This window comes from Ambystoma mexicanum, chromosome 6q, assembly GCF_040938575.1.
Source record: "Ambystoma mexicanum isolate Mex_15411 chromosome 6q, UKY_AmexF1_1, whole genome shotgun sequence".
Taxonomy (NCBI): domain Eukaryota; kingdom Metazoa; phylum Chordata; class Amphibia; order Caudata; family Ambystomatidae; genus Ambystoma; species Ambystoma mexicanum.
Genome location: NC_090937.1, coordinates 1,370,896,935 through 1,371,041,113, shown reverse-complemented (window position 1 = coordinate 1,371,041,113; position 144,179 = coordinate 1,370,896,935). Strand labels below are relative to the sequence as shown.

Sequence of the window (144,179 nt, the reverse complement as noted above, 5' to 3'; positions counted from 1 at the left end):
GCCTGTGATACGTAACATATTGGCCCCCATGTAGTCCCGCCTCCTCTCCAAGTCCGTCGAACTCCCTGATGGTCCCCTCCTGCCATATATCACCCAACGTTACCAGCCCCACTGACTCCCAATAGGTTCTGATAATCACCCTCAGTTGCTCATCTCCTCCCGCCAATGCAACCAGAGGTACCTGCAGGGAACACGGGAGCGGGTCCCCCATTATTATACATGCTCGTCGCCACCTTTTCCACTCAAGCCTCATCATCCCCGGGTACTCCTTTATTTCTGACTCAGATAATTTCTTTCAGGTAAAACGGGGCACAGTCCTGCCCAAACAATCTAAGTTCAGGGGTCGCTTCATTGGAGAGCCATTTGGCCACAAACTGTAATTGACTCGCTATATAATAGGCCTCAAAATTAGGTAGCTTGACACCCCCTTTTTCGTGAAAGTTCTGCAACTTCCAGAGCGCTACTCTATTCCGGGTGCCATGCCACAGAAAGTCTCTACACACACCATTTAATTGAACAAAAAACCTCCTAGGAATCATATGTGGGATATTGCTAAAATAATGCAGGAGCCTAGGCAGAACCACCATCTTAAGCATCGCTCCCCGCCCCATCATCGCTAAGGGCAACTTCTCCAAAAAACTCATGCATTTGCGGATTTTCTCAACGGCCATCTCGGTATTACACCTGTGTTCCTCCTCCGCCGTATGGCACACATCTATTCCAAGGTAGCGGAAAGAGCCCACAGTCCACGGCACTTGCAACACCGGCAACCTTTCCACAGGGATTCCTTTGTAACTGCCCAGCAGGAAAATGCTAGATTTTTGGGGATTCACCGCTATACCGGACAACCTCGCATACCTTTCCATCACCTCCAGAATATACTGAAGGTTTTCTTCCGGGTATCTCAAATATAATAACAAATCATCCGCATACAGGGATATCAGGTGCAGTTCCCCCCCAACCTCGATGCCTATCGCATCGTATTGCTGCCTCAGGTACAGTGCCAGGGGCTCCAGAGCCAGAATGTACAACATCGTGGACCAGGGGCACCCCTGTCTAGTACCCCTGCTAAGTTGCCATCTCTCAGATATCACTGTACCTGTCCGCACCCTGGCCAGTGGCGCACTATGCAGCATCTCCGCCCACCTAATGTACCCCGGCCCCATTCCATACTCTCCCAAAGCCGCCAGCAGCCACGCCCATCTGACCGTGTCGAAAGCCTTTACCGCGTCCAAAGACACGATTGCCATCTCTCCTTTATTGTCACAGCCCCATTCGATCACCCGATGGAGTCGCCTGTGGTTGTGAGTAATATTCCTGTCCGGGACATAGCCCGTTTGGTCCGGGTGTATCAATTTGCCAATTACTTTCCGCAGTCTATTCGCCAGGACAGCCGTTAATATCTTGCTGTCCTGGTTCAGCATCGACAACGGCCTGTACGATCCGCAGCTATGCCCAGGTTTATTAGGTTTAGGGAGTGGTATTATGACCGCCTCTCTGAGCGATTCCGGCAACCGTCCCACCTCAAACGCCTCATTGAGCATTTCCAACATTGGGGGGAGTACTTACGCCCCATATGCTTTATAAAATTCACTAGGTAATCCATCCGCTCCCGGGGTCTTACTAGTAGGTAGCTGCCTAACAACCTCCTCCAACTCCTCCAACGTAATTGGAGCATCTAGTTCTTCTCTTTCCTCTGTGCTTATCTTAGGCAACCCAATGTCTTGCAGAGTTTCCAGCATTTCATCCCGGCTGCCTCCTCCTCTATCCCCATATAACTCTCTATAGTAATCCGCAAATTCCCTATTGACTCCTTCTTGGGTGTCTGTCACCTCCCCATCTTCTCTGGTTATTGTCCTAATCGGGGGCCTCAGGGTTTCACTTTTATATAGCCACGCCGAGAGACGGCCCGTTTTATCTCCACCCGCACGTTGTCTCTCAACGTACTTTTTGTAATTGAGGTTGCAGAGCCTTTACCAGTATTCCGTGCACTGTTGCTGTAGTTTAAGCACCAGCTCTGTGTCTATGCATTCACTTTTTAGTTCTCTCTCTAACTCGCCTTCTACTCTTTGTAAATCAGCCAGAACCCCATCCTGCAGGCCTTTTGATTTAGCAATGGCCACACCCCGTACCACCACCTTGAAGGCCTCCCACAGTGTCCCCGCCGAGTCAACGCTGCCTGTATTCACCTCAAAATAACTAATGATTTCATCTCTTATATCCTCCCGAAAAGCCGGATCTTTAAGCGCCTCCGCACGGAGGCGCCACGTCGGAATCCGTGCCCTAGGGCGGCCGTATTGCCACCCCCACAACCAGGGGCGAGTGATCCGACAGGACCCTCGCTTTATATTCTATATGAGCGATCTCTATCATTACTTCCGACGTGGCAAAGAAATAATCAAGTCTAGTGTGCAGCTGTTGTGGGGCCGAGTAATGCGAATACTGCCTCTCATTAGGGTGCTTATTTCTCCACACATCTACCAGTCCAAAGTCGTCTAACAACAACTGCAATGCCCTAGCTACTGGGGCAGGCCTGACCATCTTGTCATCTGACCTGTCCACTGCGGGGTTCAGCACACAATTGAAATATGCCAGGGAAGCCTTACTCCGCCCCATATACTCTGTGACTCTGTTCATCAGGTTTATGTAACCTGAATCAGCATGCTCAAAGGGGCCAAATTCCAATTCTGGAGAAGTATCAAGTCCACTAGCAGACTGCAGGGAGTCACAGAGGTCCTTCCATCCTTGATTCTGGATCAATGAGCTCTTCAGGTAAATTTTTTGTGCAAAACTGCATCATTTCCACTTTGAAAGCGTCCATTTACTAGGAGAATCTGAGCTAGTCTGGCACCGGGTAACCTCCGTAGAGAGGTCCGAGGGAGACCTATGACGTCTCTTTGCTTTCTTCAAAGAAGAAGATTGCCTCGATCGGCTTCCCGACCGAGACCTCTTCGACTGTTTATGCCGAGTGGAATCTCTAGATTCCCCAGATTTCTTTTCCCTCTTCGAAGCTTCCTTCCACACCGCCAGTTAACCTCTGCGTTCCTGGAGAGCTTTTCCCATCATGGACTGACAGGATCCACAATCATCAGTATAGTGCCCGGAGCCCAGACACCAAAGGCAAACGAAGTGAGGGTCGGTCAATGAATTGATTGCCACGCAGTCGTAACATTTTTTAAATCCTGACTTTGTCTTCATCTTCAAAACCTCCGGCCCCATTTTTTGACAGAGAAACGAAGCACACCATTAGTGTTTGATGCAAAAGCTTTTTCGGAAAAACTCAACTGAAGCCGATGGGCGCTGCACAAGCTATTTATTCTACGGATGATGTCGACACTCCACGGCGGCCCTCAAGGATCATCAATGCCACGACATCGAGCACAGCACACGCTACAGAGAATTATTTTTATGAAGCAGCAAAGCTGGTGAGATACGTATATCAAAGATGAGGAGTACATGGGAAGACACAATCCATTCAAAATGTTTTTAGTTTTCTCCTAAAAGTGGAGCTGTGCAGTAAATTGGGTGGGAGGGTGCTCCACAATCGCCTCCAGTGCTAATTGAGCGGGTCCCCAGGCAGTTTTTTGCTATTTGAGATCTTAATGTTCTAGATGGATGACACCTTTTAAAGAGGTCATGGAGGTGCTCTGGGGGTCTTCAGAAAAGTGCATTTTCCTTAAATTCAAATCCTTTTTCCTTTTTTTCCTTAATTTTATTTGTGCTTGGCAAATAAAAAAAACAACATACACCAGCAATGCAGAGCAAAACATTCTTGCGTTAGAGTAAGAAAAGAGGAAACAAAGACCAAGTAGACAGTATTCCACATCGTATGTAATACAATTGTTCCACCGCAACATCAAATCTCCTTGCTGGCGTTATCATTCGCCACCATCTAGCGCCGGTTGTTTCCTCTGCGAGTCACTGAGGCAAGTACAAAACTCTTCTCTAGGCCTAGATGTACTTGGCATGGTGGATAAATATAATTCCTCACAATCTTCTACCCAAATCATGTTGGAAACCCATTCCCGTTGCATGGGTGAGATGGCCTTTTTCCAGCTTTGCAGTATACAGCATTTTGCAATTACACACCCAGTGTTTAAAAAGGCTCAAAAACGTTTTTCCTGAACGCTCTCCCACAATCCAAACATTGCCTCCTTAGGGGAGTATGCGAGCGGGCACTGTACTATCACTGCTAGTGTATCAAGCACTTGTTTCCAGAAGTTCTGAAGCATAGCACAGCTCCGCAGCATATGCAAGTGACTGGACCCTTTGTTTTTACACCGGGGACACCTACTAATCTGGAACGGGTAGATCTTCTGAAGTTTATCAGGAGTGTAATATATCCTATTAAGTATTTAATACTGTATGGTTTTTGAACCTAGAGTTAAAGGATATAGATTTAGTCAGTGAACACATTTTATACCATTGAACATCAATTATTTAAATTTTCAGCTCCTTTGCCCATTTATCTCTAGCTGAAGGTACCTGTTCACCAGCTTTATTTATAATCAACTTGTACAGTGTCACCAGTTTTCTGCGGCATCCATAGGAATTACACATATACACTAGAAACTCATGGTCGACTGGTTCTCCTGGGTATGTGTTGCACCATCTGGACACCGCCTCACACATCCTATAGAATTTTAAAGTGTCAGTCATGGTGCTCGTAGCCCCCTGCTTCCAAGTCTGCATGGTAATGAAAGTCCGCTCTGGGAAAATGTCCCCCCACTGTCCGGCACCCCAATGCTTCCCATCTCTCCATGAGCATGTTATCCCACGTGGGTCCCAGCCTTCGGAACCTTCATAAAGGCAGCTATTTGTAGCAAAGGCGGGAGACTCTGGTGCGTTGGAATATGCCTTGCAATGCGCACAGTGTGGTTTGCACCGGATCAAAGGGGCAGTCATCAGTATATTTCGCAAACAGAAGAATTCAAATATCGGATTTGCCAGATGCCCTACATTCCAGACGGACATGTGGGGGCACGCCCTCTGTTCCATACCAATACATCGAGAATTGTGCTTGGGCCGCAAGCCAGTATATTTCAAAATTGGGTGCAGCCAATACCCCTTTCTCATACGGTAATGCCATGTCAACCCATTTCTTGCTAACTGCCCGAGAATGCCATAGGAACTGCGCTAGTTTAAAGTAAAGTCTGCTGAAGTACTCCTTACCCGGCCATATGGGCACATTTGAAACAGGTATAGTAATTTGGGCAGGACTATCATCTTAAGCAGTGCTAGTTTGCCTGCCAAAGAAAGCGGGCGGACTGCGAGCAGGAAGCCTTTCGCATCACATACATCTCATGCACTGTATAGTTCCGGTAAGGATTTTTTTTGTCCCTAGCCACCTGGATCCCCCAATAGCGAATCCCATCCGGTGACCACGTTAGTCAGTACACCCCAAGAGGCTTACTCGTCTGTTCAGAAAGGGGACGCATTTCCGATTTGGAGCAGTTAATCGTGAAGCCGGAGGACATCCCAAACTCTGTTATATCCCGTATTATCGGGTCTAGGGTTACACTGGGATGTCTAATATACAGTACAACATCATCAGCGTATAGCAAAATAATGTCCAGGGGACCAAGCAGTCCGATTCCCCTATTCTATGCTGCTTGCAAACCATATCCACCATTGGCTCAATTACAAGCGCAAATAAAAGTGGGGATGGGGGCAACCCTGGCGCGTGCCCCTCTCCAGTCGTATTACCTTTGAGAGTTGCGAGTTCACCAGCACTTGGCCAGTGGGTATGTGTATAAGAGCTTGATGAATTTGATCATATTCTTTTCTTGGCCACATTTGTCCAGAATGAACATGTACTCCTAGGAGACCATGTCAAAGGCCTCCTGCGCATCTAGAGCAAGGGCAACGGCCACTTCTGCGGTGTCAGGTTTAAGGCGTGTCATGATGTTAAACAGCCGACAGATGTTCAATGCTGTGGATCTACCTGGTATAAATCCTGCCTCGTCATAATGCACTAAGTTACAGCATAAGGGGAAGGATTATGTTTGCGATTTTGGCAAATGTTTTTGTATCCACATTAATTAGTGACAGAGGCCTGTATGACCCATCCTTGCCAGGTCTTAGGAGAATTGCTAGGGTAGCTTCCCGTAGTATGTCGGGCAGAACTGAGCACCTCAGTGCCTCTTCCTACACCTTCAGTAAGTGGGGAGCCAGTATTGGGCCGTATGCTATATAGAACTCAACCGTTAGGCCATCCAGCCCGGGGACTTTCCCCTTGGAAGTTCTCCTATTACTTTGACAATTTCCTCTGCCGTGAACGGGACATTTACTTTTTCCCCTAGCACTCTCAGATAATCTAGACTGTGGTACCCCTTCTAGTAGTGATTCAATGACACGCAACCCACTCTGCTGGGCCGCCCTTTACAAAGTTGTATAAAATTGCTTGAATACTTTTAGGATCTCTTGATCGGAGTGTTTGCTTTGTCCTTGTTCATTTAGAACTCCTTCCACATGCGAGGGGTCCCCCTCTGCCCGTACTAGTCGGGCTAGCATCCCATCAGGAAATAGTTTGCTCCCACGTTCAAGATAGTATGTGCTTCTCGCTGCTAGCCTTTATACAAACTATAAAATCTGATATGGGAAGCAACCAAGTAGGAAATGGGTGCATTGTGGGTTTGCAGAATTATACACTCCAGAGAAGTGAGACCCTGATTAGCAAAATAGGCATGTGGAGGAAATCCGCCCTACCCAGTATTACAGAGGAGCAGCTACTTTCCCTAAACCAAGAGTCTGAAAAATTTGACTCTCAACCTTACGGCGCTGTAGTCCAAAACATCTTGAAAACTACAGACTGAAGATCCCTGCCCTAGTCCAATCAATTTCGCTTGAAGAAATCGTACCATTGATGAAGGGACATAATATCCACAAAGGTCAAGGCCTGTGCACTTACAGATCCCTGTTCTACAGATGTGTTGCTCCAAATGAAGCTCTTCATTTAGTGGATTTACATTTGTTTAAGGAATAGGGTCCAGTGGCTACATACAAGGACGTGGATCATATATCTCAAATTCTAAAGCCATGGAAAGATGTACCAAACTGTACATTCAATTTATCCATTGCATCAACAGACGCAAAGCTTTTCAATAGGAGATTGGTTAATCGCCTTACACAACTTCTGCCTGTATCAACAAATCTGGACCAATAAGATTTTATCAAATATTCAAACCAACTTGATAACATGAAAAACTGGTTCCCGATGGCAGACAAGGCCTTGATATCCTCTTGTCAATATGTTATATTAGCGCTTGATGACAAAAGGGCAGTAGACCAGGCGGATTAGGCAAGTTAGCCATGATATTGGTTAAAGACTTATTGTTTATGGAAAATAAAAGGAGGTTGGGAAAAATGCCTTTGTGTCAGAATGTCCAAAACAAAACTGTCCCGTGTCTAGAGTTCTATTCTGACTCTCACACTAAAACGAAACTCTAAGGTTTAGAAAAGTGTTCTTAAAAGAAGAATAAAGGATTCCAAGATGGCAGCCGGTGGAGGCTGGCATGTGTGAGCGTCTCTGTCCCCCACCGGGACGTAATTGTAGCAAAGAAGCTATGTGTATGGTGCAACAGCAGCACTGCCTGTGATCCCGTGGAGACTCATTTTGATCCTTTAGGTTTGCTTGAGTCCGGCCCACCCAAAAGCGAGAAGTACAGGGAGCGGCAGCCGAGAAAGGTAGCAGCGGACAGTGCTTGAGCAGCGGGTAGGCACCAGGCAGCGGGGGGGGGGAAGAGCACACCTGTCACGCCCCTAGGATTAGCCAAGACAAAGTGCGCAAGATCGATCCAAGGGTAGGGAGTGGTGCAGATCTCAGACCTGCTAAGGTGCCCCCAGAGCAGACGCACGGAAAGGGGAAGGCACTGCTCGGATAAGCCCGGGAGGTGTGATAAAGAGCCCAGAGTAGTGGAGGACCAATAAAGACTACTCCCTGAAGAGGGAGTGCGGGAGGCCATTTATTCATGGGTGGCCTGGCAGTGGGGTGCTTCCACATGAGGGGAATAGGGGCAACAACAGAAACCTCCTGGATCAGTGGAGTGTCTCCTTCAGGGCAGGCTGAGACCTTATAGTGGAGTCGCGAGGGCCCAAGAGGAAAAGCAGCAGGACTGAGGTGTCTTTAGTTCTTGGACTAAAAACATTCAACAAGCACCCTGCAGATCTAAAGGGGTCAACATTAGGGGCACCATTAGAAAGCTGGCAGACTCGAATTAGCCAGCACAGAGCACGTTAGAGCAACCCTACTCACTGTTATCATTGGACGCTCAAAGGGGCCCCGGCCTTTGAGATTGTGTCCAAATAGCGAACATTCCCTTTCGGCCCCATGACAAAAAGCAAGGGCAAAGCAACAACAAGTCAGAAACTCTCTCAGACCCATCAAGAGACGAGTATATGGCAACTGTGGAGCTCGGAGAGGTCGCCACAAGCTGTAAGTGGGAGTGGCACTCACAATCCCCCTCTCCAGGAAGGAGCAATGGCGCTGCACAAGGAAGATATGCAGAGCTGGTTCAAGGACTTCCAAGGCCAATTTATGTTGACCTTTCAGTCCCAATTTGAGATGTTGAAGGAGGAGATGAAGCAGTCGGTACACGATTGGAGAGTGGATGTGGCAAAACTAGAGGAACGGACTGATACTATGCAAAGGGCTCTTCAGGGCGTGGAAGAGGACACGCAAAAGACTGATGAAACCTTGGAACACCTTTTGCGTCTTTCTCACAATCTGGAACTTCTGTGTGAAGACTTTGAGAACCTCTCACGGAGATCCAACATTAGGATCAAGAACATCCTGGAATCGATAGCAGATCGGGATCTTAAGAACTCAACAGGGCTCTTTGGTGCGACACCAGACCCCTAATGCGTATAGGGAGTTGGCGTTTAATGATGGAAAGTTCTCAATAAATTGCAATGACTAATCAACACAGCAGCCAGGGCCAATAAATGGTTTAAGTTTTTAGAATATTTTACATTCACCTTACACTCCCATCACTGGATCACAGTACTGCCACAAGTGGAGTTTAAAATGTTCTGCATGGTCCACCAAACATTTTATAACCACAGACCTTTATTTTTTCAAAAACAAAATTTTGCATTATTACCCCATTGGGCCCTTGGGCTGTTAGAAAATAATAATATGCATCTTTCTTAGCCCAAAGCTAAACCTGTTTCTTGCAATCAAAATCACGTTCTTTTAGTAATGTTCAAAATGGGGTCGCATACGTCAGTCATTGAGTGAAAACAAAATGGAAAATGTGTTCATGGCTTCCTCTGTCAGTCATTACAAGAAAAGGCTGGGTCTGTGAAGAGTGCATGTTTCAGCCGCTTGGCCTTTACCGATAAACCTGACCATTGTTGTAATGGAGGGCAAGTGGATTCTGTGTTTCAATTCTCAAACATAAGTCGCTGTCCATGACCTGGGGGAACAGAGCTTGTAATTGAAGTCATAAGCAAAGTGGAGACTCAACGTGACAATAACATCTATTGAATATGCAATTTGTTCTGCTTTTAGGGGATTAGGTGTCATATTGGGTATGTAGTCTGAACATATTTGTGTTATCTTTTGCAAATGAATAACAAATGACCTATGTTGATGCAGGCTTCACTTCTGTATAAAATGAGGCGCTATGTACTTTTCAGGCACTTCGCTTCTTCACTCTCCATGAAATACCGGTCGTGGATGAACCTGAAGTCCGTTCGAGTGTATGATTATGCACAAAATAAATCTCAACTTTCAATTTTTAAACTCTGTTTCAGATGCTCTACTTTGTTTGAATTATAGCACTTGGAAGTCTCAAAATGGTACCCAACATGGGGCCCCACCAGGGATGAGGGCACGGTGGCTAGAGGAACCTGCCGAATGGACTGCTTGGTTTCCGGGATCCCTGCCATCATAAAGATTTTATTATTTTGCAGCTGACACTAGCCTCCATCAGCGGACTTCTCTCCATAGACACCCTCTCCCGACTGGGGCCCTTTGAGTTGCACATGATATTTTGCCCAGAGCAACCGATACAGAACTGGTCAGTAAGTATAGCTGTTTGGCAGGTAAGACTTGGTTGGTCGGGTTAAACTGAAGATATATTTGCAAATACCTTCTTTTGCCAGGAAAAATCTGAAAGCTTTATGGTGCCTAGCCCCAGTAAACTTCATAAACGTTGGTCCGGACTTCGTTGCGTTCACTCTGCTAAAGACTTAGAATTGGGCAGCCTGCACCCCCAGAAGGTACCCCGGCATACAAGATGTATGTCAAATACGGGGTATTTAACAGTTCATGTCACACAGACTAAAGATACGCCTAACTGACAATGGCCATAAAATGGCTCTTTTGGTATCCATAATTCAGCATTTAGAATCTGTAATATTAAAGAATAAGGCTAGACCCTCCGCCATTGAAGTTATCCACGATTGGCACAAGGAAGCCACAGAGAAGATCAAATGGGAACAAAATGTGGAAGACATGTCACAGGCTGATAAAGCTTTAGTTCATGATCAGCAAAAATACCAACAAAAGAATCGAGAAATAGACAGTCAGCTACAAAGAACAGGAATGTACCCAGTTATACCTATTACTACCCAAGATCCCGTGATAGAACAGATTCTTAATAACCCTCATCAACATCTCCTTCCCTCTGCACCTCCTCCTCCGTATGGTCAACCGCAGAGCCCATTAGTAGTAGGGCTTCCAGGCCCTAAACTTACTTCCACTCTTCCTGATCCCCAAAATGTGCCCCCGCTCAATAGAAAAAGACATATCAGAGGCCAGAATAGATCCTCCCAGTGAATATATACATGGCCCATTGACTAAAGAAAAGGCATGTAAATTAGAACCTTTTATTAGGAATACATGAGCCGCGTTGATCCCTACGAAGGAAATTGAGGGAGCAGGCTATTCAGTTAGTATCAAGAGCAGTCAGAGAGAATGTTGTTGAGAAGTACTTGAAATCCAAGGTCCTGAGCGACCAATTTTGCTAGAATGTTTGGATGACGAGATTCGAATCCAGTGGGAACAAAAATTGCCTTCGGCAGTTCCTAGGGAATTGCAAGATTTTAATTTAGCTGCCTTCTCTTCATACGGAGAAGGATGCCTTTTCACATGTTAAAGAACTTTGGGAGATATTTGATTAAATGAATGGACTAGAGAAAGCCGATAGGAATTACAAACTGAAAATAATACTTCTGAATGTGTCCAACAACCCGTTATCACAGCATGTAAAGAATCTTGTGTGCCGGACGAGGAATTGAGGAATTGATGGGCCACCACTCTGACCCATCTTTCGGTCATTTGTAGTACTTTTTGTCAGTATGCCCCCAAGATGCAGATACATGCTTTGAAAGTAATGTTGGGTGCAATTATGCAACAAAATGAGGAAGGTGAGTTCACATAACAGCACTTTTCAAATAAAAAAAAACACTTAGTGGTCAGCTTCCAATGTGGGAAGTACCGCTGGGTAATATATATCACAACATGCTACGCTTGCTGCTCAAGGAGACCCTGTCCTCGATAATCAAGGGAAACCAATTATGCAGCCCAATTGTTCATGTACCCTTTTCCAGGCAAGAATTGAATGCATTAAAACATACAATCCCTGCTAGAGGGCGCTAGAGCGCAACCAAGATGGCAGCTCTTGTGCGAGCTCCGACGGCGCACCCATATCAATCCTCGAAAAAAGAACGCAATCAGGGGCCATCCATCTCCCCAGCGGCATGACAGACACCCTGAGATCAGGCACAACAACCCGCTGTCCCTCAGCGGCGGGGAGACACCTGTGGCCGTCTGGGCCAGCTGACTGGCACAGGGCCTGGAAGGAGCGAGGCCCACGGTGGTGGCGTCTCTCTGCGGCACTCGAGGCACGGAAGCACCGGGGGAGGAGGACGCTGCTGCCGTTCATTCGGCCAGCGGCACCGCCGGAGACAGCGTCTGTGGGCCCCTGCAGTGCCCTTGGGGCCCCCCGCAAGTGGCCGCAGAGGCCGTGTGAGACCACACAGGGGAGCAGGTCCCCAGAAACAGATCCGGCTATCAGCGGCCTTACATCAGCTCGTGGAGAAGAGAAGCCACGGCAGCCCCACGGAACAGCTTCATTGGTGCGGCTCCCGTACCGTGCGCTGGTCGGTGGGATCGGGGGCGCACGGACTGCAGGCCCACCTGACGACCGCCCAGAGGCCCGAACGGCAACGCAGGGAAATGCTGGAGGCAGTCGCTGACCAGGTGAGCCATCCTCCCCCCGGCGCACATTGAGGCGGAGCGCCCGGGCCCCGGGTCGAGGCGGGACACACAGCAATGCAGCCCAAGTGCACCCCCACCGTCCCCGGCAGCGCCGCCCTCGTGGCAGAGGGTCAGACATTAGTGGCAACACAAGGTCTGCTCGATCGGGCCAGCGGCCCCAATTACGCGCCAAGCAGACGGAAACCCGTGACTTGCTCCCACGACACCCAGCAAACCCCTACAGAAGGGAGGCATAAGGTGGCTGACAGCAGAAACCTCCCCAACCGCGTAACAATATAATTCACTGTTCAACAAGAGGCACCACAACATAGCCGCACCGTCCGGGGACACACCACACGGAATAGGAATCCCTGGCTTAACCCACAAAATGCAACCACCACCAGCCATCCCTCGGAGAAGTCCTACACCGAGGCCCAAAAAGTAAGTATATCAGCAAGATGGGGAAATCCGACAAATCCCAGCGGAAGCTAACATTCGAGGCATGAGCCATAGTCAAAACCCCAAAAGCGAACGAACGACCAGAGGGCCCAGGAGGGGGGTCCATACTCCAGGACGATGATCCCAATCAAACCACTGACATCAGGGAGATCCTCGTCGATCTAAAAGCTGGCATTGGCAATATAGACAGTAAGCTTGAATCCCTGTCCACAAAGGTTGACCAGCTACAGCATCGCTTAGACAAACACGGCGACAGGCTTGACACTGCGGAACAACGAATTTCCGACATAGAAGACAATGTGTCCTCCATGTCCACCAAGGTCTCCACACTGGAAACCCAAATGAGAGCCGTCATTGCTAAAAACAAGGACCTCAAAGGGCGATGCGGCTGGAACAACGTCAGGATCCTGGGGGTGAGAGAACAAACAACCACGAGGAAAATGGAAGAGTTCGTGGAGACCCTATGCAAGGAGGTCTAACATATTTGTGGTAGAAAGAGCCCACAGGGTCCCAACCAGCCGACCCATCCCCTTGCCCAATAATAGCTAAACTGCTAAACTTCAAAGACCGAGACAAAATTCTCTGCCTCGCAAGAGAGAAAGAGAATCTTCAATACGATGGAGACGACATCCAGTTCTTTCCCGACTTCTCCCCGTCAGTCCAGGTGCTACACAGAACATTCACTGGGGTGAAACGTCAACTACAAGACAACAAATTGCTATACTCCATGCTATATCCAGCCAAACTGCGAATTCAACACAATGGCAAATCACAATTCTTTAACCCACCCGAAGAGGCAAACTCATTCCACGACAAGCTGGGCTGCAAACAACCCAGCGGCAATCAGAGACCACAAAGGAGAGACCGAGCAGACAGAGACCCGCCATGATGCCCATACTCGCCTACAGCCTGGCTGCCGGCCGCCACTTAAAGAGCCCCTGGCTTCCACAACCACGCTGGTTCCCACAGTGCACCAGACCTTGGAAGTTCCCTAGCGCCCCAATCGCAGCACTGTTATGTTTTGGGACATTGGGTGGGGAATTCTGATGGGCTAGTTGGGGGTTGCCCGTGATTGGGAGGGAAATTGTTCAATCTTATGGGAGCGTGATTATCAGGGGTCTGCACCCCCCCCCCCGCCTACACCCGAGATCGCCCAAGGGATGCACTGAGACTGGCTTCCGTCTGGGACAGCAGAAACATTGACATAGCACTGCTGCAAGATTGCCTGTCACAACCAAACGTCATTATACCCCAAAAAACAACCAAACAGTACAACACCATCAGCATTCAAGTTAGCTATCTGTAACATTAAAGGGGGCAACAACCCGACCGAAACCAGGAAAATTTCCCAATACCTCCTGAGACACAAAGTGGACATTGCCCTAATCCAGGAGATCCACCTCCTTCCAGGAGCAGAAACTGGGCCCGGGATTGGGGCTCGAGCAGAACCAGGGCTGTGTATTGCTACACAGCAAGCCCAAATGCACTCCAATGGGGAAAAAAATCCCTATTAAACAAATCTATCTTTCACCAAAGGTTTTACACCATGGAGGTGAATATTTAGGTACAGGCGTACCTTATTAGCTTTGATACTTAACTGAAATAGTAACTAAGCAGATCAGAATCTAGATTATAGAGCTAACTTTTGGATTTTAATCTTGCAAGTCCAACAAGTTATGAGAAGTAAGCAAATCAAATTCACACAGTGTCCTCTATTCGCACATAGAGCACAATTTTATCCATATTAAATACAGAACAGAAAACCTAAGGAACATAGATAATGGCATTCAACCACTGGTGTTGTGCAAACTCGTTGCAGGTCTCTATGAATTTATCACTTCACAGCACTATAATACATAAGTCCAATCAACATAAACTTCCAAATGAAGTCCCTTTGTAGGTGTCAACAAATGGCCAATGCGTTTCAGTTCATAGAACCATCTTCAGGGTATGGACTTCACTGTTCATATTCACAATAATTGTTTATTACTAGGACCCTGTAGGGTAATAGAGAAGAAACAAGCTATTCAGTGCAGCCTCTTGGTTTTTAGGAATCCACTAACAATGTTCAAAGTGTAGAAATAACTAACCTTGCTGATACTTGAACGGGGGGTCCAAGCAAAAGCCCAGTCTTCAAGATAAGAACTGAGTAAAGGTAGAATGTGGTCGCTTGAGTATCTAAAAAATGAAACCAAAGAAAACCCATATAAAGGCAGTCTGACTGCAAGTACAGAAGAGTACAATGGCGATTGAGTATGTCAAGTGCTTCCCAAACATGAAGACACCGAACCACGGTCTGTGTAATGTTAGAAATCACATTCTGATACAATTGGAAATAAAACGTCTACCTCAGGCAGCATTGCAAAAGAGGCATGGGAGTTCCCCAGTTACGTTTGTGTTAATGCGAACGGTAGGAACTAAAGTGTAGGATCGAGTAGCACTCGATGAGAGAACATTATCCAACTCTCAGTGACAGTATTCACCGTGGGGTAAAGCTAACAGGTGCATATGTACACTCAAAAGCGGCCCAATTGAAGCAGGACGCTTACCTCAGGTCACGAGACAAACAAAGAGATCTGGCCGCATCGCAACGCGCGGTGCAACTGTGCTCAAGCATTATGCGTCATCCTGGCAACCCCGCGCATGCGCGCGGTTCGCCAGGACGACGTCCATCTTGGTGAGGGTACTGGAAGATGTTAGGTTGTCAAGACAATGCGGCACCTACAATCAGCTGGTTCACGAATTGCAAGTCAGGGGGATTCGTGAGCGCGCATGGGGGCACAACCGCAGTCCAAATGGAACCGCTGGGTGCCCCCATGGCGCCATTTGTAAATATCGAGGATAAGGGAGCGCACATGGGGGCACACCCGTAGCCCAGGACGAACAACGGGGTGCCACCACGGCGCAAAGGTAAGTACAGTGAAAAGTAGCCACCGTGAAGTGAACACTAATCAGTAAGCTAATCTACCTAACAGGCAGAGGCAGAAGTCAAGTGGGGAAGGCAGAATTCAGGGGGCATATTCTGGAAGTGGAAAAAGGCACCCTTGGCGGCATGAGGGCGGGATCCCACACCCACCGTGACCCACCAAGGGGCGCAAGGGGATCTACTGTCTACCTAAATGGCAACAACCAAGATTAAAGTGCAAGGGCAGGAGAGATAATCCCAAAACTCTGACTAGAGCAACTAATACTCCCATTTGGGTGCTAAGTACTTGTAATTCGCTAAAAAGAGAGAAGAGTCAATATCATCTAGTTGTGTAAACAAAAGTGTCGTATACACTGACATCATCAAGTAGACAACAAAGCCAGAACATACAGAAGAAAATGAAAGGTCAATGACAGTTCATAAAGCATAAAAACAACAAGTGTAGACTTGCAAAGATGATACCAGAGAGAGTACATATGTACATATTCGTCGTGCAACAAATGAGGAAAATTGTAAATCTTCACTTTTAAAATTTCCAAAGCATGTACATTCAAAAAAGAATTAAGTCTCTTGGTAATGAAGGTCTGACTTCTCAGTTTTACACAAAGCACATAAGGTCAAATTCAGTTCAGTGTTCATGCCACGGGGGCTAAGTGAGTCCAAAAGTTTAATCCATAGGATTTCTTGTTGTAACAGCTTCCGCTGGACATCCCCACCCCTGCTCCCCATTGTGACTTGCTCCAAGATGACACATTTCAGTTGAGCGATGGTATGACATGCTTCTACAAAGTACAAAGATACAGGTGACCTTGGGCTCTTGGTCCGAATATTGGATTTATGCTCAGACCATCTTATTTTTACTTTTCTGGTGGTCATGCCCACATAATACAGACCACAGGGGTATTTTAATGCATAGATTACATTTTGGGCGTCACATGTGCAGGAGTGTTTGAGTAAGATTGGTTTACCAGAGTGAGGGTGTGATGTACTGTTGCCCTTTATAATATTGCCGCAGTGCTGGCAATTGTATCATGGAATAGTTCCCTTAAACAGACTATGTGTGCATGAGGATGGTACTTCAGCTTTGACCAAACTCTTGCGCAGTGACCTACTATTCCTGTAGGCAAAAGTAGGTGGTTCTTGAAAAAGCTGCTGTAATTGGGGGTCCATACCTAGCATCGCCCAATTCTTTTTGATAATCCTCCTAATCTTCATGCTCTGCATTGAATAGGTGGTGACAAACCAGCGGTTCTCCTGATTTAGGGGGTTTGGGAGTCAGCAGTGTCTCCCTCTCTGTACCTCTAACTTTATCCACTACTTCTGTGATATTTAACTGGTTGTAGCCTCTTGACATACATTTAGATTCAAGGAGTGAAGACTGGCGTTCATACTCAGTGTTCTCTGAAATAATCCTTCTGTAACAAAGAAATTGGCTAAACGGCACACTGTCAACAGTTCTCTTAGGGTGGAAGCTCGTTGCAAGCAGCAAGCTGTTTCCGTCAGTCTTTTTCGTGTAGATCCTGGCCTCTAAAGAGGTATTGCCAACATATACCTCAACATCCAAGAAATGGATGGCGATGTTACTTGTCTCAGTGGTAAATTTGATCCGAGGGTGCATCAAATTCATCATTTCATAGAAGTTTTGTAGTTCGTCTTCTGGCCCAGACCAAATTCCAAAAATGTCATCAATATTTCTCACATATAGTGAGAGATGTCTCGTCCATCTTGGTGAGGTGAGGAGGTTTTCATATTTGAGGTAATACATGTAAGCATTAGCATAGCATGGTGCCATGGCCGCACCCATGCTTGCTCCAAATGTTTGAAGGAAAAATTGATCTTGAAATTTAAATAAATTATTCATCAATACCAGTTTCAATCAAGTTAGTACAAAAAGTCCGTCGCCCTGACATTGGTCTGATTGAAGTAACAGCCACTCAATTGCTTCTGGGCCCACTTTGTGTATGATGTTTGCATAAAGCGATGTGACGTCCATGGTGAACATTACGTCTCTCCCTTGGACAAATTGCACATTTTTCAATTTATGTAGGCATGGTGTCCTTAACGTATGTCGTGGTTTCCTGGACTAACGGTTGTAAGATTTTATACAGGTACTGGTCCAGTGGTTCCAGGAGACTTTCTGTTGCTGCTATGATTGGGCGTCCCGGGGGATTGATTAGTCTCTTATGTATTTTGGGTAGTATATACATGACAGGCATGATGGGGTGTTTGTTTTCAAGAAAAAGTCGTGTTTTTTCCAAGATGACATCATTTGCTTCTGCCTCATCCAATACCCCCTTGATGAGCGATCGTACTGCTTCGGTGAGATTCAGGGGTACTTCCATGTATGTCTCTGGGTCATTCAATTGGCATTCAATTTCATCAATGTAATACCGTTTGTTCATGAGTACTAAGGCTCCCCCTTTGTCAGCTGGTTTTAAGATAATGTCCTGATTGTCCAGAAGATTTTTGAGTGTCTGGCGTTCTCTCACCATAAAGTTGTCTTGTGTATTAGTTTTAAACTGTATTCTTTTAAGATCCAAAAGTTCTCTCTATAATCTAGGTTCTGATTTATCTATACATTTCGATATTGATGTTTTAAGTTTGATGTCTGTTGTTAATGTTAAACTGCTTAATTATTATTTGAGTTAAGTATCAAAGCTAATAAGGCACGCTTGTACCTAAATATTTGCCTCCACGGAGTAAAACCTTTGGTAAAAGATTAATTTGTTTATAGGGATTTTTTTCCCCATTGGAGTGCATTTGGGCTTGCCGTGTAGCAATACACAGCCCTGGTTCTGCTCGATTCCCTTTGTCCCAAGTGGCCTTGTGACGAAAGCCCATCTGCACCTGAAATATTTGCTACATTGTTACCTAATCCTTGTCGATACACATCCCCCTATAATTCTTATATTTTATGAATTGTCCAACTCAAACCGACCTGTGCACCCCTATACCTTACCGCTTCCCCGGGACTGGGGCTGCCATAGATACTTCGCCTCGTATTCTTCGTACGCCAGAGGAGTGGCGATCCTAATACATAGATCCCTAAAATTCAAACTACTTGCAGTCAAAAATGACGAAGGAGGAAGGACGCTCTTGGTGCACGGGACCCTGGAGAACACAGAATTTATCATCATAAACTCCTACGGGCCAAACACAGACGGTTATAATAACTTCAACTGGGTACTGACACACCTGGGAGAAGCGAGATCCGCAACAGTCATATGGTCAGGCGACCTGAACACCACACTAGACCCACAGAAGGATAGATCTCACCCATCATCCATCTCTGCCTCTAAAGCAGCCCATCAGGTTCTTGAAATCGGCAAACCGTACAACCAATTGGACATCTGGAGACGCCAACATGGCGAGACTCGAGACTACTCATTCCACTCCTGGGTCCACAAGACCAGTTCCCGCCTTGACTACATCTTGGTCTCCGCACACAGCCAAGTCCAATGGCCAAACAGCCAAAAACTTCCTAGATCAATATCGGACCACTCGGCAGTCACAGTCGAGTGCATCCCACCAGACGCTTCGGAGGGGAGGAGACATTGGAGGTTTAAACCGGGTTCCCTACAGGACCAGGTGTTCGCCGATGAACTCCGTACAGAGATCAGCATCTTCCTCGAACTCAACCAAGGCTCGGTGGCATCTGCCGGAACCCTGTGGGAATCCTTGAAATGCTACGTCAGAGGGATCTGCCTAGCCAAAGAACAAGGAATCTTAAAATTAGACAAGAACTGTCCTCAAGTGAGGCCTGCCTAAAGGAGCTGGAACAACTACAGACCACATCACCAGAACCACAAGTGCTGGCATCATTGAAAATTGAGCTAGACAAGTTCAGGTCGGCGGCGGATTGGGAACTGAAATTCCTATCGCAAGGCCACCGCATCGGCCAATATGGAGAGGGGCAGAAACTAGGTGCCCTCCTCGCGAGGCTGATAGCGGCAGACCGTAAACCCACTGACAGAGCAGATCCAGAATCCCCAGGACGCCCTCGTACACACAGACAAGGAAACTGCCGAAACCTTCTGCGTCTTTTATCAAGAACTATACAGGGCCACCCAAGAGCAACTGGTGCACTATCTAGCTGACATAGAACTGTACTGGGTGGATGCCACACAGAGAACCCCTAAACCAGCCCATCACACTAGAGGAAATCCTCCCGGCTATCAAAGACATGCCAAGCACTAAAGCGCCTGGCCCGACGGGCTGATGGTGAGTTCTATAAAGCATTCGCACCCATCCTTGCCCCACTGTTACTGCAACTCTTCGAGGAGGCTCTCGAGACCGGTTCACTGCCCCCGCCCCTCCGCAAGGCGAACATGATCTTACTACATAAAGCTAACAAATCCCCAGAAGAATGTGGCTCGTACAGACCGATCTCACTGATCAACCTCGACAATAAAATATTAGCCAAGATCCTGTCCTCCAGACTTATCCCCCCTGATGCCCGCGCTGGTGCTCGCTGACCAAGCCGGATTTATACCAGGCTGCAACACCACATTTGGGATCAGACGCATGTTCGAAGTCATGGAAGCACTAGATCCCCCACAACAGGCGGTGGCGGTCCTCCTGGAGGCCGAGAAGGCTTCCGTCCGACTCCAGCTGACTGCCCTCCTGTATAACCATCCCCATTCTCACATCATTTTGGGGAAACCCAGATCGACGCATTGCTCTTTGCGCTGGTGATGGAGCCCCAGACCTCAGAGCCAGACACATTCACAGAGGCCTGTCCTTCGGCCCACACAAGTTAATAATTTCTCTATATGCTGACGACATCGCCCTTTACATACGAGACCCAGCAATAAACCTAAACCCAATTATACGAGATGTCATTAAAACCGGTAACTTCTCCAGCTTAAAGATCAACCACAATAAGTCGATTATATTCCCGCTAACACCAGAGACCCGAGAATTCCCAGACGACTTCAACTTCAAAGGGGAACACACAAACATCCGTTACTTAGGCATTCAAATGGCCAGAGACCACCAAACCCTCTTCCAAGACAACTATGGTAAAGTAATCCAATCACTTCAGGGGAAAATACACAGATGGGAGTCATTGCCACTCACCCTCTGGGGACGGGTCTCGATAGTGGAAATGGTGATACTCCCCAAACTCCTTTACCTCTTTGTAAACCTGCCCCTACTAGTTCCCCAAAAACACCTCCAACACATATGGAGCCTAGTCCTGGAACTCCTATGGGCGGGAAAACCAGCTAGAATCGCTTACAAGTCACTAATCCAACCAGTGAAAAAGGGCGGCATGGCACTCCCCGACTTCGAAAGTTACTACTGGGCAGCACAAGCCCAATTTCTGGGCCACTGGTATGCCACACACTTTGTCTGCCCCATGTCCAACTAGAGCGAGCTCTCGCATCCCCTAACCTGCTCAGAGCAGTTATCTTTGGCCAAACTCACACCCCGCATAATACGCTAAACACGGTTCTCCACCATAGCGGTATGGAAAAGAATTGCGCTGAAGTGTGACGTTCAGACCAGGTTCTCCCCGCTCCTACCGATAAAATTAATCCCTGGAATACCCATGACCACAGAAAAAATCTATTTAAACTGGGTGGACAAGTTAAACTTAAAAAAACATGGGCGACCTCTTCTGCAAAGTGTGCTTCCTTACTCCCCAACAGGCCAAAAAGTGAAAAAGCAACCACCACCCTTGACACGTTTATCTATTTCCGCCTCAGACACGACCTTCAAGCCATACTTCCCCCGTTCCCACGACAACCAGCAACATGGCAATTACTGCATGGGGTCATTCAATCACAGGGGGAGGGCAAACTGGTCTCGATGCTTTACAAATCACTGCTAACGGAAACATCCCCGAACCCGACAACTCCCAAGGTGAGATGGGAAAGGGTGTCAATTCTGGACAAGGACATGGAATACATTCTAGCTCAAACCCAGAAGGTATCGCTAAACACAAAATACAAACTAATACACCTAAAATACATCCACCAAGCGTACCATACCCCCGTCAGAATCCATCACTACCACCCATCGACCCCTCTGGTGTGCGGCCTCTGCGGCGCCCCATCGGTGGACTTGGTCCACCTCGCATGGTCCTGCCCAACCATTCAACAATTCTGGGAAGAGAGTCTCAAAAAAACAGCTGCAATCGTAGACATGCCTATAGAGCCTGACCCTAGGATCACACTTCTGGGACTCACCACTTTCCCCCCCTCAACACGCAAACTAGGAGGACTGCTGCTACTACTAGCACGAAGAATTGCAATGTCTTGGGGAAAATGGTCCCAAACCGGCCATACAGCAATGGTTGAAAGACACAGCCTGTCAGGACACGGAAACAAACTTTATCAAGCTACTACCCCTACATGCTCGGCCCCCGACATCTGGGGCCCCTACAGCGCGTACTTGCTGTCCAACGGAAACAGTGACTCATCAAGGGAAACATCCCAGAACCTTAACAAAACCACACAGGCACATGTCCTAGCCAGTGAGCGACGGTAAACTGTTAATGTCCATCAACTCATGCATAAGTGCATCTTCAGGGGTCGGGCGGTGGGGGCGGGGGGAGAGCGGTATACGAAGCACATGTTACTTCCATGTTTTTCCTTTTGTTTTGTTATTTTTTCTTGGACTATTGAATATAACCAAAAATAAAGTTTAAAAAAAAACATACAATCCCTCATAATAAGAAAAGCCATATGGGATTCTATAAAGAATTAGAGGCTGTTTTGAATACCTCTATCTTTACTAATAGGGATTTGGAAACCCTATTCTCAGTAATTTTCCCATCAGATATTTGGACACCAATTAGAAATATCAGTGACCTTGCGAGTTTGGAAAGGACATGGGACACACTTTTTCAGCTCGATGTTAACAGGACAGCTGGCAAAAAGTCTGCTCCCGCAGTACTTAACCTTCCCAATATGATAGTTGCACAACTGAAAAGGGTGGTATCCGATAAAAAGATTAATTGGGATAAGTTGACCACATGTGTCCTGAATAAAACTGAAGGGGTAACAGAGTATTTTAATAAGTTTGAGCAAGTATTTATAGATTTTTAGGACATGAAATTACTATGCCGGCAGGGAAACTATTTGTAGATAAATTCATCTGACAATTGTTACCTGAAGTTAGCGTTCTTATAATGCAATAAGAGTGCTTGGCAGACTAAAACCCTGTTAGGTATTTTGCTCAATATTATGAGAATTGAGTAAATGTGGAAAAAGAGAAAGCAGACAAGAAGAAAGTGCATCTCAAGACAAGAATGTTAATACAGCAAGTACAAGAGGGAACTAGGGGAGGGCCATTTAGTGGCTCAAGAGGAAAAGCTGTTTGTTCATTTATTCCATTTTCACACCAGGGCCTAATCAGTGTGCATATTGCAGAAGGGAGGGTCACTGGAGGGCACAGTGTCCATCCTTGTTGAATAGGGGGAAGTGGGGAACAGGACGTCAGGGAAGACATGTAGGAAGTAGGGGCGGATAGGTACCACCTGGGCCGGCGACTGGCCCTGTGGCAACTGCTACAGTCCCTATTAACTCCAATGTTGTCAATAATCCAAGAGCGTCTTTTGTCACTAATCAATACAATATTGAGGATTTTTCAGAATAGGTCAGCCCTCAAATGAAAATTGACCCAATCCCCATCCCTGTGGATCAGTCAGGACCATACGTTCACATTAGAGTTGGGAGACAAGAGCATCTATTTCTAGTAGACACAGGGGCGCAAAAGAGCTCTATAGATCATGCCAAGGTTCCAGATATTCCTTTGAGTGTGCATACTAATATTTCAGTAGGGTTTGCTGGAACACCTGTAGTTAGTGAATTATCAGCCGCCGTACCTGTCCTTTTAGGACCTGCAGCCTGCGAGATACCGTTCTTATCAACTACACAGTGTGGAGAAACTGTGTTGAGCTTAATTTGTTGAAAAAGTTGTGTCCTACTATTTATTGTACACCAGATGGAGTACACATTACAATATGTCTGTCGAAAATGAATCAGTTTTTAGCAAAACCTTTGCAACCCGAGTTTGATAACATTCCTGATACCTTATGGGCAGTATAATAACTCTGGTCTTATGGATATTGCACCAGTAAAAATACAAATACGACAGGGAGCAATTTACCCACATATTACTCAGTACAAGGTATCCCCCTGAAGGTTATCCAGCCCTTGAAACAATTCTCAGACTCAGTAAGACAAGGGATCATAGAAGAAATAACAGGGAGTGTGTGCAAGAGTCCTATTTTACCTGGTTTTAAAAAAAAAAAGGGGACAGGTCTACCATATCGGCTTATTGATTTAAGAGCGATTAATAAGATTGTAGTACCTCAGTGTTCAATAGTTCCAGACATTACTACCATTCTTACCATGAGACCATTTGGAGGATATTTTTCAGTAATCGACTTGAAAAATGATTTTTTTTTAAGTATACCATTACATCCAGAGAGCATTGCTTTCTCCCTCTGTGGGAGAGTGTATACTTTCCCTAGAATGCCACAAGGTTATGCAGAAAGCTCAAGTATATACAGTAGGACACTTAAGGAACAGTTGGATTCCTTGAAATTGCCTGAATCTGTTATTCAATATATTGACAATCTGCTTATAGCAGCTCCCACAGAGGAACTCTGTAAACATGCAACTATATAGTTTGTCACATCTAGCCTGCCAGGGTCATAAAGCACCGTTGAAGAAATGTCAGTATTGTAGACAGGAGGTAGCATATCTTGGGTACCTCCTGACTAAGCAGGGTAGGAAACTAGCACCTGAAAGAATACAAGCGATTTCTAAAATGCCACAGCCAAAAATGGAAAAACAGGTTCGATCACTTATAGGCGCTGCCTCCTATTGTAGCCAATGGAAACCCAATTTCTTGCTTCTTGTCAAACCATTGATACAATTTACCACTAGAAATGTGCAGGATCCAGTGCCATGTACTGTTGAACATCAAGAGGCATTTCTTTTGTTGTGCACAGGGCTTTGTTCGGCTCCCGTTTTAGGGACTTTGGATTACAATCAGGAATTTGTTTTGTTTGTGCATGAAGTTGATGGATGTGCTTTGGCTGTTTTGACACAGGAACATGGAGGAAGGGAATAGACTTTTTCCTCCACGTTAGACCCTGTTGCACGTGCTTTGCCTAAATGTTTGCACGCAGTAGCAGCTTTGCCTGCAAAACAATGTGAAGGTATGGTTTTAGGTCCCTCTTAAACCATGATGCTACCTCACTCGGTTGATCTCCTTTTAACCCTTTAACTGCCAATGGTGCTGCCATCCCCTGGTATGTCGCCATTCAATGCCTTGTAACATGCGATAACCCGGCAAATTTGGCCTCTTTTCTTCCCACATGTAGGCGGTCAAAATGCCAACAAGAAATCCTAGTTTGCTGTATGGGGTGAGAAAATAACCAAAAACTGAGCAAATGTTTTGTTTTTTTCAGAACATACAAATAAAATGATGTACAAAGAAGCCTGTATGTCTTCGAAGAGCTAGAGGCAAATGATTTGCTGTGCTGAATTCACCGTTTTCCAGGCTTTCAAGAACAGGTTGAGTGGAAACCAAAAAACATAATTTTATATGGTTACCATCCGTTTTGTGAGAGGTAGGCGATTTTACCCTTTCTTTCCAATAGGACATGCATGGACGGAATGGAAAAGGAGGGTAGGAAAGCTAAATGGGAAGAGAGAAAGGCATACATTTCTGAAAAGTAGAAAAATAAATTCCACTTTTAGGAAGGGGGGGATTTGCGCAGACCAGGCAACAACTACGTAGGGAAAATTCCCATAGTTTGGGGAAAAATTGGAAAGGTTACAGTTAAAAAAAAGGTATGTGCTGGACATGGTTGGACCCGTAAGGTAATGGCTTCTGTGAATACTGAGAAAATCAATACCCCGCTACATTCCCCCCCCCCCAACCCGACTCTTCCAGTTAGGGTATCACACTTTTTTCGTAATGTTTCACAAAACAAGCAATACCACAAGCCAAAAACAGAGCCATGGTACACAGGATTTCTATGCAGATGGCCTCAACAGACATACGTAGCGTGTGTAAATAAGGAAAACAAATGTGGTGAGGAATGGCAAGCATACATTTTTTGAAAGAGCACAGGCAGACCTTTTGAAGGGTAGATGACTTGTGCAGGTTACAAAAGCAACAGTGCCAAAGCAGCAGCTAAATGTAGGTCACATTTGGGAAATGAAAGGGTTGCGTAACAAAGTGCAGAAGCAAATGTATGAAAACCAAGAGAAAACCACAAATGTCCTACCTTCCCACAGGTGTCCTAATGAAAACCGTACCTCAGATGTAGGGGTGCACCTACCTAGGCGCAAATGGTGAAGGTCAAACCACTGGTACATCAAAGGCCCTTTTGGGAAGACTGGATTTGGCTTTGAGGACAACCCTCAGATTTGGGCTTGGGGTGTCGCAGCCACCAATGAAAACAGGTAACCCCAAGCATTTCTGAAAAGAAGACACCTGTGGGAATCCACAGAGGTCTGACTTGCGTGAATTGCCCCAGAATTTATTACCCAGAAGCCCTGGCAAAGTCTGAAATTTAGGGAAAAAACCCCACAATTTTCAGACATTTGCCACCTCCAAACCACCAAACACACTGCCAACACCACATGCCCTACCTTCCCGTGTTCTCACAGGTACCTCACATGTGTGTGTGCACCTACCTTGGCACAAAGGGAAAAGGTTAAAGCACTGGTAACCCCAAGTGTTTCGGCAGGGCAGATTTTGCAGGAATTTGCTCTTGTGGACAACTGACAGATTTGCAGACACCAAGGAAAACAGGGAACCCCATGCATTTCTGAGAAGACACCTTTCGGAACCCACAGAGGTCTGGCTTGGGTGAATCGCCTGGCAAAGTCCAAAATTTAGGGAACCCCCCCCCCCCCATTTTCAGACATTTCCCACCTGGAAATTATTGAAACACGCTGCCAACATGTCCTACCTTCCTACATTCCCACAGGTGTCCGGATGAAAACAGAACCTCACACGTGTGGGTGCGCCTATCTGGGCGAAAAAGAAAGTCTCAACCGCCCACAAATCCAACAGCAGTCCCAGGGAGCCCCGGCAGGGACCCCATCCGTTCCCTGGGGAACATTCTGTAATGCTGCCTAGCCAGAGATCCAGATTGTCGGGGTGATATCCCTGGCCTTTGGTGGCTGTCCCTCATGTGGATTGACCGTCCACAAGTCCACCAGCGGTTTCAAGGAGCCTCCGCAGGCTCTCCGCCATTTCCCAGAGGGAGAAGGTGTAATGCAACCCAGCCAGAGCTAAAAGGGAGCCTGGCAGGGTCCAAACCTTTCCTAGATGGAGAAGCTGTAATGCAGGCCTGCCAGATCTCCAGGATGGTCAGGTGTGATGTCCCTGGGCTTGGGAGGCTGTCTCACATGTGGGTCGACCGTCCCCAAGCACAGAGGAAGTCCCAGGGAGCCCCGGCAGGGTTCGTGTCCGTTCCCAGAGGGAGAAGCTATAATAGAATATGATATGGCATTCATAACACACCTATACACAAGTGTTTCAAGGCAACAAAGCGGCAAGGGAGGGGAAACAGAGGGATGACAGAGACAACGATCCTACTAGGCCAGGTGACATTGAGATCAGGGGGGGTGGGAGGATAAAAGTGCAGGGGGAAAGGGGAGGAGGCAGTGCAGTACATAGGATAACAGTAAATAAATAAGGACAATAATTAAAAGTGCAGTCAGCTGGTGGCAAGTGCAAGGGTGGCAAGTGCAAGGGTAAGTGCAGACATCAGTGTCAAGTGCTAGTGGGGGCTGCAGCGATGCAGAAACAGTCTCTGGGTGCAAGGGTTGCCAGGTGAGGGGTGGTGTGGGGAGGGGGGACCTGGGCCCGGGCTCAGACGGTAGCCAGGTAACCAGTGCAGTTTCAGGTTCATCCAGGAGATCAGGAGAGGAGGAGCGAAAGAATTAGCAAAAAGGAAGGTCTTGAGGTGCTTCCGGAACCGGAGATGGTTCTCCTCAAGTTTCAGAGAGGCAGGGAGGCTGTCACAGAGGGAGGCCCAAGCAGAAGAAAGATCTACCACCAACTTGCTGCTTGGAAACCCTGAGGGAGTTGGAGGTGGATGAGCGAAGAGCTCGAGAAGGAAGATATTTAGGAAGAGAGAGTTGAAGGTATTGAGGCCTCAGGCCCCAGAAGGCGTTGTGGACAATGCAGAGGGTTTTGAACTTAATCCTCACCACCACTGGGAGCCAGTGCAGAGATATCAGTACTGTAGAGATACGATCCCTGGGCTTGAGGCCAAGGACATGTCTTGCAGTCCTGTTTTGGATGAGTTGCGGAGAGTGGAGGCAGGCAGATTTAGAAGAGGCTGTGGCAGTAGTCCAGTCTAGAGAGAACCAGAGCTCTGGAGACAGTGAGCTTCTGGGGGAAGGAGAGGAAAGGAAGTGCAGCTGGTAGTGTCTTAATAGCTTCAATAGCTTCCGCTTGGGGTTTAACGCTTTCTCCAGAAATGTCATGACCCAAATAAACTACTTTATCAGCCTTGAAAGTGAATTTCTCCATCGCTAAAGTCAGTCAGTCAGTCAAACAAGTTTATTCGGATTTATAAAAAATCCATTAAACGACAACAACAAAAAAACACGATTAATCACAAATAAAATTACATTTCATAGAACACTTCCTAATAATAATCTCATGGACATTTATAACCTAGGTCACCTACCATAAAAACATTAATCAAATAATTACATGGATAATTAAAACCCACACAACACTCACAGTATCAATGAACGGTGAAATTTAAATTTAAATACCTGTTAAAATTTTCCCAAAATACTAGCTAACATTTCCCTGCATTAATAATATGCCCTTTCTAAAGAACATCGCTCTCTTTAAAAACATAAGCAGTGCCCACGCTGTATAGGGCGTGTCGGCACTCAATAAAAACACAAGAGCTGCCCTGTGCGAACGTATCGATGTCTTCTTAAGGGCAGGGATCAAGGTCGCTCTACGAATGCCGGCATATCCAGTACAGAAAAACAAAAAATGAACTAAATCCTCGAAATGATGACCACAGATTGGGCAGCCTGCAGAATCAGGGAAGCCTTTCCATTTGTAGGTGTTCCCTTGTAACCTTAGGGAATCAAACCGAGCCCTTCTAATCAACCACCTATCCTTTATGTGAGGGCTCCATGTCAGATAGGGTTGTATTCCTGTGAGCCTGCTAATACTGGTATGAAATTGACCAGAACTATGGCCATGCTCCTCCAGAATTCTTTTCCTTGCAGTAATCTCCCCCAATGCTATTTTATACTGCACCCCCTCACTCTTTGTAATTAATATGGCGGGTGGGAAGAGGGATTTTAGATTAACTACCCCCAGAGATTTCCAGACGTATACAAGCCATGGGATTTTTTTCCAACCATCTCTGCCCAACACAGCATGAATAATGGAATGGCAAAGAGAGGCATGTTCGTTGGCCCATAACCGGACCCAAAAAAGAAGTGGAGCCATTGCCCACTGATCCTCCCAAAACTCCACGCCCAGTTCTCTGTGTACAGCTATTCCAGATACACTTGGCGGGAGTCCCAGCAGGTTTTTGAAAAATTTTGTCTCCTTCCTTTGTATCTCGGCTGCGTTCTGAAAACCCCAGATGGACGCACCATACACGGTGGTGGCTACCGTTTGTACTCCGTAGATCTTAGTAATCACATCCAGTGGTTTGCCCTTACACTTAGTCATAAATCTAAAAATGCCCCCTAATTGTTGGCTCATTTTGGCTGATTGTTTAGCCACATGGGTGACACCGGTTAGCGCTTCAGAAAAACTGATTCCCAGATAATCAAAGGCCTTAACTCTAGGTATAATTTCCCCAACACAAAGCATTTGCTTCATGGGGGCAAAACGTTTTCTACCCACACAAGCCATGACTGCTGATTTCTTTGTGTTTATTTTTAAACCCAAGTTATTCATAAATATTGCATAGGCATTGATCAGGGCCTGTAAAGCCCTAGGAGTTCTTGCTAAAAGGACTGTATCGTCAGCATAGGCCAGTACCGGGTAGCCCCTACCCCCCAAAACCAGGAAGTCTGCCAGAATATCAGTAAGGTCCTTGGAGAGGCCATTAATATAGAGACAAAAACAAATTGGGGCCAACACACAGCCTTGTCTTACTCCACACCCCACCTGAAAACAGGCTGTGCAATGTCCCCCTGGACCACTACGAACACATGCCTGGTTGTCTGTGTGCAGATCGACCAGTGCCTTCAAAATATCCCCAGGGCAGCCCAAGGACCCAAGCACAGCCCAGAGTTTTACTCTGTCCACTTTATCAAAGGCTGTGCTCAGGTCCATAAAGGCCAGGTAAACTGCCTCACCCCGGCCAAATACTGAGTTAGCCACTAAAAGGTATAGATTAAGACTTTGTTCCATTGTGCCCACACCCGGGCGAAACCCAAATTGGATGTCAGAGAGGATGGACTGTTCGCATATCCAAGTTTCAATTCGGGCCAACAGAATTCTTCCAAAGATTTTAAAGGAGGAATCCAACAATGATATTGGCCTATACGCACCCGGGCTTGACATATCCCCCTTCTTGAAAATTGGGAAAATTATCGCCTTTTTCCAGGAGGGGGGATACTTCCCGGATCGAAGGCACGCATTAAACACCACCGTTAGGAGTGGGGCCCATAAATCAACAGGATCTTGAAATAGATCAGAGGGGATCATATCGGGGCCCGGGGCTCTATTATGCGCTTGAAGCCTAATGGCCTTTTCAGTCTCCTCCACCTCAAATTTCAGGCATGGCCCAACATAGTCATGGTGCGCCTGTATACTTGTTGACCCAAACAAGCTCCCAAAATGAGTTAACCAGGCTTCTTCTTCCACATGGGTACCACTGCCCACGTCGGACCAACAGCTCTCCGGCCCATTTTTTACATAGGCCCAAAAGGCCTTCTGGTCGCCCCTCAAGGCAGCACCCAGAAAACCTTCCCACGCTAACCCTTCCAACTCCAATTTCCTCCTCTTTAGCTCAAGGCTGTACTCCTTCCTGGCTATAGCAATCACAGATCTACTACTCAAAACATCCTTAAGTGTCCGCAGCAGGGATTTCTTCGCCCTTTTACAAGCCTCATCAAACCACCCTCTCTTCAGTGTCTTCCCCGTGGCCCTTACAACTATGGTGAATTTAGTAGTGAGAGCGTCTGAAAGTTCTACAAATTTCTCAACTACATTCTCGGCATGTAAGTGGTCACCCAAAATGTCCATCACAAGGGGCTCATTCTCACCAATTGTTTGATAATGCAGCTCCTCCTTTTGGATTTTTCCCCATTTTATTCTTCTTGAGCCTGAAGGCACTCCCAACAATGGGATGGGGGCTATATCCTTAGAGACTCCTTCCCCCAGCAGACCCTTGAGTGACAAGCAAATAGGATAATGATCACTATTGAAATCTGCTGATACCTTAAAGCTTGCAGCATGTTCCCAAAGGTTCACCGAAATACAAAAGTAGTCTATAGTAGAGCTGCCTTGATGGCTGTTAAAAGTCACTTCCCCAGGAATGTCTGGAGCTAAACGGCCATTTACTATGTGAAAGCCCCATTCCAACAACCAAAGGCCGAACTGTAGGCCTTTTTGACAAGTTCTCTCATCCCTCATACACCTGGGTGGGATATTCTCCACCATATCCTCATGGGGGTCCAAAATATCCCTTACTGCCCCCCCACCCATTTTGAGGTTGAAATCGCCCCCCCCACACATAAGAGACGGCTTTATTCCTGCCCTTATGCAGTAGGTCCTCTATAAAGCTCTTAGCCTTAGTTAGTCGATCAAGATCAGATAAATGAGGGCTATTATAGAAGTTGATAATACATATTTCTTTCTCTTTCTCCGCTATTAATAGCACCACCTGCATAAAATCCAGCCCTGTCGGAATCACCTCAAACCTGCAATCTATGGATGCCTTGATCAAAATGCACAAGCCACCATAATATCTACCTCTCGGTTTTTTCTTAGCAGGGATACCAAAGGAAACAAAACCATCAAGATGTGGGGGTTCAATAGCCCAAGTTTCTTGGAGTAGAATCACTGAATTTAATTGCAAAAACTCAATAACTAGCCCCAGGTTCATCTTCCTAGTTGACCCCGCAATGTTCCACGAGAGTAAACGTAACTCCGAGCTCTTGATTAGAGCACCTCCCTCAGGTGCAGATGGCATTTGTGTGGCTGCACTGACCTCAGTCACAGCCTCTTGTCAATCTACATCCTCACAGGACGTTAAAATCTCATAAGGATTGTCTATTGGCAAGGGGGCCATATCGTTCCTCTCCAGAGCATTACGTTGTCTCTTATTCATAGGGACAGTACTCCAGCCGGCCAACGGTGGGTTAATTAGGCCCGGCCGACCTGGGACAGTGTTTCTCTCAACAAGACATCTGCCAGTCCTATTATCCACGGACTGGTTATGCACCACCTGCCCCACACTCTGGACATAGAAGTAATCCAAGGGAAAAAGTTTACTCACCAATTTGTTGCCATTGGGCTTAAGACCCCGGGCCAGATTTGTGTTCAAAAGGTAGTCAGTTATTTGTGGGTCAGAAAAGGTTACCACCACACAGTCCCCATTCAGGCGCTTGGGCCTATTCCCCACCCAACCCACTCGCCTTGCCATACGGATAATTTTGGGGTCAATCTTGGGCCCCATCAAGTTCAGATTTATCCAATGGGATACCTTGTTAATCAGGGAAAGTGTTGATTCAAAGCTCCCCGAAGGAAGCCCAGGTAATCCAGTAATAACCCCCACAAAGGGGACTGCTTCAGGTGGTAAATTTAGGGTTGTAGCGTTCCCCTGTCCACTCCCCGACCCCAGTGCAGATGCACTTTCAGTCTGATTACTACCCGATGTGACCCTTCCAGACCCCCTCGTACCCTCATCTTCAACGGGAACCACCTCTGGTTCCCCTATGGCAGCAGCAACAGCTTGTCTGTCTAGCGTATCAGAGGCCCTATCACCGGAGGAAACACCACCCGTTAAGGGTATAATTGTGGGGCACTGACGTTGCCTATCGCCTACTCCCTTTTCCTCAACAATGCTGACCAAGTCACACAGTTTGAGGGAGACTGCCCTGATTGAGTCATCCATAATTGCAAGAGTACTCAAAACGCCCTCTTTTAACCCTCTCAAGGAGGTTAGCAACTGTTGCAGGGGTCTCAGTTTTTTATCTAATAGTGCCTCAAGCCATTCTTTATCCCCCTCACAGTCTGCGGAACTATCCAAACTTATAGCTTCCCTAGCGTCAGACGCTAGGGTATTAGTTCTGGGCACCCCCTCCCCGGAATGCTGGATAGGCAGTGGCGTCTGATCTACCCCCCCCTCCATTAATAGCCCCAAATACCGCCCCCCCAGCCAGCAAGGGGCCAGGACAGATATCTGTTGCCCCCACACACTCGTTTCCCGGTCCCTCTGCCCGAGGGGCTACCTCTCTTGTGGCTGCCCCTGCTGCATTCATGCAGTTTACTATTTTATTGGCCATAACATCCATATAGGAATCCAGGGATCTTTGTGATGTATTAGGGGCTAATTTCGTTTCTTTGGGGACGGTGTTGGGGGATAATTTCCCAGTTTTCTTGGATTTTGCGGTTTTTATAGTTGGGGCATTTTTAAGCTTTTTTGCCCGTTTCCCTACAACCCCCTCTTCCCCCCCCCCCATCCCCTGCTTTTCTCTTCCCCATATGGGGGTTCTGGGGCTATGCTCTCGACCCTAAAACCCAAACTCCAACCTGTCAACTTGACCAAAATCACAGCACACAAAGCGTGGCAGAAAACTCACAGTGGGTACATAACAAATTAATGCCCTGTACCGTCACCCCCAATCACGTTGTTCTAGGTTGTTCTACCTTTTAAGGTATAGGGGGGGATGTGAAGAGGAGAGGAAGGGAAAGAAAACAAACTCACGCCCACTCCCTCTCCCTCTAGGGGGTATGACACCAAGTTATAGGAGAGGGATGAGAGGGGGAGAGAAAAAGGTCTCGCAACCCCCTCACAATCTCCTTACCAAGGCGAAGATTAGAACACGGATAAAAACCGGATAAAAATGCTACAAATGCTAAAAGAGAAAAAATGTCCACCTATTACAACAGCATCAAATTCAGAAAAATAAAAACAATAAAACTACATCAAATAAACTTTGTGACATATGTTCTTAAATATTAGAACTAAAACTTTAAAGTCCAGTGTCCATTATCACATTAGCCTTATGGGGCAGATCAAACGGTATATACAATATACCAATGGACCAATAGTCCTAAAATCCTAAAGTCTTAAAGTCCTTGAGTCCATTAACCAGATCTACAAGGGAAGCACATTTGAAAGCGCGCTCCCTCACTCCCTCCAGAAGGCCAAACCAAAACAGCTCAAGACTCACAGGGACTGAAAGCTGGAAGGGTTGGGGAACGCCCGACAGCTTGAGGAGCAGCCAGAGTCCGTATCCCCCCCCCCGCCCTCCAGCAGACCTTTACTGGCAGGAGAGTACAATAAAGCTAACAACTCAGCAGCCCCAAACGAAACTGGAGAGGCAGACGTAAAGAAGCAGACGTACCCGACTGCTATGCTAGAAGACAGGCGTTAAGGTTCCACAACTTTCTCGCACCTCCCGTGTGTGACGGATCGCAAGCTCACTCGCTTGTAGAACACACGCGGCTTCTAAAGACAAACACCCACTTGCCGCCTTGTACTCCAGTACTCCTGACGCGAAGGACGTAAAGGACTCAGCTGGAATCCGCGCGCTCCGCGCTTCCAAGGGTATTTGTAGAAGTCTCCTCCTCCAGCCTCCAGGAAAAAGTTAACCCCTTGTGGCAACACACAAAACACAGAGCTCCTGAGGACGTAAAGGACTCAGCTGGACTCCGCGCGCTCCGCGCTTCCAAGGGTATTTGTAGAAGTCTCCTCCTCCAGCCTCCAGGAAAAAGTTAACCCCTTGTGGCAACACACAAAACACAGAGCTCCTGAGGACGTAAAGGACTCAGCTGGACTCCGCGCGCTCCGCGCTTCCAAGGGTATTTGTAGAAGTCTCCTCCTCCAGCCTCCAGGAAAAAGTTAACCCCTTGTGGCAACACACAAAACACAGAGCTCCTGAGGACGTAAAGGACTCAGCTGGACTCCATCGCTAAAGTAAAACCTGCTTCCTTCAAAATTCTCAAAATTCAGACGCTCATCATGTTCTGCATCATTGCTTCCACATACCAGTACATCCTCCTGATAACACATTACTCCATTCTCACGTCCCAGATGTCTATAAATGATGCTTTGAAAAACACTTGCTGCAGAGACTAACCCAAACGGCTGTCAGGTTTCCTTCTCTTATTCAAGTATCCTTTTTATTATTATCCTTTTCAGATTAGCTTTGTGTGGGTGGGAAGTTTTCCATTATAGTTGGTTAGGCCTTAACTTGTTGATTCAGAATCCTGGTTCTGACCCAAGGCAAGATGGAGCCTCACAGTGACAGCTCTGATTGGCTAGAAGACAATGCTGAACAACAATGAACATTCTAAGCTGTCACTCTGTGCCTTTCATCATCAAAACCCCATCTGAGAGGACGTGTTCAGTGGCTGCTCCTGCTTTAGTATTAGGCCTGGTGGATTTTATCCTTCAGATCTCAGCAGTTGAGCGGCTACTTTCTTGGGGGTTCAGGAGAAGTCTTCAGCTGGCAGGAATTCGTTTTGAAGATAGGAAAAGCAGGAAATCTTTGTGAATTCGCTCAGGAGATAAGTGACTTTATTTCTACTGTAAATCTGTTCATCTTAATAACATTCTCCTTGAAAATTCGTTAAAAGTAGTGTTTCTACTAAAACTATTGAACTATCGGAGTGCGCTTGTGTTTCCAGTGCGGTGTTCCTTAGCGCGAGATTTTGACTGTCGCGTGCGTATTCAAGTGAGCGCGTGCTTTCTAGCGTGTGTATTCCGAGCGCGAGTAGAGGTTGGTCTCGTGCCATTTTAAACGCGCGTGTGTTTTATTGCGCGGGTGATCCTTTGCGCGAAAAACTATACTCTGCGTGAGAACTACAAAGCGCGTGTGAAATACAAAGCGCGTGTGAAATACAAAGCGCGTGTGAAATACAAAGCGCGTGTGATTTTTAGCGCGAGTGTACAAAGCGCGTGTGAAATACAAAGCGCGTGTGATTTTTAGCGCGGGTGTACAAAGCGCGTGTGAAATACAAAGCGTGTGTGATTTTTAGCGCAGGTGTACAAAGCGCGAGAATCTGTTCGTCGCGTGCCATGTGAGTGCGCGTGTGTTTTTTCCATCGCGAGTGATTTTGCGCGTGAGAATCACTTCGTTGCGTTTGAACTCAATAGCGCGGGTGTTCTTATTTCGCGTGTCTCGCAGGAGAACATTATTGCGCGTGTGGACTATTGCGTGTGTGAATTATTGCGCGTGTGGATTTTTTGCGCGTGTGGATTATTTTGATCGCGCGTCTTCATCCGTTTGCGCATGTTCTTCAACCAGGAAGATTTCTATGTGAAGTTCATCGATAATTTTAATGGAAATAACCTGCGTGTGCAGTTAGCACGTGTTTCCTCTTTCTTCAAGGATTCAAAGACTCAAGATAATTATAAATAGTTTGAAAAGTTTTGAAATGACAAGAAAGAACATTTTAAAGACAATCTAATTGAACTACCAGTGCATGTTGGAAAAAAGACAAACAAAGAACTAAGACTTCCAGTTTTGCCTAATGTAAGAAGTTGCTGGGAATTTCAAGTATCGCAAGTAAGAGAGATTTTCAGCTTCTTATCCGCTTCTCTAAGAAATTTCAAGAGAAGAACCAGGTAGGATTCTCAATTATTAGTTAAGGATTAATGTCTTCCCATTCATAAGGTTAAGTAAAGTGAATTAAGGAAATGTATATGTTATTCATTATCCTCTGCAGGTTCAGCACTGATTAGCCTTGACGCAGTCTGCCTGGTGTTGTTTTGTTGTCCCATTCCCCCTTTCCCTTTGGGGTGTAGTTTACAGAGCTGTATTGAAAACTAGTTCTGGGAAATACATCTCAGGGGGATTGTCGGGGGTTCAGCAGCTTCCGCGGATACAGGACCTCTCAGCCTGACAACGGCATACGTATGCACCAGAAAAAGACCAATGGGAGTGATAAATGCCGTGAGATTCCTACACTCTGCATGTAATTCAACTTGATGGTAAGCTGACTTTAGATCTAGACTTGAGAATACTTTAGATCCAGACACCCCCCACCAATAAATCATCTATTCTCGGTAGAGGAAATTTATCTGCTACCACCATGCTATTTAAGTGTCTGAGGTCAATACATAACCTCAAAGACCCATTAGATTATCTGACAACTATTATGGGACTAACCCATTCTGATGCCTCTATCTTCTCAATCACCCCATCCATCTCCATTTTCTTTAACTCTTTCTCCACATCCTCTTTAAGTGCTAAAGGAATGGTACGCAATTTTGCAATCTTAGGTACTGCACCTTTTTTCAATCGGATTTTGTGCACAAATCCTTTCAAACAACCCAATTTATTCTCCATATGAGCATCATTATTCTCCACACTCTTCAAGGAAAGCACTTGTTCTGGGAGACTTGCCTCAAGTCTTATTTTCAACTCTGCCTGATCGCTCCATGACAATAACTCTCCACCCTTTTTGGCAATATGTATAATTCCAGAAGATTTCCTATCTTTGAATTGTATTTCACCTTTAAAACTCCCTATAATCTCAATAGGAATTTCCCCATGCACATTTGCCCTAACAGAATTTTCCCAAAGAGTGCAGCAGTCAAATCTCTCCTTCAAAACTTGTACACGAAAGTGTAATCTGACCCACTATCAATGAGCATTGAGACAGGCACACCACGAATGAATACAATGGCATCGTTTTTTTTCTTTTCACTCCCCCTCCCACATCAACAGCATTTACTGTATGCACCACTTCTCTTCCCACCTCACTGCCAAATTCATTCTCATAATCTGCAGTCACTTCATGTATTTGACTCATACCAGTACCAACATTTTTACAACTGGCAAGATGTCCCCTCCTGCCACAGTCATATTATATGCACTGCAAAGCAATCTTATCAGACGCTACATGTGTAAAACTCCCACACCTGTAGCATCTCCTTCCCGCAGACCCTTTGAACTCCCTGGAAAATCCAGTATCCCTGAAAGAATTTGTCTCCTTGGACATCCCTTTTGAATCTTTTAATGGTAACCATTGGCATCCCCAGCCTCTGCCAGCTGAAGATTTATTCTTGTGTCGATCTCCGAACTTTTTCCCGCAATAGTCTGACCGCCTTGTTGTCCCAATTGTCCCTTGTCTTTGGGCCACTTTGACACTTCTTGCACAACTCCTTCACTTTCCTCAGGTTTCGGTCTTACACTGGATGCATCTGCCTGAAGCGTCTTGATACACTTGTCAGTATGTTCTACAGTCTTAGCAATCTCAATGCCCCTGTCCAAAGAAGGAATCCTCTCCTTCCATACTTCCTTCCTAATATTATCGTTGGAGCATTTGATCATTAACTGATCCCTAAAATGCTCATACTAAACCTACAGTTGACTTCCAGACCCCTTAAAGCTTTCACCACTTTTTGGCTTCTCGTGGCAAATTTATATCTCTCTAGGTAAATGTTCTCCTCAATTTGGTAATGTTTGTGTAATTTTGCCAGGGTCTTTTCATAGGGACCCGCATCAGGAATGTCAACTGGTTCTGTACGTTTCTTTAAATCTTCCTGACCTGCAGTGCCCAAACAATGAAACAGTAATGCCTCCTGCAATTTGAAAAATTGTCACCAAAGAGGGCATTTTGTTGAAGCCCCCCTTCCAATCTGCCCATCGTACTCTGGGCTCACCCGGGACAGTGAGAAAGAACACAGGAGCAGGAACGTTTGCCATGTCTCTACTTGCAGTTACTTTCTGGGAATTAAAGATTAAAATATTACTTTCTCACTGCCCAGCTACTAAATGTGAGTATTGTGTAAAAGTGAGGAACTTTCCCAATCACCATCAATCCGTCTATGCAGGATTCTGCTAACTCACCAGTGCAGAGTTTTCGATGTAAAGCCCTTGAGCTTACTGTGCGCCCAACTGTTTCTCATTTGATGCCGAGGTCTGTGTGAGACTAAGAATTCCAGTAGCTGTTCAATGTATCGTGTCCAGTGACTGAGCCGACCTATCCAAAATGGCTGCCACGTCGTTGGGTCCTTTTCTCTATGGACGCGATGACGTGATACGCTAGGTTTCTTTTAATCCAATAATGCACCGCTCCTCATGCTTGCATGCGAATGCATCTCCTAGCAACAATTAGTCGAGCATAAACATTCCTCTAACTGCAGTTTTACTCGCGCTAGGGCACTCCCAAACCTCACCACTGCGGCTGGTGCCGATCATCAAGGGCTGTGCCACAGGGCTCGTAAATGTCTCCAAGCACTCAACGCTTAACACTGCTGGGCGTAAAATCCAATACCTCCGACACGTTCGTCTTCCGTGCACTGAATCTGTTCTCCTTTAATATAATGTGTTTCAACTACTGGGCACGGGCTTGTCCCTTCCTACAGTCTCTCCTGGCAGGCTGTCTCCTTAGTGCCTCGCAGCCTGAAGAAATGTCAACTTCGGCTTGTGATCGTCTCAGTCTCTTGCAAACAGGTCTCCGCCTCCTGCTGTCTTGAGTGCACATAGCTCGCCGGGGGTCGTCTCCTCCAATTCCTCAAATCCTCGTCGCCAATTGTTAGGAAGGAGACTTCAGACACAGTCGGTGTTGGTGATCAAATCCTTTATTAAGATCACATGTATAGGAAAAGACCCCAGCTGGGAAGCCATCAGCTGCCCCTTCAATCAGCAACTGCTCATTCATACCCTAACATTCTTCCCAGAATCTGGTGATGTTGATGCAGTTCCATAATTGCCATGGAACCAATATCATAACCAGAACTATGTACAATAAACTATACATTTCATCATCATTACCATGGTGCATAGATATTAATCGCTGATGTAGGGTGTCGGGGCCAATGAGGCAGCCGACCATAGTTGTATCTTTGCAACTGAAGAAGACCCCAAGGGGCGAATTGATTTGCGAGACACCTGCAGGCGGAAAGAGAATTATACTGAGACGCGTCATGTTTTAAAATGCCTAATGGAACTACAACTGCAGCTTATGTCGTTACAACTTTAAAGACTATAGTAGAGACTAAACAAATTCCCTTTAATTCAGCACAAGCAGCAAAAATCATAGCTTTGACTGGTGCTTGTGAATTATCGGAAAACCTGTTAGTAAATATTTTTACTGACAGTCAGTACGCTTTCGGAGTAGCACATAATTTCGGAAAACTATGGCCGGAAAGGGGATTTTTGACTTCACATGGAACTTAGATACAGCATGATTCCTTAAAGGAATGGTTTGGTCAAAATTTTTTATTGCCCCTAAGAGTTGGCCATATGTTTTTAAGTCTAATGCGCTCGATTTTAGAAAGAATTCCTAAGGAACTTACCCGACTTTTCGTCCATTAAACGCACGCAAAAACAGGCATCAGGGAGCTGCCATTTTGTGATAATCCTATCATTTCTCCATCGCCCTGTCTGACCTGCTTTTGTGGCACTAAATCATATCCCCCGCCCCTGAGCCTGTCATCAGCAGACGCGTACTGCCCAGTTCACAACGCCAAAGCAAATCTCATGTCAACATTCGCTGCGCTTCAGCTAATGACGTGTCGCCATGGAAATGGCAGGACGCCTCTTTCCTCAATAAGTATAAACAGACCGTTTCACAACACACAGCAGCAGATTATCGATTCCATTCCTCTCTCGGTGTTACTTTGAGTATTCTGTGACTCGTTTCTGTGCTCTGGTCAGCTACCTTCGTTGCTTGTAGCCTGTGTGGACAGATGCCAGTACCACTGCAATCAATTATTTTAGTTTGTGCAACACACAATGGCTACAATAATGCCCTACATGTACGAGCCCGAGTATACCGAGGAGGAACTACTGGAAAGGGAAACACGCGAAAACGATGGGTCTTCGGACGACAGTTGGAAGGACGATTCAACAGCTGAAGAGCCTGGACCTAGTCGCATAGACGGTGTTTCCACCTGGTGCACATGCAATCGGTGCGAGCTAATGCCAACCGAGGACGAGAACTGCTGCTGCTGTGAAAACTCGGGATGCGTGGCCTACATTTCGGAAGGCGTGCCACGACCGCAATGCATCACCGAGCTGCCAGACTTCAGGGCAGCCTGCCTCACACGGTCCGTGTTGAGGATAATGATGGTGCTTATGCACGAACTTCGCGCAATTGTTCGTCCTCATAATCAGAGTAACGAGTACGTATACTCTGCTTGTCATGCCACTCCCATTTCATGGTCTTCTACTATATCCAAAATTACATATACATATCATTGTAACGCACGAAAGTCTTTCAATAGTGTGCAGTGTCTAGATAGCATTTGTCCGAGCAGAATGCCATTAGTTACAAGAATTGTCATTGACAACAAACGTTAAACTTATCTTAGTCATTTAAAAACAGTTTGTTGCATTCCTTTTCACAGGTGGTACAGGCTGGTGGCCTATCGTTCCTTTACATGGTGGCTTCACGGGTGGCTTGGACACCGCGTTCGAAGAGTGATACCCGCCTGTGCCATTTGTGCCATAAGAGAAACGTTCCCGAGTGACAGCAGTCAGTACAGGGGATTTTCTCTCGCTGTTCTGCAACCTGAACTGTACAATGTTTAAAGTTTTGTATTTTTGTGTCATCAAAATAAGATACAAAATAAAACACTACATATATTTTAACAACAGTTGTTTCGATTTTTTAAATGAATCAAGTGTGTCTACATTCAAGGATGGAAGTCAGACATCTGTGCTCGGAATGGGTGAAGTTCAGGTCGCTATGAAGCGGGGTGGTCACTATTTAAGCTAACATAATATATTATAAATAATGCATGCACTAAATAACACTTGTTCAAAGTCTTTCAGTCGGTTATGTCTCTATAAAAGTCACACATATATCTATACTATCATTAACATTGGATTATACAGGCCTTAGGTCAAGGGTCTTGACCACTATAATACACTGTTTGAAGTGTGGGTCTGTGCTCACAAGAATCTCCGGTATGTTGCATTTGTTATTGATAGGCAACGATATACTGCAGTAGGGGTCTAATGTTAGTTGGGGATCTGCTAGGTGGGCATCATGGCTTGGTCAGTGGTCTGGCACATGAAGAGAATACCTTGCAGGGACACAGGGTCAGAATGGCAGTAAGATTCCACTGGCGAGGGTGCGTGGGCAAAGACATGTTTGTGGAGATGAACGAGCCATGTGCTTGGTTCAGGCCGGTTCACATGCAGGACCGTGATCTCAGAGAGTGATGTGTTACATTTATTAGCTGTTGCAAATACCTCTGGAGTTTTCCAGTCAGAGTGGAAACGAGGGTGTGGGCCATGTGCTCTGCGCGCTGTACTATCTCAGTGAGGCCAGGTCACCAAGATGGAGTGGAAAGGGGGTACAAAAATGGATGCCCCATGTCCTGCTCAGTGTTCCCATCTACGCGAATGTCATCCAAAGTTAACATCACATAAGGGCAAGGGGCAAACCCACTACTGGAGGCACTTGGTACGAGTTTCTACTGAGAAGTAAAGGATGAGAGGGGCCTGATGGCCCCTCGCTCCCACACACTTGCCTGCATGCCAAAAGGAGTTTCGCACCTGGGGATGAGCGCTGGCATGGGGGGCTGTCACGGGCGCAAACGGCCCAGGTGCCAAACAGCATGTACACTTCAAAAGGTATCCCACGCCCAGGGGCCATCGCTCACATGGCCTCCTCAGACCCTGTGTCTCCAGGCAGGCCTCCCCCGAGGCAGGCCGCCCCCCCTGCAATCCACATAAGTGTGTCTCCATTCAACAGTCTTCCTGGGCCTTATCTGCACGCCCCAGGCCCATCCATCCCACCCCCTCTATCAAAGGCAGATCGCACCCGGGGATGAGCGCTGGCATGGGGGGCTGTCACGGGCGCAAACGGCCAAGGTGACAAACAGCATGTACACTTCAAAAGGTATCCCACGGCCAGGGACCATCGCTCACATGGCCTCCTCAGACCCCGTGTCTCCAGGCAGGCCTCCCCCGAGGCAGGCCGCCCCCCTGTAATAAACATAATACCACGACATACACACGTCATTCATTCACAAACACACCCCTGTTTCTAATACTTTATAAACCACTTGATATGTCTCATGAGAACATCTTTGTGCTTTGCAAGTCAACTCCTGAACCTTCTACCTGAGAAGCACTGAGATCTATGCTAATCTGCTCGTCGCCGTGCTATCTGTGACCGCTTCGAGCAAACTCGTCAGTGTGCTACCTGTGGCCATCTACCTGTTCTCCTGCAACATACTGCTCGGCCTGCTGAATCCAACTGTTTGTTGATCAAGGTAAGGCCATGTATCCTAGTCATATTTCGGTCATTTTTACATTTCAATCTATTTGCTATTACAGTACCCAATAGAGCTGTGGTCATTGGTCTCATTGCTATTGACTCGAGTTTCAATTGTTATGCTATCAATAGATCTATTTATTTTCATCTGTGTCAATTGTCATCGAATGGCATCCTTCGGGGGTCCAGTCTATAATGTAAGCATGTTTCCTTTTCGTGCAAGACAGAACATCCAAGGGACGAGTCACATGTTCAGAGTTTAGTCACGTAATTTAAAAAATGTCTAACTTATGCAAATACTAAGCCGCACATGATGAACTGGTATGGTTCCGGCGACCAAAACAAACCTTGCATTGAGCATGGTATGGTTCATTTACTTTATGACATTTTTATTCATCAAGGTTTTATAATAATCTTGATATTTAATTTTCAGAATTTTCAACAATGCCTGCCTGTTCGATTAGCGGTTGCCCTTCGAAGACCCATGCTGAATCCGAAAACTGTTGATCGAATAAGAGAATGGGTCAGACATTGCGGATATCCACTGGATGAGCTGGAAAGCTGAGTTCAACAAGTCTTTGAGGACAAGAGGGGTGATCGATACCGCATCTGCAGCCGGCACTTTCCCTCGAACATGTACACCACATCTTGGGTAACAAAGAAGAATAAACGGCGATCGACACGAAAATTGCTCTCAAACGCTATTCCCACTCTATTCATCCACAATCCGCCACTGGTGAGTCAAGTGTCCGTTTTTAGCTTTAGGCCTTGCAGTAGTGTGTAGGTAGCCGAATGGATTCATTGATATTTTAGGTGTCGTTTCCAATTTGTAATACTTTCGACATTGATATGAGTGTATAGCTTTTTGAATAATGACATTTATCAATATATTATTTTTAGATTTCATAATGCACAAATGAAATCTACATATGGGCACAGGCAACTGTGCTAAATTGCGCATTACTCAAGTATTCTGTCTCCTTACATGGCAATTTTAAATATTGGCATTTCATTATCAAACAATAAATAACCACTTCTAGCGCGTATCAGGTAATCATACTTGGCTATTCCGCTAGACTTGTTTTATGCATGTCAAGTAATAGTTTTTATGTATCATGTGATTATTTTACCAATTCTTTGGTTAGTGCTTTCCAATTGATATACACCTTAGTTGTCATCCCCTGGTGTTTGTTTTCAGTTATAATTAGTGTTATCCATACTAATGCAAGTACTGTCTTTCAGGGAGATGCTGAAGCGTCCACCACATTGACAACAGCCCTAGATGTTCTTCAACAGCACGAGGTATGGATACTGACAGCTCCATCGACCGTGATCGTCAGGACTGGAACACTTGCTGTTTGACTGTTCTACACCACGTTTCATTCGTGGTTAGCCGTTGATATGTACCTGTGCGGTCGAACCCAAGCGTGTGTTGCGTTTTCAAATTTGTAATCCTTACTAATGCAAATACTATGTTTCAGGCAGTTGTTGAATCGTCAACCCACGCAGTTGATGCAGAGCCTGACATTCAAGTAATTCCGGTGGAAGCGGAACCATGCGGAAACGAATGGGCGCAACAGCTTTCTGAAGTGCGCACCACATTGACAACAGCCCTAGATATTCTTCAGCAGCACAAGGTATGGATACTGACAGCTCCATCGAGCGTGATCATATAACGTGATTCCATTTGCTATACTTTCTTCCCTATTAACGCAAGTACTGCGTTTCAGGGAAACGATGGAGCTTCCACTACAATCACAAGATCCCATTTAGATGATGCAGATGTAAAGAAATCGGAGAAACAAGTCGATTAAATCTGATCATATTTAAATATTCCTGGATTCTTTTAGACAATGCAACATTTGTGGTTATCTCTTTATATGTACCTGTGCCGTCGACCCCAAGTGTGTGTTATGTTTACAATATTGAAAACCATACTAACGCAAGTACTGTTTTTCAGGGAGTTGCTGATGCCTCCTCTTCAATACAATCATTCGTGGGAGTCCATGCAGAGCCAGAGGTATGGATACTGACAGCTCCATCGAACTAGGTCATCAGAGCTCAAATACTTGTCGTTTGATTGTTCCACACAATGTTTAAATCGTGTTTGGCTATTGAGATGTACATGTGTGTTCGTCCTCACGTGTGTTTTATGCTAACAATATTTTGATACACAGTAATGAAAATACTATGTTTCAGGGAGTCGATGGAGCCTCATTCCATGCCGTCTATGCAGATACAGAAAATATAGTCGTTGCAGCGCAAGAGGAAGGGGAGACATGCGGATACGTATAGGAGCAACAGCGTGCAGATGTTGAAGGTCGAGTCAAAAAAGTTGAAAAGAAACAAAAATAAGGTTAGTTACAAACAGTTCATAACTTTAGAATTGTTTTTGTGCTGGTGACTATTTTATGTTTTTTTTCCAAGTCAATTGTACTATACTTTATCTTGTGTTTAAACTGAACATCCCTTTTCCAATCTATCCTCTAGTTACACGTGGGTGTCCGAACTATACATACACAGAGAGTGAAGCGAATGAGAGATATTGCTTGCCAGACCATTTACACTATGGAGGAACTATTAATTCAGACGCCGCATGTTGAGACTAGAGATGCTCATGTCCAATGGCCAGAACATGAAATGAATGTGTCCGGAGAATCCAGTAAAGTTGTAAAGGACCATTGCTACAGTGCGACTGCACCACCACAAGAAGATGATACTGAATGTATTGAAGATAGCTCTGAAGTAGTCGCAGATCAATTCACACAATCTACACCCGCCAAAAAATTGCCACCCAAAAAGCTGTCGACATTGTTGTGTTCTCCCATCAATGTTGAAGTAGCAGATGTTGAAATGACAGAATGAACCAGCAGCAGCATTCGCCAACGCATCAGAAATTGATAGCAGCGATATTTCTTTCAAATGTGGTGATATGTCCTCAATGTCACACGCCGAAACAACTTTGACGCAGGGTGACAGTCTAATGAAAGAGGGCAAATACATAGTATTCGACAGTAGTTTGATGAATATTATAAGTATGCTGAAATGTGGGCATTCAGTTAGAGGGGAAAGTATATGGAAAGCCATAGATTCATGTTACTCGTCAAAAACATGCAGTAACGTCAAAATACATGCCGCCTGTAGATTAAATCATACGTTCTCATGGTCTGCACAACCGATGCTGGGAAACTGCCAGCAGGCAATCTACTGTGTGCAGCTGCCTCACTTTTTAGTGGGTCCAGTTTTAGAAAGTTAAGAGGCTTTCTTTCAGTTTGTGGGACTCCATTTAATTTAAAAAACGCAGTACTACAAATACCAACATGAATACCTATTTCCGGCCATTAGTGATGCTTGGAAAATTGAACAATTGTCTCTAGCAAGTACATTCGAAGGCAAACGATTCAGGTTAGCCGGCGATGGACAGTGCGACAGCCCTGGATTTTCTGCCAAGTACTGCACCTACCACTTTCAGGACATGGATAGTAAGAAAATTGTGAGTTCGGTGGTCGTGCAGGTAACACAATGTACATCCTCAGTGGCCATGGAGAAACTAGGATTTATAAAATCAGTGGAATATCTGCAATCGAGGGGAATGCACATCGACCTCATAGCCACGGACAGACACGTTTCAATTGCCAAGACAATGAGAGAGCAGTTCCCACATATTAAACATCAATTTGACGTATGGCATCTTGCTAAATCAATAAGAAAATCTCGGCTGCAGGAAAAAAAAAAAGGTTTGGAAAGTATTTCAGAGTGGTCTCAGTCTATCAGCAACCATCTTTGATGGAGCTCCAAAACTTGTGAAAGGTCAGTGGAAATACTACTTGAAAAATGGCGGTCACTGATGCACCACTGTACCAACGTGCACCGCTGGTCAGAAAACCTACATTTCCACCAATGTGAACATGGCCCTTTGTCCCCAGTGGAGGCACGGAATAAGAAGTGGTTGAATCCATCTTCACCGACACACAAAGCCATTGAGAAGATAGTTTTCGATAAAACTCTATCAAGAGATTTGAGGGGACTGACAGAATTCTGTCACACAGGAGGTTTGGAGGTGTTCCACAATATGTGCCCAAAGTACAGGCCAAAGCGCTTGCCTTTCAGCATACAGGGCATGAGACATAGGACTCTACTAGCAGTCTTGGCCCATAACGAGAATCTCGGCCGTCAACAATCTAGGACTAAGGGTAATGTAAGGATGCCTCGCTACACTAAGGCCTTTTCAAAAAGAAGTAAGCAATGGGTGATCAAACCAGTCTATGACAAAATGGAGTTCGAATTTGTCAAAAGCCTTATTGTTGCTGTATTAGCAAGATCCAGAGCACTGATCCATTGCCACCCAACATTGCCACTGTGCCATGTCTACCCAAAGGAGAGCTGGTTGTGAAGTACAAATCCCGGTTTAAATAATTGTAATACGATTGTCTTTTTGTAAATAAATGTTATTATACAGTGTGCATACAAAGTACGCTAACCCTAACCCCTACCTTCACCATCCTGGGTGCCGAACAACCTGGGTGTCATCTTTGAATTCTCTGTATTTACCTCATATTGCTGACCTTGTCTATATGTGTATGTATATATTTTTGTTGATGTAACTAATTTTCGCAATCTCTTCTAAATGCTGGGCACTGTTAACCGAGGGGAGGCTTGCGTATTGTAAATAATAAAACAAACAAACAATAAATCTCACTTTCAACTCAACTCCTCGGGTACTTTATACTTTCCCTGACCTTCACCAAAAAATTAAAAGTCTCAATAGTTATGGTTCTTTAGGGCTTCAAAGCTAGCAGACAACGAGGACAAAATTGGGGGCCTTAGAAGGCGCCAAGCGAGCCGTTGCAGATGGGAGAGAAGCCAGTTCGTAGTACATAGATGGATTCGTAAACTTCAAGTTCTCACAGATGGCTTTACTACGGGATGTTGCAAAGAAAGAATGTATGCTCATTTCTAGTGAAGGTCAGTGGCTTTGATTTTCAGCTCGCGCCCTGAAGAGGCCCACAACTCGCACTGGCAGTATAAGGTTCTATTGTTTTTTGACCTTGAGAGACAGGGACCATGCCGAAAGAACTTCATTTGAAAGGGGGTTGGGGTGCAATAATAAGAGACGATAAGGCAGAAAATTCTTAAACTAGACCGAGTTTCATGTTAGTTCAGTATACGAAAAATCGTTGTCAAGAGCACAGTGGGATTTACGGACCGCATTACTCAGAGACACAATGGAAATTGCAAATATAAGGTAAGTAACTCTTTAGACACTTTTATACCGGAATGAAGAATTAATGAATGGATGCATGAATAAATGAATGAAGAGCTTTGAAAATGTTTGTGGGATCGTCCTTGTAGCGGGCACATGGGCATGCAGGTCCACATTCCACACGCATGTAGACAAAAAGTTGTTTCTCATTGTGTACTAACCTCGATTTATTTCGTTAGTTTTCGCATTGATTTTAGAGCCGAACATACTCCATTGCACTATCCTTGAAAGCAAATAGTTTCAGCTCGGCCGTAATAAATAAAATGAATAATATTAATAAAGATCGGCTGGCGAGACTAATTATACATTTTATGTTTTCAAAACAGGTATATCCTTCCCTTTTGCCACTGCTACCAGTTTCAGACACCGGCAGATGGTTTTTTTTAACCGCCGGCTGCAGCTTAATGTAAACAACTGCACCATTCTGATAATCTTATGGGGCGATCGCCAAGGGCCCATATGCCCTTATACAGTACTAGCGGCTCGAAGCAACATATCAACCTTAACGCTGGCCTAGTGCCTACTTGATGGAACAGCCTTGCGGTTCAACGTGCGACAAAAGTGCTTCTTTGAACGAAAACCAACACCCTGTGTACCATAAAGAAACAGCGTGTGACTCACGATAAACTTTTACGGATTTGCGGATAGACATAAAAGAAAATGACTTTCGGAGTTCATATGGCAATTGCTGAATATTCTATAAACATTTAATGTCAAATAAATGTACTTTAAAATCAAACAGCAACACGGTAAATTTGGTAAAGTACATTTTCATATTCCGAATTGTGGCACGCTGTGTTGTGAGCTGATCTGTGTTGGTTTCCGGGTTCTGTGTGAAGTCGCGTAGAAGACGGCTGAGCGCGTTTGCCTACGCAGCACAGAAACGTCACAGAGAGAGGCGGGGAATATGAATGTTTTGATAATGTCAGGCTCAGGGGCGGGGGATATGATTTAGTGCCGCAAAAGCAGGTCAGCCAGGGCGATGGGGGAAATGATCACAAGGATTATCACAAAATGGCAGCTCCCTGATGCCTGTTTTCACGTGCGTTTAATGGACGAAAACTCGGGTAAGGTCCATAGGAAATTTTTCTAAAATCAAGCGATTTAGACTTAAAAACACATGGCTGACCCGTAGGGGCAATAACATTTTGACCAAACCTTTCCTTTAATATCGCAACTGTTGTCTTCTCTAACGCTACCAAAAGTAACTAGCAATAGTTAAATGTGCTACCCATCAGAAAATAGTGACTGAACTTCATAAAGGAAATTATTTTGCTGACTCTGTAGCTAAGCAAAAAGCGTTAGATCATACCTCGGGGATGTATAATGCTGAAAATATTAAAAGGGCTCAAGATTTAGGATGTATGGAGGAAACCTCTTAGCATTAAAGAAATAAAAGCAATGGCTTCTATGAGAAACCTGAGGTTATTCTCCCAAGTAAACCTCGGGAAGCCCTTATTCAGGTCGCCATTCAACATCCCTTCCATCCGATAAACTTCCTTTTCGAGAATCCACCATCCCCTCTGCCTCTGGCGAATCCATTACACACACGGTTGCATTCAGGAAACATCTCAGAATCCCGATATGATATGGCATTTTAACGTGCCTATACACAAGTGTTTAATGGCGTGAAAAGCAAATATGACCTCGACATGATGTAAACACGCAACCTTTTGATCCTAGTTTTCCTGTTCCCTATACGAATACTCCCAATCATTCTTCTTCTCGTCCCTCTGATTATTCCCCGCACTCCCAACCTTCTCATATAAAATACTACAGTACCCACAATCCCTCTTGTTTATTTCACGATCCCAGCTATTCTCGTTTGCCCTGCAAACCCTACCAATCCCGTCCCTCTGATTGTCCCTTTCTGAACTCCCAGTCGAAAGCGAACAACAAGTTCCAACAAGCCCTCCTACTCATTTCGAAAACCCTCCTGAATTCACCCCCCCAGAACAAAGACTATAGTTCCCTATAACACCTCTTCCCCACCCTGTCCCATAAGACGCTCTGACATTCAAACCCCTCCCTTTTCCAACACAAACACTGTCTTACCCCCACCAAAGATAAGACTAATAAAACGACATGTCCCGCCAGACAGGCAGCACAAAAGGAGGAGAAAGGCAGCAAATAGAGAGGCTGATGAGGAGAGACGCAACCTTGCCATCTTCGACAAAACCCTGCAAAGCTTCCGCTGAAAGAACTGTAAGGCCGAGGACAACAGCCCAAGTGTGCTACAGCAGATGTCAATGATACACGGAGTGTATCAACGCTGTTAAACCGGTGCAAGAGAGACTCCTGCTTCTGTGGTAGCAGCCTTGACTCCAGTTAAGAGTAACACTAATCGGTTCATCACAGTCGGTGAGTCGAGGGGAGAGTCGATAAGAACCGGGCTGTGGTGAATGAAAGTCGCAAAGTGGGAGAAGCTTAAAGAACTGTAACATTGTAAAAGGGGAGACAACCTGCAGAGGGGGACAGGCACCAAATGGGTGCTGCTCTAAGAAACTCTGGTCAATCATCATCTGAATGAAACTACAGATACCAGAAGGCCATAGGAGAGCCACCAAGATAGGTCAAAGTGGTCATAGAGGAGGTCAAGCAAAATCCCTGTTCAGTTGAAAGCCCTTGACCTAAGAACTGTGAGAACGCAAGGGAAGTGAACCCTGCAAACATTGAAAATGAATGTGAAGTTGGCAAGAGTTAACCCGGAGGAGGGATGATGACAAGAAAGGGTGTGAAACAGTTCTAAGAAACAGTGTGTTGACAAGCGTGAACCCGGTCGTGGGAGGTCTACTGGAACTGTTTAAAAAGACATTAAGAATTGCGAAGGAAGGAAAAGCCATAGTGAACTCAGTGGCGGGAGGCTGAAAGTAAAGCAAGGGGCCGCACCCGGAAGAGGGGGACCCAGGGGCAAACCCATCACACGAGAAAACCCAGAGTCAACCCGGTGCGGGGGAAGCCGAAAACAAAGAGGGGTCTGCACCGGGAAGAGGGGGACCCAGGGGTGAATCAGTCACCCGAGAAATACACTGAACAGAACTTTGTGTTTTCTTTTTTTAATGATAAACCCATCAGGCCCTCGGGACCAGGAAATGACAATCACTGAAGGCCTTGATAATGATAGAAACTGGGATCCAAGCATGGAAGAGTGAAATCCAGTGGGTGAAAAACTATTACCCAAAACTACAAGGAACCAGGGTCAGTGCCCGGACCCAGAGGTGCAAAATCCTCACGCTAAGTAAAACCATGAAACAAACTTATTTTGTTGAAGGAACCTTTGTTTTATATTATTTGAAAACGTCAGACCCTTGAGAGTAAAAGAGACTTAGCCATCGAGGATTGTGATTAACTGCAAGTGGAACTGTCATCGTGTGCTGGGGAAGCTCGAGAGTGTGCTGTGCTCCAAGATCCTGCCTTACCATGTGCTCAAAACGTGGCGAAGGGAGTCCCAGGCTACTACATCCTGACATATTTGTGAGCACTTCCTTCTTTTCTTGAGAACTATCCTTCACCATTTTTGTATTAGTTGTAAGGTTTGGCAATAGGTTTCTTAGTTAGGCCCTTTTTATCTGACACAACACTACTAGGACTGCCCTATTTTAATTTGCTGGTTGATGCTTGCTCCTATCTTGGATTTAGGTTTAGATTAGGTGTTTTTCCAACCTACATACAGTTTAATTAACACCCTTGAACTGTGATCACTTGTGTCTGTCTTTACTGTTGCCACTATGAGTTCCTTACACTACTGAAGAGGAAATAAGGGGTTGGGAAGACAGCTTGGCTACACAGGATGAAGAGGGATGTTGGCTCTCAGAGTCTAAAAAACAATGGATGTTACCCAATGCCTATGTACATATGACCCATGGATCCGTCCACATACACGCTAAAGCTATTTGTAAACAATTGGAACATGTTTTGTGTAATTCATTGATTAACGCAACAGCTGAGAATGTGGTTAGAAATGGTGTAATATGCCTAGTACACAATATAGCACGAGGGAGTACGGTCTCCCCAGGAAATGTTGATCCCCCTACCTTCACATTTGAAGTTTTGCATTTTTTACTTTATTGAATTAGAAAGATGTGATATTATTAATCTGTGCATTTAGCAAATGGGTAGAGGCGTTTCCCTTGAAAGATAGTACAGCCATCTCCACTGTGAAGATAATGTTGAAAGAATATTTCCCCAGGTTTCGATTACCCAGGGTAATCTGGACTGATAACGGCCCCCACTTTATTGAAGAGGTAATATGAAATGCGTGTAATGGATTGCAGATCAAAAAGAAATTTCACACAGCCAACCATCCTCAAAGTGCAGGCTTAATTAGGCGCCATAATGGAATTTTAAAAAAAATGAAACAGCCAAAGTGTGTGCACACACAGGACTTAATAGCCAGATGCTTTACATTTAGCAATACTCTCTCTGAGGACTACAGTTGCGTCCCAATCAGGGCTATCCTCTTATGAAATTGTTATGGGCAGACCAGCTAATGTTTGTGGTGCTCCTAGACCACGATCATTTAAGGACATTGAGCATCCACTGCTTGTTGATTATTGTAAACAATTGGCTGAACAATTGTGTTCCATCTCCCAGCAGGTGAAGGATAGTTTGCCGGACAAGAATTTGCGAGAAGGACATCAGGCGAAGCATGGCCACCTGGTGATGGTCAAACACTTTCAACGAAGCACTGCACTGGAGCCACGTTGGCTATGACCATACCAGGTGTTATTGGTCACCCAAACGGCAATTTAAGTAGAGGGTGAAAATGCATTGGATCCACGTTGCTCACATCAAATTGGTTGCTTTGCCCTCCCCCTCTGATGGAGATCATCCTCCTTCGTCAGAAATGAAGGATTCTCGCACCCCTGTGAGTTTGTCGAAATTCGAAGATCATACTATCCCGGGAGCGACCATATATCACTTAAGACCCAGGAAGGAATAGGAGTGCCCACTGGAAACCTACAAAGTGCAGATCTGATACGGATGTCAGTCTGTGCCCACTGGAAACCTACAAGTGTGGGTTTGATATTGGAGTCAGCCTTGCACCTACGCGAAATCAGCGTGTCCTGATCCCTGTGCACACCAGGAGGTAATGGGGTATCTAAGCACTGAAGAAAATCTGCATTATGGAGCTGCATCCACTCGATGACCAAATTCGCAAAGAAAAAAAAAAGAAGAAATGACTACCTTCTCGCTCACAAAAATGATGGACAAAGGAAGACCGAATAGTAATAGTGACATTTTGTACAATTTTTGTGGTAGGACTTTCTGCCTTTTTCTGGTTCCTCGAACAGGATTGCGTGCATCTTTTAAAGACACTTCTTCCCAATGACACTGTAGCTACTACCAAGCTCCCTTTTACCCCTTGTATCTTAATCCATACTCATCAACCCTTGGATGTGTTTCAACGATATGGTTACCATAATAATTAATATGTACAGGTTTTGGATAATGTTGAAAAAGCCATCAATAGAACAAAATGTTGCCTTTTTTCACATATTTTGCAGAGTGGAGATGGCGTAGGCATACCCTATAATGCAGTCCCAGTTAATAGATCAATAGTTTGTGCTGTACTTTCTTAGTCTCATAGTTGGTTGATAAATGATTGGGATAGAGCACAAGCTCCTCCTGGAAGAATAATGCTTAACACTACTATTAGAAACCCTGAAAAAACGTACGAACACCCTTAATAGCAATCATTCAAGTCTTAATATGGTGTCTAACCTCCCATGGAGATTCGATACTTCTTATATGAAAGTTACATATCCTTTATTCCAGGTAACTCATATGATAGGAGACCTCTGTTTGCTATAGGAAGAAATAAATAGAAAATGCAATCCTTTAATTCCATCATTGAGTAGTCCAATTATAACAATTCCGTCCATCCTTATGGGAATTGGTATTATGTTTGTGAGGATGGGAAAGTATACAAGTGGTTGAAGAAGAGTTGGACAGGCATATGTTATCTTGCTAATATATTTCCTGGTGTTTATGTGGCCTCCACAGATAATATAATATGTATCAGTGTGTCAAATTACAGAGAGAGATAAAAGAGAAGTGGACCAGACTGATACTGATGCCCAGATAGCAGCAGATTTTGAGAAAGGAAGAATGCCATTGTTAGGAGTTGCTCTTAACTCTAGAAGCATTTGTAGACTCAGAGTGGTTGAAATTATGTTCAACGAAACTGCAAATATATTTGTGAAATTTAACAACTGAACAGAATGCTGTTAGATTGGTTGCACTTCAAAATAGGATAGTGTTGGACATTTTCACGGCTGCGAAAAGAAGGTTTCGTACATTAGTGGGCTCCTCTTGCTGTACTTGTATAGCTGATAGCGCTAGATATATCTTTAATGCTATTGATCAATTACATGTATTAGGAGAAGCAGTACTGTTACGCTCACCTGGTCTCTGCGGAGGTGTTGGGGCACGGTTGCAGCCCTCCCGGGGGTGAGGTTGCTTGGGTCAGACTACGCCCTCTAAGCTTATGTGGTGACTGGTGGTAATAGGTGATGCTGCTTGGGACTGCTCCTGTGTGGATAATAGGGGGCGTGAGTATGCCAGCTTGTGCGCCTGATCCCCTTCCAGACCAGACCCATTCTCCCAAACCGTGGTACCCGTGAGATGCGCTGTCCCTGGAAAGCCCACCTGTTGATTAGTTTTGGCGAGCACTCCGTCCTGCTGCTTCTGGCAGGGGCGCTTGTATGATCTGGAGCCAGTTCCTTCACTGGTCCCTTGCACATGGTAGTCCAGTCCTGCTGCGACTAAGCCACTATACTTCAGGTAAGTTTTCCTGTTTGCCTTTGTCATTCCTCGTCCGTTTTTGTTGTATAGTAAAGTTTGTTGTCTTGTATTGCTGTCCGTTCCACGGTTGATGTTTGCTCTTTTGCGTTCTTCCCTTGCAGGTGATGTTGCCGGCCCGGCAGAAGCTGCGGAGCTCGAGGCGACAGCCGGAGGTAACGAGGAACGAAGTTGCAGCAGTAGAGTAGCTGGTAAATTGTTAACTAGGGGGCTCGCGGGGTTCAAATGCGGCGTGGCCCTAGGACGGATGTTCTAACCTTGTTTCTTCTTCACATGGTCCGAGTTCGTGGATGCAGAGTACGGTGCTGCGGGGTCAGGATCAAGATCACTGGATGTCAGGAGATGAGTCTGCAGATGAAGCGATGAAGCACCGGTTTCCTGGAGGTGAGTATGCAGGAGAACGCCTGGTTTCCAAAGGTAAGTAAACTGGTCCAAGCGACGGCGAGCATCACGTTGCACGCAAGTGCGCAGTAACGTGAAGCACCGGCCTTAAGGATGGAGGAGAATATATAGCTGAGCTTCTGAAGCCGCCCCCACCAGGTTCAGCCTGCCTGCCACCCCCAATGAGTCAGCACATGAGGATGTTCTCTGGAATAAAGGCTTTCAGCTCCTGGAAAGTCCTTGTAAAATAAAAGCACTACTGCACTGAAAAAAAGTAAAAGCACTCCTGCGCTGAAATAAAGTTTTCCTGCTCACATCTCTATGTGAGCCTGGCGCCAAAGGTGCCAGAACCGAGTTCAGTCAGGGCCCTTGTGTTTATAGGTCCCAAAAGGGACATAGTGAGTTAAGTGACCCATTGCACCCATCACTAGATGGTGTGGTTTTTGTGTTCTGGGGCCTGTGGCCATGACAAGTACATTATGAGGTTGGACAGGAGAAGAGCTGGGCCCAATGACTTTGGAGTTTGCTAACGGTTTGGGGATGGAAATGACTGCCTATGTTGTTAGTGGTCTTTGGGTTGATGTTAGGTTGCTGTTGTCTTCAGTTTGGTCCTGTGTTGTTTCTTTATATCTCAGAGTTGTGTTAGCGTAGCAAAAAGAATTAAGCCCCTCCCCAAAGCTAGTCACAGAATACTACGACGGAAGAAAAGCAAATTCGGAATCTAATGGACATAGATATTAAAAGGCTAACCGATTTGGGCGAAAAGGACTTGGCTTAGGCTAAAAGGAGGGTTTGTTAGAAAATCATAATATGCATCTTCCTTAGCCCGAAGCTAATCCCTTTTCTTCCAATCAAAATCCTGTTCTTTTAGTTCTGTTCAAAATAGGGTCGCATTTGTCAAGTCATCGAGTAAAAACAAAATGGAAAATGTGTGCATGGCTTGTCAGTCATTACAAGAAAAGGCTGGGTCTGTGTAGAGGGCATGTTTCAGCCGCCTGTCCTTCACTGATAAACCTAGGTTAACAACATTAAGGACAGGTCCTCCTATTCCACAGAGTAAGAAAGGCTGTTCCAAAATGGTGCTATTCTCTTCACTAACTGTAACTATAAACTGTAACTATAAAGACTGGATGCATTAAGCGGAGGTTAGATACACAATGAGTAATCATTATGAGTATGCTGGTCCGGACCGGCATACTCCGAGTTCTGCGAGCAGGTGCCTTTCTGCCCGCCAGGAGGCAGAAAGGCACCCGCTCGCAGACCTTGATGCATAACCTCTTTAGTGCCAAGGACGAGATAGCTCATCCTTTTTGGCACTCCGTTTTGTGCGATCCCTAAAAAGCAGGGATCACACAAAACGTAAATCCAACCGCCGGGCTATGTGAGGAGGAGGTCCCCTCTCACGGCCTGGGGTTTGGATTTCGTTCAGTTTCACGTTGGCATGCGTAACGCGCGCTGACATGAAACAAAGTAATTTTCAATGAGGCAACCGAAATGGCTGCAGCAGTGAAAATAAAAAGGCGAGTCTCCCCTTTCCAACGACAGCTATTATGAAGCATTGCTGGGCGCAGATCGCTCGATCCGCACCCAGCAATGCACACTAGACCACCAGGGATGTATGTGTAAAGTGGGGGTGGGGCGGTTGCTTACAATATTAGCCGCCTTCTCCCCTAGCCCCCAAAGGATGGGGCAACATGTTATGCCCCCCAGGGGCAGATGGGTCCTCATCTGCCCCTAGGGAGGGGGACATTTTTTATTTTTATAATATAGGTGGGGGTGGGCCTCACTAGACTCCCAGGTATTTATATTTATGAAAGGGGGTGGCCCTCTCCCCCACACATTAGTGGATGGGGAGGCACCTCATGAAGCCCTCCCTGGGGGCAGAGGAAGGGGCATCTTCCCCCAGGTAGGGCTACATGAGATGCCCCTCATCCATTTGGGATAGGGGGGTGGAGAGGGCCACCAGAAAGCCCCCCAAAGCATGGGGCTGCAGGGTTGGCCCCCCTGGGGGCAGATGGGCCCCAAACAAAAAAAAATAAATAAATAATAAATGTTTTCTTTTGGAGGGGTGTGGGGCCACTAGACCACCAGGACTTTGTTATGAAAGGGGAGTGGCCCTCTCACCCCCACCCCAGGTGGATGGGGGGCACCTCATGTAGCCCTCCCAGGGGGCAGATTTCCCATCCATATGGGGGGACCCGCCCTCCGTTTGCACGCACGGAGGTGCACCCACACACGCGAGGTAGCGTTTTCAGCAGGACACCTGTGATAACGAGGGATGGTAGGACATATGGTGTTGGCAGCATGTTTCTGTGAGTGGCCAGAGTCAAATGTATGAAAAATTCGTTTTTTGTGCAAAATTTCTGACTTGGGGACTGTGGGTAATAAATTATGAGACGATTCGCGCAAGTCAGAACTCTGTGGATTCCCACGGGTGTCTTCTTTTCAGAAATGCATGTGGTTCCCCGTTTTCCTTGGTGGGTTCGACACACTAGGCCCAAATGTGTAGGTTGTCCACAAGAGCAACATTTCTCAAAATCTGCTCTGCCAAAAGACTTTGGGTTACCAGTGGTAGAGCCTTTTCCCTTTGCACCCAGGTAGGTACACTCACACATGAGGTACTGTTTTCGTCAGGACACCTGTGGGAACGCGGGAAGGTAGGACATATGGTTTTGGCGGCGTGTTTCGGTGGGTGGGCAGAGGCAAATGTCTGAAAAATGAGATTTTCTTGGCACATTTCAGACTTTGCCACACACTGCCAGGACACCCTGGTGGGGAAAAGCTGTAACACAGGCCAGCACGAACTCCAGGACGGTTGGAGGTGATGTCCCCGGCCTTGCACATTTGTTTACCATGTGGGTGTACCGTCCCCAAAAACAGCGGTAGCTCGAGGGAGCCCCGGCAAGGCTCCCTTCCCTCCCCCAAGGGAAATTCTGTAACGCAGCCCAGCCAGCACTCCAGGATGGTCAGGGGTGATGTCCCTGGCCTTGGGCGGCTGTCTCCGAAACAAAATTCGCCACATTTCAGACTTTGCCTGGGGTTGTGGGTAATAAATTCTGGCCCGATTCGCGCAAGTCAGACCTCTGTGGATTCCCAGGAGTGTCCTCTTCAGAAATGCATGGGGTTCCCAGTTTTCCTTGGTGGCTTCGACACCCTAGGGCCTAGGGCCAAATCTGTAGGTTGTCCACATGAGTAAAATTCCTGAAAATCTGCTCTGCCGAAAGACTTGGGGTTACCATTGTTTTAGACTTTTCCCTTTGCGCCTAGGTAGGTGCACCCACACATGTGAGGGCCCGTTTTCGTTGGGACACCTGTGCGAACTTGGGAATGTATGACATTTGATGTGTTTGCGTGGTTTTTATAAAGTTTAGACCCATGTGCTGCTGTCCTTTGTCACACAACCCTTTAATTTCCCAAATGTGACCTACATTTAGTCACTGCTTTAGGCACTATACACTTTTGTAACCTGCACAAGTCACCTACCCCTCAAAAGGTCTGCCTGTGCTTTTTCAAAACATGTATGCTTGCCCTTACTCACCAAATTTTTTCCTTATTTACACATGCTCAGTGTGTCTGTTTAGGCCGTAAGCATAAAACTCCTGTGTGCCATGGCTCAGTTTTTGTCTTGTGGTATTTTTTTGTTTTGTGAAACATTACAAAAAATGTGTGATTTCCTAGTCGGGAGAATGTAGCGGAGCAATCTTTTTCTCAAAATTCACAGAAGCCATTGCCTTACCGGGCCAACCATGTCCACCACTTTTCTTTCTGTCATTTTCCCGATTTTTCCCCAAACTATGGAATTTTTCCCTACATAGTTGTTGCCTGACGCGCACAAATCAACCCTTCCTAAACATGGAATTTTGTCTACTTTTCAAAAATGTATGCCTTTGTCCTCCCATTCAGCTTTCCTACCCTTTTCTCCCATTCCGTCCACACTTATCCTATTGGAAAAAAAGGGCAAAATTGCCTACCTCTCACAAAACTGTTAGTAAGCACATCAAAATGTTTTTTTTTTTGTTTCCACTCAAACTGTTCATGAAAGCTGGAAAAATGGGGAATTCAGCACAGCAAACCATTTATTCCTAGCACTTACAAGGAAAATACCACAGGCTTCTTTGTACATCATTTTATTGCCATTTTCTGAGAAAAAAACAAAATGTTCTCCTTTTTGGTTATTTTCTCTCACCCCCTACAGCAAACTAGGATTCCTTGGTGGCGTTACGACCACCTACATATGGGAAAAAAGGGGCACAATTTGGCCGAGATTTCATGTAACAAAATGTTACAGGGCACTGAATGGCGACATACCGAAATCACCAAAAAAGGCCTTGGCACAGGGGGGCCCCATGGCAGTTAAGGGGTTAACTCTGCTGGTGCATCCGTCCTCCCCATTCCCATTGACTCGAAAGGGAATGGGGAGTAATTTTTTCACAGCACCTGGCTATGGGGAATTACCGGGACCGCCGGGCTGTAATGCCACAGTAATTCCCCATTGCCAGGTGCCGGAAAAAAATGCACAACTCCGGCGGCAGCTACCGCTGGGGTTGTAATGACCCCCATAGTGTTCAGCCCTTCCAGCAGCGCACAAAAGGTATTGTTTCAAGATTGTGCAAATAGGGTGACCATTGTTGGAACGGAGGGCAAGTGGATTCTGTGTGTAATGCCTCGGACATAAGTCACCAATCGTGAAAGAGCTTGTAGTTAAAGCCATAAGCAAAGTGGAGACTCTTGAAACTTTAATAACATCTATTGAATATGCAATCTGTTCTGGCCTTTCGGGGATTAGGTGTCTTATTGTGTATGTAGTCTGAACATATTTGTGTTATTATCTTTTACAAATGACCTATGTAGATGCAGGCTTCACTTCTGTTTAAAATGAGGTGCTATGTATAAAATTAGGCTCTCTGTACTATTCAGGCACTTCACTTCTCCAATCTCTGGTCGTGGATGAACCCGAAATCTGCTCGAGTGTATGATTATGCGCAAAATAAATCTTACCTTGCAATTTTGAAACTCTGCCTCAGATAGTCTACTTTGTTTTAATTATAGCGCTTCGATGTCTCAGTGCACTTCTGCACTACTGACACCTAGGTGCAGATAGTCTTGAGCAGGTGGGTGCATCATTCAGCTTCCTTGAACCACATTTATAGAATGCAAGCCGCTCAGCCTTGAATACAATTAGCATCCTCTGAGTAGTTGAGAAAAATAACCTTAGAACCCAGTTCTTTGTCCACGACTTTGAAAATAACTAATTCTGTGGAAGGCAATTCCTCCATCCTGGCATTTCAGTGCCAGGAGGGACTTTACTGTGAATGTACACTATAAAAACGAAACCGCCAAAACATCCATAATAGAACCTTGGAATTCAGGCTCATTCCAGTGTTGCACGACAATTTTCCTTTTGAAAAAACAAAAGAAAAATGGGTCTTCAACAAGAGAACCATAGTTTGCAACGTCCTCCCAAACTCTAAAAACTACCAGTATGCATATGAAAGAACCACCAGCTCTGCGAAACAGGTACCGAAAAGGCTACACCCAAATACTAAACAAGGGTTAATAAATAAAAAGGAGTAAAAACAGTAACTCAAAAGTATGCCAAATATTGAGCATGCTAGGGACAATTACACCCCTCCCTCCTTTACACCCGAATACTTGGCGGTTAGGAATTAACATGCCAATCTAGCTAGAAACTATTTTAAAAAGTGGCAAATGAAGCAAAACCATTTTATTGAACCCCCCAAAAATGTACAATGAAAATAAAACGGACGTAATAGGCTTTAATTAAAAGAGGCTAGTAGCTCTGGACAATGAACGGTTTAAATCTAGGGAGCGTAGACAATCTAGCAGGAGTGAACGCTGCGTCATTTCTGAAATTCACTTGGCTTGCAATCAGCATAAGAACTACAGTTTAGCTCCTTTGGCACCTTCGTAACAACCACCTGTTGGCACCACACCAGAGCAATGAACGTTTTAAGATTAGCATTCCTTCCATCTGTTATGATGGAGGGACATTTTAGACAGAGAACGGCTAATCAACCTAGGACAACTGGATAGAGATGGAACCTCCCTACATGTTGATCAGTTTAATAAGGAATTCAAAGGAAAACAAAAACACATCCGCCTGTTAATAATATATGAGCCATGATGCACTATCAAGGGAGGAGCAGTGATTAAAGGGGAGGGCAAGGTTGATTATTTATACTATGTTAAATTATTTGTATTCATAATTTCATGAACAGATCTATAAGTTGATGAACATATGTACTGATCGCATACCAGAACATGGAATATTTTTCAAATGTAGTATAATACTATACATCTGAATACAGTGCATAGTCAAGAATAGAAGATTATATTAAGAATATAAAATAATTTTTATTGCTAATGTTAAGTATGACCAATTGTACTCACCAGGGGAGACGGACTCAGTGATGAAAAAAATAGGAAAAAAGAGAAGGGGTAAAGGTAACAAAAAGTCAGTAAAAATCTACATTAAATATGCAGTGAAAATATTCCGTTTGTTGTTACATTTGGTAAATTTCTGCAGGGTAACGCATACATTATCTCAATTCTGTGAAAAGAACTGATAAGAGTGGCACAAAAGATTAGATGACTGTTTCTGAGCTGTTTTCCAGTTTGATGCCAACCGGTGAAAAGCAGCATAGACGAAAAAGCAGAACAAATCTGAAGATTGTATGGACATCATGTAAGGGTTAACTAAAACACCAGCCATAAGATTCCCCAGAGTTAATTATTCTTGAAATGAAAAAATAAGTTGCATAAACTCCCAAATGTTTCCCCCAATAAGAGTAAGCATATTTACATTTGAATATGAAATGGAATCAGCAAGTGGGGATTGACATGACCGACATATTTTATATCAGGCTCTGTTAAAGATTGCGTCTCTTGGGCGCTGAGTACCTGGGCTTCCGGTAGTTGTTCTTGGTGAGGTCGCCAGGCTGTCCGACAGGTGATTGAAGAATATGAGACGCGAGAAACCAGCACACCCCTTCCCCTAGAGTCAACAGGGTTAGAGGTGGACCAGCTCCCAACGCCACTAAAGTGCACCTTCTTGGTTCTTGCAGTGTTGGAGCAGTGTAGCAAGATAGAATTGCTGACGGAATGCCGTGGTGTTCCCAGAGGATGCAAATAACTGGAGGAGGCAGGCAAGTCTTGGAAGGCGAGGCAGTAGAGCAAGACTGTAGCGGGCACCACAGTAGAACAAGGCTGGAGCAGGCAAGGAATGGAGGGCAGGCTGGAGCAGGTGAGGACTGAAGGGCAGGCTGTAGCAGGTGAGGACTGAAGGGCTGGCTGGAGCAGGCAAGGACTGAAAGGCAGGCTGTAGCAGGCAAGGAATGGAGGGCAGGCTGGAGCAGGTGAGGACTGAAGGACTGGCTGAGCAGGCAAGGACAGGAGAGCAGGCTGGAGCAGGCAAGGACAGGAGAGCAGGCTGGAGCTGGCAAGGACTGGAGCTGAAGCAGCGAGGCTTCAGGAGCGAAGACACGATCCGTGAAACAAACCGCATTGAGACGCGGTGAGTTTCAGGATCATGCGCCTTAAATAAGACCGGCAGCACTCGGGAGGCTTGGAACGCAAGCCGTGTTATCCCCGAGTGCTGCCGCGTCCGAAACGAGGCTTGGGAAGCAAGCTTGTGGCTTCCCAAGCGTCTCGAGGACTGCGCATGCGCGAAGACCAAGACGCGGTCTTCCGCGCATGCGCAGGCCCCGGGACACAGAAACCCCGGAAGCGCCGGGTGTCGCGGACAACCGCGAACCCCCCAACCGGTATCGGGGAGAACAGCGCCAGGATGGGGCGCGTCGGAATCCATAACCGCGCCCCCTCCGACAGGTAAGTGAGGTGGAGGTGGTGACAGGCTCTGTGCAAGATAAAATGGTGCAACTGTGTAAGATTAGCTGCTATTGACGTGATAAAAGACGGATTCTAAATTTGTACCAAAAGGTCTGCTGATGGTTGTACATTTCAATATAATTCCCAATGTGATTGACCCAAAGTCCAATTTGATATTTTCATCGATGGAATCAAGGTGGGTTTTCTTGAATGCAAGTGATATCAAACCTGTCTTTGCCCAGGTGACTCAAACTATTTTGCCTCTTTATAGTATGATTTATGCCCTTTACATTCCACAAGACAATTTGAATACTCATTCTAGCACAAGTGCATTTGAGTGTTCAGTAAGCAGACAATATGAACATTCATATAGCTTAATCAGTAAGAGCAATTTACACTAATTTAATATATAATGCCATGAATAAAAAACAAATGTTCCAGAGGTAGAGTGAAAGATAGGAACCACCTCTCAAGAATTTAATTGTATAATTTTGCTCAGGTTTCTGGAATCCATATGCTATCTTCTATTCCTGTTCTCTAAATTCGATAATTCTGTCTCCATATAAAATAATGTATATTGCATATATATGCATATTTTCCCCACTTTGCAAGCCCCGCCCACCTTGTGCCTTCCTGCCTGCTGCTCTTTTTCCCCTATTTAAGGAGCCCTCCAGCCGCTTTTTCTTTTCAGATGGAGAGCAGGTGCAAGTGGATATAGGTCACTTGGCCTAAGCCCCGCCCACCTTCTTAGCCCTACCTCTTCCTTCCTGCTCTCAACTCTTAGATCAAGGGCGTCCGAAATGAAAGACAGACGAAGAAAAGGGCAATTCCTGTTTGGACCGGTTTGGACCCAGGGCCCGAACCCCTGCTCAGACAGCAGGTAAGCATGCACCAACATGTGCTTACTCTCTCTGTCCCCACTGGCCATCCCCACCCCTCCGGTCCCCCTGTGATGTTCCTTTGTGCCCTCACTTCTCGCACACAGGTGTTGCCTGTTTTGCTCGATTCTTCTAACCTGCTCCACCTCACCTCCTCCAGCCTACTTCTGCAAGAGTGAGTCTGTCCTGATACATTCTGGTTTCACCATCACTGTCTTGTGGCCAATGCTGAATTGACTTAAGGACTTCATTGATTTACGGTGCGTCACCCCTTTCTCAACTCTCATGCTGAACTTCCTTTGCATCTTGCACTCATGGTAGCCCTGAATCATGCTGTTCCCATCTTCATCTTCTATCATGGCTTGCAACATTGTGTGTTACTACTGACATCTAAAATTGTATTTGCTCTCCCCTCTTGCTTCTCCACTCTTTAACTGCTTATTCTCTGTTCTCTCCTCCTCTCCCTTTTCCTATCTCTTCCCCCTCCTTCTCTTACGTTCTTCTATGCACCCACTATCAGAATTGTCCCTGGACCTAGTCTGATAGCAACCTTGTCTGTCTCCTCCAATTACATGTTTAACCCACCCCTCACTCCCCCGGCTCCTACAGCACTCGCTCAAATGTCATCAGGCCTAGTACGATAGTCGCTGGTTTTGTTCCTCCTCTACCTTTATGCACCTCTCGCCCTCACCTTTTGTTTTTCTCCTGCTCTACAAGAAATGTCGTTAGGCCTAGTACGGTACTTGCCTGTCTGTTTCCATTTCCTTCCTACTCTCCCCCTCCCTTCCTTATCTATGTCTTAGGGCTTGCACTATCTGAAATGTCGTCAGGCCGAGTACGATAGTTAATTTCTCATCCTTACTGTTCATGGCCTGTAAGAATGTCATTGTATTTTCCTTGTTCCTTCCCTTGCAGCGCTTTGAAACTCATGGTGTATAAACTATCATATGTTCAAATCCCTCTAATCTGTGCTCCGCAGCGGATATGCGTTCTTCCACCTCACTCACTCTGCCATTCATTAATCAAATTTTTGAAAACCCCAAAATCATCCTCTGTTGCCTGTGATCCGCAGTCTAATATTTAGAATTTGATGGTGGCAAGTTCATTTAGAATATTATCCATCCCTTTATTAAGGTCAGTTAATTCCATGTACTCACACGTACATCCTGCTTGGACGTAGGCCACGCCCCCCTCCCCTGGTCTCTAGTTATACATTTTCCAACAACACAAAGTGCTAAAAACATTTTTGGAAAAAGAATAGGGAGCGAGGTAGCTAACAGAATTGCAAACATCTACCCGGGCTCAAAATTGGCTAGCGAGTATTGACGTGGCGAGTGACTTTTGTGGCTGACTAGTAGCTTGCAACTTGAAATGTGTACCCCTGCATACAACATAATAGGTGGCCAAAAGGCACACTATGTAAAAATGTTTGGCCATGGAAAACACATTTTAAGCTGTACACAAATTAACCAGAATGCCTACATGGTGCATTGCAGAGGACAGCTTGCGCCAAAAATCAACCTCTACAAATTGCAGTGAGAGGGGAGATAGGTTTCATGTCTCATGGGCAACAGCAAAACAGATATTCTGGATCGGGGTTGAAAGACTGAGGTAGAAATGTTCGAGGGAGAAAAGACTGAATATAATTTTCCCTAAATAACCTTTGGTCTTTTCTCCCCTTAACATTTCCGACTTGGCCCACACCATTATCCACCCCCCCAAACCCCACATCCGACCCCCTACTTAACTTGCCTCCGACTCACTGTGTCCCTGCAATGCCTGTTCCCTTTCACTTCCGTGATCGGAAACGGGTGCCGCAGGGTAATTTCTGGATCGCTGTGGGGGACACAGCCGCAGCCCCCGCTCACAATATAGTGAGCAAGGGTGCGGAGAACACCCCCGCAGCCCCCAGTACCGAATGTGTGATTTGGGTTAACTTTTTCGGTAGTTCGGAATTTTCAAACGGCGAAATTTGACCAAATCACGCATTCAGGCTTTTCAACTCAGTCATTTTGGCTGTTTGATATTTTCACTGGGGATACAGCCATTCAAAAGCAGAGATTTCATTGGATCCCTTGGTGTCATCAGTAAGTTACAGAACCTCAGACTCTTCATCATGACAATGTAGTCTTTTTAAAACAAATACTTGGATCAAAATTTAGCCAGACATGTCATTAGTATGTGTTTACAAGACTATACAGTTCTTTTGAACGTTACCTTGAAAAACTATTATTATTTCTAGAAAAGTGTTGTGCGGGCTGTTAATCCTTCACTAAACACCCTGTAATAAAACAAAGGCAGGAATTTTACTTAATTATTTTTTAATTAGGAAGTTAGTTCAACTGAATACTTTGAAGTAGTCAAATTGTGCATGTCTGATAAATTGTTAGTAATGATACCTGTAACCCGTAACAAATAACTTACCTTCACATATAATCTACCTATAATCCATTAGTTTCCCAACTTGTGCCCGACAATACCAGGCAGAAAAATACAGGGAGGTAAATTGAACACAAGATTAAACAAGCAATCAAATGGCTGCAAAAAGACAGGCAGGTCACTCAATCAGCAGTTCTGTGAAAAGACATTAAAAGGCACTGATGAGGGGGCGTAAGCAACCACAAGTGACCAAAATCAACATATGCCACCTGAGTCCTGGAGATTTGCAATATTCGATTTCACCAGGGATAAGCATAAGAGAATCACATCCTTTGCCCCATTTTTTTTACTTCTGAAAACCACATTTTAGGCACATATGTTCAGGCATTCAAAGTTAAAATATAGTACGAGAAGCAGAAAGGACATTTTACAAATGGCCTTATCAAGTGCATTAAGCATATGATCTGGAAACAGATGTGGATGAAATACCCATCACAAACCCAGAGACCATAAAACAAAACCCATTATCGCAGTGGGCAATAAAAAGCATTGATAAGGTTTAAGACACCCACAGAGCTAATGAATTTAAAAGAGTACAGAATCATCAGCATACCCTCACCTGTGGTCACTATAGGCAAGGGCATCAAGGGAAACTAGCAGGAGTGAGAAAGACTCCTCACACATTTCATGTGCAGTTTGCAGTCTGGATTCTCACTTGTGAGCACACATGTAACCTATTTAAAAATAACTGGTCAAAGAAAGTAGATTCCTTTACCCTGTTTTTTTCCAGAAACCCTACAATTCACATAAATAATGGCACTGATATGAATCAAAACCTCTTCAATGGGCAATTGTTTTTAGGACAATAAAACGTACGTAATGTCCATGGCACATTTATACACCCACTACTATGAATCACCAACTTTACTTTCACTTTCCTGCATTAACCAGTCTCTTTCTGGTAAAGAACGCTTTGCATGAACCAGTCTCTTTCTGGTAAAGAACGCTTCACCAAATCCAAGTCACCTTTCTGTCAGGCACCATTTTTTTCATGTTTACTTGCGCATTTCTGTTGGATAAATTATATCCTACTTACTACAGAAGCCTGCCTGGGTGAAGCAGGGTGGTACCTAGAGCACCTAAGGCACACCTACATCGTAGGCTCACATGTTGCAGACTGCCATGCTCTTAAACAGCCTAGCAGGGACAGCTAATGCTAAAATCTCTGTTGGTCTACTGAAGATATTTTTTAAGCACAGTAAGTCCTGGCTGAACTGACATAAGAAGCGCAATCTTCGCAGAGAGCGTGGTCCACATGGCTGGCTGCTCTACAGACCAACACCCAGAGAACAGTATGTATTGGATAAAACAACCATTGTTTAGTTGACTCATTTTGAACAAGTCAACCAAATACATATGTGTATGTTTCACAGCTGAGGAGGAATGAGGATAATCTAACCTACAAGAACAGCAGAATATCCTAATGACTTCCTTCTGTAGGGCCCTCATCACTGAAATAAGGTTTTAGAAAAAAAACAGGGGAGGAAATATTTCATAGTTTGTGTAAAAGTCAACTAAAATAAGTGACACATTCTGAATACAAGATTTTCCTGAATAAAAAAAACAAAAAAACATAGGGTTCCACAATGGAGAGGCACAGCGACAATTATAATAGGTGATTAAACTTCATCAAGGAACCCAGTCTCCCAACTCAGCAGTCCAGCGTCACAGGGGCAGCACCCAACTAATTAAGACCAGTTTCGATCAAATTTGGTGAATCTTGCCCTAAAAAGGTACTCTTTTTTCCCCCTTGGTTTCGTAAAAATATTTTTATTATTCTTTGAATGCTCAGAGTAGTCAGTGCATGAATATCAAATCAACAATACTAACAGGATTAGCTTTTGTCACCTTAAATGGACAGTGTGCCTTCATAAAACTCCAGGGCACACTATTTCAGATGGTTCTTTTTCTTTAATGACTCAATAGGATAGTTAAATCTTAAATAGGTCTCATTCTTCTCAACAAGGAAGACAATGGAGAGGTCTATCTTAAAATGCACTCTCCTTTCAATAAATATTTTTTATAGAGTTCCTATAAGCACCAATTGCTGCTATCATTTTCTGCTCACCTATGGCTCTTTAACAGCAGAGGAATATATATGTGCTCCCAACCAGTCCGAACACCAAAACAAGCAATTCTTCAAAGTCTTAACTTAAAAGTACACAAATGAATGACCCATGTGCCTGGGTTGTTAGTATCTGAAAAGGTGGACTGTTTGACTGAACCGAGATAAAAATTGGATCAAACTACATGTTTTTCAGTGAAAAACATAATCATGCATGACTGTAAAAAAGAAGCATGGTAGAGAAAAAGCTGGACATGCAGGACAATGTATGTGTGCATTAAGTAAGTTTATTCTCTAGAAGCAGAGAACAGGGCCTTACTTAAAAACACAGTAAACAAGTGAGGTGAGGCAAAGTTAAGCCTTTTATCTTTCTACAGTGCAACAGTACCACAATTTCCAATCCACACTGGGAGCAGTTTACCCATTGTATCCAAGGTAACTACATACCTTCTGTGAACTATTTGAAATTGGACAACAAATTAAGTCCCCTCCATTTAGATCCTGATCTAGCACTTGGCATAAATGGTAACGATCATTTGAATGCAGACAGTGTAATAACATCAACGGATTCATGTTATGAAGCAGATGAAGATAATGTGAGAAATGTAGTTACTGCTGGTGGGGCAAAACATTTTAACTTCGCTCCCAAAGTGTACGCTTGCATAATCAACAGAGCGGCTTTCAATGGCGCATGCATTTCAAACCATTTGTAATGTTTGTATCTTACGTTATGACCCTTCTCTTGTCTAACAATTCTAAATACCTCATCCTCTGGTTAGCTTAAACATTTGTAATTTTGAACTATTAAGCACCATTTGCCACCGATTACAGAAAATCTACACACATTTTTGGTTTAAGTGGCTTATGCTAGCAATGGTTGCTTAATAAAATAATTGTGTAGTTAATGTATATTGTGAGGGTTTCGTTACACATTAAAGGCATTCCTTTCTTAGTAAATATACAATATTTGAGTGAATGAAAATCGAACCAGAAAATCTCAAAAAACAAATGGCAAGTAGCAAAACAAATGTTTTTTTCCAAAATCTATTTGTGCAAAAAGAACTATAAAAATCGGCTTCAATATATTAGATTAAATCGAGGTCACATTTTGTCATACCACAGAAGTTATAAACATCTCATGTCTTTTTTTTTAATATGTACAAACTGCTACATTTTATAACAGCAAGAAAAAAAATACAACTTCTCAGATGTTAAAAAATGTAAATTGTGGCTGAGGAGAAGAGTAATTTGTGCTTATGACCAGTCTGCTCCCGCAGAACAACCATTACGATGCATCCCTGGATATCCAACCACTTTCCGTTAAGAAATTTAAAATCCTTTTCTTCAGAACCTTGTCCAAATAACTGGGAAGGCGACTTTTTGATGGTATGCCTTGTCTTTTCTGAAGATGGTCCTTAATAATTATAGTTTTTACAGTCAAGTAGCGAGCGGGACTGAGATTTAAAGTAGTGCAAAGCACCTTTTCCCTGTCTGACAGCAATTCAAATCCATTCAAATTTTCAATGGAAGCAAACTCTCCATCTTTCCCCTCTTCCTTCCCTCTTTTGGAATTAGCCAGGTTTTTGTTCTCCTTTCTCTTTTCCCGCTTATGCCTGGCAGCTTCATACTCTGCAGACTCCTCCATCTTGGTGATCCCATTCCTACGATACCGCTGCAATTCGCGGATCTTCGTTCTGAGCACACGCTCTTTGTGAATGTTCTCAAAGAAATCCTCAACGTCCTTGGAGGGCATGAACTGATAAAGAGGTCTCAATTTCAATCTGAGCTCCCTCTCCTCTTTTGAAATTTTTCGCTTTACTGGCTTTTCTTTTTCCTTCTTCTCCTTCCCCAAAAATGCAGGAACCAAATTATAATCCCTGGCAATACACTTTCGCCGCTGTCTCTCTTTCAATTTCCGTACATACATATCCACATGTGCCCGTTTTAATTCTATTTCAACGTCATCATCATCGTAGTTCACAGAAAGTCCACTGATGAGAGTCTCTGCTTCTTGATCATACTCAATTTCATAGTCATCCCGAAGCGGCATATAAGCCAACTGCTGCTGGTCAGCAACAGTTATGTCTAAAGGGGGTCCTGGTAGGGTCAAACTTGGAGAAAGAGGCCCGCCACTGGGACATGTATGGTCAGTCACCCTATTAGGTATTGCATCAGGTATGCATGCTTTGCCAAGGTTGCCATGGATGTACATGCTTACATAATGGTCCATTACTTCTTGCGGAGTTCGTGAGGCACCAACATGGGCAGCCATATCCTCCTGCAAGTAAAAGACAAAGAAGTAATATATCTACACAAATTACTCGCACCAATAATAAAGTATTACATCTATTTTTCAATATCACCCAATTAAAGCAAAAACAAACCCAAACATTTTGGCAGACCATTCTAAAAAAGACTCAAAAACATCTTTACGACGTATTACATAACATTGCCACACTGATTTCAATCAAGGCCGAAACAAAAATAACACTGAATGAGAAGTGTTTTCAGAGCAATCGTGTGAATTTCTACATTAAGCAACAGCTTTACTGGGTCTGTAAATCTTATTTCTAAGCAGTCTTATGAAAGGCTTCTGGTGTAATAATAACAGGTTTGCATTGGTTTCTTTCAATTAGTTCCTGTTAAAATAGTTTGTCAAAGCCAGCTGTTTTATGGGCTGTATATGGGCATTTGCCAGGCACCGTCATTGTATAACCAGGTACTCTCACCATTCGCCAGCTGTTGCCCTTTCTTTAGCAGGAAGTATCATTAGGTAGTCCCTGGCAAATGCCCAAATTGGTTTTGCCATTGGTTATTTTATGGTCTTGGTAGGGCCCATAGGCTGGTTAAACAGTGGGTTTGGGGGGTTATACTACGGGTGAAACGGGTTGGTAAGAGATCTGCTGCAAAGTTAGAGGCTATTGAATGGGGACTTGCCCAAAGAAACTCAGCTCTCCCTTTCTTGTCCAATGAGGAACAGGTGCAGGTGGTTTAAAAGGACAGTATATGCATGTATCTGTATACAGGACAGCAAGGGATAAATAAGGCAATGTTTTGGCGAATTAGATGATTTGAAGTGATGGGTGGCTTAGAGCATCCTAAATCTGCCTACATGCTATAGGGTGCAGGTAAGTAGGAGTGCCAGTAGAGGGTGCTATAGCGGGTCGGTAGTAGAGGAAAGAATGCTAACTGATGCCACAGAGCATTTTGAGGCTGTAAAAAGAGAAACGGCCAGCAATGGTACGAATCTGCAAATTGGGGTGTGAAATTATGCCTAACAGGGAAACCAAGTGTGAAAGGCCATGCTAGAGTTTAGTACATTGCAAATTCCTGAACCCAAGAAGGGTTCGAAATTAAGATTTGATTAGCAGGAGCTAAAACCAGCTCCAGGGTATTAGACATCACCCAGTAAGCAGGACCTATCGCTGGGGAACAAGGAGTATCCAGTGCACCACGAATCTAACCTCCACATGAGAAGCAACCTTTGCCTATTATGTAAGCAATGTGTACTAGATATGACCTAATATTCTGAAATCCTCACAGTTCATGTCACATATGGATGTTTGTAAGGCCATGGGACACGTGGATACAAATTAGCTCCTGGTAGTTTTGGTTTCAAGCAAGCCAGGGTCACTCCACTTAAAAGCGGGAGCTAAATGGATCCCAGCACTTTTTAACCCTGCTAGGCTTAATTAACTGAGCTGCAGAAGGACATTCAGTTTAATGTTTTTATATGATTTGCTTTTAATTGCATCTTACACTCATTCCCAGAATATGTTCTAGGTCACCAACTTTCCTGCATAGAACAAGCTTTGTCTAGCTCTGCCTTACAAAGAAATTAAATCTGATTTTGGGCAGTAGAAAGGAGACGATGTGTTGGGGCATATTATATGGAAAAGAGAAATATTTAGAGATTGTGCATTGAGAAGGAGAACTATACTGGAGAAAGAGCAGAAGCACGTAGACTGTTCGGTGGCTAAGCGCAAGTAGTATTTGAATTCATTAGAAATGGGGATGCGTGGGGGGCGTGGCCAGATGGAAATCATAACGGCCGCAATTCCTTGAGGCTTCGAGAAACGCGCTGAACATTAGGAACATGGAGGCAAGAAATAAGCTATCCAACCCCCAATGAATCTGGCTCTTGTCCCAGGAAGGGAGCCCAGAGCGCTACAGTATAGTGGTGTGCCAGGGGGCCGGCTGCCAGCCCTACGAGAAGTGGAGACAGTCCGGAGGAGGGTTGCCGGTGTCGTGCTTGGAGGCCGCATTCACTGGCATTGAGGGAAATCGGCCACGAGACCTGGATGGTGGCGGCCACCCCCAACTTGTGTGGGGCAGGTTTGCAATGAGAAGGGCAGCCGATCATGCTACTGAGACCCAGGGGCGGATCGTGATACTGCACCAGCAGCACCTGGATCCCACCTGCGCCCTCCTGAAGGTGGGTGAAGGTGTTCTGGGGGCCCAAGCCCTGCAGACTACTGTGGGCCAGGCCAGTGCCCACAGATCAAGGCATGCATAGCGAGTTACGGAGGCGGGGTGCTCTGGGTCTGCCTCCTGTTCTCGTGCTGCCTGGATGGCACAACCAGTGCTTCTCTGGGGTTTGGGGCGCTAGGAGCTCGGTCTTGCACCCCTCATGTTCTCCCCCTTCCCATTGATAGACTGCTTGACCTGGTAAGCAAGGAGCAGCCGGGTGGGATCCGAGGCACAGTTTCTGTTGAGGCGGATTTTCATTTTTTATGCACACATCCCCTCCACATGCGAGTCCCCCAGCACTATGGATTTCTTTTGTCTGTTCCCGAGTGGGAACCCTCCCTACCCCCCACTCGCTCATTCTGTTACCCTATCTTTTTGGGATACTTTGTATTTCTTTTTGTAACTCTTGGAGAAATTCTTTCATCCAGGTTCTATGGCATCTGTCATTTAATTTTGCAAACAAAGCACTCTGTACAGTGTGGCTGGGAGTCCCTTGGGCTTCCCTTTTTATTATCGGTTATCTTCCTTGCAAGAACTTATGTCCCAAGAGCAGGGGGATATTTAGTCTCCTTCCTAACTTGTATATTCTGAGATCAGCTCACCCCACCTTATGTCGAGGGCTGAGGGGGCTACACTGCATCCCCTTTCTCAATGCTCCTGGAACTGAATGGCTGGTGGCAGCGGTTTTATCCTACCTACTTTTGTTTATTTTCTACTCCCAGGCTACACTGAGAGCAGCAGTAATAGTAGTGCACAGAAGGGTCACCATTGACCTTAACGTGCGAATATATTTTTTTTGCCATTTCTCGATTGTTTATCCCTTCTTGGTCAACGCTTCCTTCCAAGTGTCAGGAGAACATCCCACAACGAGCTGTGACCTTCACAGGCTGCAAATCGCCAATACCCTGGGACCTGTGGCCACTGCTTTCAAAACCAACGTCACAAATTTTAATACTAGGTGACTTTAACTTAGGCCTATCTGACCCCAACGACCAGGCTTCTAAATTCTTGGAAGAATCCCAAAGTGAACTGAACTTCACACAGAGAATCAACCAACCTACCCACACGAAAGGACGAACACTGGATTGGTTGGCAGACCATAACTGTGCCACTGTAATTACCGCCATTGAACTACAAACGTGGGCCGACCATTCCTTCATCACCTTCACCATCAATGCTAACCACACAGCCCCTAGAACCAAGACCATCACACCTCCTCTACTCACTAGAAACAAGCGCAACATTACAGCTGAAAAATTAACCCCTATACTAATCCCAATACTAAACGCCAACAACTCTGAAGATCCTGAAGAACTAATAGATCTCTTCAATAATACCATTACAATGGCCTTAGACTCCATCGCCCCTTTGAAACTCGGTAAGAGTAAACCCAAAGACCACCTCAATACCTGGTATACACCGCAAATGAAAGCCCTGAGGTCTGAAAAAAGGAAATGTGAGGCCACATGGAAAACTTACCCTCCAAGGAGAACAAATATAAAGTCACATAAATCTCTGCTCGTTACAAAGCAGAGATCCTCAAAATAAACAGGAAACATATGACAGGATCCAAAATGCCAGTTCCAGCATCAAGAAACTATTTGGAATCCTAAGTGAATTCGAATCGCCCATAGCCCCGGATGACCCTAAAAACAAAGCTTGGTGCACCGGCATCCAAAACGCCTTGGCCAACAAAATGACAACCCTCCAAAAGAAAATTGCCTCTAAAAGAATTAATATTAATGGCATCAACACAGTTCAGAATCAGGACACCACCATCCCTACCAATACTGTAACAGAATTAAAATTCGCCCAAGTCACTACAACAGAGGTCGCAAAAATTATAAACTCTCTGAAACCCTCACGTTGTCAAGGTGACATCTGCCCTGCCCAAATCATAAAATATGCAGCAAGGTTAATAAATGCCTCTTTTAAATCTTGCCAGGTTCCCACTGACTCTGAAAGACGCATGGGTACTACCTCTGCTTGAATAAAAACTTCAACCCCACCATCCCAACTAATTACAGGCCAATAACTACAGTCCCTTTCCTACTCAAAATCATAGATTAAGGCAGCCTACCTCCAAATCCAGATTTACCTAGAGATTAACAATCTCCTTGGGCTCAGACAAACTGGTTTAAGACCCCTTCATGGAACCGAAACAGCGCTCCTAGATCTGAAAACACAGAGAGACCTAATAAAAGACAACAGACAATGCGCACTTCTGCTTTTAGACCTCTCCGCTGCCTTCGATCTGGCTGATCACAATATACTTTGCGAGCATCTGTCATCAGCAGCGAACTTCTCTCCTCAGGCTGCAACGTGGATTAAATCCTTCTTAAATAACAGAATGATGAGAGTATTCTCTCCAACAGATGCAGCCGACCCATCCCCATCCCCATCACTTGCGAAGTGCCACAAGGCTCCTGCGTTTCCCCCACAGTATATAATGTGTTTACCAAACCTTTATCCGACATCTTGGACCGTTTGGCTGTCATATACACCAACTACGCAGATGACACCCAGATATTGATCCCACTATCTGGCAACTACGACTGACAATGACCTACTAAAATCTACCTTGTCATTCAGGCTTGGATGGCCACCCACAGCCTATGCCTGAATGACGAGAAGACTGAAATTCTCATATTAGGCACCCCTATCTATCTAAAAAATGTTTTTACCCTAAATACACCTTGTTCAATATAGACAGAAACCTGATTATTACAGCCAAGGAAACTAAAACCCTATGCTTCCATCTCGATTCCGCCTTGAACCTTAGGAAAGAAGCTAAGGCCCTGCGACAGCTACCGTCTATACTTGCAAACTTATTCATGCACGTAAAAACTATCTTTCTACTAATAGTCGCATGATCCTGGCACGAGCACTAATCTTGTCCAAACTAGATTACTGCAATGCTCTCCATGCAGGAGCAAATAAATAAATGCTAATCAAACTTCAAACCTTGCAAAATAATGCACTAAGAACCACCCTGGGCATTCCCAAAAATGACCACATCTCTGAAACAAGACGAAGCCACAAATGGCTCTCAAACCAGGATAGAACCTACTTTAAACTTGTCTCCATCTCCCACAAATGTCTTTATAATGCTGCCCCTAAATACTTGATAGACAAAATTGACCTAAAATCTTCTTCCAGACACACTAGATCAGCTAACTCCTTCTGCATCATCTCGCCACGCTTCAACTTGGTACCAGCTTCCCGGTACAAGCAGCTCTGGCATGGAATGCCCTCCCACTTAACCTACGTACTGACCCAAACCCCAAACCTCCACAGCTTCAGTTCCAACACCAAAAAATGGCTCTTCACCAATGACACCACTGCCTTCATTGTCGATTACGTCTGCAGACAACCTCTTTTATGTATCGCCCTTCTCACTGACAAATGTGTCCGTGCACGTGGAGTTGTTTTGTGACTATTGAACTTAACTTTTATGCTTCTATGTTTTTACTACCTTTTGATGTTCTACTCTGTTTTAATTTACATTTGTATGTACTTATGTATCCTAAAATGTCTTGTAAAGCGCCCAGATACCTTAGGGTGTGGCGCGCTGTATAAATAATAAACTGTGCAGTGCATCGTCTTCCAAAGAGAAAGTCCTCCTGAAACTTTGGTGTACTCCTTCCAGGCCTCCAGAAGCACGATTCCACTCCTTAAAGTCCCCTTACCAGAGTGCAGGACCGAGATAGCGAGATGAATCGACCGGGCAGTAATCGTTCTTCACTGGTGCTCCCCAAAAAGGCACCAAAGTCACAGAACAAAGAAGAATCCATTGATGATAGCCTCTTCACTCCACTGCTGCGGCAATATCCACTCCAGTGTCGCTTCTTTCTTCTGCCTGACCAGGAATCTGGTGACCAGGACTGCTGCTCACTGCTAAGGTACAGTAAGATTCCTGGTAAAACCTACCAAGAGTTTCTTTGCTGCTGTGTTGCTGGAATGCGGATTTGTGAGTTTGGGAGTTTGCCTATAGACTTTCACACAGGACTAGCGCCTGTGTGCCTTCAGGAAGCGTTCTACAAGTCCTGATCCTTTTGCCAACAAAGGAGGTTACTTGCTACAGAGACTTCCTTTTGAACTCTCTACACCGTGTGCCTACCCGTTTTGCCCTCTAAACGGATTCCAAGACATAACTAGATAGGCATGGACATCTAAAAAGTGTTAGGCCTCTAACATAGGTTGGTTTGGTTTCATTTATTTTACCTGAAACAGATATTCTGAAAAGTTACTACAAAGGTTTTACTTACCTTTGAAATACATACTGCTACAAAGTGATTTACACACTGTGAATAATTCATTGTGCAAAATAATAAAACATTATTTTCATATAGCTTTTAGTGTGTCAAGTGTTTCAAGTTTCTTTGTACCGCCTTCAGTCCTTTATCCCTCCTAAGAGAAGCCTAACTGCTCAGCCATTGCTAGAAACAAAACTTGCGTGGTTCTGGCTTCCACTAAGAGTTGGAGCGCTATTTAGTCGATACAGCCTCCTATTCTTAGTGCAGGCCTGAACCATGCAGGTTTTGTTGGTAGCTAATGCGGAGCAGCCAGGCTTATCTTAGGAGTAAGAAAGGGGTGCATGTGGTACAAACAACTTCGAGTATAGCATAAGCCAAAGAAACAATTGACACCCGAGAAGCAAACGCTTGATCTTCACCTTTGTGGACCTTGTCGCTGACCACCGCCAAAACCGATTTGCCATCGCCAGAGCTTGCACTGAGGTGGTATTGGCACGGATAAGCTTCTACAGCGGCCAAGGAGGGGGGGAAAAGTAATACGCTTACAGACAATTTTAACCTGATGACCACCGTCCTGGAAAAAGGGAAGTAGGAGCTTCTGGTTGAAGCGCAAATCCACAAGCAGGACACTCCTCCATCACAGGCAGGTTCTCCTGCCACGAAGGAAGATCTACAAATTATCCTGCAAGAGATTATGAGTGAAATACATTCCAGTATGGCAGAGCTGCGTGTCAGCATCACGGCTCTGGATAACCATATACTGGTAACAGAGCAATGGATCAGCAACCTCGAAGATACCACCTGTGAACAGTCGTACAAGCCGACAGAACTAGACCAAAGGATAGATGCCCTGGAAACAACTGCTGAGCAACTGCAAGCGAAGCAGACAGACCTCGAAAACTGGCCTGGAAAAACATTTGTATTAAGAGGATCCCCACCCACATTCCCGACTCTGGGCTCAAGGAGTTCATCTCAGGATTCTTCCAGTCACTCCTCTCCTTGCCGGACACACAAATCAATTTGGATTGGACCCACTGGGTATACTCAGCTTTCCAGAAATCTAAAAATGTGACCCACAAGGGTAGACTACTTCAGAGGCAAAGAGGAGATTATGCAGCTATTCCGCCTCAAGGGCGAACTATATCACAAAGATGCCAAGATCCAACGGTTCCAGGATCAGGCCCTCCCCTACACCCTGGCTAAACGACAAGCACTTAGACTTGTGTCTACCTGGCCTCAACAAAAGGATCATCAAGTATAGTTGGGGCTTCCCATGCTCCCTTATGTTTGCCTGGAGTGGAATATCCTGTGTCCTGAATGACCCGGAGGAGGCAGATTTCCTGCCAGGTGGCCCTGGCTCACTAACCCAGCCTGATGGGGGTCTGAACGCTCCCCCGGGCCCCCATAATTGGAGGCCCCCGAGGGCGAGAGGGCACTCAAGAAGAATCAGCACATGCAGTAAAGTGGGCTGAGCCCTGTCCCCCGGGAGCCTGAGCCGCTGTGACTCTCACTCTGGAACACTCATCTGACATTTCTGTTGCTGGGTCTCCCGATTGGGCCCCCTTCAACCTTCCGGTGACAATACTGAGTCATGCTTACTCCAAGTTACTCCAGTTCTCATCACCGCACTAGGTGTGTCTCAACAAATGACCCCAACACTCCCCACCCCAGAGACAGTGGTTGGCCCACATCTCCTAGAATGGATATCTCCGTCGGCCAGCTCCAACCTCGTGGCTACGTCATGTTAGTTACTCCCGGTTACTCAATACTTCCCCATTCCCCACTTCAAACCCTTTATTCCTCAGGTACAACCAGTCAGACATTGTCCCGGACTGCACATTAGGCACACTCTCTCATGGCCATGTCACCTTACGTAGAGTCAGCCGCCCTGGGGTGCACCCTTTCTACTCCACTGATCACCCTCAATGTCCTGGGCCTTAATTCGCCTTTCAAAAGGAAAGGGATTTTTACAACTGCTCAGATATTGGGTCTGTTGGCTCGCCTTTATTCAGGAGATCCATCTTATATCCAAGGAGTTCTCCTTCGCTAAGCATGCAATACAGAGGTACCACAAGGGACTCTTCCTTAGGGCAACCTAGGTTGGCACCTAGTCACTCTTGCATCAGTGTACGCACCAAATGAAGCACAGGATGCCGTCTTCAAGATGCTCACCCAAACTCTCTCCGAGTTCGCCGAAGGACATTTAATCATAGGCAGTGATTTCAATATCACACTGAATCCCCTGCAGGATAAGTCCTCTCCACCCTGCTAGGTAGACTATCATGATGCCCGTGCTCTTCTTCACCTATTCTGCGCGTTGAATGTAGTGTACTCTTGGCGGGTGATTCACCCCGAAGAACGCAACTTCTTTTTCTCACATGATCATAGGGTACACTTACGCCTTGATCTACTCCTTATGTCGCCTGCTCTGAAGCTGTGTCCGGCAGGGGTGGAGATTGGAATCAGAAGCTTGACTGATCACTCCCACAGTGCAAGCTGATCTCTTGGTGCATAGGTAAACTCTTACCCGAAAGCCCCCCATGGCAGCTCAAAGACGCACTCCTCTAAGACCCTTCTGTCTGTTTAAATGTAGGGGCAAAGATAGAGGAATATTTCACCATCAACACTACCTCAGATATATCATATCTTTGAACACAATATTGGATGCATTTTAGAGGGTTCTCAGAGGAGAGCTCATCGCCTGCTCTTCTGCCTTTGTCAGGGCCAGGGAAACTAGTAGATCCCAGGTGGAAGAGGAAATCAGGAACTTGGAAAAGATCCATAAGTCAACCAACTCACTCAGGGCCCAGAGGAGGTGGTAGGTCGCACAGGCATATCTGGAAGCCCACTTAACAGACAGTGCCGCCAATGCGATTTCAACCACCAAATAGGAATCCTTTACTAAAGGGTAATAAGGCCAACCGGCTGCTCGATCTCAAACTAAAAAGGTCTTAGCATCAGTTAAATACATTTAAACTTTTGTATCCATGTATAACAATTGTAATAAACATGGTATGGTTACCAATGCCTTATATGGAGGTAAACACGTTCTGTAACTGCAGTACACAAACATGATTTGATTATAACAAAGCTGTTACAGTTGGAATCATAAGTATCTATTCAAATGTGCATTTGATTTTGCCATTCTATTCACAAATCATAATAAAACTTGCTGTGCAATCACCTTGGAAACATGAAACACTTAAGGTACCAGGTTCCTCAGCAGTATATATCACAATCTCTTCTGTCATGGATATGCACCGACAGGAGGGCCTTTGATTTATGGAAAGAAATACTTACCAGAAAACCTACCTGTTGTCCTGGGAGTCCATCACCTCAGTAGCATAACATGAGACGAATTATCCAGATTTTGGGTAGTGGGGCTGCCTGTAGATGGATTTAAAAACCAGAGGGGTAATTTGAAGACAGAATGATTGATAGTGCATGGATCATCCCTCCCACATGGAGGTGGTTGGAGAGGAACACGGTTATAGGGTGAAAATAGTAACGTCCTGTACTTTGTTGGAAGAATTGAGGGGATACAGGGTGTGGTGTATCCTGTGAAATCATCACAGATTCCCCAAAAAAGATATCCTCCCATGTGGCCACGGGACTGCAGCCGCTACCTGATCCTGACCCTGGGGGTGGTGGTATGAGGGCGGATCACGTGGGAGGAGAGGGCCGTCAGGGGAAGGTGGTGATCACATCAGAATAGGCCGTATTCTTACCTTCCCAGAGAAGACCACTTCATAATTCACAAATTCTTGATGGCTTCATGTCAATACAAATCCCTCCCGTTGTAAAATCTCAAAACCCTTCCTGAAAATCACTCTAGGCAGAGTGCATTTATAGCTCATACACACAACATCTCCTGTCTCTTATGTTTTTCTGAGTAAAAATCCAGAATATAACATTAGTCCAGAAATCCTATGGACTCCAACTCCCATAAAGCTCAAGTACTGAAATGAGTAAGAAGGAGAAGGAGTCAATACGGATTGAAAGAAACACCAAGTTAAACATGCAGACTAGTTGTTTTGATGAAGCCCGAGTACGCAGGACATTTAAAAATGGTGTCTGCATTCAGGAAAGGGGAACCACAGAAGAATGAAGCAGAGCCAGAGGAGAAAACGGCAGAGGCGGGGAAGGCAGCAGTATGGGAAGGGACAGTACTGCAGAAGGCAGCACTTCCAGATGACCGCTCGCAAGCATTACTTAATGGTTTAAGAGACAGCGCAGGCACAGTGCAAGAACCAGTGGAGAGCCGGCAGCAGAGCTATCGTGGACATAGTCATGCAGAGAAGCTCCAGTCTTGCTGGTGGGTGCGGAAGTGTCAGAAGAGCTAGAAGAAGGCCTGCAGCGTGAGGAAGACCATCTCAGAGAGGAACCTTTGCAGCAGTAATGTGCCACGGGTCGGGAACGTTGCGAGCCATTGGGGACCCTGGGACGTACCGACAAGCATGTAAGCAGATCGGAATATTTGAATACCAACCAAGTAAAGTGCAAAGGCAGACCGTGAACAAGTCCCCATCTATGAGATGGCAGTGTGGAGAAAGTTGGAACAAGTAGTACCTCAAGCCAATGAAGAAGAAGCACATTAAAAATAACTGCAATACTGAAGAACAGTGAAGCCAAGAGGTAGTCCTGGTGAAAGGAACACATCAGGCCGTGAACATTGGGGGGTGAGGGGACGGGGCAGAGGGGAGGCGAGATACCTGGCAGCGAAGTATGTCAGGGAATCTACAAGTCCCCAGAAAGGGATTCCTGGCAGGAGTATACCAGACAATCCATTGAAAAGAATACGGAAGAACAAGATTCTGACAAGATAGCTGGGAGGAAAGTATTCCTAGCAATCTAAGAAATTGATAAAAAGGAAGCCTGGTAAGGTTAAGTTAAATAAGAACTTTAGAATTGTGGGAGATACATGTGGGGGACATGCCCAGAGGTGAAAACTTATGTGGAGGAGATAGTCGGGAAGATTAAGGATTTTACAGGACGTAAGTTCCCAATGACTACGGTAGTCATAGATGAGCAGGGGGCATATCTGTTTTGTACAAAAAGAATATCTAAACGGTTGCATGTACAAAAGGTTCTACAAATGCTAGCACCAAAAGGTTCAAACTTTTGGTGCTAGCATTGCAGGTAAGGTTAAAAAATGAGGAAAAAAAACGCGGGGGCTGCCTCCTGCAACTCCACGCTCTTTATACTATTTGGTATAGTGAGCAGCGTGTTGCGGGGGAAACCCCTGCACCTCGCCGTAAAAGAAAAAAAAAAAAAAAAGGCAAAGCGCCGTGCAGCACCAGTTCCCGATCACAGAAGTGAAAGGGAACTGGCGCCGTAGGGACCCAGCTAGAAGAGAAGGTAAGTAGGGTTTGTTTATGTTGGGGGTGGGGGGGGTGTCATGGGTGTGTTGTGTGTATGGGTATGTCTGTATGTTTGCATGAGAAAGATGCAAACTTTAAGTAGTTCGCACCTTTCTCATGCGAACATTCCGACCGCTGTAAATTTGACCGCGGTCGGATCACGTGGATTCGGCATATCACATGTCAGGGGCAAAGTCCACCTTAATCACACGCTTACTGAGCGCACCTAGACAGACAATGGCTCAGTTCTGGAAAGACCCAGGAGAATGGGGGGGGTGGGGAGGGGTGGCCCACTTGCACAATGGTTTTCAACAATATCATCGCACTTGGGCCCCATTCATTGAGCATGAGAGAAACGTAGAAAACCTGTACCATAGACCAATGATCCAGAAACAATTGGTATAATGAACCATTATGCCCAAGGCAGGGGAACAGCAACACTCGGAACTCACCCACCCAGAGTCATATATGTTTACGACAAACTCCCCGATTTTTTATTATTATTTGTTTCCATGTTTTTGTTTTACTCTCTCGGTCGGCTGTGGTGTTGGCTATCCTTCAGCTATTTCAACTTTTATGTCAAAGTAATGAATGTTAGCTGCTGTTAAACTGGCTCCCCGATGGCCCCGGGGAGGATATTAGTTCTGTAGCTATTGAATAAGAAAGAACATAGGAAAAGGAGATGGATTGTCTGAGTCAACTTGGGAGATATAAAACATGTAATATGTAGGGTCCAATAGATATCTTGGCTGTATGATGTTATATGTACATCTCAGTTTCCAACAAAAAATAAATATTTTTTTTAAATAAATGTGGGACGATGCCTGGATGGAGTGTATACCAGGCCATCTGTAGAACCTACTAAAGCATTAATGGCAGGGGAGTATACCAGGAGGTCCACTAAAGTTACAGAAAGAAAACGTACTTAATTTGCAAAACAAATGGTAAAAGAAGTATACCAGACTCAAGAAAGCAAACATTTAAAGTTGTGAAATTGAACAAAGACCCTTTCCTGGTGAAATCCAATTACCTGGCAGAAGGATATACATATCCTATGTGGAACATATAAGACCCCTTTTTGTTTGTGAACTCAATAAAAAGAGATCTAGGGAGAGCTAAACGGCATGGGACCTATTGTTTTAATAGGAACTTCCTGAACCAAATACAAGGAACCAAGGGAACTTTTGCCTTCCTTAATAAACTGTTTGAAAGAGATTTGCCATCCTACCCAAATAATCCAGGGGAAGGGAGCCACCCTCTGCATCAAGGATTTCTCTTTGGAAAAGACAGTTTCTGTTGGATTTACCTACTTGCATGCTTTAACCCCTTAAGCGCCAAGGACAAGCTATCTCACCATCAGTACTACGTTTGCAATGCAGTCTCTGTGATAGCTTGTCCTTTTTAGCATTTGCGTTTGTGCGAACACCGCAGCACAGAGATGGCACAAACTCGAAATCCAACCCCCGGGCTATGTGAGGAGGAGGAGGTTCCTCCTCGTGGACCGGGGGTTGGATTTCATTCAGTATCACGCCCGCGTGCATAATGCATGCTGACGTGACAATGTAATTTCACTTGTAATCTGCCAAAATGCCCCTAGGCAAATGCGTTTTTATTGGGTGGTAGAGGGTCACTGGCCCACCAGGGATAAGTGCGTGGCCAGGTAAAGAAGGATGCTACAAAGTGCATTGCTGGGTACGGATTTCTGGATCCGCACCAACAATGGCACTAGACATTGGTGTGGTGCTTTTTTTCCTGTGCACAGTATTTTCACAGAAGAAACGAGCACCAAGTGCATGGCCTGTTTTGAAGGAATGAATCTTGCGACTACCCTGCGTTACTCAGTAGTGCAAGAACATGGATCTGGGGATGTCATGCTTGTGCCAAGCATGACATGAAATGTTCCATTTGTTTGCACTGTTGAGTAGGGGGTTAGTTAGAAATGTGCGCTAGTAATGCAAATGTTCATTCCTTCAGGAGGCTTATAAAACTTTGCTCCCCCTGGACGAATCCTCACCAAACTTTGCAAAAAATGAATATGGCCGCCTCTGAATTTTTTCACCAAGTTGGGAGAAGTTTGGTTTTGTGCGGGCAGGGGGGGGATGGGGGGTATGGCACTGGGAAAGTAGTTCAAAGTAATAGAGGGGGATCCCACATTTTTTTTCTTCTATAGACTGAATGGGGAAATTCTTTGCGCACGGCTAAAGCCTGAACGGCAGGACGGATTTTCACCAAATTTCTGGCAGGGGCTTGGGCCCTGAAAGCGTGCTTTTAGTGATCTGGGTCTGCTTTGCGGACCCATTTCCCTGTTCGCTCTGCGGACCGAAGTCTCATTGGGCTTTGGAACGCCGTGCTTTCGGCAAACAGACGTGGCACGTGGTTGGCTGGAGGGAAGTGTGCTGTGCGTAAAGGTTTTTGGGAAACGCTGCCATGGTGTATCGGAGGACAGTGCAGCGGTGGAAGGGTCTGGAAAATGTATGGTACGGAATGCGTTGGCAGCAATAAGGGAGGGAACAGGTGGGGGAGTGAGAAGTGGTTTGTGTGACATATGTAGGTGAGTACTTTGTGTGGTGATTGGAGCAGCTGTCGTAACGGCCCCATAGCTTACGCCGCAGGCGGTTTGCAGCGACTTCTTTTCGTGGTGAGTGGTGGCAGGTCAGTTGCAGGAGGGGATTGAATTGCACATGACATAGGTTGGGTGGGAGCGCAGGTGGTAGTTGGGTACATGAAGGTGCTGTGGTAGGAAGAGGCTATTGGGTGCATTGCCGTAGGGCATGCACTGAAGAGCATAGGGCTGCAACATACCCACTGCAGGAACGCGTGTTTGACTCTGCATTCGGTAGAGGGTGGTGCTTGCATAGTGTGGTGTGTGCAGTTTGTTTGCAGTAGGGCCAGTGTTGCAAACAGAATGTGGGTAGGTTGCAAATGGCACCATAGTTTGTGTTTGGAAGGAAGTACGCCCATAGTGAAAGTGCAGAGGGAGGCAGGAGAGAGTGTTTTGTTTGTACATTATGGTAACTATGGTAACTGTTGCAATTTGTTGCTGCATAGCTCCATGGCGGTGCTCGGTGGTTGGACATGCTGCAGTGAAAAGTCACGCAGTGTGGGCACCGGGTACAGTGTTCGCATACTGTCAGTGTGGTCGAGGGTACGGTTGAAGGCCAGCTTATATGTGCTTGGATAATGTGCCATGTGCACAAAGCTTGCAGTATGGGCAATGTCGTAAACATTTTGTTGTTAAGTTGGTAGTGACAATACTTTGCGAGTGGAAGAGAGTACACAAGTATGTGAATGAAAGGGCGTAGGGGTGCCGCAGACAGTGTAATGTTTACACATTATGGTAATTGTTGCATGCAACTCTGTGCATGTCCATTGCAGTGTGGAGGTTGGTTGGGAGTGCTGGTGCCAGTGGTGCGTATGTGTATAGTGGTAGTTGGTGATATGCTGACATGCATGGTTGCATTATGGCGTGGGTAGGAAGGTGCATACCCACTGGAGAAATGTAGGTTTAACAGTGCATGATGGACAGAGTGATGATCTTTGGAGAATAGGTGTGGAGCACATTCTCGACGTGCTACAGCACCACAAGTGAATTGCAAATCGTGTATTGTGCATTCCATGGTTGTGGTGATAGTTGCAAAATGCTACAGTTTTTGGTGTGTGGCAGGAGATGGTGCAGTGAGAAGTTGTGTAGTGTGGCCACAGGGTGCAGTGTGTACGTGATTTGAGTATGGAAGTGGGTATGGTTGAAGTGCAGCTTATATGTGGTTGGTTACTCTGCTGTGTGCAGATTTATTGAAGCAGGCCCAATGTTGTGAAGCTGCTGCTCAGAGGTTGCCAGTGACAATACTTTGTGAATGCCAGTGCATAGGGGTCGTGGAGACTGTGTTATGTTTGTGGATTCTGGTAATTGCGACCCGTTTTCGTGAATGAGTGTTTTATGGTGTGGGGGGAGTTGGGGTGAAGTGCTGCTACCTACGTATGTTATGTTTGTGCATAATGTTAGCTGCCCACATGGGCGTTGTTAACTGTTGCAATTTGTTAGTGCATACCGCCATAGCGGTGTACAGGTTGGGTAGGAGTGCTGGTGGCAGTGGTGTGTATGTGGATTGTCGTAGTTGCTGCCACAGTGACACGCATGGTAGCATTACGTTGCTGTGGGTGTGTTCAAGGCCTAGAGTATTGGGTGCATAGCGAAGGCCGTAGGCCATGCACCCAACAGCCTAGGCCTTGAGGACACCCACGGCAGTAATGCATTTTTTCATTGAGCATGAGTTAGAGGGAGGTGACATGTAAGGAATGGTTGTGGAGCACATTTGAGCCGCTATAGGCCAGTGTTGCAAACAGAATGTGGGTACAGTGGCACAATACTTTGTGAATGGAAGGGAGTATGCTGGTAGAGGGTATGGTTGAAGGGCAGATTATATGTTCTTGGATAGTGTGCTGTGTGCACAATACTTGAAATATGGGCAATGTTGTAAACATTTTGTGGTTAAGTTGGCAGCGACAATATTTTGTGAATGAAAGAGGGTACACCAATAGTATGTGATTGAAAGTGCACATGGAGGAGACAGCGCTTTGTTTGTACATTATGTTAACTGTTGCATGTAACAATGTGCATGTCCATTGCAGTGTGGAGGTTGGTTAGGAGTGCTGGTGCCAGTGGTGCATATGTGTATAGTGGTAGTTGGTGACATGCAACATGAATGGTTGCATTACGGTGTAGGCAATGTGTGCAAGGAGCACATCCAGTGGAGCAATGCAGGTTTGACAGTGCACAAGGCATAGGGTGGTGCTCTTTGGAGAACGGGTGTGGAGCACATTGTTGACGTGCTCCAGCACCACAAGTGAGTTGCAACGCATGTATTGTGCATTCCATGGTTGTGGTGATAGTTGCAACATGCTACAGTATTTGATGTGCGGCAGAAGATGGTGCAGTGAGAAGTTATTTAGTGTGGACACAGTGTTCAGTGTGTACGTAACATGAATATGGCAGTGGGTATGGTTGAAGTGCATTTTATATGCGGTTGCTTAGTCTGCTGTGTGCTTTATTGAAGTAGGCCCATTGTTGTGCAGCTGTTGTGCATAGGTTGCCAGTGACAATACTTTGTGAATGTCAGTGTTTAGGGGTGGTGCAAGCTGTGGTAGGTTTGTGTATTCTGCTAAGTGGGACACTTTTTTGTGAATGGGCGTTTTATGTTTTGGGGTGAGTTGGGTGAAGTGCTGCTACGTATGTTACGTTTGTGCATAATGTTAGGTGTCCACATGGTTGCTTGGTTGGATGTATAGTGTTGTGGTGGGTGTGGAAAGAGCTGCAATAGTGTGTGCATGGCTAAAGGTCTGCTGGGTACGTCTTAGAATCTGTGTGGTTGCTGCAATCGTGAAATATTGAGCAGATGTTTCTGGTGGAGGGGCTTTGAAATCAAACGTAACGTGTACAGAGAGTGTTTAACAATGAATATGGAGTGGTGGACAGAAATGACAGTGTGCAATGCAGATGTTTTGCATGCGTTTGCTGCATAAGTGTTTGAAAATTTGAGAGCCGACAATGGGGAGTGCTGCAAAAAGTGACTGTGTAATTGGAAGAAGTATTGTGTGAGCTGTACTGGGTCATGGCCTTCATTGTAGATGGTAAAGCACACATGAACATCCTGCCATTATGAGCAGGGTGGAAAGGCAGAAGGAGTTGTGGGAAATAGGCTAATAGGAGTTTAGGGTGTGTTAGACAGGAAGAGGTGGTATCATTTCATCCCAATACTGTGTCATGCGGGTGGTCGAGGTGGAGAGACGCACAGTGCTCATCGTCAGTGATACCTTTGTGCTCCACTTGCACAGGTGTTGTGTGCAAAGAGGCGTTGCTGGTAATTTAGGGATGCATATTGTTCCTACTGCCAAGGTCCTTTTCTCATGCATAACGCCAATAGGAGTATGGGTCCATGACGGTCTAATTTGTCCCCAGCCAGAGGTCGGAAGGTGCGCTATAAACAGAATTATGAGTGAGTTTATGCAGACTGCTGGCATGTTCTCAACCCACTACGAGATCATGAGGTCGCAAAATATGCGTTAGTTCCGTAGAAATGGCATTCATTTGAGCGGCATTGGCAATGCCGTTTTCTTTTATAATGTGCAAGCAGCACTGAGCAAAATGTGGTAAAAATGTGAGCAGAGGCAAACATGAACGCATATAAAGAGAAAATACAAAACAACTTGCTTGCACGTACGTCAATAAAAAGTAAACATTTATAAATTCATACATGTATGCTGGAAGACTGCATCCCTGCATCCCCTACCGAGTTTAATATTGTTAACCCTCCCACCCGTCACTCACTATCCCGAAAAGGTAGTGGATTACGCAGTACTTTCAGGATTACACATGCCACATCCTGAGTGGCTATGTGGATGTGTGCGGATGGAGAAGTTGTGCATACTTTGAACTTTGCAGTGGACATGCTTTGGAATTGTACGACATTTGTACGGTAAACGTGCAGCGGCACATTTCAAGTGTTGTCCAAGAGTGACAGTTTTGGGTGGCGACTGCTTCGATGCGATTGGTGGATGCGTGTGCACAAATTTACGCGTAACCCAATGAAGTAGAGCTGCAGGGAACATACTGCAAAGGGAAGAAGGACTGCTCCATCTTTACAGGGGTGCAGCCCTCATGCTACTTTGAGAGGCGCACATGCGAAAATCTGCCCTTTACACCACCTTGCCCAATTGCCATGGCAGTGTGGGGATTAGCCAATCAGGTAGTGTGGGTGTGGTTACCTGGAAGGGGAGGTAAAACTGTTGCACATTATGCTCGGTCTACTGAGGGTGGCTGAGCATTTGTATTCACTGTATGTGATCCGTTTGTCATAGATCTGCACAACTATGTCCTGCAAAGACACTTTGGGACCAATCTGTCACAAAATCAGACTTACAAGCCCTCCTATCGGCTCTCACCAAGGAATTCCAGAAAGGAACTGAAGAGGTGAAGAGCAAGATCGCAATGCTTGACAAGTGTGTCGGGGAAGTCGAAGCGCAAACTGAAGAAAGCGAGACCACACTCTACGAACACAACTTTGCGATCGGAGAGGGGGCAGCTAGATGTGAGACGTTAGAAGCCAAACAAGAGAACGCAGAAAATCTGCCTGCGGGGAATCCCAATGTCGGTCGCAGATAAGGACCTCGGAGCCTACGTAAACGACCTATTCCGATTTATTATAACTCTCCCGGACTTCCCCCCCCCCCCCCAATAGAACTTGATTGAGTGCACAGGGAAAGACACAAAGTTCCACCGCTACATCAGACGTCCTTGTGAGAGTCCACTTCTACAGGCTTAAAGAGGAGATCATGCGTGAAGCCAGAACCACTGAGCGCATCCACTTCTGAGATGCAACAATCTCCCTCTTTCAGGATTTAGCTGCATCCACACTAGCAAAAAGAAAGGCTCTCAGGCCCACGACTGACTGGCTCAGACTTAATAATCAACCTGAACAAAAATGGCCCGGCCAAATAACGAACTCTCGGTGACCACCTGGAACGTGCAGGGCTTAAACACCCCACGTAAGAGGAAATCTGTGGAACATAGGCTCTCCCAGCTGGCAGCAGACGTCGTCTTCCTGCAGGAAACTCACCTCGGGCCGTCGGACGAAAAGCGCATCTCCTTCCAAGGCTATCCTAGACAATATTTCGCCTCTGCAGGACAAAAGAAAAGAGGTGTAGCCATACTACGGAGCCGAGGCCTGACACTAACACAAATCACAGTTAAAAGAGACCCAGAGGGGCACTATATACTACTGAAAGGCCTCCTGGTTGAGCTACCCATCACTCTAGCAGCAATTTATTGCCCGAACACCGCACAAGCCCTCTTCCTCCGCAATCTCCTACCAATAAGCACTACTTTCACCGAGGGCCATCTCATTATGGGAGGGGATTTCACCCTGACCCCGGACCCGAATCTGGACAAAACCCTCCCTCCAACAAAGGAGGACTTTGGCAAAGCACTTGCTATGGCTGAATTTCAAGGGAAACAGTCTCCACACATCTATGGTTTCAATCGAACATAGGGGTGAAGGATTATACATTCTTCTCACACACCCACCTCGGGCACTTGAGGATTGACCTATTGCTCCTCTCCAGTTTTCTCATTCCCTGTGTTGAAAACATCCAAAAAGGTCAGAGCTCTGTCGGACCACGCCCCGGTCACAATGACCCTAAGCGTGCAAGACCTTTCTGAACCTGCTCAACGATACTGGAGGCTACAAGACCAAATTCTGACTGACCTAGCCATAAGAACTGAAATGGCAGAAGCCCTCAAGAATTACTCCAAGGAGAACATCACCCTGGACACTCCGAAATAGACCATCTGGGATGCAATGAAACCAATAATCCGGGAAGTCGCATGTGACTGCACAGCACGGCTCAGACGACTGAATAAGCTACAACAGGAGAAACTAGAGGCGAAGGTCACTGAGGCAGAGAGAAACCTCAAAGGAGGCCAAACGAAGAAAGCCAGCCGCGAACTCAAGAAAGCGAAAAGAATTCTGGAAAAGCGGACAGAGCAGCCAGGGCGTTAACATACACTAAACAATTCTACTACGTAAACAGTAACAAAGCAAAGCGGTTACTGGTCCAAGAAGCTACAGTCGAGAAATAATATCCAATGTCTAACCGACTCACTGGCACACATGAAGAAGCCTAGCGATCCAACAACCATGAATCCTCTGTCAGCAAAGGAAAACACGATTCTGAGCTGGAGGAAAGCAGTGAGACTATGGAAGCACAACAGGCCCACTCACCCCCATCTGGAAGAACCCGGACTTCACTCCAGGGGCTAGCCCAAATAATTTCCACAGATGGAAAGAAGGAGGGCTAGAGAAGATACAAGACTTTTTCAAGAATGGGAACCCACTGGACTTCGAAGCCTGCAAGGCGAAAGTCAATGTTCCTAAGACAGAAGTTCAGATACGCACAGTTTAGGCACTGGCTCTCAAGCAACGTAATGAAAAAATAGAAGCAGAGAACTTACAGCCCTAGAGCGAACCCTTACAGCGACTCCCCCCAAAAGGGAGAATATCAACCCTCTACAAGCTTTTGGACAGAACCGACCCAGACTACAAGGAAGCTTATATGCACAAATGGGAAAAAGACATAGGGAGGGTCATTGAACCAGAGGAGTGGGGTCACATTTGGGACAGAGCGCACAGAAGTTCCAAGTGTAAAACTGACAAGGAGGGGGCATTCAAGGTATGCTACCGGTGGTACCGTACCCCAGAAATGCCCAATAAATGTAACCCCACGATCCCCCCCGCTCTGCTGGAGAGGATGTCCTGACAAAGGCACTCTATACCATCTACTGTGGACATGCCCCAAGGCCACCCAATTTTGGCACTCCATGCTAGACCAGGTTAGAGCGATCACCGGCTTCACAATCCCATTGGACCCAGGAGTGGTCCTACTGGGAGCTAGGGACGAAGGCCAATTTCCCCCCGACAGGCCGTAGAGCAGAATTATGCGCTCACTTACTAACAGCAGCAAAAATGTCAATTGCCAGGCTCTGGAAAAACCTGAAGGGCCGGCAATCCAGATGTGGTGGTCGAAGTGTTGGGACATAATAGCGGGCTATTAAAAAAAAAAATAAATAAATCACAGCCCTTTGGTTCGGGAACATGGACACATTTTACCAAACCTGGGCTCCATTCCTGGACTACACGCAATACCCAGGGCTGGCCAGACAACCTCCCACTCTCAGATGGAAGGACAAGCAAGACTAGAGAGGAGGCCGGAGGAGCAGAGCACAACCCATTGCCAGCTGCACCCTGTGGGAAAGGCACAAGCAAATATCTGGGGACTATCGACCGCTTACCCCCGTCCCCCTCCTGAGAGAGCCAACTCCGACTATCAATGGCCTAGGGCCACAGAGACTTGGCTCTCTCCCAATCCTCAGTCGAACTGCAAGCGCTAGCCTTATGTTTCCTACCCCTTCCCTCCAGCCCGTCCTGCCCTCCCACATCCGTCCTCATTAAGACTTTAAAGACGTGTTGTTTATGTTATTTGTCTCCTCTGCTATAAAACAGTCAAGCGTTGAACAAGATGCATGCTATACAATGCCTTGCTGTAACACTGTTTGTACAAAACCAATAAAAATAACTGACTTTTTTTTTTAAATAATGATTTTAAAAAAAAAAGAAAAAAAAAAAGAGCCTTCCGACACACTAAACAACATTTACTATATACATCTGTAATTGCTACGATACATCAACAGTATTCGGAAAAGTAAGGGGTAGTGCAAATGGATACATACACCAGACAATTTGCCCATTACACACGTTTATCATGAGAGCAGACAAGGAATCTGTAACAAACCGTTGTTAACGAGATGTTATGGTGATGTTGCCGAACCAAATACCTATCCTCTTTACAGAAAGCGCTATGCTAAAGGAACATTCCATTTACCCTACTAAAAACCTAAGCAATTCTCCAACAAACATTTTTTTTTTTGGATAAAATAGTTTATTATTTTATAGTTACAAACAAGACTAAACAGAAACACATTAACTCTTAATCAATACTTTCAAACACACAGGTATACACTACTTCTTGGCGCTTGATTCTTCTTCACACATGCTGCGAAAACTGTTACGCCTAATAGGTCTTTGGGCTCATCTCGTTCGCCTGGGGTAGTTATTTTTCAACAGTTCAGCAGGCTTTCGGCTCCTTTCTCCATGCCTTCAGTTGTCCTCCCATCTTTGCCATATTTTGGTTGCTTTCTCTGGGCACCCCCTTGTGGTATACACTCTCGTTTCCATTGGCACACACATGTCTACATCCGTTACCCACTTCTTGTATTGAGGGGGTGAGGCCGAGCCCCACAGTGGAGCTAGATTCCTTTTCGCAAGGCCTGTGGATGTTGCGAACTTGAGTTTTTCAAATTGGGATAACTCTATATCTGCATCTATCCACAGTATTAGATGTTTGGGGTCCATTGTTCTCTCCCGGGCAATCACTGTTGATAGTCTGTCGCAACATTTCTGCCAAAAGTCCTGTATTTGTGGGCATTCCCATAGGGTATGGAAGAAGGTCCCTCTTGTTTGGTGGCAACGTAGGCAGTTGGGATCCGTCGCTCCACTCCATCGGTGCAAGGCCTCTCTGGGATAGTATATCCTATGCAGGATTTTTAGTTGGATCAATCTGATTATAGCCGAGATTGCGGTCTCCCTGGGGTAAATGAGGGCTGTAGTCCAGTCCTCTGGTTGGATTGGGCCCACGTCCCTTTCCCATTTCTCTTTTAGCTCTGAGTTCCGTTGTGGCAAACAAGTTGATTGCATTGTACATTGAAGAGGTTATTTTGTGGTCAATTTGGTCCACCACTATGTTCCTCTCGATCGGGGTGCACTCTGGTACATTATGGAAGTCTACCTCACTCGTGGCCAGTGCATGTCTCATTTGGCTGTAGTGAAAGTGTTCTATGGCGGGAAGATTATATACGTCCCTTAGGGCTTGGAAAGTCTTTATTTCTCCGTTCCTTATCAGGTCTTCCAGTCTTTCTATCCCAGCCTCTTCCCAGGCCACCCATTTGGGGAGTATTCTCAGTTCTGGAAGGTGCTTCTTGCGCCACAGGGGATGTTTCAGTGTAACCTTCCCCTCCCATCCTAGGTATCTGTGTGCATCTATCCAGATCTGTGTTCTCTGGGCAGCTATTGTGGACGGGACTGGGCGCGTTTTCTTTTGATAGAGACTTTCTATTGGAGTGATCCCCTGCTCTGCCTGAGTGTTTGCTCTGTTGTGTGGTAGTGCTGGGTCGTTATGTAGGATGTCATTTACTACTGACATTTGGGCTGCCCTCACTAGCAGGGTGAGCGGAAGGGTCATCCAGTGCTTCACATCGTTCACAAATCTATCTCTTATTGGATGCAGGTTTTTCTCTGTATATTTTGTTAGATCTGTATCCCAAGATACCAGAACTGCTCTTTCTCGATTTTATATGGGCAGTCGTCTATAGCCACTTCGTCAAGTCCTCTGATCAGGAGTAACAAGGATTTATTATAGTTAACCCTTAGCCCGCTAAAGATCCCATAGGTGTGTAATATATTCGGGACGATGGGACATGAGACTGCTGGGTCGCTTAGGTAGATCAGGAGGTCGTCCGCATATACAGACACTTTGTCCTCACAATTCTGTGTCCAGTGAAACCCCCTCCAAGCCCGCGACTCTCTCAGCATTATCGCTAGTGGTTCAATTGCCAGTGCGAATAGCATCGCAGAGAGGGGGCAACCCCGTCTGGTTCCTTTCCCAAGCTTTATGCTTCGTGAGGACCAGCTGTTTACTCTAATTTCTGCCATTGGGGCATTGTATAGGAGTTTGACCCAGATTGTGAAGTGAACTCAGAATCCCATTTTACCCATTATGAGCCATAGGGCTTCCCAGTGGACCGAATCAAAGACTTTCTCAAAGTCAATGGTGAGGAGTGCCAGTGAATCCTGTAGGGTTGGTGCTCTCTCAATGGCAGCTTGAAGTCTATGAATATTCATTTGCGTGGATCTCTGTGGCATGAAGCCGCATTGGTCCAGATGTACCAGAGAGGGTATAACTGTCTGTAGCCTGTTGGCCAGTATTTTTGCCAGTATTTTGGCCTCTGTGTTTATGAGAGAAATCGGTCGGTAGGAGCTGCATGCATCTGGTGGTTTGCCTTCCTTTATACTGGCCTTCCTTAGGTCCGGCGGGAGGATTCCTTTTTCCTTTGCATGCAGGAACAACAAAAACATTGTTAAAGGGACGTTATGGTTAAGATGCACTAGCAAATACCTATGAAATTCAATGGAAAATGTTATGGTTACAGGTAAAACCCAAAAAAAAAAAAAAAACGAAATTTACAAGTTATGGTAAGCTAAACAACCATACCTCGCACCACCAGTGTGCACTGCAAGGACTAACACTCATGACATGAAAGATGCCATCACAAATCTCATTCATTACAGGGAATTTTTACAGTTCGAGACCATTCATCTTTTTACGATGTGCTTTTGTGACATTGGCTATTTCTTTGCTCGCCTTTCTTTAACATTCAATGTCAATGGGAGACCTTGTTTCTTTGCTTTACACAAACAACTAGGTTTCTATTTGCCTCTCTGTTGATTCTGTGCTTCCTCACTATTCAGAAACTATGGCAACCATTCAGCCCTAAATGTACGAGCCCGAATGCTCGGAAGAGGAGATCCTTGAAAGAGAAAAATGTCGAGACGATATGGAATCAGATGTGTCATGGGGATCAATGAGATCAATCGCCAGAGCCTGAACCCAGGTTGCATGGAACACGTTTCCACCTGGTGTGCCTGCCATCATTGTGAGCTTTTGCCTACTCTGGTGGAGAACTGCTGTTGCAGAGAAAACGCTGGCTGCTTGGCCTACACATTGCCGAATGAGACGCGCCGCCACTATGCGTTACCGAACTGAATGACTTTAGGGCAGCCTGCCTTACAAGCTCTGTGCTGCGAATGATGATGGTCCTTATACACAAACTTCGAGCTACAGTTCACCCTTGTAATCCAAGTAACGAGTAAGTTCACTATGTGTATGTTATTTGACAATAGAGACATAACATATGTTCTTCACCCAAATCAATATAACTGACGCGAGAAGGTTTCTGTAAATTGAAGAATTTGATCATCCAAACAATTTTCATTTTCTTCACTTTGAAGTATCTCCCAAACCATATTTTCTTTAATGCTCGTTCACATTTGTAACTGATCCGTACTTAAAATCACAAGTACTGTCAATACGTTGTATGAACTTTTAAAATCAAAACAATGCTGTACATTGTACAAGGTAGAGCAAATTAAAAAAAATACAATTACTCGGTACAATCCAGTAAACCATGTCTGTATTTCTTACACAGGTGGTACATGCTTGTGGCATATCGTGCGTTTATATGGTGGATACATGTAAGACTGGGATTTTGTGTCCGAATAATACCTGGCTTTGTGGTTTGAACCATTCGTGATGAATTCCCCAGTGACCATGGACAATACCGTATATTTATGTAGCCAGTACCTCAACCGCATCTGTATAATTTCTAATGTCATTGACATCCACCGTACCAACTAAATACAAAAATAATTCGAGCTGAACAGCTGTGAGACATTTTTTGTAAGTCACTACACGTCGAAACATATAAGAGTATCGTAGGCTATTGCTGTACAACAACATGTACATTGGCCTATCACGCTTGCCTCATCCACTCCCCTCCTCCAGTATCAATGGCAGTTTGCACCTGTGACCGTGCGCTCGCCAGCAGGATGGGTGGATGCAAAGGCTTAAGGTTCCAAACACCAAGTACACCTCAAAGGCATCCTCCGCACTGCAATCATTACCCACATTATCCCTGCAGACCCGTCCCTGCAATGAACATACGTATGTATCCTGTGAGTATCAATGGAAGTTTGCACCTGTGACTGTGTGCTCGCAAAGGAGGGGGGGGGGGGGGGCGATGGGTGGGTGGGAAGACTCAAGCTGACAAACACCATGTACACCTCAAAGGCAGACCCATTGTCTCCATACTCCCCCCCTTGAAGACCCCAGTCCCTGCAATGAACATATGTACGCCTCCCTTGAACATTGCTCTGGGCCTATCGCGCTCGCCCCATCCTCATCCATCCCCCCTCCAGTATCAATGGTTCGCACCTGTGGGCGTGAGCTCTCAGGGGGCTGCACTGGCAGGATCGAGGTGGTCAAAAATTGTGATAGAGGTCTGGTGGGTGTGAACGAACATGTCAGGCATTTCAAAACACCCACTTCAGTAAGCCTTTAGAAGTTACAAAGAGATCATCTTTGAAATTGACATGGATATCGGCATCTCCACTTCTTATCTTGTTCGCTGAATCGGCTCATCTGTTGTTCCAAGTAACGGTTTCTCAGTTTTCTGTATTGTCAACATCTCCACTAGGACACTTTCTATTGCTTTATACTCCAAAGTATACCCAATTCTCACTTTATTTTATTGATAATTTAGCATTTATATAGCGCTACGAACCCTCAGGCATCTGAGCGCTGCTTAGTATTACCCACGGTGTGGAGTGCTCATTTTATTTAAAAAGTCTACACCATTATCAACCGGCCTACTCATTTTTATCTCTAATAGTTTACTCACTGATACTTTTTTTAAGATGTTTTAAATATTTCTTTAACAGATCATAAGGGCAATCGAACAATGCCTTCTTGTATCGTTTTCGGTTGCAGTAATAGCCATGCTAAAAGTGATAGTACAGTTGTTAAATTTAAATCCTTTGAAAAAATATGAATAAGAAAATGGCTCTTTAACTGCAGATTTCCAGTTTCCAAAATTGAAAGCAGGGCGTGACTGGCAGCCATGCGGTGAAGACGTTTTCCTGGAAGCTCCTGTGTGATCCGTCAAAACCTGTGCTAAAAACGGTACTTAAAAGCACGGTTTGAACATCAGTTGCACTTAGCGAGAGTAGACCAGCAGGAAAGAGAGCAGCCTTTGCAGAAACCGGAGTGTGTTCGCCACTTCTAGATACTATAGCCTGAAGAGCGAACATACGGCCAAGATGGCGGCCAGTGCGGATTCAAGCATCGGAACACCATGATCCCGATCCAGCCCACAGAGGAGTAGCAGCAAGTCAACACTGCACTGGTAGAGGCGCACTAGCAGCGCCTACACGAGCCGCGAAACAGCTGTTGCAGAGTCTGCCTTCGGGACCATACCACATAGGTCGCCGAGGTGCAGGAAAAGGAATACGGCTAAGAAGTAGAGCAGCGATCCAGTCTACAAGGTGAGGGAAGTAGCGATTGCTTCAAGTGAAGCCCCCGCCCATATAAGTACACATTACGAGGCATACAGCATATGGCCGTGTAAGTAACAGTCTGCAAGAAGCCCTCCCTCACTTACTGTTTGACGCAGGATATGGCGGCCAACCGGCAATAAGCCCCTGCCTGCAAATCACAGGTAAGACTCAAGGCACGGCACACAACGGAAGGAGCTCAGATGTGACTTGTAGCAGTCCATAGAATGAGCAACTAGGGACCATGTATTAAGTAAAGCACATTGCAGCATGGCGGAATGTGCAGCTTTCTCAGTGGCAGGGGCTGTCATGAAACCTAATGGCCATCTAGTATTAGCAGGAGCATAGGATAGTAGCTCACTGCATTTTGTCCAACCAGGTATGAATGAGGCCCCCAGATGCATTCCATCCTGCATGTCCCGTGCACCGATAGGCTTCCTTAAGCGCGCGCGCTAATGGAGTGCCCGCTGCGCCTGTCCGCTGCGGGTATGCAAGGCATAATGTGGCATAAAGCCCAAGCCCCCCAGAGCCCGGATCCCAAGGTTGAGACTAAGAGGAGAAGCCCTAAAAGATGCTGTGTTCAGGGTATCATAGATTATTTTAAACACAACACAGGCAGTGTGAAGTCAGCGGGAACTCTATAGGAAGAGGAGCTACGTCAGCGGGAACTCTATAGGAAGAGGGGCTAACGGCTACTATCAAGGAACTAACTGCCTATGGGCAAAACACCAGGCACAGATGGGTTGTTTGGTGAATTTTATTCGGTATATGCAGCGGAGATCGCACAGTCGTTGCTAGCGATGCTGGACGAAGCATTCAAAGTAGGGACCCATCCAACATCATTGAGAGAATCCATTAGAATACCCCTCCTCAAACTGAATAAACCAGACAAAGACCCAGGCTCATATAGACTTCTCTCACTACTTAACCAGGATGGGAAAATACTCATGAGCCTCCTAGCTAATAGATTAAGAACCATGATAGCCACATTAATACACCCGGATCAAACTGGATATGTCCCAGGGAGAAGTGTGACCAGAAACCTGCGTAGGCTACACCCCATAATGGATTATATCAAAGATAGTGCAGACCAATACGCCGGATCCTCGCTAGATGCAACTAAAGAGTTTGAGGTGGCCATGGTTATTGGCCACAGTGAAAAGTTTGGGGATGGGGCCAAATTACATCAAGTGGGTCCAGCTGCTGTACAGCAAACCGGTAGCTAGAGTAAAGACCGGCATCCAGCTCTCTGAACAATGGCCTACAGAAAGGAACGAGACAAGGGTGCCCATGGTCCCCCCAGGCTTTTCATACTAGCACTTGAGCCCTTAGCTGCTCATATCCGAAAAGGCTATAAAGAAGCAGGCATAAAACGTACACGGTCATTGGCACCTGGTGTCCTTATACGCTGATGCTATGTTGCTGTATTTACAACAACCAGAGACCAATTTAGAATATATTCTAGAAGTACTGGACAGATTTGCTGTACTCTCTGGTAGAACTGTCAGCACACAAAAATTGTCCCTGTTCCCATTGGCGGGATACTGTCGCAAAGAGGTGGGTTCACTGCCAGTCCTTCTGCTGAAATGGGAAGTGGATATATACCACGATCCCAAAGATGAACATATACATAACAAACGTGGTAAATGGGCTGATCAAATCCATTCCATGGGCTGATCAAATCCATGAGCTTCTGGGCAAGGCTCCCTCTCTCACTGATGGGCAGGGCTGCTTACCTGAAAGTGGTGGCCCTCCCCAGACTCCTCCATTGTTTCACCAACATCTCATACAATAAACCCAAGAGCTTCTTCAAACAGCTGGACACAGTGTGTAGGGGATTTGTGGCGCCATAAACGATGCAGGTTGTCCCCATCTAAACTGCAATGTACATACGAACAAGGAGGAATAAGTGTGCCCAACTTTGAAATATATTACGCGGCAAGCCAAATGCACTTTGTAGCGGAATGGTGGCAGACGAGCCGACCTAGGACAGCCCTCTATTACAACCAGCCTGCAGTTATTTTCTGAAAGAGGTAGTATTGATACAGGAATCACATCTGCATAAGCCCCCTCTCCTATTAGCAGTAGGAATAAGCTTGTGGCATAGGACCCACCAACGTATGGGTATCTCCTTATCTTATTCTCCCCAAACCTCATGGTGGATTTAAAAGCTGATAACCAACATAGGAATGAGTGTGCTGAAGCATTGGGACACCATGGGAGTGGCCGCAGTGAGAGACCTCCTGCAAGGTGGGGAACATAAAGACTTCCATATGTTGGCCACCAAAGATAGTTTGCACATAGGCCAACACATAACACATGCTTCCTTATTGAAAGAACGAAAGAGCAGGTGGCCAACAGCAAGCGAAGGGCCTAAGAAGATGAAACGGACACAAACTATATAGGACATCTCCGAAGGTGGACATGCAGTGTCTAGGATATATGAACCGATTATAAGCCAGCAATCAAAAGTGACTATCAGGACGAAACAAGAGTGGGAAAAGGACCTGCAAGCACAAATTGCGGAGAAGGAAAGAGTGCTCATGTACCATTAGAAAGTGTACCGAAATGCTGAATTACAGCTACTGCAATTGTGCGTAACTCGCGGGGCATATCTGACCCCACTAAAATGTTACTCGATATTATTAATTTTAAAATGTTAAATCGGACAATGAAACTTTATTTTTTAGATAGTTTAACTCATATTGCAAGGTCTACAATCAATAAAACCACTTTCCGAAGATCGAAAGCTTTTAACATTACATTGTCTAAAAATGTTCTTTGAATTTACAAGGACTGTGCTACTGAAGTGGGCAAAATTGAAGAGACACTTGCACAAGAGGTATACATAACATATTGCAAAATATCAATTATTCATTTTAACAGTAATGTAATATTTAATATGTTTTAGTTGCTTCCATAGTGACATTTTGCTAGATTTGGATATATGATTCTTAGGGGGGGGAGGACATTTCAAGGTTCATGCACTTTAAACATGTTTTTCAGCTTTAGTGTCGTGATGCAGAAGCCCAGTGGCCTGAATTTGATTTAAATGTTAGCAGTGACCCATGGAAAGTACGCCTGGATTATTGTTACACCACACATCACCCAAAAGAGACAGAAAGCACAGGAGATGTTTCTGAATTGCTTGCAGAACCCCCCACACAATCAACACCCCCCCCCCCATCAACAAATTCTTTCTAGTGTTGGGAAGGAAACGGTCCTTGCCCTCCCAGAGTCCACCAGATCCGACCCCGTAGTTCCTTTCATGCAGATACCCACATGACCCTCCCATGCCCCGACCCCACCAGAACCCCCACCACAGCCCTAATCCAGTATAGCTCCCAAAAGCAACACATGTCCATCTAGTTCACTAGGACCCAAGAAGGACAAACGGTAGATCAAACCTTTGGGGTGGGCACCTTGGTGCGGGGATTGCGGCATCAAAGAGAATCCAAATTAGAGAGGCTGGGATGTCAATATATTAGCTCATTTGACCCAAGTACTCCTATTCATGCAAGATTTTGTGTGCGCCTTTATTTATGCCTCATCAGTTCCTGTTGTTTAGTTAGATAGATATGATGCTCCCTCACCACGACCTTCACACTGCGGCGATGAGCACACCAGACCCATGTATGCCAAGAGTGACTGCAGGACGGCAGCCAATTAGCATCTTGTATCCCATATAGTATCAACTGTTCTATATGCCACTCTCCAATCCGATGCAAGAAAGTGTACCCTATGTATGTCATCATCAGTGATGCTGTGTGTCATTTTAATGTGCTGCCCGTGTAATGTTTCGGCAGAGTGCTCTCGACCAGCAGAGTTCTTTGCTGGCAATTTTTATGATTATATAAACTTTGTTATCTTTGCAACTCATCTCCTGGTCTCATTCCCCTGACAGGGAGTCTACTGTATTTTTGCATATTATTGGGACGCGTGCTATGTGGTTGGCCTTCATTTGGTGACCCTTTTAGACGAGATATCCTTGAGTCCCCCGTATTTGCAGCGAGATCCGGGGTTTCTCTGGCAAGGCCACCCCCACCTACAGCTGACCAGTCCCCAAAAAACGTGGACGCAGAAGCATAAGGTTCTTGTGGGTTTCGGCTTCGGGAATACCCCGCTGCTCGCATGAGCTGGGTGCGGTCCCAAGGAGAGGCCCAGAAGTTGTGGATAGACCGCGAACGGAGGCTCCCGGAAGAACACAGGCACACAAGTATAAATTGCAAAGAACAATAAAGAAGGGGTTATTGTGGGGAACATAGAGCAATGTGATTGAGGGGAATATGCAGTGTATGAATGAAGTGGATGACTTGTTGAAGTAAAGCACTTTCAATGTTTTTTGGCCATTTGTATTTTTTTAATTAGAGACACGTGAAGGAGAAATAAAAGAGGAAGTACAGGAGCCTGACCTAGAGAGAGGTTGGAGGGTGGCGCCACAGAGCACTGTTTTGGCCAGTGCTAGAATTAAATAAGGAGACAAAAGGTAGGAGCCCCACATACTTATAGGGCTCAGGAACAAGTAGCAGTTGTTGTTTTAGCCGATTATCTTAGTTCATTATTTTTTGTGTTTTTTCACATATATGTATGGAGGAAGGCCCAGGAGGGGCGACCGTGATATGAATGACGAGGGAGTGAGCGGGAACGGAAGGGTTGCTCTGAAATAAGGGTGGGAGGAGGTTGTTATGTGGTTTGTTTTATGTATTATGTCCTGGTGATTTGAAAACTGTTTTATGTTGATATACATCTGCATTTATGTATTTTAATTGTGTAATACATTAACACATACGAGATTTGAGTGGTACAAGGCGAATACCCACCTAGAAAAAGAAACTCGAGGAAGGAAAGGTGAGGTGAGGGAAGCGAAGGGAACCTCTCTCCCTGCACAAGTCGTGAAGAAACGTAACAAACCAAAAGGAACAGGGATGACAACAATGGTGGGAGGAACGCCATTGTCACATATGTGCAAGCAACTCCCCCTGTACAGTGAGCGTATAAAAAAAATACCATGGGTAGTGGGAAACAGAGACGAAAGGGGAGGGACTATCGCATGCTTGGCCAGAGGGGGGATACTTTGATAAAGGAATGCTACAACACCTGTCCACGTTCCTAACAGCTAAATACGAGGGGAAACCGTTGCAGAACAGAAAGGAAATATTAGATTTATGGCAGATGTTCGAAGAAACTCTGACATAAGAAGCAAAGAGGGTCAGAAACTCCCACAATGGAGAGAGACGAGAAAGACAAAGAAACTGGGGAAACAGAACCCAAAATAACGTATCCCCTACTCACAAAACCAGTAGAAGGGTATTCAAATCCTATGTATGTTCCTGGGGGGGGGGGGGGGGAATACACCAGTCACACCGAGTACAACCCCACCCCCTCCTTATGTCCAATTGACTACCACCCCGCCTCCTGCAGGAGTAGGTGCATAGGATCTAGAGGTGGCATTAGCGTTCACCCATACAGAACTGGCACGATTATGAGCAGTATGTTATCCAATACGAGAATTAGAGGGGGACCCCAACCACCACAGGGCACCCTACCAATACAGGAAGACAAAAAGGAAATTGGGCAAAATACTCTTAAAAATTGACAGAGCACCCATACGGGTAGAACGGGAGGGAGAAACTGATAGTGAGGGATATGATACTGTGGCCTCAGTGAGTGACGAAGAGTCATGAAGTGATTTTGACGAATCAGAAGAAGGGGCGGTAGGAGGGGTACAGCCGGACCAGTGGGTCATGATGCCTGGGAAGGGAGGTTAAGGAACAGATTGGGAAGAATGGCACTAGCTAAAAAGAAAAGGATTTGGAACGAAGGGTGGAAAAGTAAAATCAAAATTGCAAATGCCCCTCATCCATAAAAGGAACAGGGCAACCCCATTATGTCCCGTGGGCTCAAATAGATCAACACAATCTCAAGTCCCTCCCCCCTATCATCGCGGATGCGTGAAAAATGATCTATGCGTTCAAAAAGAATACTACAGGGGGACCCCTTGATATAGGAGATATTAAAAGCCTTTTGGGGTCTGCAGTAGGTGATCAAGTAGACGCAGTATGGGTGAAGGCAGGTTTCTCTGGAGTGACATTAAGTAATGACACTCATGATGGAGCAGCATTTAACAACGTCCGAGCATATATGCGCGATGCACTGCGGAGAACATTCCCCAACACCCCTGATTTACACTCTATAATGCAATTCACAATGGGGGAGGGAAAAGATGCTGCGCAGTTCATAATTTACGTGCAGGAGATGTGGCGCGCGGAGACGGGCGCAGCGTAGGACCAAACCACCTCCCTATTTTACTTTATTATAAAAAAAAGGGGACAACCCAAAGAAGTACAGACGACCCTAGATAAGACCAGGAATAGAAGCAAAGGGGTGGCCACAAATTCAAAGAATCATAGTGCACCACTGTAGGAGGATCAAAGAAAAAGGAGGTAAGCTGAAGAAGCAAAACTCGCACAGACAATGTTGGTGAAGGTCACAGCAATAACAGCCACACCGCCCACAGATCAGTTGTGAGAACAGGGGTGTGTCTCCGTAGCCACACAGGCAAGAATGGCTGCAGTATGGACAGATAACGGACAAGGGCAGTGGGAAGGAGACCAGCCATATATGGGACACTAATGGCAAGGAAGTCCTCCAAGACGATGAGGTGGGTTCAGGGGAGCCCGGGGAGGAGGATACAGGGGGCAAGGGGAATATGGAGGGCCAGGCCCCAGAGGAGGAAACCAAGGGCAATGCTGGACATGCAGGAGGTGGGGTCACTTTTCACGAGTGCCGCTGCCGGCAGAGTGGAAACTATCAATACAATCAACTTTACTACACACCACTTCAATATGCCCCTCCCCAATGCGGCCATCCGCATCCAGGGAGCCCATGCGGACTGCCCAATGGTCGTATGAGGGGCCCCCAGTGATCAAATACTGCCACCCGGTTATAATGCATTACGTCACCCACCCACACGATAGTGGCGCAACACAATCGCCCCACTCAGCACATCCATCGTTTGCTCCAAGGGTATTTCGAGAGCCCCAGCAAATTCAATAGGATTCTGCATGAAGATCTTGGTGATATTCAGTTTCCCAGCACCATATTTCAGTACGTAGATGATCTAGTTTGCAGTGACAGTGAAGAAAGTTGTAGGAAATACTCCATCGCCCTCCTCCAACTACTAGCACACAAAGGGTACAAGGTAGATAAGAAACTACAATACTGTCTGACAGAGGTCCTATAATTGGGCCAGTTGATCTCAAAAGATGGCAAAATAATGTTACCCGACAGGGAGGACAAGGCGTGCCTCGGCCAGACTCCACACTGTGAAAGACATGCAAATATTCCTTGGTATATGTATCTACTGGAGGGCCTGAATAACACATACTATGGAGAACTGAACTGCAGACAGCATTTCACAACGTAAAAGAACTGATTTCCACAGCCCCAGTTCTAGCAACACCTGATTATGAGCGCAAATTCTACTGCTTTTCGCACTCTGGCACCTTGATGACAGCAGTCCTGACAGAAAACATCCATGGGTCACAAACCACTGGCCTATTACAGTGGCACACTCAATTCGTTAATGCAGGGTCACTTCGCTTGCGAACAGACTCACAGCTGCCGCATTTGCCATTGAAAAAGTTCCACAATTGTGATGGGGTGCTCCGTCCCCTTGGATGTGGAACACTCCGTTGGCCATACTAGAAAGATCCAAATCAACCCTCACAACACAAAAAGAGCACCAGCCTATGAAATCATATTATCAAGCACCAATATCCCTGTGGTCAGATGCAAGACCGTAAACCCTCTCACATTCCCTAATGAGCCCTGCACTGTTCAAGATATGCAGAAGCAGGACTGCGCCGCCTAGGAGGGTGAAGGGGAAAACATTCCCAAAGCAAGTGAAAATGCACTGGGAGGGAGAAGTGTTCTCTGTTGATGGTTCAGCATCCATTTGTCAAAAAACAGGTCAAAAGCACGTAGGAGTAGCAGTAGTGAGATTGAGGAAGGGGAATATGAAACACTGATTAAAAAACATTTGGCCATGCATTTTTCTGCCCAAGCCGTAGAGCTTGTGGCACTAATTGACACGCTCCATGCAGCAAAAGGATGTCCCATAACAATATATTCTGATTCGGCATATGCAACCACCACTGTACATGCAAGTCTGTCCAGATGGAGGAGGGGGATTTAGAAGAGCAGATGGGTCTCCAGTGAACATGAAGTTAGTAAATAAATTGAAGCGTTAGCGCAACCCTCAGTAGTAGTCATTGTGAAGTGCCAAGCACATACCCATAATTTGGACGAGATCCCTTTGGGAAATGCGGCCCCAGATACCGCAGAAAAAGAGGCAGCATGCCTCCCCATCCCCATGAGGGCAGAATACATACTAGTAAATAAAACAGAAGAGCAAAAACGTGATGTTCTAATGCACTACCCATTGCCCAAATAATTGAGTTACAAAAGAGAGCCCCACAAACTGAGCAAGATCTATGGACCAAGAAAGAGTGGGTGCACAGTCCCCTACAGACTTGTTGTGTAGACCGGACACGACGTGAAAAGTTGTAGAATTGTTACAAATTGCCTTCGAACAATTGCAGTTTCCTGCCCATTGCACAAAACACCACATTGCTGCAGATCAGCAGGAGGATTGGTTCATCCCAAACCTTCAGGAGCATATCAATAAAACTGTGGTTGAATGGACGACATGTCAAGTTTTCAATTCTAGAATTACTTTATGAACGCTACAAGGCACATTGTTCCGCCCTGTGGGCCCCTTCCGAGAGCTGCACATTGATTACGCAGATAGGCGAGAGAGGTGCAACAGAGCGAGATACCTAATTGTGGTGGTGTGTTCATTTTCCAGATGGGTGGAAGCAGGACCAAGTGTGCATCAAAACGTTTGGTCAGAGAAGTTTTTCCCAGATGGGGTATATGACGTCATAAGATCAGACACGGGTAGGAATCAAACACAAAATGTGCTCGATTTATCATCCACAAGCAAATGGGATTGTGGAGAATTTTTTTTTTTAAAGTATATAGTCTCCTGAAGAGTAGATTGCCCAAACTATGCAATTCACTGAAGAAAAATTGGGTGTACTGCCTGCCCCTAGCACTTTTTCAGCTGTGCACTCAGCCAAGCAAGGACCACCACCACCTGTCCCCCCACGAAATTGTGCCGGCTGACGCATGCAAAAACACCACTATCACCAGTGAGAAGAGTTTCTGACACTGTGTTAGGAGTGGAATTCAAAGAGTACCTCACACAACTTACACGAGCAGTGAGGTGTATTGCCAAACAGATTGCATCCCCATTCATCACAGACAATGTGACCGACATCTACTGCAGCACAAGATAACCTGACATCAGAGGCTGTGCTGGGCTAACACAGTTTTGTCCGTAAGTGGAACTCTTCCAGATTCCATGGCCCATATGAGGTGATCCATTGTACTCCCCTTGCTGTAAAAGTGAAAGGGCTAAGGTACTGGATCCACCTTTCTGATGTACGAAAAGCACACGATAGTGTTGCACCTGACATACCAGATAACAATCAAACAAATGATGCAGTACCGGGAGAGGTTACTGGACATGTATTGAATGAGCAAGAAATATAAATAATGAAAATATTTCATGCAAGTTGAATAGTGTTGAAAATAAGTAAATGATGTATCAATGTCTCCCTCTCCTCCTTCCAACTCCTACCTCGCTCACCGACTATCTTGTCTCATCTCGTTTCATCACTTCCCCATGTTCCATTTCCCATTCTATAACATCACCCCGTTTTATCCTTTTCAATAGGTGCAACGAGAATTGAACTCGCACCATTCAACAAGGAGAATAAGTTAGATAGCAGTAGCAATAGAATAAGTGCCACATGGGTATATAGCTATGAATGGCCTGAACTTTGTAGCGATTGTATTTTCTCTAACAATAATAAATTTTAGGTATTTATTGGGAAGCATCTTTCATCTGGAGGGACCATATAAAAGAAGGGTGGGGAGGGGGTAAAACTGACCTGGGATAATAACACGTCTCCTAACATCACTATTTTGTACAAATATTTTTCGAGAATAACACCAGATCCCAGAGTATTTGTAAATAATGAAAACGAAAACTCACTTGATGTAACTAATGTTACAGTGCCACCTTCTACCATGTTCTCAGCTTTGCAAGATACCTCACAACTGAATATGAGGTCTACCTCAAAGCACAATGCAATGCATTTTTTGGTCTCTACTAGAGTGCCTGAATTAACACTAAGCTCCCTGCCCCTCCCTATGGTGAATATGCAAGATGACGCAGAGGTTAATGAAAATGTGAATACTGGTATTTTTTCAATGTATCGTCAGCAGCCCATAAATGTTCAGAAATCACTGTGTACCACGGATAGACTGTAGCAGGCCGGCAGAGAAAAGACCATCCCTATTACAATATAGTAGAAGGAAGAGGCAAACACAACCATTTAAGTATGATGCAACACATGGCTTGGGGCTAGATAAAGTAGAAGACCTCTGTCATCCTGGCCAAAGTCCCTCGGGGAAACGAGCTACTAATGATAGTTGTTATGTGTGTTCATTGATACCACACGCACCTGGGACGTGCAAGGTTCTGGTACCTCAGGAGGCCCCTCTGGTAGAATCTCAATGCCTTATCCACCTCACACTATGCAGGATAAAGAGCACCTTCCAGGTACACACAGCAAGGATGAAACTTCTGCCAGACGAGATAATCTGCAAAAAAGGATTGCAGGGTGCAAAGTGTTTCAATGAACCATTCCTGGCCATAAAGGGAACAACATTCGCAGAAAACAAATGGTGAGAATCAACATTCATGTGCAAAGCCGAAGCAATGAGTGGTCTGTCCGATTAAATGTTAGAATGGATGGAACAAACATGTGCACAAATTTGGACTGAACATATCACTAAGCTGACATGGGTCACTGCCCTGGAAAAAAAACTGATCAAAATTCAGTATGAAGGAAAATTATGGACTGTGCTTTCACGGAGAAGGAAAGGTAACAATGGGTTCCAACACACGCTGCAACAGAACCCTTGTCATCCCGGACCTCCGAAAGGGCACTGCCGCCCTAATGGACTACTACTGGGTGTGCAGCAAACAGGCATACTTGCACCTCCCACCTTCATGGAGGGGCTACTGTGCTCTTTAAGGGGGGGCAGTGCCAACAGGTCTACAATTTGCACCTCGACCAACAGAAGAATCACGCCCCCATCTTCTGCATACTGACAGAAGAAGAACAAGACAACCTCTCTCGAAGAAAACGTGCCTCAAACTCCTTCTCCCACGATTCCCCTGACCCAGATCCCTGATGAATACAAACTCTTTAACTCAGCAGAGACATTTTTTGCATCACTCATACCTAGCACCCAAACACGAGCAAATGCCCAGTGGTTACAGATAATACGCTGGGAGCCGAGAGCTGATCCAGCTGGCGAATGACATTGAAGAAGGATTTAATGTCATCAAGGTGGAGCTAAGGGCACTGCGGCTCATGACAATGTAAAACCGCTACATTCAGGACCTTCTTACAGCAATGGAGGGCAGTGTTTGCAAAAAGACAGGAAGTTCATGTTGCACAATCGTACCTTCTTCAGACGCTGAAAATTGAACATTGTCACACGTGATCGCAGCAGTACATGAACTTGGGGTGAACAAGAGAAAAGAATGAGGGGTGCAAGACAACGACTGGTTCAGCATGGCTTTCAGCTGGGTGCCTTTGTGGCTTGCGACTGTGATGAAGTTGCTGTTACCATCATCGTGTTCCTCCTGCTGATCTTCTGTGTGTGCCAGCTAGGGCTCTGATGTTGTGGCAAAAGCTGTTCCCAGCAGTGTGACGGTGATGGTAACCATTGGTAAAAGAAACAACAGCGGGCCTCTTGAGACACAGGAAGCACAAGTGCAAACTAGGGAAACTAATGATCCTAAATACTGCATGGTAGCTTTATATAATACTGGGGATGAGGTAGACAACTTGTATCACACCACCATTAAACAACCCGACGATCTTGAAAATTACAAAGAGGTATGGGTGGATTAGACAGGTGATATATATGACCAGCGCTCCTGAAGAATACGCAAGGCAAGGAGAGAGTTTGAGAAATGTCTGTACAGCATCGATGCCAATCAAAAGGTAGCTCTGCATGGAACGAGGCAGTCAGAAGGGCAGAGGAACGCCAATGTACTGGGGGAGGGTATTTGTTACTTTAGGAGTAACGAAAGTGGGTTAATGGTGGGAAGGAAACCATCCTTGCCCTCCCCCATTCTGTCACTCCAGGTGAATAACGTACGTAGAAGCAAAAGGGGGCGGGGGGAGGCGTAGCCCCCCACATGCTTATATCAGAACATAACCCTAGCTTTGTAGTAAGACACCATTTTTTCTAGGCCTGAAAAAAAATACTCTCTCTCCCTTCTCCCCACACCATCGCCTCCCGCAGCCAGCTCAGTGTGAGCCCTGGTCTCACGCAAGCCCAGCCATGTTACAATCCTGCAGTATCGTTTCCAAACAAATGTGTTCTGCAGAGAGCGTGAGACTGTGACAAGTGTTAAGCCCAAGTGCCCATTCATCTCCACTAAACTGCCTGTGCCCTCTCAACCCCCACCCACACAGGTCAGAGTCCACCAGATCCGGCTCCTAGCTCCTTTCATGCTGATTCCTACATGACCCTCCCATGCCCCGACCCCACCACAGCCCTATAGTATATTCTCCCAAAAGCAACACACATCCATTTATATCACTAGGACCCAAGAAGGACAAACAGTAGATCAAACCTTTGGGATGGGCGTCTGGGTGCAGGGATTACAGTATTAAAGGGAATCTAAAGTGTAGAGGTTGGAATGTCAATATATTAGCTCATTTGACCAAAGTACCCCTATTCATGCAAGATTTTATGTGTGGCATTATTGCTGCCTTATCAGTTCCTGTTTAGATAGATATGTGGCTCCCTCGCCCCAGACCTTCACACCGCAGAGATGAGCCCCGCTGACCCACGTGTGCCAAGAGCAACTGCAAGACAGCAGCCAATTAGCATCTTGTATCCCATATAGTATCAACTGTTGTACATGCCACTCTCCATTCTGATGCAAGAATGTGTAGCCTTTGCATGTTGTCATCAGTGATAGTGTCTATCCTTTTAATGTGCTGACATGTAATGTTTCGGCAGAGCGCTCTCGGGCAGCAGAGTTTTTTGTTGGCAATTTTTATGAATATATAAACATTGTTATCTTTGCAACACATCTGCTGTTCTCATTCCACTGACGTGGAGTCTACCTTATTTTTGCATATTATTGGGACATGTGCTTTGTGGGTGCCTCCACCAGGAACCTGAAATGGTTCCCTGTTTCCTCAATACATGTGGACATTTCAGAAGTATCACATGCAGAAATAACTGAAGCATCTTTGTGACTAATTGACGATTGTGCTAGTGAGGAGGACTTCACTCTTCCTAGTGTTGAGGACTTATTCACTTCAATGGAATCGCAATCCACTGTACCTCTGGACAATTGGTTTTTTAAAGGAACCAAAATACATTGTATTTAAATGCTGCCAGATCGAGGATCATGAAAATGTTTAAATGTGATCATAATTTGCATGGGAGGAGTGATAATGATGTAGAAAGATGTGGAGTGCAGGGAGCTCAGAAAGTGTTGTAGGAAAACAGCAGGGCAAAAGAACTGCCAATTAGATGGGGAGCGCAATACATCTAGAGTGATATTAAAACATTTTTTTTTAAAGCCGATAGGGTGTAGATAGTTGTAAGGAAGTAGGTATCATGGGATACCAGGAGTATACATGATATCATGCATGATATGGGTACAGAGTGTAGGGCTGGCAGGGAACGCAAGAAAACGAAATTTGGTAAGTTGATGTTGGATAGGCGGTACTGGGAGGTTGGCAATTGCCACCTATGAAAAGTGTCGGTTGCCAGTGAAAAACGCTATAGCAATGGCACTGAGATGTCTCAGCAAGCACCTGTGGAATACAAGTGGGAGGATGTACCTGCATTGGGCTGGGCAGTGGCAGCTATTGTGGGATGGAAACCGAGAGCGCAGTGAATCTAGGGATGCTGTTTAGGAGTGCTGAAGTGCACGAAGTTCTGTAACGGTGTTGCTGAGCTACTTAAATTGTAAGGAACGAAAACTAAACAACTGATCATTGAGACCCACTCACCCAGTTTCCGAAACCGAACTGCTCGATGGCATCTAGCAATAACTGCTCCTCGCGACTGGTCCAGCCACCTTCGGCTTCGGGGCCCCAAAGGGTGAAACGGCCGCCGTCCACCAGCTGATACCCATGCCAGCGCCGGTGGCTGCCTATCTCTGCGCCGGCGGAGAAGCATTCTGGGCAGAGTTCCATGTCCTGGCACTCGGTGCATCGCAGCCGTAAGCTGGTCACTTCGACCAGGCAGTACACACAGTATTTTTTGCTAAGGTCTGCCATGGCGTTGCCACTGGGCCCGGCCTGCCGCCGCTCCCAGGGCCCACTGTCTGATCAAAGTAGTGTCTAGTTCCCATCCGAGAAACGGACCATAGCAACACACCCCGCCTACTCATCACGTGGGTTGCACGTTCCGACGTGTCTGGGACGCCTCGAGCCTCACGTTGCGCACTTCAACTCGTCATCTTTGCACAAGCGGGAAGGCGATGCGTTGCACGAGTGGCAAGACCGCTGCTTGAGACAGCTTTTTGGGCGAGAGCTGATGAAACAGGGGCATTCCTCCGTTACGAGGAGAATTTCGTTTACAGAAAGTCTTAAAGATATCACCTAGTTGATTGTTATTTTAGTGCAGAGGTGCGATGAGCAGTGGCGTCTCCATGAATCAAATGTATGTGGGGGCCACAGACAAAAGTATGGGGGGCTGCCTATAAAAGAGCAATGTGTATGCTTTTCCCAAATTGACATGTGCAAAGTAGTTCAAAGTGACCCCGAGGAGGTAAAAATCCTGCCTTTGTACAGTGAGCAATTCTGTTGTTTATATGTATATCTTGATGTTACAGAAACGGTCTCATCTTATATAGATATTTAAAATATATATCAGTATATCTCCAAAATTCGGTATATCGCCCAGCACCAGTAAAGTTCACTCCTGGTTTCAGGCCTTCATGGGCAATTTGTTCAGATGTTGCCTGTGGTCATTGGCTGGTAATGGACACCTGCCATTGTATGCACTTTGGAGTGATACAGTGTCCATATTGTGTCCCGATGGCATCTGCTGTAGGTGGCCTTTTACAAGTGTGACATTAATACCCACGGTTTGCAATGCCTTTTTGTGCATCTCTGACCCTGCGGGACACAGCGACCTCGGTAGGCAGACCTGTCACGGAAGCACCAGCACTGTAAACAACCAACGGGGCCTGTGCTTCCGTGGTCCCCATTCCCATAGAGTAACACTCTATGGGAATGGGGCCTTGCAATTTGCCGGCTCCTGACTTTCCGGGAAGTCAATCGCCAGTAATAATTACGGGTCCGGCGGCAACCTGCCGGTAGCACCCGCACAGTTACCGCCGGACCCGTAATGATGCACAGTGTGATTAATTGATTTGCCCAGGACCACACACTTTGGAAGATTTTGTTTTGCATTTTATGTGCTTAAATAATACTTCATGTATAGCAATGCCTTGGAAGCAAACCACATTACATAATAAACTAGCCTTTCATAGTAAACTAGCTTTACACTATATACATTGTCATAGAAATATGTTCAGCAATAAAAGCATGGCTTTAGTTTTATTCTCCCCATCTGCATGCAAAGTCACAATAGCATCATGTCGATTATTGTAGCCTAACAAATCCCTCTTGGGTTTTAAAGCCAAAGTAATTTTATAAAGCATGCAACATTATTTTCCCATCTCACTTCTGATCACTCCCTCCCATTCCCATTCTAAAGGTACAAAAGTCCCTGCTAATAATCCCCCCTTCCATCAGTGCCTAATGGCTTACATTAAAATGCTCTATTGACACAGAGCAATGTGAGAGCCCCTCTGCTGCCCAGAGCTCCTTGGAACATTGTCCTGGCAGCGGGACACCTCTCCCGTTTGGAAAGAGTAAGGTATCCTGCTGCCAGGACAATGAGCATGCTGAGCAGGAATTGCTCAGCACACATTGTCCTGCCAGGGGGACACCTTTCCCGTTTGGCACACTCATGGAGGTGCCTAAAGGAATTGGAGGCCCACTGACAACTATCCCGGTCTTGCCCTCCTTGCCCCTCTCCCCCATGCTTGGTATGTCACTGTAGGGGGGCTCCAGGGAGGGCATAGGATTTCAGTGGAGGGGCCTGGCCCCACCCTAGCGACGCCACTGGCGATGAGGCCTGTCTCAAGAGGGGGGTATTTTGATGCATTTGGGGTATTTGTTAGGTGCATCCTTCTAGTAGGATTTCCAGAATACCAGTTAACAGTAAGACGGATAGCTATTTTTTGGATTGTTTTCTCCTGCAGGGTGGTGATTTGGCCTTCCCCACGAAGGGGGTTATTTTGTGTACCACTTATGTGCAGCACAAGGGGAGGTGTGTTTTTTTTTTGGTGTGTGGAAAGTAGCCAGTTCTGCTACTTCCCCTGGATTCCCAGGGATTGGTGTTTGATTGGCGAACCTAACTGCAGGAAGACTATTTTAATTCAAATGCTGCGCATTGAGCGCATGCAAGAAGTGCAGAAGTGTCCCTGCAGTCCAGCGGGCCGGCGGCCACGTTGGGAACCTCAATGAAGATCATATGAAGCTTGTCAAGTAAGTGCAGGTACAGCTACTTTCATTTTTCTACAGCAGACCTTTGAAATAGGCATATAAGCGCCTTTACACGACTGCCGTTTGTGTGAGCTCCGATCTTTGAATGTTATTGCCCGTGATGCCTGTGGTTGGGCGGTCCTGGGACAAACTTCGGGGGTCCCTTGTCTTTGCTATTGCGGCTATCTAGTTGGTTGTTTTATCCCTGTTCACCCTATGCATTGCTTGTTTGTTTCACCATTTCGGTTGCGTATGCCTTGCGCAGCCGTGCTAATAAAGATAATGGTGTCCCGCCTGTTCACGAGCCAGGGTAGTAGTGGAGGAAACAGCTGAAAATTCTTCTGGGGCGATTGCGCCTCGGGCAGCTGTGGAGTCGACCGTTGGACTTCACCCTCTACAGGCCCCGCGCACACCTTTTATAGGTCGGTGCCTGGACACTTAGGGTGTGAACAAAGGGTTGCCCTAAAAGATTACTGCCGTCTTTTACAAATTGCCTCAAGTAGCCCCTTTTCTAACATGCCTGAAGTCAGATGAAGAACCTTTAACTTGTGGACACATTTGTGACTCTGCAGACGTGGTCCCTGTGGTGTCGGCTGCCCCTGGTGGGTCTGTTCTGCCTCCTCAGCTGCCTGACGCTATATTAAACGTGGCTGTGAGAAATTTGTTAAAATCTGCTTAGGAGACAGCGCAAGTTCAATCAACTCCTATAAATGACTGGGGTATCACTGATCCTGAGGCTTTGCCTGTTTTAATTGCGGAAGCTCAGACGGATTTAGACGCTTCCTCCTCCGCTTTGCCCTCATCTTTGTTTTCTTGGCAGCTTCAAGCCCCAGCCACTCCTGGCCCTCCAATGCGGGGCACGATTATCTCAACTCTTAACCATGTTCTATCTGGCTTGTGAAATAATTTGAAAACCTTAATGCAAACTATAGAAATCGGGAGTCTGTACTAAACATTCTGATTTCTAAAATGTCATTTATTGAAGGCTTTATCACAGCACCGAGAGGGGTGTGTGAGAATTTAAGAACTTCCCTCTTGGATGTCAATTCTAGAGTTGCATTACAGAATGTATACTTCGTGGCAGGTTCTTCCGCGGTACGCCAGGGAGATGATCTTTTCACGTCCCCAGTACTGATATTGGCTCGAGCCCCTTCGTTGCAGCATGATGTTTCCATGGAGACTTAATCAATGGAGAAACCAGATATGGTGGGGGCAGAAGTCTTGGATGTTCTGGTTATTGTGTCTGCTCCCCTGGATCAAATTCAGGACCCTTTGAATTACTCATTTCGTTTATTAAAGGTGAAAAACAAAAATGGAAGGGGGTGTAATAAGGTTAAAAATAGTCAGAATGTAAAATCTATTAGTACTGTAGGAAATTGTGAATCCAGGAATTTTCTCTGTTTTGCTAGTTATCCACTCTCAGTCCGTTTCTAGTCGGGGGCCAGAGAGGGGGTGGGAAGCGGACTATCCTTTGATTCTCTCTCACTCGATCACTGGCAGGTCTAGTTCCACGACAAAGATCAATCCAATGAGGGTGGTGTGTGTGGATGATATTACTTTTGAGTGGTCTCCTAATAGGCTTGATGTTGAATAGGCTTTATTCTGATGTTGTAAGTATGGGAGGTCTGGCACCTCGTGGGAGTCAGAAGAGTTCACAGCTTCGCGAGCAGCTGTTCAAAATGATTTTGCTGAAATTCCTGTTGTACCTTGTATACATTCTTAGGTTACGGTAAAAGAATTAGGGCCAGTGGAAGATATATTTGGTGAGTCTCCCCTTTGTAGTGGTTTTAACAATCGAACATGAAATGTAGGATGTACCTTCAGACTAAGAGGCAATTTCAATCGCACCGCTGCTGGATTAATTACCTTCACCTCAAATGGAGCAACAAATCGGGAACTAAACATATTCTTCCCTTTGAATCTCAAATACCTAGAGGATAGACAGACACAATCTCCCACCTTAAATGCAGGACTCTTCTTACGCTTCCTACCGGCAAACCGCCTGTAATCTGCCTTACTCTTGTGAAGACTATTCACAGCTCACTCAAGATTTATTCTAAAAGCCTGCAACCTCTTCCACTGCAGGACTCCCCGACTCTTTCCCAACCCCCTCTCTCAAAAATCATGGATGGAACCCTTGACTACAAAAAACAGAGACGTAAAAGTAGAATCCGTATCAGTATTGTTGTAACCAAACTCAGCCAGCCAGATCAAATCCACCCAACTGCGGCCTGCTGATAATACATTTAAATATTTCTCCAGTTCTTGATTAACCCATTCCACCTGCCCATTGGTTTCTAGGTGATAGTCCGAAGTTAACACTTCACCTCAACTCCCAAAAACCTAGAAAGAAACTGCGATCCTCTGGTCGAAATAACATGACTCAGTAATCCATGCAAATGCACCACCCTTGTAGAAAGCTGTGTGCTAATTGTTGTGCTGTAACTTCTCCATTAATGTGAATAAAATGTCCCCTCCTTGGTGAGAACATCTACAACCACAAGCACAGTTGAACAATCTTGATCCTTAGGAAGCTTCACTACAAAATCTAAAGAAATGGTATGCCAAGGTATGACGACTGTGCCACTGGCGCACCAATTGACAACCATCATGGACTATTTGGGACTCATTCATCTCCATAATCCTACATGTGAAATACCTATTCATATATTTGTCTTTACTTTCCGTTTGCAAGATTTTGAAACTTCCTTTTTATTTTTTTGACTTGGGAAACACAATTTTATTCAAGTTAACTCTTTGTAAACTTCAACACCCAAGACGGCCTCCTGAGGTACAGGTATGAAGAAAACGAAATTCGCAAATGTAACTTATTGAAGTCGTACAAAAACATCCTGCCAAAAAGTGAAAAAAATACAGTATATACAAAACCAGTCCCTTTAGGAGAAATCAGAAACTCTGTTCAGGATGTGCTTTCCACTGCTGCCACATCTGTATCCATTGACATCTGTTCCACTGGAGTTTCCTTCTGTGCCTCTTCCTTGTCTGCACAGCATCCCCTCGCCCATCCACAATTGCTTCCTGCTTTGCCTTTTTTGCTTAATTGGAACTGCCTTATTTAATGTCACAAACTACATGTCCCATAATGCACATTGTGGCAGTTCCCATTCCCAGAAGCCTTAGACATCAGTGCTGCTTTCATTTTCCTAGAACCAGAGAGGGGGAGGCCAATTACCTTCAGGTGTGGTGCTCCATGTGATGCTAATTAGCCTGCTTCGGCACAGGGCAGGTCTGTATTTAAACTGCTGCCTGCAGGAGCCCAGGTCTCTTGAATTGGGCTTGCTCCAAGCCCTGTGTTGCCTTGATCCTTGGATGTCTGCCCTGTCCTGTTGTTTTTAGAACCTTCTCCTACTCCAGAGCCTTGTGCTCATTCCCTTGCAGCCCTACTACTCTGCCTTCTCTCCCCTGCCTTTTGCCCTGCAGCTCTGTGCTTTCTGCACTACAGCCCTGCTCCCCTGCTTGCAGTCCTCTGTTCCCTGCCTACAGCCCCTTGCTCTCTACCACTAATTATCTTGTTCCCTGCCTGCGGTTCCTTGTCCTGTGCCCAATGCCCCTGTTACCTGGCTTTAGCTTCCTTGATTATTCAGTCCCGCCCTTGTTATCCCACTTCAGAGCTACAGTTTCCTTGTTATCTGTCTTCAGTCCTGCCCTTGTTATCCAGTACTGTTCCTTGTTACCAGTCTGCAGTATCCAGTCTCCTTACCCCTGTACTTAGATTCTAGTTTGCTTGCTTTTCTTCTTTCTGTGTCCTGAACCTTGCTCACTTTTGACTTTTGTGGTATCCTGGGAGGCCTGGGGATTCCACAGTGTGTCGGTGTCATGTCACGCGGGAGACTGGGGTCTGCCGCTCCCATTTCCTCCTGGCGAGTCTACCCGCGCGTTCGCGTCTGGGGACTCGCCGGGAGGGGAGCAACGGATTACAGGGCCGGCGGCCTTCGGCGCATGCGCGGAGGTCCTCTCTCTCGGTTCCGCGCATGCGCCGTGGGGGCTTGCCTTCCAAGCCTCGTTCTGGGTTCGCCGGCGCCCGGAAACGGAACGGTTTGCGTTCCAGGCCTCTCGGGCGCCGGCGGCCCATAAAAGAGGCCGCTAGTCAAAGCTGCCCGCGTCTCAACGCGGTTTGCTTCGCTTTCCTCGTTGTTCCTGCCCAGCCTTACCTGTGGCCTGTCCTGGGCCTACCTGCCTCCAGCCTTACCTGTGGCCTGTCCTGGGCCTACCTGCCTCCAGCCTTACCTGTGGCCTGTCCTGGGCCTACCTGCCTCCAGCCTTACCTGTGGCCTGTCCTGGGCCTACCTGCCTCCAGCCTTACCTGTGGCCTGTCCTGGGCCTACCTGCTTGCCTCCAGCCTTACCTGTGGCCTGTCCTGGGCCTGCCTGCCTCCAGCCTTACCTGTGGCCTGTCCTGGGCCTGCCTGCCTCCAGCCTTACCTGTGGCCTGTCCTGGGCCTGCCTGCCTCCAGTCCTTACCTGTGGCCTGCCCTGGGCCAGCCTGACTCCAGTTCTTATCCGGGTCCTGTCCTGGGCCTGCCTGCCTTCAATCCTCACCTGGGTTCGGCCCTGGGCCAGCCAGCCTCCAGCTACTACCTAGGTTTTGCCCTGGGTCAGTCTTCCCTCAGCCCATTCCGGAGTTCTGTCCTGAGTCATCATTGTGTAGAGGGGACTTATCCCACACTAGCCTGCATTCCCCCTGTTCCATCTTGGGCACGTTCCTACAGTTCTCTATTGGCCAGACTACTAGTTCCAACTGTCCTCACTCTTTCCTGTCTTGCCTGACTCCGAATCTCATCCTGTGTACCATTGGAACTATCTGCACCAGCCAAGCTCCTTTGCCTACTACGAATACCTTTCTGCTACACTGGTCTATCTATCAACTGTCGCTGCACTGAGGTTCTTGGAAGATTCATGGTCTGGACAACAAGCTCTACCTGGACTATGGTTCCCTCCATCTGAGCCTACATCCTCTTGTCACGCTTACCTGGGAGAGTGCCTTTGTGACATTGGGGGTTGGTCCATCCTTCACCCAGTTCCTCATTTGGGTGGTGGAGAGGCTGATTCCTCGTGCCGCTATCTCATCAGTTCCTGGACTCCAGACTGGCGACCTCTGCAAGACCAACCACCAAGACTACAGGTACGCGGTCCTCTCGGGCCAATCAGCTTGACAGATTGAGACGCCTTCCTCCTGATTCAGAGATGGATGAATCGCAGGACATGAGGAACGAGTTGCTAGCGCTCAGGGCCGAGATGACCGCCCTGCGTCAGGAGAATCAAACATTACGACAAATGATAACGCAAGGAGCACCTAGTACCTCTCAAGGAGAGGGATCATTGGCTCATACAACACCCATCAAATTCGACGGAGACCCTAGACGGGTGGCGGAGTTTTGTAACCACTGCAGAATACACTTTCTCTTCAGGTCTACCTACTTCAACACTGATAGGGCCAAGATTGGTTACATCTTGGGGAACCTAACTGGGAACGCATTAGCTTGGGCAACTCCGTTTGTGGTTACGAACAGTCCTATTTTGAATGACTTTGCTGCCTTTGAAAAGGCCTTTCTTGAGGTATTTCAGACGCCGAACCTGGCCTCCGTTGCACAGAATCAATTGATGGACTACAAACAGGGAAGCAATGACGTCATCACCTACATCAGCCGTTTCCGACTTTTGGCTACTGACTCCCAGTGGCCCGAAATTACACAGAAGACACTGTTTCGTCGAGGCCTGAGAGAGGAGTACAAGGATGAGTTACTTCACATCCCTGAACCAGAGAGCCTTCAACTCTTGATCGATCAAATACTCCGTATTGACCAAAGGCTAGCCGAACGAAAGGCTGAGAGACGTCGGCTTGACAGAAGCGGTCCCCGGACAACCAACACACCTGCTGGTTCGTTTGGGTCGACCGAGTCCGGACCTGAGCCCATGCAAGTAGGAGCCATGAGGGGACCTTTGACGGAAGAAGAGAAGAAACGAAGGAGGTCTTTGCGTTTGTGTCTTTACTGTGGAGCAGCTGGACATTATTTGGGTACGTGTCCTTTGCGTCCGCAGAAGAAGAAGTCGGGAAACTAGGAGACCTGTCGTATACAGGAAGGGCAACGACAGGTCCCATTCCTTCCTCAGACCCTTCTGTTATTTGTTCTATACGTCTGCCCATGCAACCAGCGGTACTACAGACCCTGAAGGTCCGAATTAAACTACCAGACAAGAACCTGGAAGTATCCGGTCTACTGGACTGTGGGGCTTCCGGCAATTACATCGACGAAACGTTCGTCACCAGACATAAGATACCACTCGTTTCCAGACACACGCCTCTGTCGGTGGAGCTTATTGATGGTACTCCCTTGTCTTCTGGACCCGTTAGTCAGTTCACAGTTGGACTGGCCCTTCTGATTGCTGATCATTACGAGGAACTAGCCTTTGATGTTATCAAGTCACCGAACTACAAGATGGTTTTGGGATTACCTTGGTTGCAACACCACAATCCTTTGATAGACTGGAGAACCCAGACCTTGACCTTTTCATCCGAACGGTGTGCTCAAGAATGCAAGCTACCCGTTCCCACCAGGACCGTCTCGACTTCTCTAATAACGGACAGCAATGGGGTTCATCTATGTTCCACGTCTCTGGTCCCACAGGAATATTCCGAATTCAAACATGTGTTTTCTGAACCTGGCAACATACCCCTTCCTCCACACCGTTCTTTTGATTGCTCCATTGACCTGCTACCGGACCACGTTATTCCCCATGGGAAACTATATGCTTTGACACGTGACGAGAAGCTGGTTCTTCAGGAGTATTTGTCGGAGAGTCTAGAAAAGGGGTACATTGTGCCATCGAAATCGCCTGCAGGATTCCCCCTGTTTTTTGTAAAGAAAAAAGAAGGTACATTGAGACCCTGTGTCGACTACCGGCAGTTGAATGACATAACAGCCAAGGACCGGTATCCTTTACCCTTAATTCGCAGCATCCTTGAAACCCTGCATACTGCGCGAATCTTCTCCAAATTGGACCTCCGCGGAGCTTATCATTTGGTGCGCATCAGGAGTGGGGACGAGTGGAAGACAGCTTTCAAGACATCTTTTGGGCATTTTGAATACAGGGTTATGCCTTTCGGCCTATGTAATGCTCCCGCTGTTTTTCAACGATTCATGGACTACATCTTTGGTGACCTGTTAGGGTTATCCGTTTGGGTTTATCTGGACGACATATTGATATTCTCTAAATCCTTAGACGAGCATGTGGAACATGTTCGTGAGGTCCTTCATCGGCTGTCCGTCAATAACCTGTTCGCCAAAGCGGAGAAATGTAGCTTTCACCAACCCAGCATTGAATTCTTGGGATTTGTTATCAATCAAGAAGGCATTGGGATGGATCCCAAGAAGGTGCGAGCCATACAAGAATGGAGACATCCACACGATATCAAGGCTCTCCAACGCTTCCTGGGATTCGCAAACTTTTACAGGCGCTTTATCCCACAGTTCTCACAGATCTCGGCGCCCCTCACCAGGCTAACCAGCAGCAAGATCACGTTCGAATGGGATCTCGTGGCTTCCCGGGCTTTCGACGTATTGAAGTCGGCCTTTATGGCTGCCCCGATCCTGCGCCATCCCCAGGAAGAGTTGCCTTACATAGTGGAGGCCGATGCTTCCAGCTTTGCTGTAGGGGCAGTCCTTCTTCAGAAAGATCCTATCACGTTGGTAGAACATCCAGTAGCCTATTATTCTCGCAAGTTGAGTCCCAGCGAACGAAACTACGCGGTGATTGAAAGGGAACTGTTAGCCATCAAGACCGCATTCGAGGAATGGAGACATTTTCTCCTCGGAGCACGCTTTTCTGTGGAGGTGCGGACAGACCATCGCAATCTGCAATATCTTCGCTCTCTGCAATGTCGGACTCCTCGTCAAGCCCGGTGGGCCTTCTTCTTCTCTCCGTTTGAGTTCCATGTTACTTATATCCCGGGAACCTCCAATACGAAAGCGGATGCGCTTTCCAGGTCCCTGGAAAACGTAGATGGGACGCCCTGTCCAGAACAGCCACTGATTTCTCCTCGCCATTTTCTGCTGGCCTTGTCCTCTCACCTTAAGTCCATCGCGGAAGCCACTCGGTCGGATCCAGAAAGAACGTCCCTTCTTAGTCGGCAACTAGTATCAGAACGAGACGGACTGTTGTTTTTTCAAAGAAGACTCTACATACCCAGAGGAGCCATTAGAAGGGGCATTCTACACGGATTCCATGATTCACCCATAGGAGGACATCGCGGGGTCAGAGCCACTCGAGAGTTGATATCCCGACAGTTCTGGTGGCCTGGTTGGGCGACCGAGGTCCAGAAGTACATTGACAGCTGTCCAATATGTGCCCAGTGCAAGGTTCCCAGAAGACGACCATTGGGTTTGTTAATGCCCACCGAAGTGGCTCCCTATCCATGGCATACCATCGCCACCGATTTCATTGTGGATTTGCCTCCATCTGAAGGGTACACCTGTATAATGGTGGTTGTGGACAGCTTCACCAAACTGGCCCATTTCATCCCATTCCGGAAAATCCCTACAGCTACTCAAATGGCTTCAGCGTTTCTGCACGACATCTACCGGTTGCACGGCCTACCGGAGAAAATCATATCGGATAGAGGTACCCAGTTCCTTTCATCATTTTGGAGACAGGTGTGTGGTCATCTGGGAATACATAGAGCTCTAAGCTCAGGCTATCACCCACAGACAAATGGGCTAACCGAAAGGACCAATCAGACTTTGGAGGGGTACCTCCGCTGTTTTGCCAATGCCACACAGTCTAATTGGAAAGGTGGGCTAGATCTGGCCGAAGTATCCTACAACAACACTGTTCATGCCTCCATTGGAGTCAGCCCATTCTTCTGTTCCACTGGTCTACATCCTCGGTTAATGCCTTTTCAACCAGTTCCGTCTAGTACTGTTCCCTCTGCTGATGGTCTGGTCTTACACATCCGGGAACAGCAAGAACTTGCACACAAGATCTTAAGTGAAGCCAAGGATCGGATGAAGAGACAGGCAGACAGGAAGAGGAGTGCAGAACCTAATTTCCAGGAGGGCGACAAGGTGTGGTTGTCCTCAAAGAACCTGCCTCTCCGCAATCTGCCCGTCAAACTGGCCCCTCGATATTTGGGACCCTTTGTTATCACCAAACGGTTGTCCTCTGTAGCCTTCCGTCTTCACCTACCCTCTTCCTGGCGTGTACATCCCGTTTTTCACGTGTCCCTGTTAAAACCCTATGTGGTCGATGATTATGGCCGCACCTCTCCTCGTCCGGCCTCTGTTTTGGTACAGGGGGGCCCTGAGTTTGAGGTACACGAGATCTGTGATGCCCGGTACCGTAGAGGGGTGCTCCACTATTTGGTTGACTGGAAGGGGTACCCGGCCTGTGATCGTACCTGGGAACCGCGCCAGCACGTGCATGCTCCCCGGCTGATACGTGAGTTCTACGTACGGTTTCCCTGGAAGCCTGGGGCCCCGGGTCTTCCTGGGAGGGGGCATAGTGTCATGTCACGCGGGAGACTGGGGTCTGCCGCTCCCATTTCCTCCTGGCGAGTCTACCCGCGCGTTCGCGTCTGGGGACTCGCCGGGAGGGGAGCAACGGATTACAGGGCCGGCGGCCTTCGGCGCATGCGCGGAGGTCCTCTCTCTCGGTTCCGCGCATGCGCCGTGGGGGCTTGCCTTCCAAGCCTCGTTCTGGGTTCGCCGGCGCCCGGAAACGGAACGGTTTGCGTTCCAGGCCTCTCGGGCGCCGGCGGCCCATAAAAGAGGCCGCTAGTCAAAGCTGCCCGCGTCTCAACGCGGTTTGCTTCGCTTTCCTCGTTGTTCCTGCCCAGCCTTACCTGTGGCCTGTCCTGGGCCTACCTGCCTCCAGCCTTACCTGTGGCCTGTCCTGGGCCTACCTGCCTCCAGCCTTACCTGTGGCCTGTCCTGGGCCTACCTGCCTCCAGCCTTACCTGTGGCCTGTCCTGGGCCTACCTGCCTCCAGCCTTACCTGTGGCCTGTCCTGGGCCTACCTGCTTGCCTCCAGCCTTACCTGTGGCCTGTCCTGGGCCTGCCTGCCTCCAGCCTTACCTGTGGCCTGTCCTGGGCCTGCCTGCCTCCAGCCTTACCTGTGGCCTGTCCTGGGCCTGCCTGCCTCCAGTCCTTACCTGTGGCCTGCCCTGGGCCAGCCTGACTCCAGTTCTTATCCGGGTCCTGTCCTGGGCCTGCCTGCCTTCAATCCTCACCTGGGTTCGGCCCTGGGCCAGCCAGCCTCCAGCTACTACCTAGGTTTTGCCCTGGGTCAGTCTTCCCTCAGCCCATTCCGGAGTTCTGTCCTGAGTCATCATTGTGTAGAGGGGACTTATCCCACACTAGCCTGCATTCCCCCTGTTCCATCTTGGGCACGTTCCTACAGTTCTCTATTGGCCAGACTACTAGTTCCAACTGTCCTCACTCTTTCCTGTCTTGCCTGACTCCGAATCTCATCCTGTGTACCATTGGAACTATCTGCACCAGCCAAGCTCCTTTGCCTACTACGAATACCTTTCTGCTACACTGGTCTATCTATCAACTGTCGCTGCACTGAGGTTCTTGGAAGATTCATGGTCTGGACAACAAGCTCTACCTGGACTATGGTTCCCTCCATCTGAGCCTACATCCTCTTGTCACGCTTACCTGGGAGAGTGCCTTTGTGACATTGGGGGTTGGTCCATCCTTCACCCAGTTCCTCATTTGGGTGGTGGAGAGGCTGATTCCTCGTGCCGCTATCTCATCAGTTCCTGGACTCCAGACTGGCGACCTCTGCAAGACCAACCACCAAGACTACAGGTACGCGGTCCTCTCGGGCCAATCAGCTTGACAGTCGGTTGAACTTGGAGATAGACTGGGAACCAGGGCAGGGGCTTATTACTTACTCTCCTACCTTTCATTGACTATGCTATGTAACCAAGAAGAATAAAGCCTGTTTCCTTTTACTCTTACCTGAGTCAGCCTGGTTCCTGCTCCATGTCATTCCTGACTCAGATACATCAACTTCCATTTTTCCCTGCATATTTCTGTTACAGTTCTTGTCTTCACTTGTGCCTTGTGTCATTCCTTTGTTCAGAGTTTGGCTGCTGGGTTTCCAGCAGGCAATCTCTGCCCCTTTCCCTTGTCATGTTTCAGTATTGTACCTTGTGTCATTTTTAACGGTGTGGTGGTTCCTGTTTCAGGAGGCAGTCATTGTTCAGTTCCTGCTGGACCCATACAGGCTTGAGTCTTGTGAGTACTGCTTCCTTGTTCGTGCCTTAGGGTCCAGACGCAGATACCCACTGCTGCTGCTCCTTTCCATGAGCATTCAGAGTGGGGCCCTGTAATAGTAACCTGCTCAGAAGGCTGGAATTTCCCTGGTTCTGTGGGAAACTCTTTCTCTATTCTGCGTACACCCAAGAGGGAACCTAACATGTTTGTTTAACTTGTACTCCCTGCCCTTTTCTGTTCACTACCTTTGTTGCCTATCCTTTATTGTCTGCAGGACTCCCTGTACTCCTGCTTCTTGTGTACTTTTCTTCCTTTGGCTTTGTGGACACATCTCGACCCGCAAGCCCCTTTGACACAAGGGCACAGAGGTATTGAGAGTGGCTCCAGCAAACCAAATGGGTTTCCTATTTGAACATTCGACTGCGCACACACGTCACAAGTCTTCACGAAATTCAACATATCCATGCGCATGGAGCTCCACCAACAAACCTCATAACCAACTCAAGTGTCTTGTGGAACCCAAGATGACCAGCTAAAGCCGACTTGTGACAATGTTTCAGCACTTTCTCTTGTGCTTCAGTGGGGAGGTATAACTTCGAATCCATATATGGCAGACCAGCCTTCACCTTGCAGGCCAGATCCAAACGCATCCAATCCTCCATTTGAGACCTGGTCATGCTTTCCTGAGCTTCTCCTCGCAAATCTTAATCGCTCATAATTCCAGCCAGAACAAAATATTTTGAAAAAATCTGAAACTGTGGATCCAGTTCAGCTACTTCAACACTTCCAGGGAACTGACGAGAACGGAATCACAAAGTCGTAATCTGTGACAAATAGTGACCATCTGAGCTGTCTCGGAGTAAGAATCTTTGCAGATTTTAAGAAGAGCAGATTACGGTGGACCTTGTTTGACTTGCCTCTTTTAAGTAGTGTCCCCACTCCTTGAAAGCTGCTTTAATAGCCAGAATTTCTCAGTCCACAATGGTGTATTTTCTTTCAGCGGGGAGGATTTTTTGGGAGAAATATGCAACTGGATGCAGTTACCCCAAAATCATGTGTCTCTGGGACAAAACTGCTCCAATGGCCATATCCGAGGCATCGGCCTCCACAAGAAATGGTTTGGAAGAATCTGTATGCAGTAGAATTGGACCCGATGTAAAACGGCCCTTAAGCAACTGAAAAACGTCTTCCTATTCTGTATTCCAAATGAAGGAACCCCTTACTTTAGAAGTCTTGTGGTAGGTGTAATAATGCGCAAAAAACCCTTTGACGAATCTCCGATAAAAATTAGCAAAGCCAAGAAAACATTGTACCTCTTTAACCTTTGTCAGAGATGGCCAATCCTTAACACCTTGTACTTTCTTTAGGTCCTTCAAACCATTTGAAGTAATCACAAATCCCAGAAACTCAACTGACTCTGTATGAAATTGGCTCTTCTCCAACATAGCAAACACATGTTTTTTTCTCAACTTCTGAAGAACGAGTCTGGCATTACCTTTATGTTGCTCTTGATTCTGAGAGATTATCAGAATGTCATCTATGAAGACTATTACAAAAATATCCTAAAACTCTCTCAGTACCTCGTTAATAAGAAACTGAAACTCAGCAGGAGCATTGCAGAGGCCGAAGGGCATAACCTGATATTCAAATAGACCAAATCTGGTCTTGAAGGCCATCTTCCACTCCTCCCTTTCTCTGACTCGAACTAAATGATAAGCTCCTTGCAGTCCAGTTTGGAAAAAAGAGCTGCTCCCTGAATTTGAGCCAACGTTTCTGAAATAAGAGTGTTGCATCTTTTTTTGGCACAAAAAACAAAGGTGAGGCTGACAGAGATTGAGATTGCCTAATAAATCCCTTGGCCAGGTTCTCTACAAGATACTCTTTAAGGTAATCATTTTCAGTAAAGGCGTAAGCCCTACTACAGGGCAAAATAGTGCCAGATTCTGAATCAATTTTGCAGTCATAGGTCCTGTGGGGAGGTAATTAACCTGCTTCCACTTGGTCAGACACATCCCAAAAATATTTATAATACTCTGTCAACTCACCCATCAATGCTCCAATTGAATAAGACAAGGCTCCTCTCTCAGTGAAACGTCTAACCACTGACACCTCCTGAACAGAAGATTGCTCTGAAAATCGGGACTCTAGACTGTGTTTCTGACAAAAATCTGACCAAAGTCAATCACTCGTCTACTGCAATCAATTTGGGGATTGTGAAATGTGAGCCAGGGCATTTCTAGAATTATTTTCAACTGTGGCATATCAATTAACCCAAACAACAACTCCTCCCCATTATTCTCAGCCATGATCATAGTTAAAGTAACTATTTTGTGAGTTATGGGACCTGAAGTAAGTGCTGAGCCATCTACAGCTGTAACTTGCCCTGCCAAAGCCTTTTGCAGCAGAGAAAAACCTAATGATTTTGCCACCCCCAATCCATAAAGTTCCCTGTAGCTCCAGACTCAGTGAAAACTGGACCTCACCCCTTTAAATAATTCTCCAGAAATAAGGAATACAGGTGACTGGAACCGCTTATGTGTGCTGGGGAAATTCCCTAGGAAATTACCACTCTTACCACAGTATAAACACCCATTTCTTTCTCTGCGCCTATCCTTTTCTTCTTTTGGAAGAGGTCCTTTGACCCTTTAAACCTGTTCTTGAGTTCTGAATTTACTCTCCTTACAAATTCCAACCTAGGTCGATCCTCCCTGGGGCTTTTCTTTACATCTACCAAAGCTCTCCTATGCTCAACTCTTTTTCACTCAGACGAAAATCCATCTGAATTACAAGAAGAAGCTCTTTTCTCTTCTGGCCATCCGCTTTCTAGAACTAAAGAGCTAAAGATTTAAAGTGAGTTATGTAGCTGACTAAATCCTAACTTCGCTGCTTTAACTCCAAAAGCTCCCCCATATACCTCCAGCGTAACCTGTCTTTTGTCAAGCATTTTACAAAATTCCTCTTGAAATAATCATTAATCCCTTAATGCTACATGTCTCTGACTCACTAACAACCCTTCCCAAGTAGCCCCCTATCCTGATAAGTAAGACAGGGTAAATTGAAAACCCCTGGACTACTTAAAAAGGTAGCACGTAATAATATCCCCTCAATAGAAAAAAAAGCGCCTCACACACAATTGTATTCATAAGAACTTTTATTTATTGCTTTTATTCATACATATTTTCATTCATTTCATTCGAGCAGTCTATTTTCCATACGCGTTCACTTCAACGCATTTTTCAAAGATAAACAATGTGTGGTGACACAGCGAGAACCTTCACTGCACTTTACTTTAAAGATGGATTGTAACTCGAAACATTTTGAGGACACTGAACGGTAAACAACCTTACTTTTTCTACATTCTCGCAGCTGGCTTGACAGCAAGGTTTTCTGAGGCACGTTAATGGCGACACAGCGAGAAACTTCACTGAACTGCGCAGCATTTAGTTTGCTGCTTTACTTCAATTCAAATCAAAAATGGATTGTAAATCGCAACGATCTCAGGACATTGAACTGCAAACAACCATTATTTTACAACGATTTCGCAGCTGACTGAACGGCAGGGTTCTCTGAGGCATGTTACAGGTGGCAGAGAGATGAACATCACGAGTGGAAGCCTTGTTTTTGGTAAGTTGCTTCATTTATTACTTCTTGGATTTCCGATTAGATTTCTATTGCCTCACTGCATGTCAATTTCACATTATATGCCTTTAAACAGTTAATTATTGCGCATATTGATGTAAAACAAATATTTAAATGGATCTTAGCTTATTTATACTAAACGACATTAACACAGCTAAATCACTGCGATTTCTTTTTTGTAATGGTGACATTATCTCAGGGATATCTTTACATGCTACCCTTAAAATATTCTTCCTGTACCTCTGCCCCTTCCCTAACTTCCCCTATAATACAGTTCTGTACCTGAACTCCCTCAGCCAAAAAACCTGTGGGAATCTGAAAGTGAATACTTCCTGAACATTTTAGCCATTCTTTGTATCTTGTTCTCTGGATTCAGAGTATCTCTTTTTCTTAACTTTTTGTTTTGATTTTAACGCCAAAGTTATTCTCAAGATTCTTACTCAAGAAAGTCTGGTATCAACTGTTCAACTTCTGCACTGAAACCTGTTGAGATGAAAGGATTGTACACTTCCAGGAACAGATTATTTCCTTGCTTTTAATTTTCAAAGTCTTCCTATTTACAATTCTTCTCAGTCTTTATTACACTTAACTATGCTATCTGCACACTCTATTAAAGTTGAATTGATCATAAATGCTGAAAATTGTGTTTAAACAAACAAATAATAAACAGTCTATTAGGTCCCAGTGGAATTCTGACTTAGCTCGGTCACCGCGCTAGCCGTGTGTCACCCGTGCTACTCGCACTACTCTCTCTACTCAAAGTTCCCAGCACGCAGTTTACGCTTCTTGTTGCTAGTGCTTAGTCACTGCATAGCCGCACATCTCACTCCTAAAGTTGGCTCCTATGCGACACCCAAAATTCACTAAAGGCCTGTGACGCCGAATCATTACCACAACCTTGTGTGCTCTCTTGCTCTGTCCGATCACTGAAACTGAAGGCCACGCTAATGTCAATTTCTTTGTTTGCACACCACCTTTTGTCATTCCTAGTATACTAGCAGGAACTGATGCTGCATTTAACTTTCCACATGGGTTGCTTTCTTCCTTTCTTTAACATATATTAACAGTCTCCCAAGGCTTTCTGGGGCCTGGGTCCAAATTACCTTCAACTATCCATCCGTAAATACCTCCCCTCTCGAGCCCTTCGCTCGTCTACCTCTAACTCCCTCAGGGACAGTCGTTTTTCAAAGAAACAAGCTGGGGGTAGATCTCTGTCTTCGGCTGGGGCCTCCCTTTGCAACTGCTTCCCTGCCACCTTGTAACTTGAGGAGAAACATCTACGGTTTCCGGAAGCACCTCAGGACCTTCCTCTTCGCTTCTGCCTTTGCCCATCTTCTCCCCTGCTGATTTGTTCTCTCCCTCTGCACTGTGCACCTGGCCACCCTCTGTCCTTCGTGCCCAGGTACCTGCTCATCCTGCTACTCGCTCTCCTGCACTGCCTCTGGGCCACCCCTTGCACTGGCGTCTGTATCTGTACCCTACAGTCACCCACCCACTCTTCTTCTGTATTTATCAGTTCCACCCTATCTGACTAACCTAGCACTTTACCCACTTGCCGGCTGCACTACCACAGTTTATCACATTTATTTATTTATGTTTGCGTATTATTATTTATTTTATTCTCTCCTATCTTCGCACTTTCCAATTTCTCCCCCTTTCATGCACTTTCCCCGCTTTTTCACTTTTTCCCTTTCCCATGCACCTGCATGTTCTCAATGTCACTGGGTCTAGTAAGATAGTTGTTTTTGTTTCTCCCCTGTCCCCCTCCCCTTTGCCTGGTCGCGCTCTGAAACACTAGTGTATGAGCACAATATAATTAAAATATCATATCATATCGAAGCACAGTGTGAGAAACCTGAGGGTATTCTCCTGAGTAGATCCCGGGAATCCCTTATTCAGGTGGCCAGGGAAAAACGTACCCCCCAAGGGTAGACGAGCGAAGGAAGATGACCTCGGTAGGGGAACCCAGAGTTATGTTCAGGGGAATACCACAAGGGAGACTGTAAGAGGATTCAATTCAACACTACAGCTAAGTCAATGCCTAGTCTGGGATACTGAATGGAAACCCTTATTAATATATCTTTATGTCCAGTTCATGAGTTCTGGATGACTACCCCTATATAATCAAATAGAATTCAGTTCAATTCCCCCCCAGCAGCTTATACAACAGATAGGAGTTTTGAAACATAGGCAAAATGCTGTGAATATGGTGACAATGCAGTGAGAAATATGCTGAAAATGCTTTTAATTCCCTTTAGGAGGTTCAGGGTGAGTGAGAGATACTAGGGATGAGTGCAGGCTCACTTTAGCAATGATTCAGGGATGGTGATTAAGAGGCAAACGAAATTTTTGGCAAAGGAAAGCAAGGAAGCTGCTATTTTCACACGTGGCTGGATTTTTAACCAAATCGCGAATCGCAGCAAAATTCGCGAATGCGTGAATCACGATATACAAAAGTATAAGGAATAGCAAGTCATTTCTAGGTTCGTTGAAAAGCTAAGATTCTAAGCTTTCAGAGGAAAGTTAAACCGAATTTAAAGTAACTCAAATTGACAGGTGACAACTTTTAAAAATGACAGGTGACAGCTATGCGGCTGCAGAATTGACAAGTGACAGTTAGGAGGCAGTTCTACTTAGATTAAATAGATTGAATTATATCACTGGAAACTAAGAGATTTGGTTTCACACCGTCCTAGCTGTACTCACAATGTATTTGGAAGGTCTAGGTTTCACGGATCGGGTCAAGATGGCTTCGGTCCTGGTTTCGCCCCGGACGGTCTCTGCGCACAGCGTCTGGTCTTTGCTCTGCTGGTCTGGTCTGACACTGCTCCTGGATCTCTGAGTACAGCGTCTGTCACAGCTCCTGGATCTTTCTGCACAGCTTTCTCTGGACACAGCGCTGATCTGCATGGATCCTGAATGCTGCTAACGCTGTTAGGTTTGCTGGATGCCGAGGCCTGCTGAGAAGAGTTCTCAGTTTGTGGGTTTAAGCCCTTGCTTTGAGTTCTGAATCAAGTTCTTTGGAGTTTTAAAGTCTAAGTGTTGGATCTCGTATCTTCTGGATGTTGTGTGGTCCGGCAGAGCACGTTGCAGCAATTGGATTTGAATGTCCTCTCTAGCTTCCAGTGGCTCTTTTTATGTCTTTTGAAAGTGGGTCTGTGTGCAGAATCACTAGCCAGCCCCTCTCTCAACTGCCCATTGGTCAAGCTTTCTGCGCTGCTTTGATTGGGGGAAGGAAATGTGTGTCATGGTGATGCTGTTTTATGGTCTGCAGAAAGGATACTCCCCTGTCAAATTGCACACAAATCTATATTTGACCCAAATACATGTTTGCACAGGTACACATTTGTTTAAAATTACATGCACCCATCACATATCACATGAGGTATACTCTGATCAAACTCTGCTCTTCCTGGAGGCTTGCAATCAAAATTGGCAAAGTTTTGCACTTTTTAACTGGTTTTGCAATATCGGACATTAACCCAAATTTACACACATGTGCGCAAGGAGTATGGACATTAATTGATGAAGTGTCAGATTTTTAACATGCAGACATTTGGAGTGACACCCTATTTTCCGCTAGCAACCCCCCAGATCATACCACTAGGTCCTAAAACCTCTTAAAATGTGGGCAGAAATATCACAAGAATTATGGTATCATTTAGATAATTTTGACAAGTCCGCACCATGAGTTATACATCTTTCTTAAAATTATATTCTGGCCAACAGGGGTGTGTCTTCCCAGGTCACATGGTGGAGAAACCAGTCTATCCACTTTCTTTAAGCTCAGCCTGTCCTCAGAGGGGCTGCCCCTCCCCGTTTCTGCCAAGAGGAAGCCACTTTACGACCTCCCCTATAAACCATCTGCCTGAGTCAAGGAAGGGCCTTGTTCAAAAGGAAGCCATTTACGACCACCCTAATAAACCATCTGCCTGGGCCCAGGACAGGCCTTTGTTCAACTCCCTGTAGCTGCCCCAGCCCTAATCTAATCAGAGAGGTGACAACTCCTTTTGGCAAGGGGAAGAGTGGCTGAGCAGGTTTTAACTCCTGTGGGGGTAGATGTCAGGCAGAATTCAGTTTCATTAAGCCAGGTTTCAGATAAAATGTCACTTTTTGTCACCCAGTTTAAATCGCTTACGATTTTTACATACACATTAAATAATTACTTCCTTCAAGTCATTTCAGAATATAGTTTTACATTGTATCCACCTCTTAGCAAGTCTTTCCTTGGTCTGGTTTTGTTTCATTTATTCAGTTTTACACAAAAGTCTGGTGGTTTTAAAACGCCGGCTTTCTGATAGTGGTGAGTACTGGTAATGCAACCGGTAATGCAACCATTTTTGGGATTTAAGAAAATTAATTCCCCACAGTTCTAGGTTGCTTTTGGCAATCAGCATTGCCATTCCCAATGGTTTCAGGCTACTGTGTGGGTAGCCCAATGGTTGTTTTAGGCAGTGCCCTTCTGTGCCCATAACATCGGCAAAAATGGGTGGCAGCCTATTCTTCATGCATTTCCCTGTGTATTTTCTGGGAAGCTCTGGCCATCATGATGTTTTCAATGCCAGTAATGCACAGTTTTTTTTTTGGTAGGGCTCGGATGCATGGGTAAAAACATCCCACAAGCCGCAGTATTATAACGGGGAAGAAGGAGAGGAGGACGAAGCCCCTGAAGCTTTTGTAGGCTGTTCCAGATTTACCCCCCTTCCTCCCAATGAGTCTCCCTAATCCAAAACCAACAAACCCTCTGCCTATGATAAGCCCTTTAGGAACCCAAACCCCAGTGCCGCGGGAAACTACATGTCTCAGGATCCCTGTTTTTCTGTTGCATACCTCGATACACCCAGTCGTTCTTCTCTCTATCGCTCTGATTATTATTTCACAAATTCCTAGTCTAATTTGACCAAACACCATCCCTCTTATTCATCTTACCCTTTTGAATTGACCAAAACTCCTAGGACGAAGAATATAATTTCTCACAACACCTTTTTACCATTCCATCATGTAGGATATTCAGAAACTCTACCTCCTCCCCCCCCCTTTTCCGACACAGACCCGTTTTTACGACAGGAAAAACAACGGAATAACAATAAAGCAGTTTAGCTGACATGTCCCAACCCCAGGGTCAGGCAGAGTCAGGCAATTAACCAGAATCACACACACCTGACTGCCCTTTCCCTTCCCCACAGGGATACACGGTGGAGCACGAGAGCACAATATGAGCAAGGTAGACCGCACAACGAGAGAGCTATCCAAGCATGGCAGTTCAAGAGGAGGAGAAAGGCGGCGAGAATCGAAAGGGTAATGAGGAGAGATGCGACCTTGCCCTTTCCAACCCAGACCCGTGAAGCCTCCGTGGAAGGAATCGTAAGACTGCGAACAATAGCCCGAGTGTGTTGCAGCAGACGTCAACGGTACACAGAGCATGCCGATGCTGAAAAGCAGGACAGAGAAAGATGCCTGCTACCGTGGTACCATCCTTGACTTCAGATACTAAGAAAGCCAAGCGGTACATCACAGCCGGTGAGTCGAGGGGAGAAGCGATAAGAAACCAAACTGTGTTGAATGAAAGTCGCATAGTGGCAAGTTAAGAAAAAGTACAAAGAATGTGAACATTGAGGGAAAACCAGCTGCAGAGGGTTCTGGCACCACGTGGGTGCTCATTCAGGAGACTCTGGTTGATCCCGCATTTGTTTGAACTACCGATACCAGAAGGCCCTAGGACAGCTACCAGGAGAAGCTCAAAGCAGTCATACAGGGGTGTAGCAAAATCCCCTTTACATTCGAAAATCTTTGCCAAATCATTGAAAACCCAAGGGACATGAATCCTGCATCATGAGAAAATAGGACATTTTAAGTTGGCAAGAGTGCACCCAACGGAGGGATGCCGATGGAAAGGGGCGAAGCCCAAAGTCCCAATGAACAACGTGTTGACAAAGGTGTACCCGACAGAGGGATGTCCACAGTGAACTGTTTAAAAAGACATTAAGATTTGTGAATACCATAAGTAGAATTGATTTGAAAAGCAATACTGAACCCAATGGAGGGAGGCAAATAGTCAAGAAGGGTCTGAGCCTGGAAGAGGGGGAACCGGGGATGAAAAGCCAACATCCACCAACACATGAAGGTAACAGACCAGGTTGTTTGAATACAGGCCAGATGGAACCAGTTGGGAGGTGTCTGAGCAAGGAAGAGGGGGATCCAGGGGGAAAAGTCATCACCCAACATGCCGATGAAAAAGGAACTTTTTGTTAATTATTTTGAACACACCAGGTTCTCGGAAGCAAGAGACTTTTTTTTATAGAAAAGAGACTTAACCACAAAAGGTCCTGATAGTTGAGAGAAGAACTTTTGTCTTGTGCTGGGAAAGCTCAAGTGTGTGCTGTGCTCCGGAGGCACGCCTTGCCTGTGCTAAAAACGTGGGGAAGGAAGAACCCCTGCTTCCACATCCTGACTTATCATTTGTGAACACTTCTTTCTTTCTTGTGAACCTTATCCCACACCCTTTATATTCAGCGTAAGGATTGGCAATAGGTTTTTCTTAGTATATGCCCTTTTATTTGACAAGATGCCACTAAGACTGCCTTATTATTATTTGATGATCGTAACTTGCTCCCATCTTAGATTTAGGTTTAGATTAGGCGTTTTTCCAACCTGCACATACAGTTTAATAAACACCCTTGAACTGTGATCACTTGTGTCTGTCTTTACTGTTGCCACCATGAGTTCCTTACAACAGAAACAACTTTCCACAACAGAGTAATAAAGATATGAAAGAAATTAACTGACTCCTGTAGCTGCTTCAGCTTTCTCCCTCTTTCTCTCTGATTCCTGCACTTCGGATTGTTTTCTCTTGCTTCCGAGATTCCTCTTGCTCAGTTTTTATTGATTTTGGCCCGCCTTGAGAGCAGAGTACCTGAACAGGACCTTACTCATTGCTAGTGACTAATGAAAGGCAGTTTAGAACCTTAAACAATGTGCTTTTATTCTTTCAGGACCAATCAATTCACAGAGTCACTTCTACCATCTTGACCTGGAATTGTCTCCCTACCTGAACACAAGTTTTAAGGCCCAAACCAGTGTCACATAAGAATGATTGTACTTCATGAACACCCTCCCGCCCCGCCTCATAGGAAATCAAACTGTTTCCCCTCTAGACCTGGCAACTTTAGAGTTACGGTAAAAGCATTAGGGCCAGTGGAAGATATATGTGCCGAGTCTCCTGGTTTTTTTATTTTAGAAAAAAGAAGATCGAGGTTGACTCCTGCCACACATGCAGTGTTTCTTCTAGTAAATTCAAAAGCAAGCTCTTAATCGGGTGCTTGCAAAAAAGTGCGGGATCCAGAGTGGTGCTTACTGTTAGAGCGTAATCCAATGAGAGATGATTAAATGGTTTTAAACCGTGGAAATGTTTTGGCTCTATTTGATGTGGTTCTAGCAGTATGTGCAAACGAGTAGAGGGATGTTTTACATGTTGAGTTTATTAGTGACACTGAATTAGATAGTGAACTATTGCACCTTGCCTTGCGGTTAGTGATGAAGGTACTTTGGATGAAGCTTCCCTGCTTCTACCCCTAGGGCATGACCTAACAATGGTAGATAGAGCTTTGGTATTGAGTGTAGATGGAAAGGGTAAGGATAGTCCACATATCGATAGTAAGAGACTGCAAGTCCTTCCTGGACTTCAAATCACCCGTGCATGCAGAGCCCAAAATGTAGAAAGGTACGAGAGACCGTTGAGTCTGGCCGGTATAAAAGGTGCATGGAGGATTGGACATGGTTAGCCTGTGCCCTTGACTCCAATAAATCTTAACAATTTATTAATGGGGAACCGGTTGGGGTGCAGGTCGGTTCCTGGAGCACACAGGGTTTTTCCCACCTTTTTCAATCAGATGGATTTAATTCATTGTACTCGGACATCTTCGCCTTGCAAGAAACCTGGCTGGATAATCCACCTTTGATGGATGCGTATACTCACTTTCTGAACCCTGCTATTGAAGGGCAGAAAGGAAGACCTGCGGCGGGTGTAATGGTCGTGGTCAGTAATAGTTTGGGACTTAGAGCTGGTAGTTGGAAGGTGCCCAACCTGTTTCTATAGGCTATTGCACTTAGCTGGGACCCCGTATGTTACCTTAGTTTGAGATTGTTTTTTTATTAATTAATGCCTACTGGAATCTGTCGGCAGTATCGCAACAGGTTTTCTTGGATACTTTGGAAGAGATTATTGCTGGCTGGTGGGAGGAACCTAATACCGCCACAATTTGAATCTGTGGAGATCTGAATCTCTCGTGCTTTGAAGGCAACCATAAGCCGCTTACAGTTAGTACGGGAGGGAAACCCTGCACATAGGTGTGTTCTGCTTGACTTACTTTGATGGGGATGTGGGGATTCCAAATGTTGAACGGTAGGGCCCAGGGAGAAATGCTGCCCCTTGATACATGGGGTAGGTGATCCCAATGTGCCCTATTAGATTATGTTTGTTTTGGGTAACATTTTTTGTACACAACTCTCTTTCAGGAGTTGCCATCAAACTTAAGCGCTCTTTCATTTCTTCACATTACATAAAGCCTCATCACGAGTTGGCCGGTATTCCGGCAGTACGTGCGTTGGGATACCGTTCAACGCTATTAGCGTTACCACAACTCGGTCTGGCACAATTTGCACTGGATCCCGAGTTGCAGTGGCGCTGATAATCCCCATTTATTTTGAGTCCATAGGACTGTATGGGCCTTATCAGTGCTATTACCGCTAGCAGTAATTAATATCCCCGAAAATGGGCAGAAAGCTGTAGAGTTACCTCCAGCACAAAGCTTTCTGCCCAACCCGTGATGAGGCCCTAGTCTTCTAAATTAAGTTGGGGCGCCTCGAAAATATGGTCCTGATAGCTTGGTAGGAAACTCAGGACGAAATAGGCTTTTTTGGAAGGCAAATGTAGTCAAGCAAATTAATGGACGAGTTAGTGCCACCGCTATGGTGTGTAATACATCGGACATGAGTTCTCCCTTTGATTATGTAACTATTTGATCTGAATGTTTCGAAAACACAGTGCCAAGGGATGAAGACCCATTATAAACATAAACATACGTTTAATATTAAAATAAGAAAAAAAAGGGTATTAAGAAAAAATATTTAGAGCTTTGGGACGTCAAGTCACTGATGAAAAGTCTATAGTGTTAAAAAAAGAAACTACAGTACAACAATTGGTTGAGTGGCTATGAAGCCTCCCTAGTGCAGAAGGATGCTGAAAGCATGTAGGAGGCAGTGTTTGCAAAGCGACCCTCTGAATTGTGGAATCTGACAAACCACAATTAGCTTTACAAATAAATCCAATCCCTGAAGATATTGTGAGGGGTCAGAAATGCGAGACGGACACAAAGGTAACATTTTCTCAAAGTTTGTCATTTATTCAAAGTAAAAAGGGTTTTGATAAACACCTCACTTTCCCTGCCTAGCAAACTGAAGCTAAAGAAAACCAACCTAATGTCCAAAATCTTTCTTCTGGCCCTCACACTAATACATATAATCAAATTATACAAGGAAAATATGATTGACTTTTGATTTAACAAAAACACTTTTGCAATACAAACTTAAATGAGTCTTGAAAGTACAGTTTATGAACAGGGTTGTATTCCCTCCCCCCTGGACCAATTCAGAAATATTCAAATTATAGTTCTGTTCCAACAAAGTTCTGTTCAGAGAACTGGAAAAGTCTTTGGCGAAATAACAAATGTCCTTTTTACCACAACTGGTTGATGGGTCAGACAATGCAATGGGCCTCATTCTATGTTTGCAGGTCCGGATACAACGGTGTCGGTAAGCTTACCGGCACCCTTGTTTCCGGACCGGCAAACTACGGGTCTGCCTGCTGGAGCCGCCGTGTCTGAAAGGTCTGACCTGCCGGATACAGCGGCTATGGTAGGCAGACCTGTCACTTACCTTCATTTGTTTTCATTAATTGACATTCATTAAGCATGTTCTGCTTGGATTCATTAAGTGGATTGGATTCGTTAAGAACGGCGCCGGTGCTTCCGTGGTCCTCATTCTCATAGAGTTGACTAGGACTCAATGGGAAAGGGACTTACAATTTACCGGCGCCTAACTATCCGGGTTGCCGGAGTTGTAATCTCCCGGTGGCCCTGGGAAGTCAGGCGCCGGTAAATCATTACGGTCCGGCGGCTACCTGCCACTAGCACCGGCACGGTTACCGCCGGACCCGTAATGAGGCCCAATGTCTTTACAATATCCCTTTTCCAGAATGCTTGACTTTCTCCCAACACACAAGTTCAAAGATGCTTGACTTTCTTCCAACACACAAGTTCCAAAAGCTAAATGCAATTTCTTTGTTATCATAGAAAACGTCTTCTTGTCAAAATAACATTTGACTCAATACTTCTTCTTGCGATTAACCTTCTTTTATCAGTTTAGCAAACAACAACTTGCTTCATTGATACTATAGTTTGTCAACATTTTGTTCTTTTCATTCAACATAAGTTCTTTCCGCAACTCTGCCACAAGGTTATCCAATCACCTTCTTTCCTGTTCCACTCGCCTGCCAGGAAGAAAACTCCTACCACTAACTTCAAACTTGTTGGTTTGATTCCAGTATTCTCCACACCAGTCTTCTGACATGGTTTCACAATTTCTTGACTGCTGGCAATGTGATATACAAGCTTTTCCAGAACTATGGGCCTCATTATAACCCTGGCGGTAGCCGTGCCTGCTGCTGGAGTTGCATTTTTTCCGGCACCCATCAATGAGGAATTACCAGGTAATTCTGACATTGCCAGACCCGGTAATTCCTGCATTGCCGGGTGCCGGTGCTTGTCAGTCCCGATTCCCATTGAGCCCCACAGGGCTCAATGGGAATGGGTGCATCCAACATGCTGCGCTCGCGGGTGCCGCTCTGCCTGTCAGGCCAGACCTGGTGGGCTGACAGGCACCCGCAAGCACAGCTCGTAGTATATGGCGATCTGGGAACTACGGTACCGACATGCTTACCGCCACCGTAGTTCCCGGACCGCCATGCTTGTAATGAGGCCCTATATCTCTTAAAAGGGAATTTATGCCTTGGTTGTATTATTAAGTATCTCTCGCAACCTCTTGGCTGTTGGTAATGCTGAACATGAACATTTCCCAGGGGTTGTCTTGATTTGTTAGACGTGTAGTTTCTTGGTAAAGGGCAACTTCACCCACTGGTACATTGCCCAAAGTCTCTTGACAGCCTCTTGGCTGCAGGCAATACTGGTTCCAACCGTTCCCTTCTTGGTATTTGCACAAAGTCTTATAACAGCCTTTTGGCTGTAGGCAATACCGGTTCCAACCTTTCCTCTTTTGCGATTTACCCAAAGACATTCTTCTTTGTCACTTACCTTCATTTGTTTTCATTAATTGACATTCATTAAGCATGTTCTGCTTGGATTCATTAAGTGTTTGGAATTCAAAAATATTAAGTTGTGACAGCTTTCTTACTTGGAGTGCCCCAGTATGAGCACTCACTCCCTGAACACTCACTGGCTCTTCGCGGCAGCTCCCTTGAGCTGTCTGGTGTTGCAGCAGTGCTTCGGATGTCACTCTTTCCCTTCTTCCGCTTTGGCGAGCTTCAAGTAAACAGTACAGCGGTCTGCAGGAGCAATAGAAGCTAGATTGATCTCCTGCAGCTTCTCCAGTCTGCTTCATATTGCTTCGGTAGCGTGTCTTCCTCGCAGCTGGGCTTCTCCTTAGTACACTGTCTTCCACGGCGCATACACTGCAGTTCTTTGGATTTTCAGCCGTTGGGGTTACTTCTGCTAGCAGGCCTCTCTCCTACTCTGCACCTGCACCATAGATGGCTCAAGCTTCCTCTGCTAATACTCCCACACAGCTCTGAACTGCTTCTTCCTCGGCTTCAACTGCAACACAACACAATCACAAACTCTTCCTCGACTTCTCCAGCTGGGTCTTATCCTGGTCTTTTAATATCCCGCTCAGGTGATCAAATTGGCAATGACTAGACCGCACCTTTGGATACTCACACTTCTGAGTCTTCACTGCCTCTGAGTTCCTCTTCTGCTTCACAGTACTTCAGGCATTATGGGAATTGGAGATCTTAAGAGAATGAGTGATATTAAGATTTTTCACTTTCGAATAAGCCATTATGAATTCAGGAATTATATGAGAATGTTGAGGTAAATTAATCCCTTCTGTCTCTCAGCATGAGTCTACTTCCCCATGATCCTCCCTCATGAAGCCCTCTCCAGGGTAAGGATCAGGTAGCGGCTGCCTTTCCCTGGCTACAGGAGACGAGGCCCATACCGGGTTTCTAGTGATGATCTCACTGGATTATTCATAAAACGTGGTCAGTGTACTTTTTAGCCACGTATGCTGAGTGAGAGACCAGGCCGCTATTTGTGGACACGTCCGTGACATGGAAGCTAACCCTCTCTAGGGAGGCTATAGTCTGTGTAATTAAAGCAAGTACAAATTTGTGTGCCCCTAGCCTGGATGAATTTTTAAGGATAATCTGAAGCTGGGTGGGGGGGGGGTGTGGCTAGCCCCAATGTGAGGCAGATGTGTTTCGCCTGAGCTCCTTATAAAGATCTATAAATGAGACACTTTCTTTGTATCTCAGAGACCACAAACCTTCCTGAAATCGTGCTGAAGCAACCACGGAGCGATGCAGGCACTCTCAAACGCCTGTGAAAGTGTGTGAGACCGCAAAGACTAGCGCAGGGGTTGGAGCCTGCCAAGCTCAGGATGGCAGGTGCAACCTGCTGAATGTAGAGGATACCAACAAACTAACTCCAGGAATGTAGAACGCCAGCCAGGACATTGACAGCAGCCCGGAGCACAGATATCGAGCAGGGTGAGCGAGAGCTGAGAGCCTGACTAGCTACCGGCGGAGCAACCACTGGATTGGCCAGACTGGTGTGGTAGCCGGGAGAGCGCAGAAGACTGATCCCCAGTGAGACAGCAAGTCAGGAGTCTGGTTGAGACATGCTGAGTAAAACAGGGCGTACGGCATAGGAGGAGGTTGGCTGCAGACCGGGTCGGGTCCCGGTGAAGCAGAGCACTGCAGACGCACCAGCACGCCCTGCAGTTGACAGCATGAGTGCAGTGACCAGAGTGCGGACAAGGGCACTGGGCACCTGGAAGGTCAGCAGCTGGAGGCACTGGACTCCAACGGGTGCACTAGGACTCACGCTGCTGTGAACGGTGTGAAGAACACTCAGAGGGCCGGCAAGGAGCCAGTGACTGCAGAGGCAACGAACAGTGAGACGGGGTGGGTGAATATAGGACCGCTCTGGGTGCCGCGGAAGGGACAAAGCATTCATTGAGCATAAAAAAACACTGGGGCAATGTGTGGAAAGACAGAGCGGTTGGCACAGTGTCTGGGGTGGTGAGTACATGACTGAGCCCCTCCCCCCGCCTGGTAGTTTCTTGGCCCTTGGCGAATCCTGGATAGCGGAATCTGCACTGAAACTCCCCCTGGTGATGAAAGCCTGGTAGTAACGTGAACAGGCGCTACGGCTATCCCAGAGGTGCATTGGCTACACGAGTAGCCAGGAACATAAGAAGTTAGGCCCATACGACAGCAGTAGCCAGGAGGCGGAGTGTGTCCTGTAGACAGGGTCAAAAGCTCGGCGACGATATAGAGACAAATACCTAGACAAAAAATGGGGACACACCTGCTGCACTGACATAGCACTGATCGCACGGATCGGTTACTACAGACTCCGGAAAGAGGGGCCTGGAACTGTGTGAACTAGGCAGGAGCCTGAACAAGAGACAGTGGACACATGCCGAAATGGGAAAAGAAGAAAACCCCAGCAAAACCAAGGCAGACGAAAATGGAGGCGTTTATGAGAGGAGGAGACCAGAAGCGGGAGCTAGGCAATGCAGAGGCACGACAGATGGAGAATGGGCCAAGCCCTGCGCTAATGGCACTGATAACAGAATATTGGAGGCTATTTCTACCCTGCGGACATCCATGGAGACCCGCATCGGGGAGATAAAATGCGATGTTGGACTCCTGAGTGGGGGAGACTGAAGCAAGAGTGGAGGAGGTG

At 45.9% G+C, this 144,179-nt stretch overlaps 1 protein-coding gene across 1 annotated transcript; it reads right to left on the bottom strand.

Moving 5' to 3' along the window:
* Window positions 1-69,783: 69,783 nt before the first annotated feature.
* Window positions 69,784-113,079, bottom strand: TADA2B (transcriptional adaptor 2B). The gene is made up of 2 exons (XM_069632004.1): window positions 112,710-113,079; window positions 69,784-70,936 (listed from the first exon to the last, which is right to left on the bottom strand). Exons 1-2 carry the CDS (start codon window positions 112,977-112,979, stop codon window positions 69,944-69,946), a joined length of 1,263 nt encoding a protein of 420 aa, XP_069488105.1. The 5' UTR covers window positions 112,980-113,079; the 3' UTR covers window positions 69,784-69,943.
* Between the last annotated feature and the right edge of the window lie 31,100 nt (window positions 113,080-144,179).

Bases quoted from the DNA above. Each gene is read 5' to 3' on its own strand.
- TADA2B (XM_069632004.1), bottom strand. From the start codon at position 112,979: ATGGCAGACCTTAGCAAAAAATACTGTGTGTACTGCCTGGTCGAAGTG. The intron at 70,937-112,709 runs GTGAGTGGGTCT...TTTTACTTGCAG, and splicing joins AGTTCGGTTTCGGAAACTGG to GAGGATATGGCTGCCCATGT.